The 144,179-nt window shown below is 37.4% G+C and overlaps 1 protein-coding gene across 2 annotated transcripts; it reads left to right on the top strand.

Annotated features, from left to right (window-relative positions):
• The first annotated feature begins 22,678 nt into the window (after positions 1 to 22,678).
• On the top strand, positions 22,679 to 142,608 carry ADRA1B (adrenoceptor alpha 1B). Of its 2 annotated transcripts, XM_074212504.1 has the most exons (4): positions 22,679 to 22,817; positions 98,709 to 98,822; positions 99,398 to 100,550; positions 136,410 to 142,608. In XM_074212504.1, exons 3-4 carry the CDS (start codon positions 99,602 to 99,604, stop codon positions 136,976 to 136,978), a joined length of 1,518 nt encoding a protein of 505 aa, XP_074068605.1. In that variant the 5' UTR covers positions 22,679 to 22,817; positions 98,709 to 98,822; positions 99,398 to 99,601; the 3' UTR covers positions 136,979 to 142,608. The 2 variants fall into 2 exon arrangements, with proteins under 2 accessions (XP_074068605.1, XP_074068606.1); XM_074212505.1 differs by lacking the exons at positions 22,679 to 22,817; positions 98,709 to 98,822 and having other exon boundaries at positions 99,217 to 100,550.
• Positions 142,609 to 144,179: the final 1,571 nt, after the last annotated feature.

The raw sequence follows: 144,179 nt of genomic DNA, 5'->3' as shown, positions 1-144,179 counted from the left end.
AATGTGAACAAGGAAATTTAATGGAGGAAAGGGGCCCTCCCCCCAGGGCCCCTCAAAAACAATCCTGGGGTATGACAGTTCAGGACCAGCAGAGGATGGAATGGAAAAACCAGTATGCAACTATGGCAGCAAGCCAACCCATTAAAAAAAACTTGAAGGTTAAAAGTGCTAAGAAATTTAGGGTACTTCTACATGCTTGTACTGAAATGCATATTCACCCTTTACGATTAACGGATAAGGAGTTTGCAATCATTTTGTCTCCACCAAATCCAGAATATACTCACATTATATCTTTAATAAGGCACATGAGTGGGAAAATTTTTCTCTATTGCAATAGTGAATGCTAATGATGATGATAGTTATGTAAATGAGAACCAATGTATAGCTCACTTAATTGTTTTCTCAGGATCTTGGAAGGAAAAGGAGCTCATAATGGGGCTAAAACTGAGAAACAATAATGAAACTATGTTTACTACTTACTATTTCTTCAGAAAAACCTCTTTGTGTTATCCAAGTAGAAGGAATTGCCCCAGGACAGATTAGACAGTGTTCCCCATTCAGAACTTTTATTTTTTTTTAGGTTTTTGCAAGGTAAATGGGGTTAAGTGGGTTATTAAGTGTTTGAGGCCGGATTTGAACCCAGGTACTCCTGACTCCAGGGCCAGTGCTTTATCCACTGTGCCACCTAGCCACCCCTCCCCATTCAGAACTGGCCACAAGCTTGGTCTAAACAAGCTGCTTACACTAACCTAGTAGGCATTGGAGGCCAACAGGAAACAGAAATTTCTTGACAAGCCTTGAAATGGAGAAAAGGAGATAAAGCAGGGACTATCACTCCTTTCATAGTTGAAGGACTCCCCACAATATTATGGGGAAGGGATATTGTGTCAATTAGGGGCAAAGATTAGCACAGATTCTTTGATTGGAGCTGCTGTTGAGTTAGGAAGGCCAATGCCACAACCTATATGGGTGGAACAGTGGCCCCTTACTGGAGAAAAGAAATACCTTTCAAAGACTAATACTGTTATGAACAAATCATCCCCAAAAGATATTCACCCATATGCTACATTGGGAGAAAGAAGGAATTATGATGTTGAGAAACCTTCTAAGGATAATGAATATAGGAAATCCTTCAAGACTATTTTGAATCTTTTTAAGGGTCATAAGACATATAATATAAATCATAGGCATGGGTATCATGAGATTGGAAAACATTTCATCCAGGGTAAACACCATCTTGATCATCAAAGACTCCATCCTATAGAGAAACCTTTTAAACGTAAGGAATGTGGCAAAACTTTTGGCTTCAGCTCATCTCTTCAGTACCATCACAAAATTAATTCTGGAGAGAAGCCTCATAAATGTAATGAATGTGGAAAAGCTTTCATTCTTCAAAAACAGCTCAACTCCCACCAGAGACTTCATGGGGCAGGGGTGGGGGGGAACCTCATAAAGGTAATGTTTGTGGAAAAACTTTTAACTGCAACTCATCCTTTATTTCCCACCAGGAAAATCATACTGGTGAGAAACCTTACAAATGTTATGAATGTGGGATGGTCTTCAGGATGAACATACAACTGTATTCCCATCAAAGAATTCACACTAGTGAGAAATCTTATGAATGTGGTGAATGTGGAAAAACCTTCAAATGGAGCACACAGCTTACATTCCAGAAGAGAATTCATATGGGAGAAAAACCCTATCAATGTGATGTATGTGGGAAGGCTTTCGCCCAGAGCAGACATCTTACTTATCACCAAAGAATTTATACTGGAGAGAATCCTTATGAAGGTAATGTATGTGGAGAATGTTTTATACATAATTCATCCTTTCTTTACCATCAGAAAAATTCATACATTTTGTGAAGTTGTTTAAGAACGCATTCAATCTTTTTGACTGGCTATTTCAAGATTTTCATGAATATGTATGAGGTTCCTCAAGAAATCCTGATTTGATTCCAAATATTTTTTGACCAGTCTTTATTGGTGTGTTCAACCATACGTGTGTGTGTGTGTGTGTGTGTGTGTGTGTGTGTGTATTTAAACATCAATAGGACATTTTACATCTCTCCACTGACCTGGAGAGGTGGAAAAATGTTTCTATATTTTGAGATTTTGATACTGGCCAAGGTATCCAACAATCTCACTTTGATAAATTTGATATACAATAAAATTGTTTCTGTGTTGATGTTTATGTCTTAACTCCTACATGTATATGTAATTCAGATCTGAAATAGTTTAGGTAAGATTTAATGTTACTCCTTTTAGTTTGAGTTTGGAATTTAATTGCTTAAAAATGTCTAAATTAAGTAATTAATGTAGCTGGGATCTGAGCCTATTCACTTATACCATTTGAAAGTTTGTAAGTTGCAAAGTTTGTGATATGATCTCAGCTGTGAGCTAAGCTTTTGTTCTTTTTTTTTTTAAGATTTTTGCAAGGCAATGGGGTTAAGTGACTTGCCCAAGACCACACAGCTAGGTAATTATTAAGTGTCTGAGGTTGGGTTTAAACTCAGGTACTACTGATTCCAGGACCATGCTCTATCCCCTGTGTCACCTTGCCATCCTTGTTAACCTAAATTTGCTTGACAGCTGTATTCAACTTATGTTAATTGGACTTTTAAGTTTTAAGTAAATGTAGATTTCCCCACCGCTTCAGCTTTCATTCCCTCTAGGGACAGTGGGCTTGGATGGGGGTGGGGTTTGGGGGGGAAAGAGGCCTCCCCTCCCCCAGACTGGTTGTTTGGGAATAGAGCCCAAAGAGAAGTAGATTTCCTGCTCTCAGGTGGCTTTGAAAAGAGGGTGGGAAAGCTTTCATAGAGGAAAAGGTCACCACCTTGTGTTTAAAGAAAAAAGAAACTATCAGAGAATAATTTACTCACCTAAGTTTTGTAACAAGTCTTGAGAATTTGTGAGTGTTAAGAAGGAAAATATAATTGGGATAAATTGTATTTCAATGAATTTGGGAATATTGAATCATATATATAATCTACTGATTTCTTTTGGGGAAGAGATATTCTAAATTTTGTAATTTGATTTTGCTTTGATGTTAAACCAATATTGATAATTATCAACAATCTCAGTGGGGTTTTTTTTTGGTAAAGGAAGAAAGTTTGTAATCTTTGTCTTATCATTTATCATATGTTTGTGGAAGGGAATGTATATGTATTTATCAGTTATGTGATATTCTTTTGCAGCTTCAAAAAAAATTCTGTTACAATATCTGTTTTTTGCTTGTTATAAGTGTACAAAATAGTTCAGAAAGTTTTACAGATTTATTTCTTGGCTACTAGAAGCTGTTGAAAGGTCTATAGGTAATTGAATTAAGGAAAGCACTGGAATATTAAAATTCTCCTTCTAAAACAAAAAAAAGGGGGAATGATATGATATGTCCACTAATAGACTGAATTATGTAATTTCAAGAAAAAGTAATGTGAAATGATAGGGAAGGAAAGTAGATAGGATCTGACCAGGTAATAATCCGAGGGCCAGGATATATTTGTATTTCCACAGGTAATGGAAAACTTTGGGTTCCTGAAAGGAACTGAGGGAGAAAACCAACATCAGGAGGAAGAAGCACAGACCATCAAAATGTGTGAGAAGGAGACATAGGAACAGACCCTTGGAAGTAATCCAACTGATGCTTCAGATACAAACTTTCACCATATCAATGTCAGGGATGTTGGGGTCTGTATGTAATGCAACAATGAGAAGTATTTGGAGCAGTACACAAAAACCTTGTCATATTTGAACTCAGGACTTCGGTCTTGACTCTAGGTCCAATGCTTTTCTCCTGGCCCTTTCCCTTCTGACTACAAACTTTCCCAGGTCTTCTCATTGTGGGTATACCACAAGATGGTATTCTGGAAATTCAATTCTTTCTCTCTTGCTCACTCTTGCTCTGTCTCTCTCTCGGTTTCTGTGTCTTTCTGTCTCTGTTTCTCTCCATCTCTCTCTGTCTCTATGTCTTTCTGTCTCTCTGTCTTTGTTTCTCTGTCTCTCTGTCTCTCTCTGTCTCTCTCTGTCTCTCTCTCTCTCTCTCTCCCCCCTCTTTCTCTCTATAATTCAATCAGTTCCCATGAGCTCAATATTTATCTTTACGCAGACCAGTTCTGAATATCTAGCCCTAGTGTTTCTCCTGATTTCTGGTTCCAATATCACCAACAGCCTGTTGGATAATTCACAAGTAAATAGCTTTAGGCATCTTATATACATACACATACACACATATCTTGTATAAAACACACACACACACACACACACACACACACATATATAAAACAAAAATCATCTTTCCCTAAAATCCCTCTTCTCTGTCTAAATTCTCTGTTTCTTTTGAAGATACTGCAATGCTTTGAGTCATCCAGATTCAGTCTTGAATGAGCCTCAATTCTTTTCTCTCCCTCACCCCTCATTACTATCAGTTTCTAAGTCTTGTCAATTATAGCTCCACAAATTCTCTTATATCTGTCCCATTTGCTCTATACATATAGCTACCACCCTAAGGTGTTTCAAGACAGGAAGCAAGAAATACCTTCCAACATGCTCAAAATCAGGATAAAAGAACCCCCACCTAAGCTGAATAAATAAGAACCATCTAGTTAGACAGATTGACTACTGAACATATACCCCAATGAGATAGACGGTGGGGGAAAATCTTACATAAATTGAAATATACACGTTGGTCACTTGTTATAAGGGAGAGGCCTGATGGAGTATGAAGCATATTGAGTACTGTGATGCAAAAATTCATAATTTGAAGTTATCAAATTTTATAAAAGGAAAAACAAATAAACAGATGGGAAAGGAACAGGTAGGCAGAGTTTCTTTGTGGATATGTGTCTGAATGTCTAGTGAATTGTTTATTGTTCTATAATTTCAGTTGCATCCAACTCTGTGACCCCATTTGGAATTTTCTTGACAAAATGGTTTACCATTTCCTTCTCTAGATAATTTGACAAATAAGGAAACTGCAGCAAATTGGGTTAAGTAATTTGCCCAGGGTCACACAGTTAATAAGAATCTGAGGCTAGATTTGAGCTCAAGAAGATGAGTCTTCCTGATTCCAGGCCCAGCACCCTCTCCATTGCTGCCCAGCTAGCTGCCTAGATATAGTGAATTACCCATAAAGTAATCTGACTGAAGTGAGGCTTTGCAATAATCACTCCAAACTGAAAGTTAGGTGCATGGGAATTTTATTTCCCTCTCTACCTGCAGGTATGACTTGTAATGATCTTCAATGAGTTACTTGCCCATTCTGAGTATTGAATTAAATGACCAAAAAGACCCACAATGCCTCCTCATACTGATAGTCACAATTTGATCCTTAGAATTGTAATCCCAAAGGCAGAGTAGCTTAGTGAATAGAGAGCTGCTAGAGAAATAAAAAAAAAAACTAGATTCTAATGTCTCCTCTGACACAAATTGACTTCATGACCTTAGAAAAGTCATTTGATTTCTCAATGCCCTAAGGTACTTTCTAAGACTAAAGTTGCAAAATAGGTGCTGACTGGCATCATTAGAGGGAGCTCCTTCACTGGGAGCTTTCATATACACAAAAATCAAAAATCCAGTCCAAAAAGTATTCTGCTTCCTCTATGTGACTGCCTTTTTTAAATACCAGAATAATTCAGGTGGTTTAAACCAAGGTAAATCCTAGAACTGCCTATTAGTCAAGGAGTTGACTTCCTACCTTATTACCAATCAATTTCTAAGTCTTGTCAATTATAATTCCACAAATGCTCTCATTTCTGTTCCATTTGCTCTATGCATATAGCTACCACCCTAAGGTGTTTCAAGACAGGAAGCAAGAAATACTTTCCAACATGCTCAAAATCAGGATAAAAGAACTTCCACCTAAGCTGAATAAATAGGAACCAACTAGTTAAACAGATTGACTACTGAACATATACTTCTTAATACCCCACTACTTCCAAACAAACTTTGTTGCTTGGAAGCAGAGTCAATCTCATCTCATGTCTAAGGAGAAATAATGCGTGCAGCAAGTATATTCTGGGAGTCTCATGTCACACATTACTGGATTAAGGCTCATCTTTGCATTTGAGGGAGCCAGAGGGAAAATAATCTCAGGATCCACATCCAAATTAGATCTGTACCCACATACAATCCAGTTGTAGTCACTTGATAATTAATGACCTGATGAGAGTTGAAGAAAAGGAGAGAGCAAGAGAGGGAAAGATCAATTCTAGCCAACAGTAGAAGCTGAGTTTTCTCATAAAATGATCTCTGTAGAATAATAGGGAATATTACAAAGAAGGAGAATCTAGACCTTGAAAACATGCAGATAGAGTTGGAACTAAAATTCACATGCATGTGGTTCAGTTAAGTCAAACTCAAATAGAAACATATAAGGATCCCTGTGGACCACATATTAACTTAGAAACTCACACATTCACATTATCTATGTTCTATTGTGTTTTTATTTATTATGTTAAATATTTTTCAATTACATTTAATCTATCTAGATTAAATCTTGTGGACATTACTACCTGTGTTTGACACCTCTGGTGAAGTAGATAAATTCCTGAACTGGGTGAAATTTTGCCTGATATTTAACTAGCCGTAAAACCACAGGCAAGTCATTTACCTTCTCAATCTCAGCTTTTCCATGTTTAAAATGAAGATAATACCCAAAGTATCTACCTCATGATGGGATATTTTCCAAAATGGTCTTTTTGACTCAAGGCTCTCTCTAGGATATTTATGATATCCTAATATATTTAGAGTAAACCTTAGAATCAGGAAGATATGAACTCTGCCCTTCACACATACTAGTCATTTAAACATTGACAAGTCACTTAATGTCTCAGTGCTCCAAGTAAAGTCTCTGTGACTATAATGTACAGACAAGTTGCTGCTCTAAATCAATGGAGTGAATTTCCACAGTAGAAATTCCTTAATGGGTATGATCATAGATTCAAATCAAATCAAAATTTTTTAGTCTATCTCATAAGACTCATTTGAGATATGTAAGGTACTTTGTAAACTTTAAAGTATTATATAAATGTCAGATAGTATATTCCTCATATGAATATACACACATAGCATAATAACCAAGTGACAAAGTGAAGAATTCAGCCAACCAGCTGGTTTTTTGTCCAAATAACATCAAGCTCTTCAACTGATTGAGTTTTAACAAAAAAAAAAAAGAATTGACCCATTTTCTTTGAATAAATCAACATCTTCTGCAAGTATGTCAACATGGCTTCTAGCTGCAAAACAACTTGACAAAGTTTATCACATTACTGCCCCCACAAGTCTCCAAAGACAAATGTAACAACTGATTAAATCATCCAGGACAAGTGATCTAATATAATCACAAGACAGAAGAAAGGAAAGGTGATTTAAAAAAAACTCAAAAAACTGAGGCATTGAATAGAATTCAATTTATGGAGCTCTTGCTCCAACTTGAACTGGGTTTATTTATTAAAGTACCAAAAAAGACCAACAAGGGCCTACTAATTGGTTTCTCTGATACAAGTCTCTTAACTCTTTAATCAAACCTGCTAAAATGATAACCCTAGGGGCAAAGTGGCGCAGTGGATAGAGCACCGGCCCTCAAGTCAGGAGTACCTGAGTTCAAATCCAGCCTCAGATACTTAATAATAATTACCTAGCTGTGTGGCCTTGGGCAAGCCACTTAACCCCATTGCCTTGCAAAAACTAAAAAAAAAAAATGATAACCTTAAAGTACAGATTTAACCATGTCACTCCCATGTTCATTAATATTCAGTAATCTCTAGAATCAAATAAAATGCCTTTCTGTTTAGCATTTAAAACCTTTATAACCTCTCTCAAACCTATCTTTGCCAGCTAATTACATATTATTGCTATTGATGTGACCTATGGTCCATTCAGATTAGCTTTCTTGCTATTCCTGATACATGAAAGTTCCAACCATCTCAATGTCTTTGCACAGAACTTCCTCTCCCCACCCCTATGACTTAAGTACAATTCTTTTTCACATCTAATTCTTTAAATCTCTGGTTCAACCTTCAAAGATGAACTCGAATGAGAGCAGCTACATCATACCTTTCCTGATTATCCAACTGCTGGATCCTATACATTTTTTAAAATATATGAGTGGGGATGGCAGCTAGGTAGTACGATGGATAGAGCATTGGTCTTGGAATCAGGAAGACTCATCTTCTTGAGAATTTGGCTTCAGATGCTTGCTAACTAGGTGGACAAATCACTTAACTCTGTTTGCTTCAGTCTCCTCATCTGTAAAATGAGCTGGAGAAAGAAATGACAAACCACTCTAGTATATTAACAAATAAAACTCAAATGAGGTTATAAAGAGTTGGATACAAATAAAACAACTGCACAACTACAAAAATATATATGGTATTAATTTCCCTGATAGAATGTAAACACTTTGAGGGCAAGGAATTTTTTTTTGGGGGGGGGGGGTTCCAGTGACTATCATATGGTTGATAAATAAAATGCACTTAAATTCCTGTTCATTGGTTGGTTTTACTTTTAAGTTTATCTAAACTGTCCAACTTTAACTTCTGCCACCTGGATGAGTGAAGATAAAGATTTGAAGTGTGTCAGTCTTGTGAGGGAGTTCAAAGTAGTAGAAAGACGTCAATAGATGATGTGGATATGAATCTGCCACCTCCAACTAGGTAGATTTGGGCAAGACATCAAAACTCTCTGACCCTGCTTCTTTATCTTAGATTAATAATATCTGCCCTACCTAAACCAAACAAGACAATACAAAAGTGTTTTGTAAAACTCAAGGTACCACATAAATGTAATTTTTATTGGAGAATGGAGAAGGTGGCAGGCCTTATGTAAAGCATTTTTCAAATAGATATTTGACCCACAAAACATCCTGGGAAGTAGGTCCTGTTATTATCCCTATTTAAAGTTGAAGAAACTGAGATAGATAGAAACTAAGTGACTTGCCCAGAATCAGACAAGTAAATTTTTTTTGAATTTGAACTCAGATCTTCCTCTCTCCAAGCCTAGCATTCTATCCAGTATACTCTTTAGCTGATTACTATTCATAGAATTTTTAAGCATAAAAAGAGCACAAAATTGTAGATTTAAAGCTGCAAGAGGCTTGAAAACCACGAAGGTCAACTTTCTTCTTTTATAGATGAGTTATGAAGAAGTTAAGAGACTTTCCCAAGGTTATACAATCAATGAGTGCCCTGTGATGAGATCTGAATCCAGATCTAAATTCAACAATCTATGTCATCTTTCTACATAATTTTATTATTAAGAAACATATGAGATCTTTTGCTTCTTCTCATGATTTTTCCTAATCACGCACTCTGAAATTCCCCTTTGCTCATCTCTTTCCCTTCTACACCACCCTCAGCTTTAGAACCTCCTCACTTGTCTTCTATTAAAAGCAGGTAGGGTTAAATTTCACCCTCAGATATTTCCTAGCTGAGGGACCCTAATCAAATCACTTCACCTGTTTACCTCTCTTTCCTCATCGGTAAAATGGGGATAATAATCACACCTATATTTCTCATCATCTATACTGCTTTTGGATTTCTTGCCTCATTGTTCAGCATCTTCTCCTCCCCACTTTTTAGCTTCCTTTTGTGTGTTGTCTTCCTCTTATTAGACTGTAAGTTTTTTAAGTACAGGAACTATATTTTTATTTATATTTTTATTTCCCAGAGCATAGAATACTGTCTGATGCAAATTAGAAATAATAATAAATAATATTTATTGATTATTGACTACCTCAAAGGATTGTTGTGAAGATAAAACAAGATAATATTTGTAAAGCATTTTGAAAACCTCAAGACACTAAATACAATTATTATTGCTATTTTGTTACTATTTTTATCTTTATTCTTCATTATTACCTCAAATCTCTCAATTATTTCCTGTTTTCCCATCTGCTACTGCTATCTTGGCTCCACTTTACTCCCTTCAAGATCTGGAACCTAGGGTAGCATATTTCAATTAGGTATTAACAATCTCTCCTTAACCCTTGAATTCTTTTATCCTTTGCCACCTGTAGTTCCCTGGATACTAATCCTCAGTCTTTGGTGACCTCTACCCTTCAATTCCTCCCTTCTAACTCCCAAGCTATTAAACATTACCAGAGAAAGATTGAGTCCATGACAAATTCATGCTATCAAACTTTCACAAAGAGTTCCTATTCTACTATCTTATTTCTTACTTGATTTTAATGAGTAGAAGTTTGTCAGATAAAGCAATTTCTGTTCTTATATCACTTGATATCTTGTCTATTTTGACATACATATGGAGACACCTGAATGTTGGAAAACAGCATTTAAGATGGCATCTTGTTCCACCAAGTCAACTGGATTTTTATGGTCAATAAATGATAAGCACAATGGGATGAATCATTCTCTATACCCTTCAGGTAATTTTGTGACTATATAATTAATAAATGTGACTATATAATTAATATATTCCTATATAAACTATAACTTTTTAAATTATATAAATATTTTATATGTTTCCCAATTATAAAAAATAGTAGTTTCTTCCAATCATTTTTACATGGTTTTGAATTTTACAACTTCCCTCTCCTCCCCTCAACAGAAGGCAATCTGATATAGACTTTACATTTGTTTCCATGATATGCATAGATCAAAATTGAATGTGTTGAGAAAAAAAACATATCCATAAAAAAAGAAAATATCAGAGATAGAAATATTACATATACAAAAAACAACTTTTTTAAAAATTGAAGATAATAATCTTTTGTCTTCCTTTAAACTCCACAGTCCCTTCTCTGGATACAGATGGCATTCTCTATCATAGATCCCTTAAAATTATCCCAGATCATTTCACTGATGAAGTGAGCAAGTCCAACAAGGTTGATCATCATATCATGTTGCTGTTAAGGTATATAATGTTCTTCTGGTTCTGCTCATCTCTCTCAGCATCAATTTATACAAGTCTTTCCAGGCTTTTCTAAAATCCCTTCCCTTACTATATGACTAAAATAAGGACAGGTGAAGTTAAATGACCAGATAATAGGTTATTAAGATAGAATTCAGGTCTACCTGACCCTAGGTCCAATACACTATATGTTTCCTAACTGCCAACAAAAAAAAGCTTTACATACATTATCTCATTTGAGCTTCACAATAGACCTGTGAAGAAGAGAATATTATTATATCCATTTTAGTATTATTATTACTAATTATTATCTATTGCATTTTTACAGCAATTACTTTGTGCCAGTCACCCTTCTAAGTACTTTATAATTATTAACCATTTAATATTTGCCACCACAAACAGAGCTGCTATGATCATGAATATCATGATCTCTTCAGAATACATATCCAGTAGAGGTATTGCTGGATCAAAGGATATGCACATTTTTATTACCCTTTGGAGATAATTCCAAATCGCTCTCCAGAAAGATTGGATCAGTTCACTGCTCCAACAACAATACACCAGTGTCCCAGATTTCCCACATCCCCTCCAATATTGATCATAATCCTTTCTGGTTATATTGGCCAATCTGAGAGGTATGAGGTAGTACTTCTTAGATACTTTAATTTGCATTTCTCTAATCAATAGTAATTTAGAGAAATTTTTCATATGACTATAGATAGCTTTGATTTCCTTGGCTGAAAATTGCCTTTGCATATCATTTGACCATTTGTCAACTGGGGAATGGATTGGGTTTTTTTTTATAAATTTGACTCAGTTCTCTATTTTAGAAATGAGTCCTTTGTCAGAAACACTAGTTGTAAAAATTGTTTCCCAAATTTCTACCTTTCTTTTATCTTGGTTACAGTGGCTTTGTTTGTGCAAAAGCTTTTAAATTTAATGTAATCAAAATTATCCACTTTGTTTTTTTATAGTGTCCTCTATCTCTTCCATGGTCATAAAATGCTCCCCTTTCCACAGTTCGGTCAGGTAAACTATTCCTTGTTCTCCTAGTCTGCTTATAATATTGTCTTTTATGTCTAAATTCCGGACCCATTTTTACCTTATCTTGGTATTGTGTGTGTGATCTTGGTCTAATCCTAGTTTCTGCCATACTATCTTCCAGTTTTCCCAGCAGTTTTTATCAAAACTGAGTTCTTATACCAGAAAGTAGACTCTTTGGATTTATCAAACAGTAGATAACTATAATCATTTCCTTCTGTCTCTTTTGTATCTAATCTAGTCCTCTAATTCAGACTCTATTTCTTAGCCAGTCCCAGACAGTTTTGATGGCTGATGCTTTATAATATAATTTTAGATCTGGTAAAGTTAAGTAGCCTTATTTTGCATTTTTTCATTAAATCCCTAGGTATTCTTAACTTTAATTTCTCCATATTAATTTACTTACTATTTTTTCTAGCTCACTAAAGTAAATTTTTTTTGAAAATTTGATTGGAATTGCACTAGTTTAATTTAGGTAGAATTCTCATTTTTATTATATTAGCTCAACCTATCCATGGGCAGTTGAGATTTGCCCAGTTATTTAAATCTGATTTCATTTGTGTGAAGTGTTTTATAGTTGTTTTCAAAGAGTTTCTGAGACTGCCTTGGCAAGTAGACTTCCAACTATTTTTAGTTATCTGAAATTATTTTAAATGGGATTTCTTTTTATAATGCTTGCTGTGTATCTTGTCAGTAATATGTAGAAATGATGAGGATTTGTGTGGGTTTATTTTATGTTCTGAGACTTTGCTACAGTTGCTAATTGTTTCCAGTAGTTTTTTAGATTTTTTTTTAGGGTCCTCTAGGTATACCATCACATCATAAACAAAGAGTGAGAGTTTTGATTCTTCTTTCTCAGTTCTAATTCCTTCAATTTCTTTTTCATCCCTTATTGCTGAAGCTAACATTTCTAATACAATATTGAATAGTAGTAGTTTTAACAGGTATCCTTCTTTCATCCCTGATCTTATTGGGAATGCTTCTAGCTTATCCCCATCGAATATAATGTGTGTTGATAGTTTCAGAAAGATACTGCTTATCACTTTAAGGAACAATCCATTTATTCCTATGTTCTCTAGTGTTTTTAGTAGGAATGGGTGCTGCATTTTGTCAAAGACTTTCAGCATCTATTGAGATAATCATATGATTTCTATTGGATTTGTTATTGATAGAGTCAATTATGCTGACAGTTTTCCTAATATTGAACCAACTCTGCATTCCTGGAATAAATCCTATTTAGTCATAGTGTATTATCCTAGGGATAACTTGTAATCACTTTGCTAAAATTTTATTTATGACATTTGCATCCATATTCATAAGGGAAATATGTCTATAATTTTATTTCACTGTTTTGACTCTTCCTAGTTTACTTATCAGCACCATATTGGTCTTAAAGAAGGGATTAGAGGGGTGGCTAGGTGGCGCAGTGGATAGAGCACCACCCTGGAGTCAAGAGTATCTGAGTTCAAATCTGGCCTCAGACACTTAATAATTACCTAGCTGTGTGGCCTTAGGCAAGCCATTTAACCCCATTGGCTTGCAAAAACCTAAAAATAAATAAAAAAGAAAAAAAATTAGGCAGAGTTCTGTCTTCACCTATTTTTCCAAATAGTTTACATAGAATTGGAACCAGTTGTTCCTTAAATGTTTGGTAGAATTCACTTGTGAATCCACCTGGCCCTGAAGATTTTTCCTTAGAAAGTTCATGAATGGCTTGTTGAATTTCTTTTTCTGAGATAGGGTTATTTAGGTATTTAATTTCCTCTTCATCTAACCTGGGAAGTTTAAGATTTTGTAAATATTCATCCATTTCACTTAGATCATCAAATTTATTGGCATACAGTTGGACAAAATCATTCCAAATTATTATTTTAATTTCCTCCTCATTGGTGGTAAATCCACCTTTTACATTTTTGATACTAGTAATTTGGTTTTCTTCTTTCTGCTTTAAAATCTTTTTTATCTATTTTATTGTTTTTTTCATAAAAACAACTCTTGGTTTTATTTATTAGTTCAATAGTTTTCTTGCTTTCAATTTTATTAACTTCTTTAATTTTTAGAATTTCTAATTTGGTATTTAATTAGGAATTTTTAATTTGTTCTTTAACTTGTTAGTTTATGTTCAGCTCATTGATTTCCTCTTTCTCTTCGTATAAGCATTTAGAGATATAATATATCCCCTAATAACTGCTTTGACTATATCCCTTAAATTTTGGTATATTGTCCCATTATTGTCATTGTCTTGGATGAAATCATTAATTTTTTTATTATTTGTTGTTTGATCCACTCAGTCTTTAAAATGAGGTTATTTAGTTTCCAATTAGTTTTAGGTCTATCTCTCCACAGTCCATTATTGCACGTGATTTTTATTGCATTATGGTCTGAAAAGGATGTATTCAATATTTCTGCCTTTCTGCATTTGATTATGAGGTTTGTATGCCCTAGTATATGGTCAATTTTTGTGTAGGTTCCATGTACTGAAGAAAAATATTCCTTTCTATCCCCATTCATTTTTCTCCAAATTTCTATCATGTCTAAATTTTCTAACATTCTATTTAACTCCTTTACTTCATTCTTATTTATTTTATGGTTAGATTTATTTAATTCTAAGAGAGGGAGATTAAGGTCTCCCTAGTAAAGTTTCACTGTCTATATCTTTCTCTCATTCAGCTTCTCCTCTAAGAATTTGGATGCTATACAGCTTGGTGCATATATATTTAGTATTGAAATTACTTTATTGGGAGCAGCTAGGTGGTGCAGTGAATAGAGCACCGGCCTTGGAGTCAGGAGTACCTGGGTTCAAATCTGACCTCAGACACTTAATAATTACCTAGCCGTGTGGCCTTGGGCAATCTACTTAACCCCATTGCCTTGAAAAAAATCTAAAAAAAAAAGTTACTTCATTGTAGTACCTTTTAGGAGGATATAGTTTCCTTATTTCTTTTTTTTTGGTTTTGTTTTTGCAAGGCAATAGGGTTAATTGACTTACCCAAGGTCATACGGCTAAGTAATTATTAAGTGTCTGAGGCCAGATTTGAACTCAGGTACTCCTGACTCCAGGGCCAGTGCTCTATCCACTGCCACCCCCTTCCTTATCTCTTTTAATGAGATCTATTTTTGCAACTGCTTTGTCTGCTTTTGTCTGCTACACCATCTTTTTTCACTTCAGCTGAAGCATAACATATTCTGCTCTAAGTCTTTTTACCTTTACTTCGTATGTATCTCTCTGCTTCAAATGCCTTTCTTGTAAGCAGTATATTGGAGGATTCTGGTTTTTAATCTACTCTGCTATCTGCTTCTGTTTAATGGAAGAGTTCATCCAATTCACATACAAAGTTATAAATACTGACTCTTTATTGCTCTCCATGCTATCTTTCCTCATTTGTATTTTCCCCTTTTTTTCACTATATCCCTATTCCCCAGTATTTTACTTCTGAATACTGACTCCCTCGGTGTGTTTACTCCCTTCTACCCAACCCCCCTCCCCTTTCTTTCCCCTTTCCCTTTACCCCTTCTTCCATTCCTACCTTCAGTTCCTCCTTCCCCCTGCCTGCTCCTTTCCCTTCTTAATACTTGAACAGTAAGATAAGTTCCTAAATTCAACTGAGTGTATATGTTAATCCCTCTTTGTGTCAAATCTGATGAGAGTAAGATTCAGGCAGTTCTCACTTCCTCCCTTCTTCCCCTTTATTGCAATAGGTCCTTTGTACCTCTTCATATGATATAATTTACCCTGTTCAATCTCCCCCTTACTCCCTTTTCTTTACTGTTCCCCCTTTTTAAGGAGATATTTTTAAATCATTCCAGCAGTCACAGACAAGTCATGAATGTCCATTACTTCTGGATAAGTATATTTCCCCTAATAGAGTTATAATTCTCAAGTTATTAGAATCTTCCTCCTAGGTGGGGTATAGCCAGTTCCATCTTACTGGATAACAGTTTTTTCTTTCACTATATCCTAAAGTATGAAGTCCAGGCTTTTTTTTTGTCTTCAAGGTTTTCAAGAAGTCCTGTGATTCTTCAATTGTCTCGCCTGGATCTATTTTCCAGGTCTGTTGTTTCACTGATGAGACATTTTAAATTTTCTTCTATTTTTTCATTTTTTATTTTGATTATCAGAAATTGGTGTCTCATGAAGTCATTAGCTTCCACAGATTCCAATTTTTTAGAGAAGAGTTTTCTTTGTATCTCCTTTTCCACAATTATATTTTTGAAGGAGTTGTTGACTTTTTCCATTCCTCCAATTGTGTTTTTGAGAGAATATATTTTACTTTTGCACTTATCCAATTGTATTTTCTTTTTTTTTTTAGGTTTTTTTTGCAAGGCAAATGGTGTTAAGTGGCTTGCCCAAGGCCACAAAGCTAGGTAATTATTAAGTGTCTGAAACTGGATTTGAACCCAGGTACTCCTGACTCCAGGGCTGGTGCTTTATCCACTGTGCCACCTAGCCTCCCCTCCAATTGTATTTTCAAAGGATTAGGTTTCTTGTTGTAAGATGTTAATTTTCTCATGCATTTCTTTTCCCAATTTTTCTATTTGATTTTTAAATTCCTTTCTGATCTCTTCTAAGATGTCTTTCTGGGCTGTAGACCAATTCATATTCTCCTCTGAAGCTCCATTCCTCTCTGAGTTAGGATCCTTGTCTTCAAGGTAACATTCAATAGATCCTGCTTTATACTGGTTTTTCTTCATTTTGGGCCCTTTCCCTAGGGAGAAGGGCTGCTTCATAGAGCTTCAGTGTTGAGATCCCTAGAGGCCTTGCCCACTCCTGGGAGTTACTCAGTGGGCTGGCCCTGTAAGGGATACCAAAACTTTTCTCTGGATTGTCTATGATATTGATTAGTGGCCTACTCCCTTAAGGCTGGGGAACTCATAGCAGGATCTGGACTGTCCTCACACAATGTAGGCTGGGTCCCAGACTAGAAAGTTAATCACCTTAATCAGCAATCAGCACTGGAGGAGATCTGCAGCTCTCACCTGGGCCTTGGAAGAAGGTACAAACATCTAGGGGCTGTTACTGTGTTTTGTTGTTTGTTCTGAAGAAAGTCACAACTCTCCCACAGGAATGTGTTGGGGGGGAGGGTTGGAACTCAGCTGAAAACACCAGGGTCAGAGGCCAGGATCTTCTAGATCAACCAGCTGACTGGATAGGTGTCTGGGCATTGCACTGGAGCTCTCCCACATAAGGCAAATGCTTCCACTGCTTGGGATATCCACACTTCCCTGTGACAGACCACTCTACAAGATGTTCTCCTCAGTTCTTCTCTGGATTCTGTGGATCCAAAATCTGTTAATAGGTTTTCTGAGGGAAAGTCAGGAGAATTCAAAACATTGTCTGACTTTTCTCCACCATCTTGCCAGAAGAGTATAAACTCTCATTTACAAAAGTCTGCCTGTTACCTTCTCATAATGTCATCAAATGTTCTTAATGTATGTGTAGGTTTAAAAGTTTGAGATTTGAAAGTTGTGATGCACACAGCAGAGCCTAGCTATTGCTAAAGGACAAGGTGAATCTTATTTCTACCATCATCAATTCTTCAAGGGGTACAAGAGAGTGGGTAACTAGGTGACATATAGATAGAATACCAGGTTCTGAATTCAGGAAGACCCGAGTTCAAATTTGATCTCAGACACAAACAAGCTGTATGACCCTGAGCAAGTTCTTTAACCATGTTTGTCTCAGTTTTCTCATCTGTAAAATGAACTAGAAAAGTAAATGGCAAACCACTCCAGTACCTTTGCCAAGAAAACCCCAAATGGGGCTATGAAGAGTCAGACAATTAAATAACAAGAAAAAAATGGAGAAAACCACAATCTACAATACATGCATATCAATCAATCAATGACATTAAGCACCTATTGTGATAAGCATTGTATTGTGAGGAAAGAGTTTGCCTCCCTTATCCCTAGCAGGTGACAGCTTACAATCATGGGGGAAAATATTAGATTTAAAGTTGGGAGAGCTTAATTAAAACCCCAACTTCTGCTTTTATGATCTGACTTCCACAATCTGGGACTCATTTCCCCCATCTGTAAAATGAAGGGATTGGACTATATGACGTTTTGGGATCCCTTCCCACTCTAAATCCTATTTCAATACTTGTCACCTGCCTCTTCTTCTAACTCTGGGGACTTTTATACACAAACCAGTTGCCTTCTCACACTGGAAATAGCTCCACTCTTTGTATGGTGAGTTCCTGTCCAGAACCTCCATTTGAAAAAGTACCAAGTCATCCATGCTTACTTCTAATCCATTTCTGGTCCTGACTCTTGAATATTTATGCCTTTATACTTACCTCCCTTCCTTTTATTGTCTTTCCCCCATAAAATCTTTTAGGGAAGAATTTTGCCTATATTCCCAATGCTTAGCACAGTATCTAGCATAAAGTAAAATATTAATAATATTTATTCAGTCTAATTTGATCTAATCAAATACACAATTCATATGATGATGGAAGGAAGGGAAGACTTCCAATAGTATCATCTCAAAAGCCCCTTCCCCACACTCCATGAATAGAACTGTGACTCCCTAAGACAAACTAAAATTGCTAGTACTCCAGTCTCCAGCTAGAGAATTCATTCTTTCATCATCATTTCCAATCTAATCCTTTAGCCCCTTTAGTCAAAGGGTAGAGATATCAACACCTTTTCATAGAAATTTGAATTAAGTTGATATCACCAAATGTTCAGACCTTAATCTCAGACTTCAAGATGCCCCTGAAACTCAGACAAATGCTCCTTAAACTGAACTATCTTCTTCCATCTGTATGAGGGTGTATCATCCAACTTCATGGACATTGAAGGGCAAAGAGGATAAACAAATACTTGGAAATATAAGTTTCTATTGGAAGGCCAAGTCCAAGATAGCTAAACTGGAATGAACTCTCACTTTTGGATAGCTTAACCAGGACTTCATTTGGTCCCAAAAGAAGAAAAGGAAAAAAAGGGCAAAAGGTGCAGAAATGCAACTGAAGAAACTTCAATAATGGCTTAAGTTCTGAAGGATTTGGTTCCAGCAACACAGTGACACTCCAGGTTGAATTTCTCATGGCAAGGTTAGACCAAATTTGATCCACACTCCACTCTATCTGGTGTTCTCTCATTATCAACAATGTGAGCTCTGGAAAAATACCCAGCTGTGTTCCTTTTCCTTCTGACATCAGCTAGAGGAGTACTCTGCTGAGCCAAATCCTATTGATTACCATATTGATATCAGAGACTAACCCACCCTGCTGGATAGAAGAATAAACTAAACAATGTAAGATAGTTGACTTGGGCCAGATTTAATGTCAATTAGTGATATTCATTCATTCTCTAAAGTAAAGAAGGCCACATCCCAGAGGAAATAATTTTCTTCATCCTTTGAAGGCCCTGGGGAAAACCTAGGAATATATATATATAAATTTTGAATTGTATATTGAATATATGTATTTTTTCTCCTAATGAAGTAATGTAAACAGATCCAAGATGAAGCACATTAAGGACATTTTACTACAAAAAGTAGACTATTAGCATTCCACAGTAACGAATTGAGGGATCAGAGGAAAAAAGAAGTTGTTTGTAGGCATTACTTTCATTTTTCATGGTTGTTGAGAAAACAGCTATAGCAATGTCCCTTGCAAAGGGCTATTTTGTGCCTGTGAACATGTTCGTGCAAAAGCACACTCTGTCCTTAGGGCCTTTCCTTACCTCTTATTGGATAATGGAGAGTCTTCTCAGAATCTCCAGCTGGCCAGTCATCTCTTCATTTTCCACCAGTGTACCCTCTGCTAAACTTCTCCATCACACCCCTGGGCTGGTACCATCCCCAAACTCAACCACTCCTTTCCTTTTCAGCTTCTTTTTTTATGAGTTTTATTCTCCTATTAGAATGTAAACTCCTTGAGGGTAGGGACTTTTGTTTGCTTGTATTTGTATTCTCAGTTTTTAACACAGTGTCTGGATCATAATAAGTGTTTAATCAATGTTTGTTGACTGACTCAACACATATACACAATTTTAACTTGGCATGATTATTATCGACTGCATTATTGACAGCATAAGGAGTCATTCAACAACTTCCTAAATCTTACCATCTATAACTTTAATTCCATGATATTATAAGTTGATGGACTTAAAATTTGTAAATCTTTGCTGGTACCTAAAATAGTTTGTTAACTGGTTATAGAGTTTTTTTTATTGTCATCATTATTTTTAATGATATCGTCAAAACTATCGAACTTCTGCATGAAGACATAGTCTAATAGAAGGGCAGCTAGGCGTTTCAATGGATAGAGCACCGGCCTTGGAGTCAGAAGTTTGAATTCAGCCTCAGACACTTGACTCTTACTAGCTGTGTGACTTTGGGCAAATCACTTAACCCTGATTACCTCACATCTAGGGCCATCTCAATTTGTCCTGATTCATATCTGGCCACTGGACCCAGATGGCTCTGGAGGAGAAAGTAAGGTGGTGACAGTACAGCAACCCCTCCCTCAAATCCAATTCATGTGCTTGTCATGGCATCACATCCCTGATGTCATGGTCTTCTTTGAGAACAAAGGACAATTATCAATCACCTGAAGAATCTACCAGAAGGTAGATTACCACCATCAGGTGGCAATTCCCTGCTCTGGGTTCCTATTGCCCTTTCTGCCTCCTTCCCTTTGCTGCACACAAAGCTATCCCTTATATCTGAAATGACCTTCCTCTTTACCTCTTCTTAGGATTCCTAGCCTCTAATTCTACTTAACATATAACTATAAAATATTACAGATTCAAGGTGGGGAGGACAAACAAGAAAACTTTTGAGTAACATCCTCTCCTTTCCTTCATGTCATTTCATGCTGTGGGAGCTGGGATAAAATTGTGTGCACATGTATGGTTCTGATGCAACAATGGCATTAGGAATATCTTGTCTCAAATGCTACCTCTGCACAAGATCTTTCCTGATCTCCCAAATGATTAGTACTCTCCCCCACCCTACTCCCTCCCTCTCTCCTCCCTCCCCTCTCATTCCCCTCTCCTCCCTCCCTCTCTTTCTCTTTTCTCTCCCCCCTCCTCTTCTCTCTCTCTCTCTCTCTCTCTCTCTCTCTCTCTCTCTCTCTCTCTCTCTCTCTCTGTCTCACTGTCTCTCTCCCTCATTCCTTTTCCTTTGCTCTTCCTCCCTCTCTGTCTTTCTCCTGTTCTTCCTCTTTTCCCTCCCTTTCTTTCCCTATTCCTCTATCCTCCTTCTTGCTCTCTTTTTACCTCTCTCCCTCCTTTTTTCTTCCTCATTCTCTCTCTCTCTCTCTCTCTCTCTCTCTCTCTCTCTCTCTCTCTCCTTTGTCCCCTCTTTCCCTCTCCCTCTTTCTCCTTCTCCTTTCTTTTCCTATTCCCCCATCCTCCTTCCCTTCTCTTCTTCTCTCCCTCTCCCTCCCTCCACCCTCTCCCCTCCCATATCTCATTTCGCCTCCTCTCCCCCTCCACTTTCTTTGTATCCTAGTGCTTAGCATAGTTCTTCACATATATCTGCTTAATAAATGCTTATTAACTTACCAACTAAAGTTACATAAATATTGATCAAACCTTCATATCCTTCAGTTTGATTTAATCCTAGCATTGACCCTTCTACTACCAATATAGATCAGCAATTCAATTGTAACTAAGTCTTACATAGTGACCTGGATGCAAGAGATAGCTATATAACAGAAGCAAGATTTTTCTGTCCACCCTATACTTCATATTTCCTGTATGAATATTATATATTGACTTACATATTGTTTCTACCCCAGAAGACTATAAACTCCTAAAGGCAAAGCATTATTATTTTTTCTTTGTAGCTTCACTGCTTTGAATACACCTATAAAACAAAGTAGGTCCTTAACAAATGATAGCTAAATGTTGACTACTGTTTTTTAAGCCAAATAGAATAATTGATATTTTGCTAGTGGGAAAGGACAAAAATCATTCATCCAAACCCATCAATAAGCAAGCATTTATTGATTTAAGCATATAAGCCCAACTATGAAACAGTCTCTGTACTGAGAGGCTTACAGGAGGTAACTGAGTCAGGGGAAACAGCATATATCTTGTTCAGTCATTTCAGTCCTGTCTAATTCTCTGTGACTCCACTTGGGGTTCTCTTGGCAAAGATATTGGAGTATCTTGCCATTTTCTTTTCTAGTTCATTTTAATATGAGGAAACTGAGGTAAACAGGGTTAAATAACTTGCCCAGGGTCACCTCGCTAGGTTGTATCTGAGCTGGATTTGAGCTCAGGAAGATAAGGCTTCCTGACTCCCAACCCTGAATTCTATTCACTTTGTCACCTTAGCTGCCTTAACATGTAAACATACATGGCCAAAATACAGAATAATTAAGGGTGAGGGGTAGGAGAAGCATCAACAATTGCAACAATTAAGAAAGATTTCATATACAAGATGGTACTAGAACTGAGCCTTTAAGAAAATGATCTTGACAATACTTTTTGAATCTGAAATTCTCCTGGTCTGGAGGCACTGAGTAAAATTAAGCCCAAACTTTTCTGACTATGCCCTAAGAAGAGTATCATTCAGAGCTCTCTACCTAACAAGAAAATAAGATTTCATTTCAATGCATACATGGATCATATTCTCCCCAAGTGTCACAGTTCTGTGCTTACATTCTACTAGGTATGGCAATTTTAGAAAGAAAAAAATTAAAAACAAGGAAAGAGATTCTTCCCATCAGTATTATTCTGTCCAATGATTAACCAAACTGATGAAGCTGTGTCAGTAATTCAACTGCAAAGTTCACTTTCAGACAGAAGGGAGGACTGAAGATCAGGATGGCATTTGAAGGAAACTTTCTGGAGTCCATTTCCAATATAGATGAATGCATGAATCACAGAGAAATTTAAGAGACTCTATAGGGAAGTCTTACAGAATTGCCTGGAATTAGAGAGCACCATTCGGTGAGTACAAAACTGTCTGACTGGAGCCAAAATGAAATTCACTTTCTGAAAAAGGTTTGGTTGTTTAAAGTTGGCCCAGTATCATTTGTTTTTCTCTGGCCTTTATGCAATCTTGTGGGATGCGGAGTCAGAAAGTCATAAATCATTCATAGCTGTGAAAAATCACCGGGTGAGACAGATGTAGTTTCAAGTGAAATGGGAGACATTTTGCATGAAACCCAAGACAACGTCACTCATCTGGTTCATAACTCACACTGGTTATTAATTTCTAACCACAGCACCACTTCTTCAACATTTGTCTGAGGCCTTAGCTTTGTTTGGTTTCAAATGGAGCCTGAGTAGAAGAAATGGCATGTCACAATCAATCTGCAACGATAGCATCTCTCAGCAGCCTTGGGGGAGGATGCTCTAGTTTATGACATTTTCTAGGACTACTGAGGCTGTAAGCCCTCTTTACCACTGAGGTTCTAATTCTGTAAATGAGGGAGAGGTCACCTTTGGCATAAGATATGCTTACCAGGTTTTCTTACCCTTCCTTCCAAAATCTTCCCTACACTACTATTCTATCCCCATTATCAGTTAATCAACAGGTATTTCTTAAGAGTTAACTATGTACTATGCTAAGAGCTGAGGATACAAAGAAAGGTAAAAATAGTTCCTCTTCCTCAAGAAGCTCACACTCCAATGGAAGAAACAAGATGTAAATTACCATATGTATGTATAGATTTGTGTATGAATGGATTGTGATATTTGTGTACATAAATATACCATATTTATATATACGTATATGTACCATATACCATACTTTTATTTGTACATGCCATATAATTTATTAACAAGATATTTTCAAAGTAATGAAGGTTATCTGCAAGGGGAAGTCAATTATCCGGAATTCTCCTACTAGCAGTGCATTCATTTCGGTTGAAGGTTTGTTTCCATTGTTCAAATGAAAATACTTGTGGCAGAGCAACCACTTTATTCTCCTTTATCAGTTATGAATGCCAATAGGGTGAATTTGTTTTTCATACTTTTCCCATGTAGCTACAACATGAGAAGAGCTCCCTCCAGAATCAACTACATAAAAGATATATTTTGATTGATGTGGAAGAAGAAAAGAAATGGGGGTGGGTAATAAACCAAGAAGGGAAAAGGAGTTGAAGAGCACTATAGTGAGAGAATATTGGGACAACATAAAGGGGCAAGGAAAAGATGGTGTGTGGAAGGAAACAAAAGCACAATTTTGCTCTGTCCTAATAACAATTTAACTAAAATCAATTCTATTACTTGTAATGGTATAACAGAAAAAACACAGTATTGGGAGTAAGGAAATCTAACTTCTAATACCAATTCTGTCATTAATAGTTATATGACTTTGGATAAATCATTTCAGTTTCCTGGACCTTGATTTCCACTCTGATAAAATAAGTAGGTCATATTAGAATATCACAAAGGACTTAAATTTTATTTCCAACTTATCCACTGAAAAATATTAAATTCAAGGATCAACTTTATTACTCTTTAGTCTTGAAAGCTTATTAAAAAATAAATTCAACCCTATCTTGCTTTATAAAACTCTCCTTTTCTCATCTTCATTTAGCTTTCATTTTTCTGCATTTTATCAGTAAAAGTGTTGATGAGTTTACTTCAAAAATGGTCCTCACTGCTTCTTCTTTTTTCTAATCTTGTGGCTGATTAGAATGACCAGATTTGGCAGTTTTTTATTAATCCAACAGCTTCCTGTATAGTCATTTGGGAGTTAATTTCTTCCCAATTAATGGCAAACTTAAAAAAAATGTTGCTCAGTTGTTTATGGCATAAGACATAGGGAATTAAATGATGGTATAAAAGCAAAGGTATATGGTATGAAATAAAGGAAAGCATAGAAGATGTGTTTAAATAATATTTTAGCGTAATCCTTTTCTTCTTATGTTCTATTGAAATGTGTACCATGGGAAAGTTCAGAATTAAATTAAAATGGAAAAAATTATTATTTTAAATTTTATCTGCTGGTGCTGGAAATCCCCCTACAACCAATATTCCTCTGATTTAAGCACTAGCCTCTCTTTTTGATGTCCTTAATGTGTGGCTACTCCTCAAAGAGGAAAAACATTACATAAAGTTCTAAACTCAGAATAAGAAAGGACTTTGGATGCCTTCTAAGATATACTTTACATAATACATATGCCCCCCTAACATCTTCCCTGAAAAGTGCTTGTAAGATCATAGATAAAGAGCCACAAACCATTTCTGAACTTATCTAGTCAATTCCACTCCAAAACACTCATTTTATAAGTGAGGAAAAAAGTCTATGAAAGTGCAGTCATTTGCTCTAGATATTGTATCAAACTCAAGAGACATGGAAGCCATTGAACCTAATACACTCCTCACAGGCTGTATATGGACTTAGAAAACTACATATTAACATTATCTATATTCAATTATATTTTATGTATTTATTTGTTTAAAATTTCCCAATCACATTATAATCTGGTTCAGTTCACTCTTGGGACTGTTGCTGGCAGCATCAAACAACTCTGATGTAGGATATCCAGGTAGCAAGAATCAGAGGTCCGATTTAAATCTAGTTTCTCTAACTACTAAATCAATATTCTCTCCATTGTACCACACTGCTGTTGAGCTTCTATTTGGATACCTTAGGCCAGGGTAACTGAGCTCTGTATGCCTGTCCTAGGAACCCTAAGTTGGTGAAGACCAACTTAGCTAACTGTAATTCTATTAGAGAACAGCCTCCCCTTGAACCTCGGGGGGGGGGGGGTAGAAGTTGCTTTTGCTTGCTCTATTTAAAGGACAGTAGAACACTGGGTCATTGTGGAATCATAAAATATTAGACCTGAAAGTGACCTTAGAAGTCATTTAGTCCAACATCCTCAATTTACATCTGAGGAAATAGAGGCCCTGAATGGGAAAGAGATTTTGGCAAGATAATGGTAGAATTTGAATCCAGGTCTTCTGACTCTCAGTCCAGAGATCTCAGATAAATGATCCAATGCCTAATTCAGTTTATTGCATTCATTGTTTCATGTCTAGTTTTCAAATGGGTCAAATGTATGATAGGTGGCTGGACACCACCTGTATCCTTTCTTATTACTAGGTCTAGCTTTGTAATTGTGCCTTGCTTTATTAGCGCTTATAGCAATATTCATATAGCACAATAGAATGTTGGAATAAAAAGGAACAAAAACACAGAATCACGAAATTCTCAAATTCAGAGGGGCCTATAGTGAATGAGAATTGCTTCTTCAACCTCCCCAACAAGAAATCGTCTAGCCTTTAATTAAAGTCTGCTATGGAAGGGCAGCTCATTTTGGATAGATCTAATTGTCAAGAAGTTTCTTCTTATAGAATACTGTTTCCTTTAAAAGAGCTAATACTTTGGAAGCCTTCCAGAATATTTTTTCCCCCATAACAATTTGCCTTCTCTGAAGAAACAATTCTACTTAGGACTGTAGTTAGCAGATCTGTCAATCACCCCAAAGCAAATAACTCCAAAATAATTTTTGGACTTTAGAAACCATCTATTCCAACCCATCATTTTATAAAGTACAACATATAGTGGATTGGAGAAATATCTGAATAGGAATCATGATTACCTCATCTCCAAGGGAGATTGTGACTTCTGCCTTTGTGAGGAGCAAGAGGAGAGACCTAAAGAGATGTCTCATCTATCTTCAAAAGAGTATTGGGCTAGAATTCTACCTATGAAACACATAAAATATTTGTTATCTTGTGGTAATATGCTTTCTTTTTAGAGTTCAAAAAAAAGTCATTTTCTATGGTCAGTCTAAGGTGAAGGGTAACAGCTTTCTCTTGTTAACTGATCTCCCTCTCAACAAATGTTTAGCACGCACATGCACATAGCAAGTAAACCTAATTGTCCAAGCAAACTGTAAACAAACATCAGGAAAGTGAAACAAATTAAAGTCGACAATAGAAAATCTAAGAGTAAATAATTAACTCAGGCATAAGATAAATATCTCAACTCTACTAAGGACAGAATAAACTCTCCAAATTCACTATTACACAGGATGTCTGTTCCCTGCAATCTCTAGCATTGGAGGCATTGAGAATCAAGGGACATTGGAAGTTCAGCATTCCCACATGTCTTAGCTTCTTGGGGAATCTCCCAGCTACCATTCACAAGTTTGTACCTGGCAGCAATCATTCTTCTCCCTCAAATACCATTTCCAGATCTCTTTACTTGAAGTTTTGCCATTTCACATAGCATCTGGTACTCAGAGCTCTTTTGACTGATTGGAGGTCTTCTCTCTACTGATATACAGCCAGGTTGCAGGGCTTCCCTTCAGGGAACTTGCCCCAAATCATCTTTGGGAGGGGTTATTACAGAAGATACTTGCCCAAGGACACTTAGGAAATAACCTAACTGGTCCCTGATAGGCTATTCAGAACCATTAACATTGGTTATTTGGTTTTCCAAGACTAAAACTTACTGAGAACAGATAACTAATACAGAAGAAACAATAGGCATTTATTCTGGTTTTTCCTAGCATATTGATGAGAAGATAAAACTTGTTTTCATTTTTAACTGAACATTTTCTATAGTATGACAGTCAGATTTGGTCTTCTATGAAAGTGGACACAAATTAGGCTGGCAAACTTATTCACGTTATCAAACATTTAACAATGTGGTAATAGTGTAGATTCAATGTGTTATGCAGTTCAGAAACTTTTCCTCTGAAAGATCGTTATTTGTAAGCCATCAGCAAATATGCTGATGAAAAGGCAAGGAAGCATTATGAAACTGGCACTTTTTAAACCCTTCCTCTCATGGCCCAACCTCCTTCCTAATGCTCTTATCCTGCCCCTTGACCCTCAAGGAAGCTCCACTGAAGGCCCATTCTTTCTATTGTAATTTCCCTACCCCTTACACACACTCTATCCCATTTCCCGAAGGTGCTGTTCTCTGAAAAGCAAACAGTTGTTTAGTTAGATAAAATAAATTCTTGTTAATATGCTAAGTAGTTACTCTCTCTTGGGCAAATTGAATCCTGTAATAATAATTTAATCCAGTTATGTTGCACATGTCTTCTGTTCTAGGCACTGTGCTAGATTGTTTGCTAAGAAAGATGTTTTAGGGTAGGGGAAGATTTCAGACATCCCAAAACACCACAATAGCATAAAGGTTTGACTCTATTTATTTTGAAGGGGAAAGCATTTTCTCTGCAGTATATTATTTTTTTTTATTGCAAATAATTTTGTCTTCTTGATCCCATATTAAATGATGATTATAGAAATGGTGGTAGTGATAATTTTGTGTTGTGTTCTCTTAGCCTATTCTAAAGGCAAGATGCACTTGACAATTTTTAATGTTTATTTGCACTGTGAACTGAGCAATAAAACTACCAGATTCCATGGCAACATCTAATAAGTTTTTTGGTGATTAGCAATTTTTTTTGTACTTCAGTGGATCTGACGTGGGTATTACTGCCATTGCTGTAAAATGTGTAGATGATAACAAATCAAGACCCTTTCATCCAGGTGTAAGTAACTCTGTACCCACTCAATCTGCCAAAGACCTTTCTCCTGGTCTTTTCCATATATTTTGTTGCCACTAATGGAGCTGGCCACCCAACTTGTATTTTTAACTCCTTATTTATACCTATTCCTGGATAATATCCTCTTGTCTTACATTTGATGAGGTCATCATTGGAACTAGAGTAAATCTATTTCTGCCTATGATGTATCTCCTCTGAAAACTGCTTCAGCTGCATCTCAAAAATTTTGCTATGTTATCTTATAGGTAGTTGCTAATTATTTCAAAGATTTTAACTTTTGACCTCATTATTCAGGATGTCATTAAAAAGTTTCCATTTAGAGCTATGCCTTTTTCTCATGTGAATTACTACTTTATCATATTATGGTCTAAATAGGATATACTTAGTATATTTTTCATTTATTTATAATTTTCTGAGCCATGACACATGGTTTGTCATTTGTTAACCATTTCTTAAGCATCTACTACATATCAAACAGTGCTACATGCTGAGGATACAAAAAAGAGATAAAAGATAGTCCCTGCCCTCAAGGAATTTTCAATCTAATGGGAGGAGACAAGAAAACAAAAAAAGGCCTATATAGGAAAAAATAGGAAATAATTAAAGGGGGAGCATTAAAATTAAGAAGGGCTAAGAAATACTTCCTGTAGAACAGGGCTGGGGAAACCTATTTTTTCTGTCAAGGACCATTTGGATATTTGTAACATCATTCACAGGTTAGCTTTGGTCAAACATTTAATTAATGAGGCGGCTAGGTGGTGCAGTTGGATTGAGCACTGGCCCTGGAGTCAGGAGTACCTGAGTTCAAATCCAACCTCAGGCACTTAATAATTACCTAGCTGTATGGCCTTGAGCAAGTCACTTAACCCCATTGCCTTGCAAAAACCTAAAAAAAACCATTTAATTAATAAATTTAATTAATTAAAAAGCTCCTGTTTATTGAATCTTGACTTCCATTTGCAGTTGACTTGGCAGCACCAGATGAAATGATTTCTAGGGACTAATATGGCCTGTGGGCCGGAGGTTCCAGCACCTGCTGTGAAAGTTGACCTTTTAACTGAGAATTTAAGGAAACAAGGGGCACCAATAGGCAGAGATGAGGAGGGAGAACATCCCTCGCATAGAAGACAATCAAAGAATTGCTCAGAGCTGAGAGATGAAATGTTCACAGAACAGCAAGGAGGTCAGTGTCACAGGATCAAAGTGCATGGGATAGTGAATAAGATGTAAGAAGACTGGAAGTGTATAAAGGGATTAGGTTATGAAGACTTAGAATGTCAGAGGATTTATAATTTGATACTGAAGGCAATTGGGAACCATTAGAGTGACATAGTCAGACTTGTGCTTTAGGAAAATCACTTAGGCAAATAAATGGAGGATGGAGTAAGGAGAGACTTGAGGCAGACAGACCTATCAATAGACTATTGTAATAATCCATCCCTGACCACTCCAGAGTGGTGCAGAGTCAAAGGACAGAAGGGGGGCATATTGAAAGATGTTGCAAAAATGAGCTTGATAGCATTGGCAATAGATTGTAAAAAGAGATAAGGGATGGGAGTTAAAAATGAAGCCTACATTGTCTAGCCTGAGGGATCAGAAGGATGGATTTGCTCTCAACAGTAATAAAGAAGTTAGGAGCAAGAGTAGGGTTTAGGGAGAAAGATAAGGAATTTAGTTTTAGACATATGAAGTTTAAGATAATAACTGGACATCTAATTCAGAATATCTAAAAGGCAGTTGGAGATAGGAGAATGGAAGTCAGAAGACAGCCTAGGACACATAGATTTGAGAATCATTCTTAAAGAGATAGTAATTAAATCCATCAGAGTCGAGAAGAGGACCCAGACAAAACTCTATGGGACACATATGGTTAGATGGTGGATAAAGATTCACCAAAGGAGACTTGAGCTGTAATGATCTGATAGGCCAGTTTTTGATGTTTTGAAAAATATATATTCTTAAATGCTCTCATTCAGAAGATAACATAAATGTTTCAACTCTAAATTCTCTAACAAAATAACATTTTAAAAATAGCTACTCCAACATTTTGTTCAATTCTATGTTTTTTCTTTGTTATTTTTGTTCAACTATTGTCTTACTCTTTGTCTTTTTGCATTTTTATTAACCTTTTTCTTTATAAATTTAGATGCTCCATAAATTCATTCAGATATATTTAGTATTGTTCATTGTCTGTGACTTGTTTAAGCATGATATATACTTTCCCTATTTATTTTTCATGGTACTGTGAGTTTTTATTTTTGCTTTGATAGGATTGTTGTTATTCTTGCCTTTTGAAATATCTGAGGTATAGTAAATTTTGTTTAGCCTCTCATTTTTTCTTCTGTATTTGTCCTTTAAGTTGTATTTCTTGTATACAACATATTGTTGGGTTTGATTTTCTTATCCATCTATTTTTATTAATTCTTAAATTATTCATATTAAATGTGAATTATGATTGTCACCTTATATTTTCATCTATTTGCTTCTGTTATTTTACCTTTTATTTGGAGGACTGTAGGACATAAGGGAAATCTGACTCACTATGATCCCATCCAGAGAAAAGAACTAGAAGTAATGGGTGGAAGTTTTGGGAGGCAGATTTAGGTTCTATAAAAGAATTTCCTAACTAATGTCTATTTAGTATTCCTCAGATTTTACTAGATTCATTGGGGTCTCCGTTATGGAAAGACTGAAGAAGGATCCTAGGAACTATCTAGCCTCACAACTTAGTTTGGCCAATATATTTCTGTAGAAAATTTCTGACTGAACACCACTGAGCATTCTATCAAGATTAAAGTTCCTTGGTTTTTGTGTCATTCTCTATAACAATTATGGAGATCTGGAAGTACAGTAACTCCTGTTACTCTCAGTAACTCCTAAGACCCTTATGCCCATTCCAACATCAGTTTGATCTCTAAGTGAAAGAGAGGGAAATTTAGTATAGTGGAAATAACTGCTCTGGAGAATCCTATGATGCTTACTATGTGGCCTTAAGCAAGTAACTATTGAACCTCAGTTTCTTTACTTTTAAAAGAAAGAAATTGTACCAGAGGACCTCTAAAATCCATTACAATCCTACATCTAGGATCTGATGAAATCCATAGCTCTTGGAGCACTATTCTTCCTTCCTTAACAACAATCCTACAATCCTTCATCATCATCAACTAATTCTTATCCTTGACCCTCTTAGATGTCAGCCTGGTACCTATTATTCATGATTTCATTGACATTTCTTCTAAATCCCAGAAGGCAATTGTGATTCAAATAATCTGTCCCTGCAGGTCTAGTCTTTACACAATTCAGTACATAGAGTTCATATTAGTTTTTCTCTAGCATTTTCTGTGGATTTCAGATAACTTTTTAATTAAATTACCTGCATGCAAGCACTCTGGTTCCTACTTTAATTGCCTCAGAAATAGGTTTAAGTAACTTGCCTGGGGTCAATCAAGGATCCAGATTCCTTTGCTCTCTACCCTGCATGAAGTCTGTAAGTTCACAAAAAGTTATCTTAGCAAAGGCCCATGACGGCAATGGCTGGTCAGTGTCCCCATTGCAAAGATCATCATGTACTGACTGACCCATAAAACTGTTGGCAGTTAAAATTATTTCTGTGCTGGCCAAATTTTTTCTGTATCGGGCCTCCCTTGGGTTTCTCATGGGGCATATTTTCTTTGGTCAACATCAAATAGGACATCTAACTTGAGAATCCAGAATTTGCCTCCAAGCTCCACCTCCAGCTCAGTTTTTGATGAAATCACAAGGAAAGTCACCAATACCTGGAATTCCTTATGTCTAATGAATGGATTTAACTTGCTTAAGGAAGTTTTCCTACTTTGGCCCAATATCTTTATTTGGTTTCTAGGTTTTCTCCTTCTCTTGCTCACTACAACAGATGTGGTAGGAGTAGGTTTCTGGGATTCAGCCTTGCATTCTGAAAAGCAGCCCATCTGGACAAGGCCCCTTTCTAAAAGGGATTCATGATAGGGTTTCTGGGGAGGAAGCCTAGGGTCATAAATCAGACTTCATTGTTTGGCTCTTCAACAGTTCCTTCTCTGATGATTCACCCTTGCCAGCAGCTGAGCTACATCTATCAGAAGGGTTTGTTCAAAGGAAACCACTAAACAAAACAAGGCTTGAAGTCCCTACTTCTGCATCTGAGGAAGGGTGCTGGAACCACAGGGAGTTACTGTCTCTGAGTGCTAAGGTCAGCTGAGGGCAGGGTTGATAGCACCGGTAACTTTGAATCCCCAGCTGGCAACAACAGGACAATTGCAAACCTGCTCCAAAGGTCTCCAGACACTAACTCTGAATATCCCACCGAAAGCTAGAGCTGAAATCTGGATGCCTACTGTCCATCTGGCTGCTGTTTCTAATTCTTGAATGATATTCGATCATGTGGCTACTTCATAGTTTATCTGCAGAAACCAAAAAGAAAATGCCTTATACTTATGTAATGCATGGCCCAGCACTAACAACCTGTGTTTACAAGGAGAGGGTTTGATTTGGGAATCTGAGGTTTTTTTAGAAGGGGAGGAGGAACTATCATGTCTAAATCCTCTGACCCAAGGATTCTATCCCTAGGCCTATCCCACCTAAAAAATTTTAAGTATTCTCTTTTTGATTTGTGTCTCCAACCAGGATTTCCCTAGAAGTGTCAGAATTTGATTCACATTTAAGTCTCCGAACAAAAAGGTGAAGGGAGCTTACCTTTCCATGCAAACATTTGAGCTCACTCACCTGTAAGTAACCTGTAACTCATTGTACCAGTATAGGGTAAAGGTTCAAGTTTGCTTTCCCATAGCATAGCTGTACCCCTTGTTACTATTTGGTTCCAAATCCTAACTGGTCCAGGCCTGATTCTCTACTTATTTTAACTTCTTCATAGCATTTCCACCTCTATTATCTTCTTAGCTCTTTATGACAACCCTGTGAGGTAGGCAGGCTGTTGTCTTTTTTATACTCTTCTTAATCAATCATTTTTTCAAAAAGCATTTATCAAATATCCACTTTGTTCCAAGTGCTGTTAGTCTGCAGAGATTAAAAAGACAAAAAAAATAGTTCCTGCCTTCAAAGAGTTTATATTCTATTGAGGAAACATGTACACTATAGGAATAGAGAGAAACTATACGTGTAATTTTGTCATCATCAATGTAGGAAACTCCTGGTAAAAAAAAGCTTCATCCATATAAGCAGGAATTTCTTGGCAATTTATGGTTGCAACTTCTCTGCAGTTAGATGACACCATGAATAAAGTCTGGAATCAGAAAAATCTGAGTTCTAATCTAGCTTCAGATATATCCTAAAGTATGACCCTGGGTAAGTCACTTTAACCCATTGGACTTAGTTTTCCCAATGATAAAAAGGGGGTAGTAGTAATACCTACCTCCCATATTTTGAGTTACCTTCCATATTTGTTGTTAGAATCAAATAAGGTAATATTTGTAAAATGCTATGTTATTTGATTCTAATAGGTTTAGCCCCTTTTCCCATGGAGAATTGCTTGGAACACTGAAAGGTTAATTCACTTGCCTATAGACTCACTGCTATTATTTGAAATAGATGGGACTTGGACCCAGATCTTCCTGACTCTAGTCAGTTCTCTATTATGACATGCTGCTTCTTATGTACCTTATATATAAATAAATTACATACATGCATATATGATATAATATAATAAGATTGGGAAGAATGGTTAGAACAAAAAAAACTTTTCTCCCAACTCACTGTCTGACTCTGAGAGTCAAGTGGCTTTACTTCATCTAAAAGATGAAAATTTAATGTCAAATAAATTCATTCATTCAATAAAATGTTATACATCTAGTATATTCAAAGTTCTATAGCAAATAATCGCTTGTCTATTGAAAATGAGCAACCTTAAATTTTGATTGTTAAAATGACTTGCCCAAGGTCAAGCTGAAAATTTGTGGCAAAGTCAAAACCAGAAGTCAGATTTCTGAACTACCATTTTCCTGCCATGCTAGGGATTATTTGTTTAAAGGTACTGTGGGTGGAGTGATGAATTTATCCAGCCATTCCAGAGTACAATTTGTTTTTTTTAAAGTAAAATCTATTCTCTTTGACCCAGATATTCTACTATGAGGCAATACTCCAAGAAGATCAAATACAGAAAAAAAGTTTACTATATCAATAAATCAAAATATATACATATACACATATATATGCATATATACACACACACATACATTTACAGACAAACACATACAGAGCAAGCTATGTAAAGAATGAATAGGAAAAAATTAATAGAGAGAAGCACTAGAATTAAGAGGAGTTTGGAGAAGGGTGGTATCCCAAAATTTCAAAGAGAAGAAAATATCAAGGAGGAGAGGATGATCAACATTGTAAAAGACTGCAGATATAAAATAGAACCAGTATTCAGAAAAGGCCACTGAATTTGGAAACTAAGAGATCATTAGTAATTTTGGAGAGAGCACTTTCAATGGAATAATAAGGTTGGAAGTCAGATTATAAGAAGTAGAAGAGAGTGGGAGGAAAGTGAAGGTGCCTATTGTAGTCAGCCTTTTCCAGGAGATTGGTGATAAAGGGCAAAAAATATATAGGGCAGTAGGTTAACAAGGATGGAAAAATCAAATGAATATTTCTCAGGATATGGGAAACATAAACATGCTTATATATGCTATGAACAATAAGTTAGCAGACAAAGAGAGGCTGAAAATAAGTGAAAAAGTAGGGATGGCAAAGGGAACAAACTAGTGGAGGAGGTGGGGTGGAATGGAATGGAATGGAATGGAATGGAATGGAACCACCTCAAAAAGTAGAGGGTGAGTAATAAAGCTATTTCATCATGTGAGACAGAAGGAGGAGATAGTGACAGAAATTATCTGAGTGCCAAGATATGAGGAAGAGAAGAGAGAGGTCATGGCAATGGTCTCAATTTGTTTTTTTGGTTTTGGGTTTTTTTTTGACAAAATAAGAGGTAAGATTCTCACCTGATGAACTGAAGGGAAAGGAAGCCATGAGAGACTGTTAAGGATGGTTGAAAAGATTTGGAAGAGACGATGTGAAGAGTAGGATGGTAAGAGAGGAAGTGTACAATTGCCTAGCAGCAGCAAGGGTCAGTGGAGCTGTGTAACAAATTTGTAGTGAACCAGGTCAGAAGAGTAGAATGATTTTCTCATCTTCATTCAGCAGCAATTGCTGCTAATGGTGGAAGTGATCCAGGACTAAGGCTTGGCTGGGCATAATAGATGATATGATAGGGAGGGTAGAAATTCAAGAGAGGAGTACAGTGTAGAATTGAATTGGTTCACCAATGGGTTAAAATGGGGAATTATTCAGTACAGAGGAGATGAAGGGTTGAGGGACTGGAGGTCATGTTGAAGATGTCAGAGAAGACAGAAAGGGAAATGAAAATTCATAGATTAGAATGCTTAAACATAAAAGTGGTACATTTGTGAGTGATGGCAAGATAAGAGCAGGTACCAAAATAACTTTTGCATCATTCTTTGTTGTAAGAACGAACTATAAGCAATATTACTGCACCAAAAGAAACAGCTACAATGACGTAACCAGAAAATCATTAAGAAAGCTTATATGAAATGATACAGACTGAAGCATACAGAATCATAAAAGTAATATTCACAATGACTTCAAGGAAAACAGAAAGAACCAGAAAGAAACCAGATAATTAATCTGGAATTTCTGTAATGAAGAAACTAGGATCACTTAAGCAATTTTTGAATTTGATGGTAACCTCTCTTCTCTCACTTTCTTTTTCTGCCTTATGTGTCAGGCTTGTCAGAGGGCCTTGAGCTCTTTAGCTCAAAATATCTAAATGTTGCCTTCACTGTATACATTGTTCTCCTGTTTCTTCTCACTTCATTTTGCATCAATTCATACAGGACTTTCTAGGTTTTTCTGAAGCTATCTTTTTGCTCATTTCTTACACTACAATAGTATTCCTTCATATTCATATACCACAACTTGCTAATGACCACATATTTAAAAGTTTTGCAAACCTTAAAACTATGTAATGTGGGGGGCAGCTAGGTGGCACAGTGGATAAAGCACTGGCCTGGAGTCAGGAGTACCTGGGTTCAAATCTGTTCTCAGACATTTAATAATTACCTAGCTGTATGGCCTTGGGCAAGCCACTTAACCCCCTTTGCTATGCAAAAACAAACAAAAAAAAACCTATATAATATGCTGGGCCTGGAACCTGGAAGAACTGAGTTCAAATCTAGTCTCACAGACTTACAAACTGTATGATTCCAGGCAAGTTACTTAACCCCTGATCACCTGGAGACTAATGATAGCACCTCCCAGGGTAGTTGTGAGGATCAGATGAGATAATAATTATAAAATGTTTAGCTCGGATGGCTAGGTGGCGTAGTGGATAAAGCACCGGCCTTGGAGTCAGGAGTACCTGGGTTCAAATCCAGTCTCAGACACTTAATAATTACCTAGCCGTGTGGCCTTGGGCAAGCCACTTAACCCCATTTGCCTTGCAAAAAAAATAAAATAAAAAAATAAAATAAAATGTTTAGCTCAATGGCTGGCACCTAGCTACCCTCTGCTGTCCTCAACATTACTGTTATTAGCATCATTATATTATCCTCACACCTAGAACCAAACCCACTATTGGGCTATTCTTGAAATGCAAATTGAGGTATCATCAGCCATGCACATCTTAGCATGAATTAGATCTGTCAAATCCAATATCTGGGAATGGCCCAGGGCAAGTCAGTTTGAGGACTGGGGTGTCTGTTTCAGTTAATTAGGAAAGAAATTTCTAGAAGAAGCAGCCAGTTGCCTGGAGGAAAGCAGTCCCCAGATAAAGCACTTTGGTGGGAATGGAGGACTGATGCAAGTAGGGTTCAAATCTTAGCTCTGAGACTCATGTGACATTGAGACATAAAATCAGAGCATCCCTTCTTACTCCAAATCCTAGATTTTGATGGGGAGAAGGGAGGATTGGGGAAGAGAAGGGAAAGAAAAGAGTGGAATAGATGAGGGAAAAGAACGTTTCTTAGTATTCTTCAAATCATACCACAGAGATTCCCCTTCCTTACAGGTAAAGTCATCCCTGGAATTTGAATCATTTTATATGATTTATCCTTTCTCTTTTAGAAGCCACTGTATTTACAGAGTCAGTGCTATGTGGTTCCAGGACTAGATTGTGTATCATTTTGATCTTGACCGTGTCAATGGCCTGCCTTCAACAGCCTCAGTCCTGCCACTGCATTTTTTTGTTGTTGTTGTTTGTTTTGGGCAGGCTCTGTGTTTGCACAGATTAACAGAGAGTTCATGTGTATTCAATCCAGAGGAAGCTCCTTCCGGCACACGAAGTAAAAGGAATGCAGCAAATGGTGTTCTGCCCAGTAGACCGAAGGGTCTGCACACTTAAGAATGACACAGCGGTTTTGGAGGTCTTGTCGCCACATAATAGGCTCCTAAGAAAAGTGCATTATGGTGGGAATGAAATACTTTGGTTATCTTATCACTATCCATCACTGAAGCTCCTCGGGAATGATTTCACTTGCCTCCCTGGCTATCCATCACACTGGCTCAGGCTATAAATAAAGATTCCCCTGGGAACCCTGGATCCTGCCCTTCAGCCCAATGCCTCTATGACTCATCCTACAAACGGATTTCTGTTCTGTCCCATCTATCTGTCTATCTGCAAAGGGCAGTGAAAGTGCTTATGTACTAGTCTCTTCCTGCTGTGTGTGTGTGTGTGTGTGTGTGTGTGTGTGTGTGTGTGTGTATGTGTGTGTATGTGTGTGTACATGCAACTGTGTCTTTGGTCTGAGTCTGTGACTCTTTTTTTCAGCAATGAGAAGTAGGCAGATGGGTATAGTCAAAGTACTGGAGTAGCCATCAGGAGGCCTGCTCCCTGACCCACCACTGACAAATCACTTTCCTGCTGAGGACTTTCATTTCCTCAGCTATAAAATGGCAGAACCAGACAAAATCATTGGAATTGGAGATTTAGAATAGAAAAGAATATTAGATGTCATTAAATTCAACTCCCTCATCTAACAAATGAGGATTTGGCCATTCTTAAAAAATAAAAATCGGGTACCTTTCTTGGAGTCATTTAACTAGTAAGTGTCAAAGGTAGGATTTGACAGTCACCTCTTCCTCAGGTACCTCTATCCAATGAAACACACTGCCTCTATTTAGTTAAATCTTTTCAGGACCAACCCCCTCATCTGATCAAATGAGATAATATGTGTAAAATCCATTGCAAATCTTTTGTTGTTGTTCAGTCCTTTTTTTCAGTTTCATCTGATACTCTATGGCCTCATTTGGGGGTTTTCTTCACAAAGGTACTGTAATGGTTTTCCATTTTACAATTCATTTTATAGATAAGGAAACTGAGGCAAACAGGGTTAAGTGACTTACCCAGAAGTCACTCAGCTAGTCATTGACTGAGATTAGATTTGAACTTGTCTTCCTGACTCTAGACCTGAAGCTTTGTCCACTGTGTCACCTAGTTGACTTTTATTACTATTACTACTTTTCTAAATCATTTTACAGAAGCAGAAATCAAAGATGTACAAGTCTCTATAATTTTCCCAAGGTAGTACAAGCTGAAACTTGAACCCATATCCTCCTCTGATTCTAAATTCAGAACTTTTCCCACTGTATAAGAATATCTCTTTTAAATTAAAAAAAATTATATAATTCTGTTAAAAAGCTAGCTTAGTCTAAGAAGATTAGCAGCTGAGGTTATTTCAAATTGAACATTTATTAAGTACCTACTATCTGCAAGTCACTGTGTAATGGGAGCACCCATCTTCTGGGCCATAAATGCTTATAAAACTGATAGCCCCTATGGTGGCTATCAAAAGTTGATTAAGAGAATATTACCAACACAATGTGTCTTGTTCCTTTCAGAGACTGATTAAAATTGCTCTGACTCCAACTCAGATTCTTGAGATACTTTCAGAGGGGAGCACATTTTTTCTGCTCTTAATGAACACAAAAGCAGGAAATGGGGAGAGGTGGAATCAGTGTTTCTAATATGTATCATAGAATTCTAGAACAGCCTAACTTATTAAGGGGCAAGTATCCCACCCATATCTTCAATATCCTGTCAGTTAGTATGGGAGTTCTCAAAGAATCAAAAAGAACTTGACCCTTTCAGACAGTAAGGAAATACCAAGTAAAAATACAGCCCTTGAATTGAACCCAGCTATTATGGATGGTATTCTCTAGCTCAACAAGAGCATTACATGGGATGCCTGCCATAGGATACCCCTATCTGGGAACAGGAAAACAGCAGTAAGCTCAGTTGATACAATTCAGATAAACTACTGTAGCTTTGATCATTGCTTATTTCACACTGGTATAAGCAGTGGAGGAACTCTAAGCAATAAGCACTGTGACACACTTCCTTTCACCTTAACTCATCTTCCTTACTCTAGATTTGAAACTCAATCCACTATGTCACCTAGCAGGCTTTTATTATTATGACCACTATTTTTGTTATTATTTTACAGAAGTAGGAACCAAAGGTTTATAAGGTTCTATAATTTACACAAGGTAGTACAGCTGCTAAGTAGCAAAGCAGAAACTTGAACTCAAAAGAGGGTGCACCCAGGAGATAAGCAGCAGAAACTATATCCTGTATCCACTGTACAGAAGTAGTCATTTAGGCCAGTTTTATGCTACCTTTGGTACTGATGTACCCTAGGTAATCAACCCAGACCTGGAAAAGTGGATAATAGATAAGGCTCTAAGAATCTTGCAGTCACCCATCTGATGTTCTAGGATTTCTCCTTCATGTCTTCTCTGGCTTTGTGTATATGACCTTTACTGCTTTATCTCCCCTGGTAGCAACTGGGATCTTGTGTGACTTTCTGTAATTTCCTTTCGGTTTTGTGTGACCCATAGTCTATGGGTCTTGTAATGCTTGGGAGTCAAAGCTCAGAATACATTTAAAAGAAAATTTGAATAGTGATGTTGTATTCTGAAGATTCAGTTTCCAAGAGATCTTATCTTTCATGATAGAGCTAATCTCCTGACAATGAGAAAGACCACCTGGCAAGGTACACCTTTACAGCAAACAGTAATGACAATAGCACAAGGGTAGAAAACCTGGAGCTAAGCACCAGGTACACTCAAGGACTGCTGTTTCTCTCAGCCTTTATCCATCTTCTCCCTCCTATTCATTCTCACCATGTTCTTTTGTATGTCATTTTAATCATTTGTCAGTTCAACCCAAGATACCCCACATAAAATATCTGGCTCCCTTTAATCTACTGTCAAAGTGCCAATCACCATTTACTTTATATAATTTATAAATAAATAGTAATATATAATATATAAATGTATAATAATATAACAATTTACAATTATATATAGTATTTATATTTATTTTTATCATTTATCACAGCCCCACAGTAGTGATAGCATTCCTGCCACATACTTCCCACAGTACTGTTTATTCCCTCTTCTTTCACTGAAACATGTTATATACCTCATTCTTCCTACAATGCTGACCAAAAAAAGGGAGAAACCTAAGAAAAGCAATTCCATAGAAAAGACTCATGTGATCATAGATTTAGAACCCTAAGAGATATTTATAGAATTAATCCCTAGTTTACCATTTTAGAACCCAAGACCCAGAGAGATTGCATTTGCCTAATGGTGTAGAGATAGTTTTCTGAACTCAGGTCCTTCGGCTCCCAATTGAGCATGATTTCTGCTATATCATTCTACCAAAATGGTTTTGAGGCATTAAAGGAGCTGATAAAATTGTGATGATTTGGACACGGTCGGATATCAATTATGATAGATGATCTACTGTGTTTTTAATGTTTCATAAATTGTTGCCAAAATGTTTCCAAAGCCCTCAAGTGAAGTTTTGTTCCTCAACATTCTAACTAAAGGATGGTATAGAAACCATGGCTTCAGCAGAGAGGCTCAAAGGTTATCCAAGAGACTCCGGGAAGACTATTTCTTTCAAAGTTAACTGTAAGTAAGAGGACTCCTGGAATTATAGCTTAAGGCCCAACAATGTAACTTTGATGTTGCCTTAATTTTACCCAAACATAATGAGGTCCCTTAATGACCTTCAAGTGGCTCCATCTTTGAAAGAATGACCTCCCTTCTAACCTGAAGATCCATTCCTGATTATAGATCAAGGTATAGCTGCTTAGACTGGGAAAAAGGAAATCATTTTCTCACAAATTAGCTGTACCCTACCAATCTCAAAACTGTGAGGAAAGAGTTTGTTAACTGTAAAGCGCTATATATTAATACCTAGAAGAGATATACCACTTTAAGGCTTGCAAAGTACTTTTTTAAATAATATTTTATTTTTTCCACAATTACATAAAAAATTTTAACATTTTTTTAGTTTTGAGTTCCAAACTCTGTTCCTCCCTCCCCTAAGCAATCTGAAATAGGTTATACATGTACAATTATGTTAAACATATTTCCATATTAGTTAATTTGTGGAAGAAAGTGGGTGTGAGAAAGGAAGGATGGAAATTATCAAAGGAAGGAAAGAAGTGTGTTTCTGTCTATATTTAGATGCCATAAGTTCTTTCTCTGGAGACAGATACCATTTTTCATTATGAGTCCTTTGGGATTGTCTTGGATTATTATATTACTGAGAATAGTTAATTTATTAACAGTTGTTCATCATACAATATTGCTGTTACTGTGAACATTGTTTCTGGTTCTACTCACCTCACTCTTGCAAAGTACTTTAAAAATCATATTATATTCTCACAACCCTGGTAGATGCTATTATTATTTTCATTTTACAGATGAGGAAAATGAGGTATGCAGAAGTTGAGTGACTTGCCCAAGGTCATACAACTGGAAAATGTCTGAAACTGGATTTAAGCTCAGGGCTGGTGGTGCTGGTAGTGGTAATGATAGTGATGAAGATGAGAAAGAGGAAAATGAGGTCTATTTGCTTAATATTACCTAGTGAGCAGAGCTAGTGCAATGACTTTCCATTACATTTCAGTTTGTAATGAACAGATTTCATGAAGAGAGAACTTCATAAAATAGTGTTCAAGAATGATTAGGTAAATCTAAATGTGTAGATTTGTAACTATATGATAAATATCAAATATTTGTGGCAATAGGAGACAAACATAATGAAGAACAATGACTCTCAAACTTCAGACCTCTAACCCCAGGGAGACAAGGAGGGAGGGAATTCATGAATCCATATGTTTACCAAATAATTTAAATTTTGTACTCAAATGATAAACTGAAAAATACATGTTTTAAAAAACTGCAACTTTATGATTTTTAGACAAGTCACTTTCCACCTTCCCTCCTGCCAACCCAGTTTCCTTCTCTATAAAATGAAGAAGTTGCATTAGATGGTTTCTATCATTCCTTCCAGCCCTAATAATGATTTTTGCAATTAAGTAAAAAGCAGTTAGGTGGTATAGTGGATAGAGTTCTAGATCTGGAAGCAGGAAGATCTGACTTCTTATTTCATCTTAGACACTTACTACCTATTGGACTTCTGGCAAGTCACTTAATTTCTGTTGACTCAGTTTCTTCATCTGTTAAAAATGGAGATAATAATAACCCTCCCAGGATCGCTGTGAGTATATAATGTGTAAAATGCAACTTAGCTGAAACAGAGAATAGAGTGCTGGACTGGGAGTCAAGAAGTTGGGTGCCCTGAGCAAATAATTTAACCCTCTTTGCTTCAGTTTTCTTAATCTATAAATGAACTGCAGGAGGAAATAGCAAACCATTCCAGTATCTTTGCCAAGAAAATCCAAATAGGATCAAGAAGAGTTTTCAGTAACTGAAAAGAACTAAAACAACAACTTGTCAACCAACATGTGATATAAATAAAAATGATTATTGTTATTGTTGCTATCATTAATTGGTTCCTAAAGGCAGTATCTTGCATACCAGACTGACATAGCTCCTAGTGGGGGTAGTGGATAGAGCACCGGCCCTGAAATCAGGAGTACCTGAGTTCAAATCCAGCCTCCGACACTTAATCATTACCTAGCTGTGTGGCCTTGGGCAACCCACCTAATCCCATTGCCTTGCAAAACTTTAAAAAAAAAAGAATTTCTACATGGCAATTAAATTGAGTGGTTAAGACAGAAGAAGCAAACTAGGATATTTATTTCAAAGATCTATCATTATTGTGGACCAAAGGCAAGAATTCCAAAATTCAGTTTTTGATAAGGAACTCTTCCAATGAGAAGTAAAATGGGTTGCCTTTAGTATATAAGAATATTCCTATAATCCACCACTAATAATCCATGTACTTTGAATAGGGGGAGAAGAAGATCAGTATCAATCAATTTATTTTATTAAAGTTATTTATATTTAAATATTATTTATTAAATGCTTACTATGTGCCAGACAATGTACTTGGAATATAAAGACTAAATGAAATAATATCCTCTCAAGAAGCTCACATTTTAATATTCCTTTCTCTATATGAGAAAGCTGAGACCTTCTAATAGTAGGGATGGGTTTATTTTAAGCTATCTATTCTCTCCCTTGTGATGACAATTGGAAAAATGATAGTTAGGGTTAGGAGTCCCATATGTGACCATAAGTAATTAATAGATTCATATAAGAACTGATAGTAATACTCCATTTTAAGGTAGGAAAATTGAAGTCCCCTATTGGTCACAAAGGCCCAATGGTACTTAGACCTCCTTTCATCCCAGAGAACTAACTATTGAATGACAGTAATTTCTGAAATTGTTGTTATTCAAAAATTTCAGTCATATCTGACTCTTCATGATCCCATTTGTAGTTTTCTTAGCAAAGATATTGGAGTAGTTTGCCATTTCCTTCTCCAGCTAATTTTACAGAAGAGGAAATGGTGACAAACAGGGTTAAGTGACTTGCCCAGGGTCACACAAGCCAAATTTGAACTCAGGGGCCCAGTATTCTATCTACTGTGTTCACTAGCTGCTGTTTCTAGAATTATCCAAGAGTTTATTTAATAATCAGTTATCATACTGAAGGTTTTCTGGTAATGTAATTATATTGAAAGAATCCATTGCAATATTCATACGGTTTTGCTGAGCCATTTATGACTCATTAACAGAGGGTATCGGAATTCCAAAAACAAGCTACAGAAATTAAGCTAAAGGAGATAACTTTGGGAGAAGAGTACCTTTCACATGCTACTTTTTGATTCTTCCAACAAAAAGAGTGGGTCAATAGTTCAGTCCATTCTGAGGATACTCATGATCTTTGAATTATGGAATCTTAAGAGTTGGAAAGGACCTTATATATCATTTAGTCAAACCCCCTTCACTTTATAGAAACTAAAAAGAGAATGGTTAAGTGATCTTCCCTAGGCCACACAGTGAATAATGATAGAACTAAAACCCTCATCTTTTGACATCTAGTTCAATGCTCTTTCCACTAATCTCATCATGAATTGAAATTTTGTTCTTTAATGTTATTGATTAAATCCTGTGATCTTTACCAGGACCCTTGCCAACATCCAGTAATCTCTTGGGGACATTCCTTCTGATTAAGCCCTCCTTACTTCAATGTCTAGGTCTTTCTTTTTTCATTTTCTTTCTTTTCTGTTCTCATCCCCCATCCTCACTCTCATGACAGTCTCTGTTGCACATTAATTGACTTTTGCAGTCACTGAAAGGAGACATGTGCCTTTCCTGGAAATTCTCCTTTTGGAGGGGCAAAATCATTGCCAGAGAGGAGTTGCTACCAGCATGGAAATTAATCTCTCCACCTGGGATGCGGCCGAGTTGGCATGGTTCCCATGCTAATTGGCTTTGTTCTTGATTTAACAGTCCTTGGGAGCAAGGGTGATAGCCTCACTATGCCCAATTGCTCCACAGCAATGTGTAGCTTTGGAATGAAAATGAGGCAGGCATTTGCAGTTTCACACAGAGTCTGAGTCACACAGGACTTTAGTTGGCAAAAATGAGGGAAGTGAGACTGGCACTGATAGTGACCTCAAGATAGTGAGCTAGACAGAAATGAGAATGGCCCATCCAGGTATTGCTGGGCTCAGAAATAAAGTAGGGTTTGAGGAATTTGAAAAGGATAGAGAAAACAATCTTAATTTTCAAGTTAGAATTCTCAGATGATATAGGTCAATTCAAGGCTAGGTTCAAAGCTCTCAATGGCTAGATCATGGCCCATTTTTCTTCCTCCTACTCAAAGGTAAGAACATCCCAATGCATTTGAACTGGATTGTAAGGGACTTTGAACTTGTTATTCCTTATAGGGGACTTTGAACTTGTTATTCCCAAGTTTCAGATATTCTTATTAGTTTGTTGCTCCCATACCACTGAAAATTTCCCACTTCTCCTAAAATATTTCTGAATATCTTGCTAAGAGTGTATCAGTAATAAAGAATAAAAAAAATTTTACATAAAATAGCAACCATGCTGCTACTCAGGAAATAAACAGCTGTGGTATTCTTAACACCTGTGACCCAAGCAAGCTACCTCATCTTGTCCCAACTCCCTAGGTGGGAAGTCTAATTTCTTCCACACTTCATTCTCTCATAAATTTCATATGGAAAGGAGAGACTAGGTAATAAGTGGGTTCTAAGAAATCCATCAGTCCCTCAGCAGAGAGGAAAGAGGGAAATTATTCAGTCACTCACATCACTTTCTTGGAAATCTGTTAGCTAGAGGGTGGGATGAACTTGACTTGAGAGCTAGAACTTTCTGCCATAGCTTACATAACTCAAATTTTTCTCCTCTTGGTGTGACAGTGTTACTGATACGTAGTAAAGGAAGGAAGAATGGAAGGAACTTTAATGTCCTCAGGTCAGGACCAAAAGATTCTTATAGCTCCACACTATCATTGCCTGTTAATTTAAACCTTCCCCAATGCCATTGTTGCCATATGCCTAGGCAACTTATATTGCCCATTCCCCAGAAATCTGTCCCTCTAAGCACAGTTCAAGCTAAGGATTGCATCATCATTATTTGTGATTTATTGTATCTGATAATTTATCTCTTCAATCATTCCCCTCTCATTTTATAATCTTCAGTATCATTATTCACCAACTCCTTCCCTACTATCTACAAATATACCCAGACCTTCCCAATTCTTTTTTAAAAAACTATCATTTGACCCTACAATCCCTTTAAAAACTTATGTATCTCTTCTCATTGCCCAGTTCCTAAGAAAAAAAAATTAACTACATTTAATTGTCTCTACTTTTTCACCTTCTATTTTATTCTCTTCTTAACTCTTCCAATTTAGCTTTGAATTCCACCCATCAAAAGAATCTTTTCTCTCCAAGGTTACCAAATATCTCTTAATTGCTAAATCCATTGGCCTTTTCTCAGTCCTTACCCTATTTATCCTCTTGGCAGATTTTGATATCATTGATCGCTGTCTCCTCCCAAACACTGTCTCCTCTCTAAGACTTTAGGACACTTCTGGTTCTCTATTTACCTGTCTGTCCATGCCTTCTCAGTCTGCTTTGTAGGACCATTATCCATGTCCTTCCCCCTTTGTATAAGTTCATCCCAGTGATCTGGCTTGGACCTTCTTCTCTTCTTTCTCTGCATCTTCTCTTGGTGATCACATCATCACCATGGTTTCAAGCAGATGAGTTAGTCAGACAATAAACATTAAAGACCTACTATGTACCAGGTAGTCTCAAATAAATGCTAAATAAAGGTTAAAAAGACAGCCTCCACTCTTAAAGAGTTCACAATCTAATAATTGTGAAAAATATATATGTACAAATAAGCTATATACAGGATTAGTAGAAAATGATTAAAAATATGGAAGATGACTCCAAAATTTATATATTCAACTTCATCTCTCTACTCATAATGCCAACTTACTTTTAGACATCTATACTGGAATGACCCATAGGAATCTAAAACTCAGTATGTCCATTATAAAAGTTTTAATCAACACCCCCCCATCTCTCCACTGCCACACACAAAAAAAGCTTTATTTCTTATTTCTCTCTAGGAATCTAGGTGGCTTATATGAATAGAGTTCTGGCCCCAGAATCAGAAAGACCTAAGTTCAAATTACCTCTCAGGTACTTACTAGATGTGTGGCTCTGGGTAGGTCATTTAATTTCTGTTTGCCTCAGTTTGATCAACTATAAAAAGGGATAATATCAGCACCTACTTTGCAGAATTGTTGTAAGGATCAAATGAAATAAAATTTGTAAATCCCTTAATACAATGTTTGGTGCATAGTAGACATTATATAAATGCTTGTTCCTTTCCTTCTTTCTGTCCAGGGTATCATCTTCCTTCCAATCTTTTGTTGTGGTTGTTGTTGTTTGGTCATTTTCAGTCACATCCAATTCTTCATGACCCCCTTTGAAGTTTTCTTGGCAAATATACCAGAATGCTTTGCCAATTCTTTACCTGACTCATTTTACAGATGAGGAAATCTGAAGTCAGATTTGGACTTATGAAGAGGACTCTTTCTAATTCCAGACTTGGTATTCTTATCTACTGTATCATCTAGATCTAAAAACTCAGAGTCATCCTCCACCCTTCTCCCTCATCACATTTTGAGCTGCCAAATCCTATCAGTTCTGTCTCCAGAGCATCTTTTACATCTGTCCCCTTCTCTTCTCTCACATAGTTAGCCCCTGAGTTCTTCCTTATTACCTCCTGCTTAGACTCTTATGTTGTCAGGATTGCTCCCCATTCCTCCAGGCTCTTTGTGTATCCATCCTCCATGCTAAATTGAAATTCCCAAAGCACAGATCTGGTCTTGCTTACAATGTTTAGTGGTTTCCTCTTGCCTTCCTGATATAATACAGAAATTCTTCTCTGGAAAAACTCTTCCAAGGCAGCTAGGTGGCGCAGTGGATAGAGCACCAGCCTTGGAGTCAGGAGTACCTGAGTTCAAATCTGACCTCAGACACTTAATAATTACCTAGCTGTGTGGCCTTGGCAAGCCACTTGACCCCATTGCCTTGCAAAAACTAAAAAGCAAAACAACAACAACAAAAAAGAAAAACTCTTCCACCACTTGCCTCTTTGGTCAATATAACTCCTGCTTAGCTTCCATTACCTTTCACAGACAACCTACTTCTCCAGTTTTTTCATCCATGTCACCTCTTCCCTACTCTTTGTTTAGCCAAAGTAACTGTGCTGTCCTCGTGGATGGTATTCCATTTCTCATCTCTGCCCCCTTACACTAGCTTTAACTTTCCCTCTATCTCTTATATTCCCTTCTTTTCTTCAAAATTTCTCCTTAACATGAAGCCTTTCCTGATCCACTCCTCCACCACACACCTTCAGACTGCTAGTCTTCCCCCCAAAAAAGTTCATATTGTATTTGTTTTGTCTAAGTTTTCTATTTACTCTTTTTTTCTATATGAGTTGTCTCCCCAATGGAATGTAAGCTCCTTGAAGGGAAGAATGGAATTATTTTTGTCTTTTTTGTTCTAGTGCCTAGGATAGTGTCGGGCACTTAAATGCTTGCATGTTTGATTGATTCACCATCTGGATCTGAACTGAGTATGCATTCCTCTCCCCTAACACATTGAACATTTCAGTCAATTTGCCCAATTACTTCTGCTTTTCATATCCCATCATTAATTTTTGTGCTTTGTCATGGGCTATCTTCATACTCAGACTGCCCTTTCTTCTCATCTCCACTTTGTAGAATCCTTTGCTCCATAAAACAGCTTTAGAGTCACCTTCTGCAGGACACCTTTCCTGAGTTCCCTAGTTGTTACTGGAGATTAGCTAGTTGGGCAGTTTAAGTGTCACAGTGGCTAGAATGTCAGACATAAAGTCAGGAAGTCAAGTTCAAATTTGACCACAGACACTTACTAGCTATGTGTACAAATCACCTAACCCTATTTGCATTGGTTTCCTCATCTATAACATGAGTTAGAGAAGGAAATGGCAAATTGTTCCAGTATCTTGCCAAGAAAACCCTAAAAGGGGTCACAAAGAATCAGACACAATTGTAAAACAACTAGATAAGAACAAAACTAGTTGTTACTATTATCCCAGAATTGCTCTTTTATTTATGATGTATAAATTTTATATATACTTAACTGTGTACATGTTATCTATAGTCTCACACCCCAGTAGAGTATCAGTTCCTTGAAGGTAGGGGTCTTTGTGTTCCCAGCTTCTAGTATAGTACCCAGCTCATGGGAGGTACTAGTAAGTACTTGCCGAACTAAATTGAGTTAGTATTCCCCTAAAGCAGAGTCACTGGGGAAATAAAGACTAGAGATTTCAGGCGTAGATCTCTAAAAGTTCAGAAGAAAATGGTCTCATCCTCTATGATCAGTTGGAAAAATGACTGAACTGGTATATTGATTGGATTGTGGTAATGGTCAATGACCACCTCAGCATGATTCATGTGACAGTGCTTAAGAGAAACAAATGAACTATAAGGTAGTTGGTTTGAGAGGGCTAAAGGTAATAAAACCTTAGTTGCCAAAATTATTCATAGAATTTGGATCACAAAAGTTGGAAGGACTCACATCCAACTCCTTCATTTCACTTATTTTTCTATTGTTATCTTTATTTTTGCATCATATTCATTTCTGAAAATCTTTCTGTCATCTCTTCCCTGATAACGAAGTTTTAAAAGAGTTAGTCTAGCAAAATCAACTAATATATAAACTATATCTGACTGGATATACAGATATATGTATATATCTGTATATAAAACATTCTGTGCCCATAGTCCTCCCCCAACTCTCCCACCTCTTCAATGACCAGAGAAAGGCACATCATCTACACTCTTCTCTAAGTCAGTGTTTTATTTTGATCATTAAAATTAGTGTTCAGTTTCCTTTTAATGTTCTTTTCATTTATATTATAGTCATTCTGTGTATTTTTCTCTGATTTTGATTCTTATTTTCTGATTTCATTCTGTATCAGTTCAAATAAGTGCTCCCATGTTTCTCTAAATTCTTCATTTTTATCATTTCTTACATTGGAGTTCTATTATGTTCATCTTCTACAATCTGCTTAGGCATTCCCTAGTCAGTAGGTACCTACTTTATTTCCAATTATTTGCTATCACAAAAAGGGTTGCTATGAATGTTTGTGTATGTGGAATCATTCTGACTTTGACATCCTTGGCAATCTCTTCAATGGATCTTTTATTTCCTCATCCATAATACTGGTAGATTTACTTCCTGGATGGGATAAAAATCATATGAGATAATTGGTATAAAATCATTTTTTAAAGAATAAAATGCTCAGTAGATGTCAAGAATTGTTATTATTACCTAATAACAACATGTTCAAGGTCATAACAAAGATGACTTCATCCATACCAAAAACAAAAATGACAATCAATCCACAAACATTTTTCAAAAACTTTGATGATGTACTTCTCAAATTCTCTTTCTGCCTCCCTGAATTATATTCATTGAGACCAATTCCCTGAGGTGACACAGAATTATACATAAGACAGTATCTAGAGTTTATGAAAATGAAAAGAAGAGGGCAGAGTCTGTCAGTAAGAGGATGGCATTCTGAAGAACCTTAGTTAATATATTTAGCATTGAAGCCCCAGAATGGGGAGGTGTTTTAAAACCCTCAGGCAAGGTGTCAATGATTCATTTCTGAAAATGTTCATTAATGTCCCCTTGACTACTCTTCAGTATTTCTTCTGAAGCTAGAGTTTACTTTGTATAAGACCAGGGCAGTGTTTTGCCTGGGAAAAGGGAGTGAGGTTCAGACTTTGACTTTTAATCCAGTTTGAGAGTTCCTGTCCCCAAACTTAATTGGGGGAGGGGGTCCTTAAAGAAATTGATTTTAGGCTTCTCTTTTAATTATAAATTGGGGATAGTGATACCCCTTGCAATGCAGAGGTTTGTCTGGACAAATGCTAAAGAAGAGTAAAGCAAAACCATAGATAATCTTTGCCCACTTCATGGTTTTGAAACCAAATCAAATTGCACCTCATCCTCTAAAGAAGTTGTTCCAATTGAAATCGACCTTTGGGGATAGGAGGCTATATGGAAGAGTTAGGTCATTGCAATAAGGGGTGGGGTATCTCTGCCAGATTTCTGATTGGTTTTCCCCTTCTCTGATGTCACAGGTAGGGAGGTGTCAATTAGTGAGAGTGACTCAGAAGCTTCTAGTGTGGAAGATTCCATGCCTAGTAAATTCCAGGAAAGATGCCAAGTTAGGGTGTCTAGAGCAGAGACAGACTATTGCTAGAGAGGCTAGGTGGGCAAAAAAAGAGAATTGTATAAACTATCTCAGAAGACGAGGTCTTAAAAAAAATTCAACTCTGTTGTTCTTCCCCTTGCTTTGATAGATAAACCTCCCTGATTATTGAAGCCTCACTTCTTGATTTGCTTACCAAATTAGTGGGCAGAATTTACATATGGTTTCAATCCTGTTATCTCTTTAAATGAAAGAACCTGGAATTTGGCTGGAGTTTTAATCAATAACAAAAATAAACAAACAGGCTTCCTTTAATGAGCAGAGAACATTTTTCCACTTTAGTGATTTCAAGTTCTATTTGGAGAAACTTGAAGTTTTAAAGCTTGAGATTTGGCACCAAATGTTAGACAAAAACAGTCATATTTTTACAAATGCACTTCCAAAACAACACTACTTATAATTCCTGGCTCTTGTTCAATGATAATAATAAAAATAATAATACTAACAGTAACAATAATAAAGACTCACATTTTCATAACTCTTCAGAGTTTATAATTCAACACACTTTTATTGAATGTCTAGTTCACATATAAAGAGTACAGATCAATACATAAAAATGAATAAGGCTTGGACCTTACAATCTAGCAGAGGAAATAAATATTTATTAAAAATAAATGTAAAACAGCATAATAGTGAATAAGATACCAAGTATTTCAATTTTCTATTCATTATGCCCCACTGCCTTTCCTGGGAATTCAAAATTAAGGAGAAATTATATCTGGCTGAGCAGATGAAGAAAAACTACATGAAACAAGTAGCCAGAACTTAACCCTGAAGGATTGGGTAGGATTTCCACATCTGGAAATAAGAAGAGAATAGGTAATTCCAAGGAGAAGGAATATCATAAGTAAGGAGTCTGGGATAGGAAAGTATGGGGTATGTTTGGGGTGCAGCGAATGATCTAGTTGGCTGTAAACACTGGTAGAGCATATGTAAGAAGTAAGTAGTTTGTCAAGGTCATGAATTCCTGAGTTTAGACTTCATTTGTTAAAAAAAAAAAAAGGAGAGTTCTTAAAGGCTTTTGAAGAAAAGAATAGAATACTGAATAATTTTAAGTAGCTAAAAGCATTCCTGAGATCTCCTTATACTGACTTGGGAGGAAAAGAATGACTTGGATGAAAGAGTATTGTCTGGTCTTTATACTACTCTGAAAAATGTGACTAACAATGGTAGGAGATAGGGAATTCCTTTTTTACCCCTATTCTTTGGAAAGCAAATGTGATGTAAAATCAATCCCATGTTGAAGAACACATTAGGCCTTTAGTTAAATCTATTCTTGTTTTATGACTTGCTCCGTACAGGGTAATGTGCTCATCAGCTTCGCTCCATTGGAGACCAAGTTGTAAGTATAACAACCCCCTTGACAAGATTCTCAAGGACACACAAAGTACTGCCCAGAATTGGAAAGAGAAAAACATTTTATTTTTCCTTGTAACTCAGTTGAGAAAATACAGTATCACCTTCTCTGGGGAAACAGCCCATCTTCCCTAGTGAGCAACTGATGTCTACTTTTCTTCCCTGTACTATGCTCCAGGGTCAGAATACTCCAGGGAAAACAAAGTCTATCTTTTCATGAAAAGTAGTAAACTCTTTTTACAATTAATCAATAAACATTATTAAGAGCTATATGTTTGGCATTGTACTACCCTTCTAGAATTTATACTGTATCAGAAGGAAAGATCAAATAAAGAGGTATTGTAAAGAATGAATGAGCAAGACCAGATAACTGATTGCCTCTAAGGGATAAGGAAGAGTAGGGAGTAGACAAAAACTCTAAGATTTGCAGCAAACAATAGTAAAGGGTTACTCATAACAAACCTAAATCCTAACATAGGATCTTGTACATGGAAGATCCATTTGTTTTTTTAATAGACCTGTGATTTCATTATTGTGAGGAGTTTCTTCACTCCATAGGAAACTTCTTCCATGATGTACATTGACAATTTAGCTGGAACTTAGAGCCCTGTGGAGTTTCCTGAGGCACTAAGAGGTTAAATGACTTGTCTCTGACACAATACAATTCAATGTCAAAGGCAAGATATGAATCCAGGTCTGCCTGACTCTAAAGATGACCTTCTGGCTTTCTTTCAAGTGCTTAATAAATGTTCTATGGCAGAAATGAGGGAAGACAGGGAAGCAGGAAGGCAGGAAGGGAGGAAGGAAAAGAAGGAAGAAAGGAAATTGATCATAACATTCAATGGGAAATAATCTTTTGGTAGAGTTAGTCTTTTCCCCTAGGAAAATAGCTAGTTACCTACCAACAGATTCTAATATAATTTGAATAGAACCAAAAGCTCTTCCAAGACATCACCTACTGCCAATCACTCATATTAGCCTGTTTGAGTACCTAAAATTTCCTTCTCTGCATTGAAATGTTTCCTCTAGATCAAGGCTCTGTGTCTCTAAGATGTGACCTTTGTAAAAAATATTAACAGTTTGCAATTTTTTAGTACTTAAGGATTTACTTAGTACTTTCAAAATAACCCCATGAAGTAGGTCATATAGGTATTATTACTGTTGCCTTACAGATGAGAAAACTAAGATTCAGAGAGATAATGTTCCTAGTTCAAGATTTAAATCCAGGCCTCTCAACTCTAAATCCACTCTGGTTAGCATACTATTCCAGTCCACCTGCTTGAAAAAATAAAAAAAATATATATATATATATATATGTATATATATACATATACATATAGTATTTTCAGAGAGGAACTATTGGTACTTAGACATTTATCAGACTGGTTAGCCAGTCAATAACAACAACAACAACACACAACACACACACACAAACACACGATGCTTTTTTATATGATACTTTATATATAACCATATAAAATACTTAATATACATAACACCTTATATATAACTTATACAACACTTTCAGGTTTGTGAAAAACTTTACATATATTATCTAATTTGGTTCTCACAATAGACCTGGGAAGCATATGCTATTACTAATCTTATTTTATATAAAAGGACTTCCAGGCTGAGAGAAGTCAAATAACCTGTCTAGGATCACATAGCTTGAATTTAGGAGGCAAGATTTGAAATCAGACCCTAGGAAAATCCCTAAAGGAATAGGAAACAAAGAATAGAGCAAGTACCTTCTGATGGCAGGATACAAGGCATATACAAGGATCTCCAGCTGTAGTATAATATGTGTTTACCCTAAGTTTCTGTTAGCGTCTTATTCCTTTTGCCTTTGTCCAAGGTTCTCATTCTATTAGAGTATTCTGACTAGTAGAAAACATTTGTCAACAGATATTTGACAAAGCCAATATTATTCTATCTGGATATAATCATTACACCCTGAAAGCTGGAAATATACCATTTTGTTCTAAGGATGGGTGGATGAAGGAAGGAAGTCATAGAATCTTAGAGTTGAGGAGTTGCAGATGTAATTTAGCCCAATCCTCACTTGAAACATAAAAACCTTATACACCAAATCTAGTAGAACTTTGTATGGAGTTGGCACTTAATAAATTGTCTATTGATTGGAATGTATCATATTTGAAAATTACATTGATAGGAAACTCATCTGTTAAATTGCTCATTCTATTTTTGAACATTACTTGTCTTTCCTGTACCCTAGTTCTTTTTCTCAGCCTTCAACCTCTTTGATTTTAGTAGCTTTCTACAATGTTGATCACCACATCTTTTGAGATACTCTCATCTTCCTTGGCTTCTCACCCATTTGATTGTGAGTTCTTTGAGAACAGAGACTGTTTATGCCTCCCATCACTTATCATAGTGTCTGGCAAAGAACAGATGCTTAATAAATGATTGCTGGATCCTTCCTGATTTCTCTCTATGTCTGACAATTCCTTCATGTCCTTTGCTATTTTATCATCTATCTCCCACCCCTGAAACATGGTTATCAACTCTGTTCTCAGACCTCTTTTCTGTCTTTCTTTCATGATCTCATCAGCTCCCACAAATTCAATAATAATTTCTTGGTGAGGATTCCCAAATCTATGCATCCAACTAAATTCTCCCTAGACTTCAATCCCATATATTCAACTGCTTGCTAAATATCTGCACTTAACTGGACAGTCAGTATTCAAATGCAACATGTTCCAAAATGAAATTTTTCATCTTTCCTTCCCCCCCACACTAAACATGCTCTCCTCTCAACTCCTCTCTTTCTGTTAAAAGTATCACCTTCCTATGACTTTCCCCTACCCCTTACCTCACCTAACTAATCAGATGCTAAATGTCAATTTCCCCTCTACAGAATCTTTACAATTTATCCCTTTCTTTCTACTTATATGGCCAGCCACCCTAGTTCAGACCTCCATTGTGATGATTTAGACTATTGTAATAACTTCAATCTGGTCTTCCTGCCTCTTTTTTCTCTCCCTCAAACCTATTCTATACCTAACTGCCAAAATCATATCATTCCTATATTCAAAAACCTCAAGGGGTTCCCCATTGCCTCTAAGAGTCGATACAAATTCTATAACTTTTCAAGACCATCTATAATGTGGCTTCAAAATATCTTCTCTTTATTTCACATTATCCATTTTCATACATTTTAACAAAATGTATCATCTCATACTTACATATATTCACCTAGTTCATCTCCCAGCCTGGAATGGACTCTACAAATTGACCTTTCAGAATCTTCATCTTTCTTTAAAATTCAGTTCAGATACCACTTCTTCCATGGAGCCTTCTCAGATTCTCCCAGTTAATAGTTTTCTTACTTTCAAATATCCTAGAATAATTTGATCTTTATGTCATCCTCCAAAAATACCTCTCTTGTATTATACTTATCTGCTTTTATGTCATATCTGTCCCACTCAGGAGAATATACAAATCCCTTATACATGGGAACATTTTAAAAATTTCTGTCCCTAGTACCTATTATTGTGCCTTGTCATAATAGTTACTTTTAAAATGTGTGAAATTGGGGGCAGAGCCAAGATGGCGACAAGAAGGGATCAAGTCTTAGGAGCTCTCTGATAAAATTCATCAGCTAAGGACTCTAACTAAACTTTCGAGAGATAGAACCCACAAAGGGACCCAGTGAGGCAGTTCTCCTACTCAAGATAACTTGTAAAAGAGCAGAAAGGCTCTGCTCCCCAGGGTTGGAGGGGTGGCTGCCAGAGGGGTGGCCCCCCAGAGCCAAAGAATTTCAGCCTCCCGGAGGCAGCCCCAGGGCACTGGGAGTCTCAGCTCACAGCAGCAGGGGAGTCTCCTGAGCTGCACCCCGAGGAGCACCAGGCACAAAGTGGGGGAACAGCGGGGGACCTCTGCCAGAGCGAGCATGTGGAGCCCAGCCCTCAGGGCACGCAGCGAGCAGCTTGGTCTTTCCCCAGCCCTGATCCAGGAAACAGAAGCAGGCAGAGCTGGTAAGCAGGAGCCCCCAGGGCATGAGCCCATTGAGCTGAGGGAGTGGAGTGAAAAGAAAGAGACTGCAGAGCTCTGTCCTCTGCCTCTGGAACAGGACTCTGGGGCTCTGACCACATTCAGATCCCGATAGCAATCTAGGCCCCCCCCCCCCCAGAGAACAGCAGGGCCCCCCCCACCTCGGCTCTGTGGCAGAGGGAGGTGCTTATGGTCATTCACAGACAGGAGGGAGGACAGAACCTCACACACTGAGACCCTTGTGGGAGTGTCCCAAAAGTTCAGGAAGCACCCCCAAACCAGGCCCAGGCCGGGAAAATGAGCAAGCAAAGAAACAAAAGGAAGACTATTGAGAAATATTTTGCAAATGAACCCAAGAAGGATCAAAATACTCAGTCTGAAGATGAGGAAGCACAAGCTCCTGCATCTAAAGACTCCAAGAAAAACAGAAATTGGGCTCAGGCTATGACAGAGCTCAAAAAAGACTTTGAAAATCAAATGAGGGAGTTGGAAGAAAAACTGGGAAAAGAAAGGAGAGAGATGCAGGAAAAACATGAAAATGAAGTCAGCAGCTTAGTCAAGGAAATCCAAAAAAATGCTGAAGAAAATAGCATGCTAAAAACCAGCTTAGGTCAAATGGATAAAACAGTTCAAAAAGTTATTGAGGAGAAGACTGCTTTAAAAAGCAAAATTGGCCAGATGGAAAAAGGGATAAGAAAACTCTCTGAGGAGAACAAATCCTTCAGACAAAGAATAGAATTCAGGGAGACTGATGAATTTAACAGAAATCAGGAATCAATACTTCAAAACAAAAAAAAATGAAAAATTAGAAGAAAATGTGAAATATCTCATTGAAAAAACAACTGATATGGAAAACAGACTTAGGAAAGATAATTTAAAAATTATTGGAATACCTGAAAGTCATGATCAGGAAAAGAGCCTTGACATCATTTTCAAAGAATTACTACAGGAAAATTGCCCTGATATTCTAGAAGCAGAGGGCAAAATAGAAATGGAGAGAATCCACCAATCCCCCAGAGAAAGAGATCCCAAAAAACCAACCCCTAGAAATATTATAGCCAAGTTCCAGAACTCCCAAGTCAAAGAGAAAATATTACGAGCAGCCAGAAGGACACAGTTCAAATATCGTGGAGCTGCAGTCAGGATCACACAGGACTTAGCAGCAGCTACATTGGAAGCTCATAGGGCTTGGAATACAATATACCGGAAGGCAAAAGAGCTTAGAATGCAGCCAAGAATCAACTACCCAGCAAGGCTGAATGGACTTTCAATGAACCAGGGGAATTTCAAATGTTCCTTTTGGAATGGCCAGAGCCGAAAAGAAGGTTTGATCTTCAGATATAGGACTCAGTTGAAGCATGGAGATTGGAGGAGGGGGGGAAATATGAGGGACTTAATGAGGATGAACTGCATGTATTCCTGCATAGAAAAATGACACTGATAATACTCATATGAACCTTCTCAGTTAATAGAGCAGGTAGAGAGAGCTTTTATAGTTGAAGCACAGGAGAAAGCTGAATTCGAAGATAAAATATGGTATAAAAATGGAGTCAATAGAAAAAAAAAGAAAATGGAATGGGAGAAAGAAAAAGGAGAGGGGGAATAGTCCAAGATATTTCACATAAGATTTTTTTTATTACAATGAGCTATTGCAATGATATGGAAGTAGGGAGGCAAGGGGGAATGAGGGAACCTTTGCTCTCATCAGAGATGGCTAGGAGAGGAAACAGCATATATACTCAATGGGGTATAGACATCTGGAGTAAGAAGGAGAGGGGGGGACAGGGGGAAGGGGTGGGGATGTGAATAAAGGAGGAGAGGATGGACCATGGGGGGAGAGTGGCCAGATATAACATATTTTCTTTCTTACTTCTTGCAAGGGGCTGGGATTGGAAGGCCTGCCCAGGACCACAGGGCCAGGTGGATTCTGGGCCTAAGGGGTGGTATGGGGGCTCAGGGCTTCTTGGCCCCAGGACAAAGGATCTGTCTGCTGCGCCACTCAGGGACCCTACAGCAGAGTCAGAGTTAAAGGAGAGAGAAAATATAGTATATGGTAGTGGAGAAATAAGAAAGGAGGTTGTTGTGATCAGCAATGGCAATGGTGGAAAAATATGGAAATAACTTTTGTGATGGACTTATCATAAAGAATGTGATCCACTCATGACAGAGTTGTTGGTGTTGGAACAAAGACTCAAGCACATTTTTTGTTATTGTTATTTGGGGGAGGGTGCAGGGCAAGTGGGGCTGGATGGCCTGCCTGGGGCCACATAGTGGGGTGATCTTTGGGTATCTGGGGCCGGATTTGGACCCAGGTGCTCCTGGCTCAAGGGCCAATGCTCTGTCTGCCACCCAGCCACCCCTACTATTATTACTATTTTATTTTGGGTCTTTTTTTTCTTTCTTTTTTTTTGGTTTTTGCAGGGCAGTGGGGATCGGGTGGCTTGCATGTCACACGGCTGGGTGATTGTTGGTTTATGAGGCTGGATATGGACTTGGGTGCTCGTGGCTCCAGGGCTGGTGCTTCGTCCATTGCGCCACCTGGCCATACCTACAATTATTACTATTATTTTTTTTATTTTAATTTTTTTCTCTCCCCTTTACTTTTTTCACCCAAGCAAGTCTATCTATATTCATGAGGGAGGAGGGGTATTTTGTTTACTTGTAAACAAGAATATTTTATTAATGTAAAAAAAACATTTGTACAAAATGAGAATAAAAAATAAATTTAAAAAAATAAATAAAATGTGTGAAATTGAATAATTTTGTTAAGAAATTAATTCCTCTTTACATTTAACTAAAAATCTGTAAGACTTCTCTTTACAATATGTTATTATGAGTGGTCATCTGGCCTTTTCTCAAACACCTCTAATGAATGAAAAAACCTGTTCTAGAGAGGCAGCCTTTCCCATTTTCAGGAAATTGTAATTGTGGGGTGGCAAGGTGGAACATGGGGTGGCTGGGCTGTGCAATGGATAGAGTACTGGCCTTGGAGTCAGGTATACCTGAGTTCAAATCCGACCTCAGACACTTAATAATTACCTTGGCTGTGTGGCCTTGGGCAAGCCACTTAACCCTAATTTGCCCTGCAAAAACCTAAAAAAAAACAAAAGAAAGAAAAGAAAAAGAAAATTATAATTGCTATAACATTTTTCCCATCAAGCTGAAATCTTCCTATGCAACTTCTATTTTGTTATCAATTCTCCCTTCTGTGGCTAAGCAGAATAAGCCCAGTCCCTTTTCCACATGGCAGGCTTTCAAATACTTGAAGACAATGATTATGTCTCCTTGAAGTCTTCTCCAGGCTAAATATCCTCCATTTCCCTTTGTATATAATGGTCTCCAGTGCTTTCTTGTCCAGTCTTAGTCACCTTCTAAATGTTCTCTAGCTTACCAGTTCCATTCTTAAAATGTAGTACCCATATCTGAATATGGTTCTCCAGATATGGTCTGACCAAGGCTGACTACACTTAAACCATAGTCACTCTCATTCTGACATTATTCATTTCTTAGAGTAGCCAAAGATCATATTAACATTGTGAGTTGCCATATCTCACTATTGGCTGATATTGAGCCACAACCCACAAAAATGCCCAGATCTTTTTCATGTGGACTTGGGATTTTTTTTTTTTAAACAGATTCTCATCTGTAAAATTGGAATCATGCTACCTGGACTTCTTTTATCATAGAAGTATGTCAAAAACAAGTGAGACAATGAATGTTTATTACCTTGGAGATTTTAGAGTACTATAAAAAAATCCTATTATTATCATAAAATAATTTGTAAAAGGCATTTAATCAAAATCTATCTTTCTATGATTTCCATCCAGTATCCTGGCTTTCCCACTAGCTAGTGGTGGAAGAGGATGATGGAGTAGTAGAAAAAGTTCAGAATTCGTGTTGGAAAGGCACATGAAGGAAAGCTTTTGACTAAAACATTGCTGAACAAATTATGAATTGGTCTAATCATCCTGGTAAAGAATTTGGAATTATGCAAGTCACTACATTGTTCATACTCTTTTTCCTAGTGATTACATTACTAATTGTATACCACAAGGATATCTGAAACAGAAAAAATGGATTTTATTTTATGCATTTAAAAATATTATTCTAAAGAGTCTATAAGCTACTATTAAAGGTGCCCATGACACCAAAAAAGGTTAAGAAACATCCATACATACATATATAGTATGTGTGTATGTGTGTGTATATATACATTTTAAATATACTATATATCTATATATACACAAATACACAAACTATACATAAGTGTAATATGTATTACATATTTATGTATGTATATATATATATGGAAAGTGGCATATGTATATATATATATATATAGAGAGAGAGAGAGAGAGAGAGAAATGATAGAGATAGAAATGATGGTGATTGAGATATAATCATTACCACTTTTGATGAAACAAAAAAAATGAAAATTAAGTAGCATTCATGTCCTAGGGAATGGGTCAATAAATTATGGTATCTGAATGTAATGGTATATCATTACACTGTTAAGAAGTGGTGAATATTGAAGAAAGTACCAAAAGAATATTAATACAAAATGATCAAAGTAACAAAAAATTAAAACACCACTGCAAGTCAAGTGAATGAGGATCAACAATTTCCACTGTGATAGTTCCTAGCTATAAAGTCTTGACTTAATTTGACAGAGCCTCATTTTCTTCAATGTAAAAATCAAGACGATAGGATTCGTAATACCTACTTCACAAAATTTTCATAAACATTTCATAAACCATAAAGCACTACATAAAAACATTTTATTACATTATCTCTGAGGTTCCATCTTTATTGCTTCCTTCCATTCTGAATCTCTTCTTTAAACATATTCCAATAAATCTGACTTCTCTATTTTCAAAGGTCCCAATTGCGATGATGAGGGGCATGTGTTTATTGTCCCCATTGGAAGAGAGTCTGCTCTCTTCTCTGATCTCACTCCTCATTCACATCCTTGCCCTAAAAGTAAAATCAGAAACAAATAAACCCTGAACCAGTCCTTCCCTGCTTGTGGTTTCTCAAAACTATTTATACAAATTACATACACTAGTATGATATAGTGTATGTATTCTTTTGACTATGGATTAACTAAGAGAATTCACCATAGGTCTTATAGCTAATCTATGGTTTGCATTGGCAGGAGAACCAAACTCCCTGAGATATAGCCAATCCTTCATTGTTCCCTTCAAAAGAATTCTGTCTATACCCATCAGATCTTGATTCCTTTTAGAATTAGAAACCACAGAAGGAGCAAGAGGCAAAACTTGTGACTGAGTTGGGAAGCTCATTTCCTTTGGGACTCTTTAAAAAGAGGATCTGAAATTCTTAGTATCATGATTAAAGTCAGAATTATTCTCAGGACCTCTAGATATACATTCCTCAAAACTCCCAACCTCCAGTGACTACCCTACTCACTTCCATGAGGAAAAAAAGAAATGGGAACTCAGATTTAAGTCCAAACAAACTTTTTGCTCTAAAAGAAAAAAAATGGATTTTATCTCTTGCATTTATATGAAGTATAACCCTGTAGCAGGAATTCTTAATCTGGAGTACATGTTTTGTTATTGTTTTTTAATATTTTGATAACTGTATTTCATTTCTTGGGGATTTTATATATTTTATTTTTAGTATTAAAAAAGCATTATTCTGAGAAGGGATCCATAGGTTTCACCAGATTGCCCAACAGGATTGATTCCATGACAAAAGAAAAGGCTAAGGCCTCCTCCTCTAAGCCAACCAGATTGATATTTTTAATGAAAATTTAGAAAGTCAATTCCCAATGAGTTCTGAAATATTGTAAGTAATGGTAGTATTATTGGAATAAATGTATCATCCCACCCAAGTTTACTACTTTGAAGGGAACAACATATACTTGTATGTATAATTCATTAAAAATGTGGTCACATCATGGTTAGACTCATTCCTTTCTACCCACATAGCTTTCGCTCTAGTTCAGGCCCTCATCTCCAGGCACCCAAACCATCAAAGGAGCCTGCTATTAGTCTCCCTGCTCCAGGCCCTTCTTTTTCCAATCTGTTATCAATGTAGCTACCAAATCAATATTCTAAAAACATAGAAATGACCATGTCATTTTCATACTCAAAAATTTTGAATGACTGCCAGTTGATCTTAGGATAAACTACAAACTTCCTCAGCAAGCATCTAAAACATGTCATCTCCCATGTACCATTCCAGCTTTATTTAATATCATTCACTCATATTCATACTCTGTTCCAAGCAAGTTGGCCTATAATTGTTCCCTTTGTGCTTGACATTCCCTTCTCTCTTGCTTCTGTCCCTTTGCTCTAATGATCTCCTGTCTGAAATGCACTCCCATCTCCTCTCTTTGCCACATGCAATCCTTCCTTCAAAACTCAGCTCAAGTGCTACCTCATTATGACCAAAGTTTTAGAATTAGGAGTACCCTTAGAGGTCATTTAGTCTAATCCCCTTATTTTTACATTTGAGAAAACTGAGGCAAGCAGATGGTAGGTGACTTTCCTTCAGTCACACAGTTAGAAAATGGCTGAGGCTGAATTTTAACTCAAATCTTTCTTATTCCAGTATCTGTATTCTATAACTTCATTATGCAACATCTTACATAAAACCTTTCCCAATTCCCCCAGTTATTAGCATTCTCCCTCTCAAATTTATTTTATATTTTCTTGTGTTTATGTTGTAATCTCTTGCCCCATCTCCCTACCCTTTTCTCTTCACACTATATTAGCTCCTGAAAATAAGGGATTATTTCATTTTTTCTTTGTATCTCTAGTAAAATGACCTATATAAATTGGCATTCAATAAGTGTTTCTTCAATTGAATTGTTGGATTTCATTTATATTGACAAGTAATATATGTGTTGTGCCAATTTATATTATAAATTTTATATAAAAGTGAGTTGCTAGTGGTAGAAAACAGAGGTCAGGAATAAGATAAACATTTTGTATCATGCCCAGTACATTGAACACATTCGTAGCAATACAGTAACAGCAAATACATTGTGCAATGGAAGTTTTCCCTCTTCCAAATAAGTTCTGTGTGATCATGGAGAAAGAGGGTGGGGATTAGGGGTGGGAATGGAAAGGGAGATTCATTTTTCCAGAAGCCATTTAGATAATGAAAGTCCACCTGGGCAATTCCATTCTTTGTTCCTCTCTTCTCTTCAAAGAACAGAGAATATAGACTGTGTTTCTAGGAATTCAGCACACCAGGGGCCAAGAGGTGGAGAGATATTTTTCTTTCCATGGGTCATATTTATCCATTTATCTCCTGGTGGGTCTGTGGTATAAACCAACACTGGAGGAATAGATAGATGGATACAAAATGTGCTCACTTAGTGGTAACCCCACCCATAAATCTGTTTAGTCTCCACTACTGTTACCTAGGGAACGCTCCAGTGGGGCCTCATTGGCGCAACTGAGAGCCCAGTGGTCTGCAGTCAAAGGTGCCCAGTTTTAATCTCCCTAGATGATCTGCTTACTATGAAAACATTCTTCGTCCATGACAAGCCACTTCCTTCTCTAAGAGTGTCTTAGCACTCAGCAGCAGAGCTCTGGTCATTGCTTCTTAGCTTCCTTAATGTGGAAAAAACTTTCTGCCTGGATGGATGAAGGAAAGCAATGTAAATCAAAGGAATTCTCTATGTCTCAAAAAAGGACTAGTTCTACAAGCCAAGCTTCAAGAGAGGGAGCAAAGGATTTTACAAAAAGCATGTCGGACCAAAGATCAAGAGACCTGACTCTCTTGCTCATTAATAAGTTTCATGATCTTGAGTTTTCTTATCTTCTAGATGGGGATGAGAAGCTGTTCTACCTACCTACCTTCCTTCAAAGGAACATCAAGTGAGATAATTCAATTTAATTCAATAAATACTTATTCTTAGGAGATAATCAATCCATTAATCTACAAGTATTTATTATGAACCAAACATTGTACTAAGCACAGGAGACCCAGAGAAAGGCAAAAATTCCCTCCCTTCAGAGTGTTCCCATTTTTATGGTGGAAACAACATGTAAATAAATAGGTACATGCAAGATATAGAGTAGATGGAAGAAAATTTTAGAAAGGTTTTAACAGATGGAGGGGAGCAGAGACTGAGAAAAGTCTCCTGTAGAAAATTTCATTTGAGCTAAGTTTTGAAAGAAGACAAGGAGTCTAAGAAACAGGTGAAGAAAAAAAGAGCAATTCCAACATGGGGACAAAGACCAGAAAAAAAGATAGAATGTTATGTGTGAGGAACAGTAAGCAGGTCAATATGGCTAGATTGTAGAAGATATGGCTCTATAACACAAAACTATAAGAATGAGTGAAATACCATCCCTGGCTTTATGGAAATTAGCATTTAGAAATGAGGCTAAATATACAAATAATGAAAAAGAAATAAAGTAACACTGGCAAATATCATAAAAGAGGTACAAAGCTCTCTGGGAGTTCAGTAGTGAGAAAGAAATAGCATAGAGTTGGACAGGGAAAAAATTACAAATCTTCATTGAGGAGGAAGCATTTGAGCTAAGTAATAAAGAAGGGTAGTATTTCTGGAGGCAATGAAAATGGGGCAGTCCAAGGGGAATCTGAATAAAGTATAAGAGTAGAAAAGTAGAAAAGCAACTGCAAGAAACTACAAAAATCATGTGAATAACCATGAAATGTTAAAACAGGAAGATACTTTAGAGATCTTCTAAACAGACCCAGTGACATATATCTAAGATCATGTACATGGCAAGTGATAGGTCAAGACTCAAACCCAATTCTCTCAATTTCCTTTACCAAACTCACAAACACTGAAGATTTATGTGATTTAATATCATATATCATTATTCATTATTAATACCATTATCTGGTTAGAGCACCGGCCCTGGAGTCACGAGTACCTGAGTTCAAATGTGGCCTCAGACACTTAATAATTACCTAGCTGTATGGCCTTGGGCAAGCCACTTAACCCCATTGCCTTGCAAAAAAAAAAAAGTCTAATAAAAAACTATTATCTTAGTTCTCATATTAGTTTTATGGATTCCTGGGATATGTTGCTGACCTTTTATTATTCTTTTGTGTTTGATGTTCTATAGATTATTGTGCAGGCATGTAAAATAACTGCCTTTAATAATTAGGTCAAAGTTTGGGGATGTAAGTTCATCTTTCTAGGATCACTGAAAGCATCTATAAGATTTATGTGATCATAGGGATGTTCTGTACTTCATCCTGTTCCCATGTAATTTTGATTTTTTTCCACTGAGTGTGTATTTTAAGAGTTTTTCATTTCATATAATTTGAAGATTATGAAAATTTTGTATAATAACAGCTATTTTAAAAAACTGTTTTTCATTTTTTAGGTGTTATCTCCTGGGTAATTATGAACAATAACTTTGTGATAATATTCTTGATTCAGTATAATTTTTCTGTTGAACTCTCAAGGCTATTTTAAGATCTATATCTGTAGTAAAGTGATCTGTTGTCTATTAATTAACAACAATGAATAGCAAATCAAACTTACTATGTGTCAGACACCATAGCAAGAACTTTACAGATATTTGATTCTCACAACAACCCTGAAAGATGAGTACTATGATTATCTTCATTTCACAGTTTAGGAAACAGGGTCAAATTTTAATTCAGGTCTTCCTGACTCTAGGTTCAACACTCTATCCACTGAGCCACCTAGGTGTCTTATATAAAGAATTAAGGATGTATAATTCTAGGCATCAGATTGTGTCTTGCTAGATATTATAAATATAATATATAATAAAGGGACCAAGTTTTCATAAACTGCTATGCTATGCTATGCTATGCTATGCTACACATTGTCAACTGTTTCCTTTTTGTTTACATTGATCAAAAAGCCCAGGATTTTTTTTTCATTGTTTCTCATGGCAATAACCTAGTCTTGCACTTCTGTCAGAATCTTTCATTCTGTAAACAAATACACAAGATTCGACCATTTCAAAGCTTGTTGACATATTGTTTAATTGAGTTCATGTGTCTGTCACCCATGGAAGTCTTTTGATTTTTCTCTTTGATCTTAATAATTTTATTAAGTTTTATGATTTAGGGTGGCTAGGTGGTACAATGGATAGAGCACAGGCCCTGGAGTCAAGAGTACCTGAGTTCAAATCCGACCTCAGACACTTAATAATTAAATTACCTAGCTGTGTGGCCTTGGGCGTGCCACTTAACCCTGTTTACCTTGCAAAAACCTAAAAAAAAAAAGTTTTGTTATTTATCCATCCAAATGTAAAACATATTTGTTTACATTAGATAAATCCAATGGCACCTACCTATTTCAGTCTATACTATTGTTCTGTGAAGGGATAACTATTTCAGTTTATTTTAAACTTGTTTGTAGTGTAATCTGAGTATATTTAACAACTCCTTTCTTCCTCATTTGACAAGGAAGTGCTTATCTTTCTAACTGTCTTGAGATGATAGGTCCCCTGTTCTGTTACTATTGTTAAGAGTTTTGGTCTGGATGTTTTCTGAATCTATTATTCATTCATTTTGCTATTTCAAAGGGGGTATTAAGATTGGGGTTGTTATTATTGTTGTCATTGTTCATCTTGTTCTTATTTTTTGATGGAATTCAGATAGAAATAGTACTAGGACAAGTAATAAAACTGCCACTATTCTTTTATATTTAATAATCTGCAGGCTATTTTTGTACATAACTTAAAATAGTTGGTTTTTATAATTATATGAAAGTATTAAAATGTAAATTCATATTCTGTAGTTAAAAGTCTATAGCTTCTTTGAAACAACTCCAGTAGAAGACAAAATAACAAATATATGTATCTCAGCAACATGGTTATCTTGTTTGTTTTTTTTTCTCTACATGATTTTAATTTCTTGACTCCATTTTGAGAGCTTTGGGAAATTTTGTTCCATATAGCTCGAAGATTTTGATGATTAGATATGGGGAGATCTAATTAAACATTTTAAAGGTAAATGTTATATCCTGTAATTGTAGTCAAAAGATTTTTTGGGAGGAGAAGGGCAGTTCTGTGATAATACACCTATACAGTGCCTATATAGTGTGTTTGCTAAACTCTCAATAATATTTTGACATCCACATTTGTAGTATGGGAATTTGGTGTCTCCATTTCTAAAAATATAGTTTCACATTTCTGATGTGAAGTTCATATTATCAATTAATGCCTTATTAAGTATTTCACAGGTGCTCAATTTTTATAACTTGAAATTTGTATTGTATAATGTCCGTATCAGTCATTAATTCTGAGCCCCTTAAGGATACCCTATCTGTAATATCTGGTGGCAATTACCTTGTCTTGAAAAGCCATCATAAACTCTTTCATTTCTTTTTTTTTTTAGGTTTTTGCAAGGCAAATGGGATTAAGTGGCTTACCCAGGTACTCCTGACTCCAGGGCCAGTGCTTTATCCACTGCACCACCTAGCTGCCCCACTCCTTCTTTTCTAAAAACAAATTTGTCTGATTTGCTTAACATTTCTTTGTTGACATACAATGTGAGTATTGCCCCAGGAGGGCCTTTGGATTCCACTCTTGAATCTTAGGTGTTTTATAGTGTCCTTCGGGAGGTAAACTCCTTTCAGTTATATTTGACCAATCCAATGGTATGTACCTCATCAACCTCTACTACTGCTCAGTGAAGTCATGTCTCCTTATGCCAAATGTATTTCTGAGGTTTGATCTACTAATTAATTAATATAAATATACTCTGAGACCAACTATCAATCTTCATCCTTTTTGGCAGGAATTACTCATCACTATAGCTGTCTTAGAATGTTTCATTAATATTGTGTGTGTTTTTGTTAGGATGCTTTCCAGATCTACTATGGTCCAACTTACAACTCAAAAGTGTACATTAAGAATGATATTGCATGGGGATGGCTAGGTAGCACAGTGGATAGAGCACTGGCCCTAGAGTCAGGAGTACCTGAGTTCCAATCCAGCCTCAGACACTTAATAATTACCTGTCTGTGTGGCCTTGGGCAAGCCACTTAAACCCATTGCCTTATAAAAACCTAAAAACAAAACAAGAATGATATTGCATGGTTGTTAATAATCACTCTAATCATGTACTTTCCATTAGTTTTATTATAGGTTATTAGACTTTGATGTAACTTCAATGTACTCAGTCACAATTTTCTCCTTGAAAGTTTTACACTCAATTTGTCTTGTCTTGAGGAGAACAAGGTATATGTAATTGTCTTATTTTTCAGTTGATTCAATTTGAACTATAGAAATAAACAAAAGAACATTTTTCAAAAATATCTGGGAAGACATGTTGGAAATGATACAGAGTGAAGTGGACAGAACTAGGAGAACAATATTTACTAGCAACATTTTTTTTTAATTTCTTTTATTTTCATTAATGGACATTCATTTTTCTCTTCCTCTCATCTCCACCATTCCATTGAGAAAAAAAAGAAAAATAAATAAACCCTTTTAAATATGCACCATCTTGCAAAACAAAATGCCACATTGGCCATGTTCCGTTTTGTTTTGTTTAATGTCTCATTCTGCCTCTTAAGTCTATTACCTATCTGTCAGGAGGTGGACGGTTTACTTCATTCTCAATCCTTTGGAATCATAATTGGTGACAACATTAAAAACATTATAAAGAAACACAATTTGAAAAGACTTAAGTACTCCAATCAATGAAATAACCACAATTCCAAAGATACAGTTATAAAACATATTACCCACCTCCTAATAGATGGGTGATGATTGCAACATGGAGAATAAGACATATTTTTGGAGATGAGCAACATAGGAATTTTTTTGTTTCTATGCATATTAGTTACAAGAGTTATTCTTTTTCTTTATTTTTCCAAATATGGGATGGAAAAAAAGGGAGAAAGTAGTTAAAAGAGTCAAAAATAAAGAAATAAAATCGGGGTAGCTAGGTGGTGCAGTAGATAAAGCACCGGCCCTGGAATCAGAAGTACCTGGGTTCAAATCCAGTCTCAAATACTTAATAATTACCTAGCTGTGTGGCCTTGGGCAAGCCACTTAACCCCATTTTGCCTTGCAAAAACCTAAAAAAAAAAAATTTAAAAAAGAAATAAAATCATTGAAGCATTTTTAAATGCACATAAGAGAACAAAAAGAATGCTAGAAAGAACCTTAGACAAGCAGGAAAGTTCTGAAAGTTTCATGTTCAATTTATTTTTTTAAAGCAAGTTTATTTTATGTACAATTTTCTTTTATTGTTTTTCTGTTCTGCTATATAAATAGGAATGCTTATTTTATTTTGTGTTTGTTAAGCTATGAGTTAACAAAATTAATTCATTAAAAACTCAACTTCTGGGTTCAATATTTGAAACCTTCAATCTCTAATTATACATTAAGACTTTTGCACTATTATTTTACATTATGCTTCTTATATTTGTAATTTTAAATCGATTAACTAGTAGCAACTAAGGTGTAGAGATTTATTTCCTGATACAAATTTTGATTCCCTTAGTGATGAAAAAAAAAAAAGAATAGGTACTCACAATGGAAATGAGATAAAGGACTCACCTTCTGGGGTGGCTAGGTGGTATAGTGTATAAAGCACGGGCCCTGGAGTCAGGAGTACCTGGGTTCAAATCCAGTCTCAGACACTTAATAATTACCTAGCTGTGTGGCCTTGAGCAAGCCACTTAACCCCATTTGCCTTACAAAAACCCTTAAAAAAAAAGAAAAAAAGAACTCCCCTTCAAGAGTTCTGCTAGAAATCAACAAGGAAAACTATGCACTAGCAGTAACTACAGCCGCTCTGTTGAAAACAATTCCTTTACACTGAGCGACTGTCATACCAAACTTTTGAGGGATGCCTTCACTCCTATTTACAAACTCATCAAACGGTCATTCTATAAGCTTCTAGTGTCTTGTGGTCATTTTGGTTATCTCTCCATTTCACATTACACCTCCTCCTCCTCCAACCCCTTCTAAATTCCTCCCATCTAATCTCATTAATCTGGATTCATGACTCAGACAAGTATTAGACTAGATCACCACTGAGATTAGTTGACTAAATAATCTATGACCTCTTTTTTTGTAATTTTCTGGAGATGAAAGGCAATATAAATTTAGTGAAAAGCTTAAATTATAGAATTTTTTTTAAAAGACTACCTCTCATAGTTGAAAGACCAGTGGACAATGAGTTAAAATATTTGGGTAACAGGATCTAGACTCACTGAGCAAGAATCAAAAGAAACCTTCAAATAGTTCAACTTACCATTACACAGTTTACCTCAGCCATTGTCAATCTACCTTTACATATAGTTCCCAATAAATTTCACCGTAATTCTGACTTTAAGGTCAAATTGCCTCTACCTACATGGAATAAAGGATAGGGAGCTGACTTCAAAGCCAAAAAAAAAAGTTCCAGGTAAAGTCTTTAAAATATACTAAATGTGTGAAACTGAGCAAGTCACTTTACTTCTGCCCTTCACCAGCTCTCTAATTTCATAAATACTTCAACTTACATTGGTAGAGGGTGCTTCTTCACCAGAGAGCTCCCTACCCCAGTGAAATCACAAATGAAGCACCAGTCCTTATTCCAGTGTACAAGACAGCCCTTGCTCTCAGAGAGTTTATAAGTAGAAGCAGCTAGGTGGTGCAGTAGATAGAGCATTGGTCCTGGAGCAGGGAGGACCTGAGTTCAAATTTGACCTCAGAGAATAATTGCCCATGTGAGCAAGTCACTTAACCCCATTGTCTTAAATAAATAATTTTTTTTAAAGTTAGAGAGTTCATAAGCAATCCCAGCTGTAGCAGTGAGGGAAGCAGGCTTTTTAAAAAATTCTGATCCATATACTAACTTGCTTTTCTTGCTGAGGAGGAGAACGGGAAGTTCAGGCCTCTGGAAATTTCTTGGATCAACATAAGATTGCCTCTAGTTCCAAGATACTGTGCTTCTAAGTATATACAGTCACTTGAATCCATTGTTGACAAGAAAAAGTCTTAGGGGTCTTCTTTATTGCAAATGATTTATTAGTAGCATCTTGATTCCACTGTGAAGTTGTTGCTCCTGAAGTATTCAGTTCAACAGACATTTATTATGCACCTACTTCACTCTGTGCAGAGCATTCTGATTGAATATGGAGTGTTTATTCTTTCTAATAACTTAAATGTGCTCTCATGCCTCCTTATTTACCTTGTTAGTTAGCTTAGGGAACCCTATTTTCATAGACTCAGTCAAGGCAAATGCCAGTTCCACCTCTATCTGATGGATTCCAAAGTCCCAGTTGCTTCAAACCTGAATCCCTAAGAGTCCCTAATAGGTTCTCAGAAATTCAAGTAAATAATTTTCTTTTGCTTTGAATGCTCAATAAATGTTGAGTGGATTAGTAAGTGAATGGTTGATCAATGTGGACTGTGGTTTGGGTTATTTTTTTAATTATCAAAATGGATGCTGGGAAAAAGTTGTATACATTTAAAACTATCCATAACCTTTGACTCAGTCATCCTATCATTGTATGCCCTAAGGTATTATTAAAAGAGTTGGAGGAGGGAAAAGCAAAAAGTAGTACAAAATATTCTTGTGAACTTTTTTCATAATGGAAAAAAATCTGGAAACAATATGCCTTTCTTATAATTAGTGAATGACTTAAACAAATGGTATACCAATGTAACGGAATGTTATTGAGCCATAAGGAATTACAAATATGACATATTCAAAGAATTAAGGAACAATATATTAAGTGATGCTGGGTAAAGGAAGAATCAAAACAACTCTATATAACTGAATATGATTATTTTTTAAAAAGCATTAATAATAGGAAAAAATCTAAAAGAAAATAATTCACAGGGGGAAAGATCCAAAAGGAGATATAAAATAAATAGGGCATTTTCGCTATTTATGTTAAAGTTAACATATATTTTGTTGCTATTCAGTCATTCCCCATGTCAAATTCTACTTGATCCCATGAACTTTTGTATTGGACTAGATCACCACTGAGATTAGTTGACTAAATGGTTTGACATTTTTTTCTCTAGTATAACCCATTTTACAGATGAGGAACTAAGGCAAATATGGATTAAATGACTTGCCCACACAGCCAGTAAATGACTAAAGCTGGGTTTGAACTCAGAGCTTCCTGGCTCCAAGCCCAGTGCTCTATTCGCTGCATCACCTAGTTGCCCATATGTATTTTCTTTAAAATATATAAATAATTTGTATTTCAAGTATAATCACTTTATTTTCTTTACTTTGATGACTACTAGGTTCAGAATTGTTAAATTTTTTTTTGCAAGGCAAATGAGGTTAAGTGGCTTGCCCAAGGCCACACAGCTAGATAATTATTAAGTGTCTGAAACCGGATTTGAACCCAGGTACTCCTGACTCCAAGGCCGGTGCTTTATCCACTATGCCACCTAGCTGCCCCCTACACCACCTAGCTGCCCCTAAAATTTTTTTAATTAAAAACTTGAGTGTAGCTTTCTTTTATTCATTATCATGATGATCCTTACCATCACAAATAAATTATTTAAGTGTTCCAAAGGGAAATAAGAGTTCTTAGCTACACAATAAAAATATCTCTATTCAAAGGGGATAGAACTTAGCTGTATTTACTTGTTGTCTTTAAAGTTCTTACTAAATGCAAACCAGTTCTCTAATAGTTCTAACTTATTAAGCCATTATTCCTCATTATTGAGAAATAGTTCATCAGGCTTGTCTCTAAAAGGTGAAAAGTCTTGTGGGAATGCTGCATAGCAGACAGGTAAGATTTGATACAGAAGTAAGGGTTAGAAAAAGTCAGAAACTGGAAGACAGAAGACTGTAGTCAAAAGAATACCAGAATGGAAGTCAGGTGATCTGAGTTACTATCATAGCTTTCATACTTTCAAAAAATGTTTATTCAAAAATTTTGCTTTGACATATCCTATAGATCCCCTCTGCATTTTAAATGCATCTCCTACAATCTATAATCCCTGAAAAATTATGTGAAATAATAAAGGGGGGGGATTTTGACTGGCAATAAATTTTCTCTTTGTCTTTTTCCATTTGGGAAAAGAAAAAATATAAAAAATTTTACCTATTTGTGGCTATTTAAAGTCATTTTCATTTTCATAGCTTTAGTAATTGTGTATACTATTCTTTTGGCTCTGTTCATACAATTTTTCTTCATACAAGGCATACTCATATGTATTCAAACTCATTACATTCCTCTTAAATTCCTTATAGTGCAGTATTTTCCATTATGTTCATATACCACAGTTTGTCCAGCCATTCCTAGTCAGGTACAGTTTGTTTCCAGTTTTTTAACTGATTACAAATAATGCTGCTAGGAATATTTTCAAAAGTCAGGTGTTTTCCTGATCTTTGGAGTTAAGCCCAATAGTAGGATCACTTGGCCAAAAGGTAGGAACATTTGTTACTTTTCATGTTTTCATTTTAATATAAGCTCTTTGAGAACAGAAGAAAAGTTGAATCCAACCACTAATAGGGAATGTGTTCATTTTTCTCCCCAATATCATTTTACCTGAACCCCACTCTTGTCCACATTGAGTTTTTCCCATGTTCTACCGTCTTGGCAAGGGTAGCTAGGTGGCACAATGGAAAAAGTCCTGACCTGAAGTCAGGAAGACTCATCTTTCTCAATTCAAATCTGATCTCAGACACTTACTCATAATGTCACTCTGGGCAAGTCCCTTAACCCTGCTTCCCTCAGTTTCCTCATCTTTAAAATGAACTGGAGGGGCGGCTAGGTGGCATAGTGAATAAAGCACCGGCCTTGGAGTCAGGAGTGCCTGGGTATCCGGTCTCAGACACTTAATAATTACCTAGCTGTATGGCCTTGGGCAAGCCACTTAACCCCATTTGCCTTGCCAAAAAAAAAAAAACCTAAACCTAAAATGAACTGGAGAAAGAAATGGAAAATTTATGGTATCTTTGTTAAGGAAACCTCTAATGTGGTCACAAAGAGTCAGAGCAAATGAAAAGATTGATCAACAACACCACCATCTTGGCAAATTTCACAGGTATGAGGTGATACCTCAGACTTGTTTGACTTTGCTTTTCTCCTATTATTAATGATTTTGAACCTTTTAAAAATAGTTGTTGGCAATTTTGCTTTTCTTCACTTAAGAATTATTTGTTCCTATTCTCTGATCACTTATCTACTGAGGAATCCTTGATTTCATCCTTTACTACATTAACCATATCTGGAATCCAGTATATCCTCTCTGGAAGCTAGAAGAAGAAAAAAAAGACAGATCTCTCTTCAAACAAGATTTCAGAACTCCACATGAGCATAAAACATTGAGTAATCAACCTCCACCAATAATTTATTGCAAATGCAGATAATCTTCAGCCCCACATTAAAACAGTATATCACAATATCTTTGAATCTCAGTTACCCCATATGTAAAAACAATGGAGATAATAATACTTGATATTAGCAGTTCTTAAAACCTGAACTGTTATATAATTGTTAATTTGGAAACTTGTAGAAAATACAAGCTATAAACTGAAGACATGATTAATGGAAGGAACTATCAAAAGGAGAGGGGAGAAAAAGCAATAGAAAAGCATCTCAAACACTATTGCATTGTGGGAGGAGTTGTGAATTAGTTATAGTCATTCTGGAGAACAATTTGGAACTATGCCCAAAGGGTTATAAATACCCCCACTGACCAGCGATACCCTTTAGTAGTTCTATATCCCAAAGATACCAAAAAAAAAAAAAAAAAAGGAAGGGGATGGAGAGAAAGGGTGGATTTGTGCAATGGTATCTGTAGCAGCTGATTTTGTGATTGCAAAGAATTGGAAATCATGGTGATGCCCTTCAATTGTGGAATGACTGAATAAGTTGTGCTATATGATGATGATAGAATACTATTGTGCTATAAAAAATGATGAACAAAATGGTTTCAGAAAAACCCAAGAAGACTTATATGAACTCATGCAAAGTGCAGAACCAGGAGAACATTGTACAGTAACAACAATGCTGAAATATGATCAACTTTGAAAGACTTAACTATTATGATCATGACAGTGATCCAAGTCATTTTCAAAGGCTCTGTATAAAAATGCTATCTACCAGATGAATGCTGAATGCAGATTTAAGCATATTTTTTTACTTTCTTCATTTTTCTTGAGGATTTTGTCTCTTTTCCTTTGCAACATGGAGAAAATATTTTATATGACCTCACCTTTATATAATTGATATCAAATTACTTGCCTTCCCAAGGAGGAGAGGAGAGAGTGAGAGAGAATTTGCATCCAAATTATAAAAAAAATTGAATTTTTAGGGTGGCTAGGTGGTGCTGTGGATAGAGCACCAGCCCTGGAGTCAGGAGTACCTGAGTTCAAATCTGACCTCAGACACTTCATAATGATCTAGCTGTGTGGCCTTGGGCAAGCCACTTATTGCCTTGCAAAAACCTAAAAAAAATTTTTTTTTAATTTTAAAATTGAAATTTTTTACATTCAGTTGGTAAATAATTAATGAAATATAAATATATTGGGGGGGGGAGAAAAGCACTCCAAACAAAAACTCACATCACAACTTGCCTATGGCAGAACCTGATTGTTCAGTGAATTGACTTGCTTCCAGTAGAAGACACCCAGGTCAAAAAAAAAAAAAAAAAAAAAAAAACAAAGGGTATTGTGGGAAAACCCCAAACAGAAAAAAAAATGTAAAAAAAAAGTTTGATGAGATTCACTTAGTTTTGGCTTCCAGTTGTTGCTGACCTCATCCCTCCATTTGAGAGAATGACTTGTCAAGGGAAGGCAAGGCCATTTATAATGGGACCAAATCTTTCTGAGGTAAATTAAATAAAAGCTCACTGATGTCTGGGAGGCCTCTGGAACCAGTTCCTCTGAGACGGGGTGAAAGAGGTTACTTTGGACATTTTCCCCAGTGTAAGCAAAGCATCCTACTAAGGCTTTCAGGTGCCCCTGAAGAGCTGGACTCCTTAAATCTGGAGCCAGCTTAACTTTTCATAGAATTCTGTGGCCTTGAGAGGAAACAACTCCAAAATGAATTTTCTTCCTGTTCACTGCTCTGCTTAGTCTGTGCAGGATTCAACTGATAATAAATATTTATTCTGTTTTTTGAATCCCACTGGCTACATGCCCATAGATCCCCTCCCTGCTTCTCCAAGGAACACTGTGTCTGGCACCTGATGACAATTAGCATATGTTGCTCGTCATCCCCTACCCCAAAGTGTGTGAATGATCTGCCTATTTTATGCTCCTATTTAAGAGACCCTGATATTCAGTGGTTGAATGGATATGCAAGGAAAATTTCTATTGAATTGTTTTGGAAATGTTGAAGGAATATACAAATGTTAGTTATAATTATTAAGTAGTTCAGTCTCCAAAACAATTCATATTTTTTCCACACTCTGGCAAAATTATATAGTTTTTAATCTGTCAAGAACTATATTGATCTGGGGCAACTAGGTGGCATAGTGGATAAAGCACCGGCCTTGGAGTCAGGAGTACCTGGGTTCAAATCCGGTCTCAGACACTTAATAATTGCCTAGCTGTGTGGCCTTGGGCAAGCCACTTAACCCCATTTGCCTTGCAAAAAAAAAACCTAAAAAAAAAAGAACTATATTGATCAAGAAATAAAGTCAGTGACACCCACTACATCATCTAAGTCATCCAGATACAGAACACCAGTACTGTTTTCCAAAACTACAGTGGAAAAGGACATCATAGTATTTAACAGGTTTAGAAAGAAAGTGTGTGATCCTGTCATGTACTACCCATGTAACTTTGGGGATGTCACTTGATCTCAATTTTCTCAGTTGGCATAGATAGCCTTTAGAAGTCTCTTCTAAATACGTGAACCAAGGGGAAGGCATCCTTTGTACTAACTCATATTTGTCTTGCTGTCATCTCATCTTATTTTCTCTCAGCCTCAGTGGCGATAATGATGACAAAATTTGCATTTATATGCTGTTTTCTAGTAACAAAACCCTTTTGTGTGTATTACATCATTGAAAGAGTCAAACAAAGCAGGTATTATATCTATTTCACAAACGAAGAAACTGAGGCTCAGGGCTTAAGTAACCTGCGTAAGATAATTCCCCTTATAAATGGTAAGACCAGATTCAAACTAATTCCAAATAGGGTTCTGTCCAGAGAACATGTCAGCTACTTTCAGGCTACTATTTGGTTTTTCTACCCCCAAGACTAACTTTCTTTTTTAGGAGCTGTGTCATATACCCTCTGGACCCGAATCAAATAAAATAAGTTAGAAGGAAGGAGTTTAGCTTCTGAATGAATGAGAAAGAACAGCTTTTAGTTCTTGTTTGCTACATTAGGATACCTTGACTCCTGCCCAATTTTCCCCTGACTACAGAGAACACATAGTCTTATTATTTGGCTCAGGACCAACCTAAGCCAAATTTGTGCAGTCAGAGAAGTTTGCCTTTGGTATACCCTTCTTCACTTTCTCACCTCCCCAACCCCCTACTTTGTAGTTAGTCTACCATGAGATCAAAAATCCTTCCCCTGTTGTCTTTAGACTTTGGAGTTGGAAAGGATCATAGGATCAGTGATGGAGATTTAGAATCTTAGATATCATCTAAGTGATATTTTTTGTTTTGTTCTGATTTTGGTTGGTTCTGTTGCCATTTATGACTTTTTTAAAAAAAATAGTTTTTCATGCCTTCTGTTTTCATATTATAATCATTTCTGTATATCACTCTCCCCTACATAAAAAGCCTATCTCTGTAAGAAATAAAAGCAGCTAAGCCAATCCGAGTAACAAAATAAAAAATAAATAAAGAGGTCCTAAGATGCCAAGTGTCTCATTCAACCTCATATAGATAGAAAGTAAAAGAGCTGAGATATGAAACCTAGGTCTCCAGCTCAAAATCCAGAAAAGCAAGAATTTGATAAAATAATTCACACTGAGGTATTAATGAATGAAGCTTAATATATCAACTCTACATAGTATATTTCCTTTTTAAAAAAAATGTCTAGATAGAAGGCAAGGTTTACCCCTCAAATGAATAGTATTTTTTTAATTTATTTTGGGGCAATGGGATTAAGTGACTTGTCCAAGGTCACAAAGCTAGGTAATTATTAAGTGTCTGAGGCTGGATTTTAAGTTAGGTCCTCCTGATTCCAAGGCCTATGTTCTATCCACTGTAGCATCTAACTGCCCCTAAATAGTATTTTAATGGCAAAATTTCAGGCTGGAGGTACATGGGCTAGGGTAATAATTCAGATTAGAATACTAGATCCTAGGCAAGACACTTAACCTCTGTTTGCCTTAATCCACTGGAGAAGGAAATGGCAAAGCACTCCAGTATCTTTTGCCAAAAAACCTAAGGAACAGCAATGGCATGCTATGGTCCTCAGGGTCACAAGTCAAATATAACTCAATGACTGAGCAACAACAAATTATCCAAGTACCCCTTGAATCACATTGCCTAAAATGTTACCTTTATTAAAGTCTGGCTCCATCCAATGTTTTCAGGTAGTTAACCCAGAATTTACCCAAGTACAAGGGGTTGGGAAATGGAGCAATGCCTTTCTCCCCCGAATTTTAGTTTATCTGAAGGCAAGTTTCCAAGTATCTCCTTGGCCAAGATTTTAATAAGCAGTCTGAGAAACGCTGGGCATTTCCTGCCCCAGCAATCTTCTTTGCCAGGATATGGGCAAGCAAAGAGTAAATGAGACTTCCTCTCAGACCTTCCCTCATCCCTATGCCAGTAGAACTCTCAGTGATGTCACAAACAATTTGCAAAGTAGACCTTCAAGTCCTCTTCGCAATAGTCCAAGACAAAAAAATCAGATAAGTCTCACTGCCCAAAGTTGAATTGTTCCAAGTTCCTCTTCAATACTCTCCAGTCTAGCTTTAGATGTCTTTAGAGATGAAGCCATTTAAAGGCCGTCCTGAAAGTTCCTTTGAACCTCTTTGAATTTGATATCCATCAGGACTGATAATCTCATGGACAATTTGATGACATGATGGCCCAAATCAAAGAGAATAAGGAATGAAGAATGATAGAGATAGACAATAATAATCGTGAACATGTAAAATGAGTGACTGCTTTTAAAGCAATTGATATATCTATAAAATATGCAGTGATTTTTTAGCTTTTGGGGGGAGTAGGTTTCTTAAAGACCCTAAAAGCTTGCATTTATAAAGCACCACAATCCATAGAATCTAGTGGTAAAAGAGACCTTAGAGATTATTTATTTCCAACCTATTTTACAGATAAGGGAACTGGGTCCCTGAGAGAGAAAGTGATTTATCCAAAGTCTCACAAGCACTAAGAACAAAACCAATATTTGAATCCAGATCTTCTAACTCAAAATATAGTATTCTTTCCACCAGACCATACTGACTACTTATGAACTCAAGATCTCCTGTGATCTTTAACACAACCCTGTGAGACCTAGAGTAAGTAAAGTTATTAACAATCTGAGAAGGCAGCTAAGTGGCACAATAGATAGAGCACTGACCTTGGAGTCAGGAGGATAGGAGTTCAGACACTTGACTCTTAGTAGCTCTGTGACTTTGGGCAAGTCACTTAACCCTGACTGCTTCACATCCAAGGTTATCTCCAATTGTTCTAATTAATATCTGACCACTAGACACAGATGACTCTGGAGGAGAAAGTGAGACTGGTGACTTAGCACAGCACTCTTTCCCTCAAATCCAATTCACTTTCTTGTCATGCTATCACCTCTCTGGTGCCATGGTCCTTTTTAAAAATGAAGGACAAACATCATCATCATCATCATCATCATCATTATTATTATTATTATTATTATTATTATCAATCTGAGCAATGATAAATCTGAGTTTCAAAAGGTTTCTGTCATTCTTACTAAGTAATAAACCCAGATCCATATAATGAAGCACTAGGTAATGAGATTCAAGTGGATAAGAATTGAGCATAGAATCAGAAAGACCTGAGTTCAAATTGTCCTCAGGTACTTTAATAATCATCTGACCCTGGGCAAGTAATCTCTGACTATCTCAGTTTCCTCATTTGTAAAATGAGAATAAAAATAGTACTACTTCCCAGGATTTTTTCAAACTTTAAAGAACTATATAATTGCTAGATATTAATATTAATTTTTTTATTTACTTCATGTCTGTCTATTGTCCACACAATTTTTCATATATGCTATGTTATTTTGCATCCCCATTCTCTTAAATGTAAGAATGTGGAAGAAAAATCCCTTTTTATTTATTCTTTTTATTCAGCACCTAGTTCAGGTGCTTATGTTAACAAATGCTTGATGGTCATGGTGAGTTAGGTGTCATGTCCATGAAAAGAAGTGGTTACCAAGAATTATTTTTTGGAGTGCTAAGAGCAACCAAGAAATTTTTTTTTTTAAATCTCAATGTGGGGGCAGCTAGGTGGTACAGTGGATAGAGCACCAGCCCTGGAATCAGGAGTAACTGAGTTCAAATCTGGCCTCAGACACTTAATATTTACCTAGCTGTGTGGCCTTAGGCAAGCCACTTAACCCCATTGCCTTGCAAAAAAAAAAAAAAAACCTAAAAAAGAATCTCAATGTGAATCAATAGCAATTTAATAAGAACATTTCATAATAACTCATTTTTATAATGCTACACAATTATAATGTATTCTCATAGACATTATTTCATTTGATCCTAATGATATTCCTGGGAGATAAGTAGTACAAGTATTATTATTCCTACTTTACAGATGGATAAACTGAGTTTCAGAAAGCTGAAATGATTATTTGAATATAACATAGTTAGGATTATATATTTAAAGCTGAAAGGACCCTTAGAAATTATTATATATTGTTGTTATTTGTCCTGAGTTCTTGAAGAAGACCATGACATCATGGATGCGATACCATGCCATGACATGCAAGTGAATTGAATTTAAGTTAGGGAGGACTGTACAAAGTCACCAATCTCACTTTCTCCTGTGGTGCCATTTGGATTCAGTGGCCAAATATGGATTAGGACAATAGGAAGTGGCTCTGGATGCAATGGGAGAGCTTGACCTTCTTTAGCAGTATGACAAAGACAATGCCCATTCAGTGATTAAAGCAGTTAAGAAAAAAATAAAGCAAATATTGGCCTTTTTTTGCATAATCCAAAACCAGTCCTGGAGGGGAGAAACTTCTTAACTGTCTCTCCTTGGCCCAATCATTTAATGGCTTTGATTCCCACTTTCCTAATCTGTAAAATAGAGGAGCTAGATCTTCTCTAAGGTCCCTTCTAATTCCAAATGATGGCTCCAGAGAATGATATATAAAGATATATATATATTATATATATATATATGAAGACAAACACCAAAAAACATTAATATTCTGCATTTTTTGTCCAGATCTAAGATTTTATGGGTTATACATCCTTCCTTAGTGCAACTAAATCAGAACTAATAAGATTTTGAAGTGACAGATTTCGACATGGTCACAAATATAATTGCCCCTTCTATTATCTGCCCTTTAAAAACTTTATTTTTTAAAGAGTGACCATAACCTTAATTATAGTCTTGAGACAGGCAAACCTACCAATAGTCTATTGTCATAGTCTAAATGTGAGGTGATGAAGAGCCTGCATTAGAGTAACAACAATATCAGAAGAGTTTTGATGTTCAGTCATATCCAACTCTCTGTGATCCCATTTGGGAGTTTTCTTGGTAAAGATACTGGAGTGGCTTTTCATTTCATTCTCCAGCCCATTTAACAAATAAGAAAACTGAGGCAAACAAAGTTAAGTTATTTGCACAAGTTCACAAAGCTAGGGGGGACTACAAAATGTCACAAAGGTGAAACCAATGGGTCTTGGCAATAGTTTAAATAAAAGGAGTGAGAGTGAGTGAGGCACCCTATATGACTCCTAAGGGTAAGTCTAAAGGATTGGGAGGATGGTTGGCCCGCTTTAGTAATGGGAAAGGTAGGAGGGAGAGGCAGTAATGCAATTTGAGCACCCAGCTTTCTCATCAGCAACAAGATGTAGTGGAAGGAATTCTGGATTTGGTATGGTATCACCAGGGTTTACATCCTGCCTTTGCTATTACCTGGACATAGCAGATTACCTCTCTGTCAGTGTTCCTCATTAATAAATTAATTTTGAAGGACCTGTCCAACTCTAAATCTATGATGCTTTGATCAGAGCAGGGAAATTCGTCGTATTGACACTCCTTCCACCCACTTAGCACAGAAACTTTCTATAACATAGTCTTTATGTGTTGCCTGAGGATACTGAAAGGTGACAACATTGTCCATTATCACATTGTTATCAGAGGTAGAATCTGAATCCATGTGGAATCTGCCTTTTTGATCTTCAGTTAATTTAATTTCTGGCTGGGCATAGTGGTGCATTGCTATAATCTTAGCTAGCAATGAGGTAGAGATTGGAAGATTCTTTGAACTTGGGAGTTTTGAGCTACCACTGTCTGTCCTGAGTTATGCATTAATATGGCAAGCTCCCAGGACCTGGAACCAATGGGTTGCCTGAAAAAAAGCAAACAGGTTCAGATCAGAAATAGAGTGGTCAAAACTCCTATCCAAATCAGAGTGTGACCAAAGTCCCTGTATTTCCAAGTAGATTAATATTTTTAAAATAAATAATGATAATAAAGTTAATTTTTGAGTAAAAATGAGACATACTCAAACTTACCAAAGTCATGTAATTAGGTAGGCAAAGGTGCAAGTCCTGCTTGGCCACAGAGAAATCAGATGCGCTTAACTCACCAGGGTTTCCTGTGTTGACTTTGGTGGGGTCTGCCCACCCAGGCCTGTCAGAGAGGCTACTGAAAGCAAGTAGGCAAAACTAACATCATTTCACAGGCTACAAAAACCAGGCTCTTTTGGTTTTCTCAGTCTAGCAATGCCCTATAAAGAGATCCCAGACATTCCCTCAACATCTGATTTTAATTTAGTCTCTGAAGATTTTGTCAATTTGATCTTCACCAGAATGCTCCTTCTTACCATGAAAGTCATGGGACTACAAACTCAAGACTCAAGGAATCTGTGCTCATCAAAGAAGTGACATGTCAAAATTACTGGAAAAAAAATAAAATTATAACTAAAATCACTTTCTTCTGGATTTTTGGAGGTCCTAGGAAATCACTCATTCTCAGCAAGTTTTTTCAATCCTAAAAGCAAGATTGCCCAAGTGAAAAGTTGTGTCTAGGTCTTCCTACATGAGGAGCAGAGTGGAGAAATGTCTGTTCTCTCACTGAATCTCAGAGCTAAAATGAGTCTTAAAAGACTTAGAACAGTCGAAAGAGTGTGTGTTCTGGATTCAGAAGGCCTGAGCTTCATAAAATATCTCTGATGCTTACTAGATTGTCTGACCTTAGTCTCCATTGATCAAGTTCTATAATTTTATCTATTAGAATAAGGAGGTTGGATTAAATGGCCCCTGAGTTCCTTTGCAGCTATAGATCTAGATTCAATGTATTACTCATTGATTCTGAGAATTTTATCCAATCTTCTCATTTTATAAATTAAGGAACTATAGCCAAGAGAGGAAGCTGCTTGCCTAAGGCAAGCTCATCAATGGGGATATTCCTTCTAATGATGCAAATTGCAATCCATCCCATCTTGAAACAAGTCTCCCCAGCTTTCCATCTCTTATCTATAATTCTCATTTGTCACCCAAGGATCCACCCAAGGTGCAGATGTATTTCCTCACCCTCTAATCCTATTCCTTATTGTGGCAAAAATGTGACCATGGTTAAGACCTTGGTCAAAAAAATTGGCCAGCACAGCACTGGCTCTGAAAAATTCTACTAAAACTAAAAAGGTTTCAGATATAATCATGGACATAAATTGTGTCTGCTTTCTGAGGACCAGTGCAGCTAAGTACAGAAGGGCTCAGCACTTAGTGATGAACAAGGGACATGGCAACTAAAACCCAAAGTCATATAGCAAGTTGATATCAGAAATGGATTTCAGTTCTGATAGATAGTCTAGGTTAGTTTCTACATCTTAATCTTTCTGAATCCTGCACCAGTTTGAATCTGTCAAAGGCAATATGATGATTCAGCAGAAATCCTAAATAGAAGATGTTGTTTTGTTGTTTGGACTTCATTTTCAAAGAAGACTATGACATCAGGGAGGTGATGTCATGACAAGTACAGAACTGGATTTGAGAGAGGTGTGCTGTGCTAAGTCACCAGTTTCACTTTTTACTCCAGAGCCATCTGGGTTCACTGACCAGATATGAATCAGGATGATTGGAGATGGCCCTGGAAGTGAGGCAATCAGAGTTAAATGATTTACCCAAAGTCACACAACTAGTAAGTGTCAAATGTCTGAGGTCACATTTGAACTCAGGTTCTCCTGCTTTCAAGGCCAGTGCTTTAACCACTGCACCACCTCACTACCAAAGAGTTTCAGGGAACCTAGTTTAATCTGCTCCAACAACCTTCACTACATGGTACTCCTATATCTCTTTTGACATCTGTATTAGTCATTCTACTGCTTGCACACTTTTTTAAACTCTGTTATGAAATATTTCTAGCAGTACTTTTGTCATAGAAAAAAGTGCAAACTTCTCAGGTGTTTTTCAGCAAGAGAAAATAACTGAACAAATTATGGTAAGTTAATGTCAAAGAATGGGGGCGGGGTGGAGCCAAGATGGTGACAAGAAAGGATCCAATCTTAGGCGCTCTCTGATAAAACTTCTAGACTAAGGACTCTAACTAAACTTTTGAGAGACAGAACCCACAAAGGGACTCAGAGCGGCAGTTCAAGGTAACCTAGAAAAGAGCAGAAAGGCTCTGCTCCCCCGGGGTTAGAGGGGCGACCTGCCAGAGGGGCGGCCCGCCACAGCAAAAGAACTTCAGCCTCCCGGAAGCAGCCCCAGGGTACTGGGAGCACCAGCTCACAGCAGCAGGGGAGTCTCCTGAGCTACACCCCAGGGAGCACCAGGCACAAAGTGGTGGAACAGTGGGGGACTTCTGCCAGAGCTAGCACATGGAGCCCAGCCCTCAGGGCACATAGCAAGCAGCTTGGTCCTGCAGCCCAGATCCAGAAACAGAAGCAGGCAGGGCCGTTAAGCAGGACCCCCCAGGGCATGAGCCCATTGAGCTGAGGGAGAGGAATGAAGAGAGACTGCAGAGCTCTGTCCTCTGCCCCAGGAACAGGACTCTGGGGCTCTGAACACATTCAGATCCTGATCGCAGTCTAGGCCCCCACACAGAACAGCAGTGGTCCCCTCTACCTCAGGCCCATGGCAGACATGAATAACATGAATAACATATGGTTATTCACAGACCAGGAGGCAGGACAGAGCCTCACACACTAAGACCCTTGTGGGAGTGCCCCAAAAGCTCAGGAAGCACCCCAAAAACAGGCTTAGGCTGGGAAAATGAGCAAGCAGAGAAAAAAGAGGAACACCATTGAGAAATACATTATCTATGATCCCAAGAAGGATCAATATACTCAGTCTGAAGATGAGGAAACACAAGCTCCTGCATCTAAAGACTCCCAGAAAAACAGAAACTGGGATCAGGCAATAACAGAGCTCAAAAAGGACTTTGAAAATCAAATGAGGGAGTTAGAAGAAAAACTGGGAAAAGAAATGAGAGGGATGCAGGAAAAACATGAAAATGAAGTCAGCAGCTTAGTCAAGGAAATCCAAAAAAATGCTGAAGAAAATAGCATGCTAAAAACCAGCTTAGGTCAAATGGATAAAACAGTTCAAAAAGTTATTGAGGAGAAGAATGCTTTAAAAAGCAAAATTGGCCAGATGGAAAAAGAGATAAGAAAACTCTCTGAGGAGAACAAATCCTTCAGACAAAGAATAGAATACAGAGAGATTGATGAATTTACCAGAAATCAGGAATCAATACTTCAAAACCAAAAAAAATGAAAAATTAGAAGAAAATGTGAAATATCTCATTGAAAAAACAACTGATATGGAAAATAGACTTAGGAAAGATAATTTAACAATTATTGGAATACCTGAAAGTCATGATCAGGAAAAGAGCCTTGACATCATTTTCAAAGAATTACTACAGGAAAATTGCCCTGATATTCTAGAAGCAGAGGGCAAAATAGAAATGGAGAGAATCCACTGATCCCCCAAGAAAGAGATACCAAAAAACCAACCCCTAGGAATATTATAACCAAGTTCCAGAACTCCCAAGTCAAAGAGAAAATATTACAAGCAGCCAGAAGGACACAGTTCAAATATCGTGGAGCTGCAGTCAGGATCACACAGGACTTAGCAGCAACTACATTGGAAGCTCATAGGGCTTGGAATACAATATACCGGAAGGCAAAAGAGCTTAGAATGCAGCCAAGAATGAACTACCCAGCAAGGCTGAATGTCCTCTTCCAGGGAAAAAGATGGACTTTCAATGAACCAGGGGAATTTCAAATGTTCCTTTTGGAATGGTCAGAGCTGAATAGAAGGTTTGATCTTCAGATATAGGACTCAGGTGAAGCATAGAGATTGGAGGAAAGGGGGAAAATATGAGGGACTTAATGAGGATGAACTGCATGTATTCCTGCATAGAAAAATGATATTGATAATACTCATATGAACCTTCTCAGCTAATAGAGCAGGTAGAGGGAGCTTTTATAGTTGAAGCACAGGAGAAAGCTGAATTCGAAGATAAAATATGGTGTAAAAATAGAGTCAATGGGAAAAAAGGGAAATGTAATGGGAGAAAGAAAAAGGAGAGGGGGAATAGGCCAAGATATTTCATATAATAAGATTTTTCTTTATTACAATGAGCTATTGCAATGATATGGAAGGGGAGAGGCAAGGGGGAATGAGGGAACCTTTGCTCTCATCAGAGGTGGCTATGAGAGGAAACAGCATATGTACTCAATGGGGTATAGACATCTGGAGTAAGAAGGAGGGGGGAGCAGGGGGAAGGGGTGGGGATGTGAATAAAGGAGGAGAGGATGGGCCATGTGGGGAGAGTGGTCAGTTATAACACATTTTCTTTTTTACTTCTTGCAAGGGACTGGGATTGGATGGCCTGTCCAGGACCATAGGGCCAGGTGGATTCTGGGCCTAAGGGGTGGTATGGGGGCTCAGAGCCTCTTGGCCCCAGGATCAGGGCTCTGTCTGCTGTGCCACTCAGCTACCCTACAACAGAGTCAGAGTGAAAGGAGAGAGAAAATATAGTACATGGTAGTGGAGAAATAAGAAAGGAGGGAGTTGCGATCAGCAATGGCAACGTTGGAAAAATATGGAAGTAACTTTTGCGATGGACTTACCATAAAGAATGTGATCCACCCATAACAGAGTTGTTGGTGTTGGATCAATGACTGAAACACATTTTTTGTTATTATTATTTGGGGGAGGGTGCAGGGCAAATGGGGCTGGGTGGCCTGCCTGGGGCCACATAGCAGGGTGATCTTTGGGTGCCTGAAGCCAGATTTGGACCTGGGTGCTCCTGGCTCAAGGGCCAATGCTCTGTCTGCCACCCAGCCACCCCTACTATTATTACTATTTTATTTTATTTTGGGTCTTTTTTTTTTCTTTCCTTCTTTTTGGTTTTTGCAGGGCAGTGGGGATCAGGTGGCTTGCATGTCACACGGCTGGGTGATTGTTGGGTCTATGGGGCTGGATGTGGGCTCGGGTGCTCTTGGCTCCAGGGCTGGTACTTCGTCCATTGCACCACCTGGCCATACCTACAATTATTACTATTTATTTTTTTCTCTCCCCTTTACTTTATCGCTCAAGCAAGTCTATATTCATGGGGGGAGGGGTATTTCATTTACTCTTAAACAAGACCATTTTATTAATGTAAAAAAACATTTGTACAAAAAGAGAATAAAAAAATTGAATAAAAAAATAAAATAAAATGTCAAAGAATGCTATTGTTCTATTAAATAAGAAGTATGAAGAAGTTAGAAAAACATAGAAAGATTTATATGAACTGATACAGAGAAAAGTGAATAGACTAATAGAAACATAGATTTATATACATACAATGACAACAATTAATGCTAAAAAAGGCAGCAAAACTCAGAATAATTGGATTTGTTTTAGAGAACAAATAATGAAATACATCCCCCCCCCCTTTGCAGAAACACAGGGGACTTGGAAAGCAAAATATTGCATATACTATCAGACAGGTCTATTTTTGTGAGCTGGTTTTACTTAACTGCTTTTCATTGTTACAATGATTTGATTGGAAGGGGTAGAGTTTTCAAAGAAAATAACTGGGATGCAACAAAAAAGAGCCATCAGCAAAATTTTTTAAACCTTGTTATATACTCCATATAAAAACATATTTTTTTTCCTAAACAAAAAAAGACCCAGATCCACCAGAGAAACTACTGATAATATAACAGGCAAACTGACATGACTCAAGCAAAAAGTAAGGTCTTTTTTGTTTTTTAAGATATTTGAGAACCAGATCAGAAATTATTCTAGGGTGTAGCTAGGTGGCACAGGGGATAGAGCACCGGCCTTGGAGTCAGGAGTACCTGAGTTCAAATCCAGCCTCAGACACTTAATAATTACCTAGCTTGTGTGGCCTTGGGCAAGCCACTTAACCCCACTGCCTTGAAAAAAAGAAAGAAAGAAATTATTCTGATTATATCAATCCCTGAAATACTATAGACTTCCTTAGGAACTCTCCTGGTCAATTAAAAAATTGGCCAAGAAATCAACACAGCAAAATTCAAGTGGATAAGAATACCTACTGTGGACTCCTGGCCAAAGTAACTGCCCAGTGAAAGGCAGACTGCCCAGCCCATATCTTTTCCAGTAGAAACCTGAAATACTAGCTCTAATAACAAACAAATCTAATGAGAAACTACAGCAAGTGACTTCTTCCGTTCTCATACTGCACAAAAAGTCATCCAGAAACCAATGGGCAATAAAGTAAAGGAGCCAACAACAAAGCCAGCACCACAGCACAGTTACATCAGAGGCAAATAAACCTTAGCCTCCTAGCAAGAAACATGTGCAGCCCATAGGACTCTCTCTCTCCAAAGGAAGAAAGAATGAAAGGCTTCCTTGAGCAAGCCCTGGAGAGGTCAGAAAGTGCCAGGCTGAGGATTTTGGAAATCCAGAAGAACAGCAGAGACCAGTATAGATTCAACAGTTCTCATTCCTCACACTATACTGAGATGCCATAGAGGGTCCTGTATATCCACTCCTCTGAACCAAAGATCCAGGGGAAGGGAAGAGGCCTAACCTCAGAATAGAGAGATCATCACAGGGATCCAGGAGAACTCATGTTAAAACAAGCAGAACTAAAAACCCCACCCAAAAGCATAGCCTTGACAGAGCCTTCTTCTGGCAAAGAGATAGCAAACCAAAGAGACACACCAGCATGTGTGTGTGTGTGTGTGTGTGTGTGTGTGTGTTTTGTGGATAGGTGCATACATTTCAGATGGAAAATCTCAAAAATGGTGTAATTCTATGAGCATAGATTCAAAGGAAAAATGGATTTTTCACAAATGCAATGTAAATACCTAAAAGAAATGAAGCAAGAATTTTAAAAAATGAAATTAAAGAATACATATTGCCCAGATTATGACATGTGGATGAATTGATGACTGAATTGATAATTTATGAAATTATCAAATGGGGGACCCAGTTCTTTGGGTACTCATCAGGAAAGTCCACAAGCAGCAACAGGAAATGGAGCAACAATCACACTCATTTAACGCACAGATGGTACAAGGACAAGACAATGTGGTGACAGGGGAATAGGTTGATGAAGGGGGGGAGCATGGAGAACAAAAGGGGAGAGGGAGAAAGAGAATATCATTCACATAAACATGGATAAGAATTGGTGGTGCTTAGCAGCATGGACCTGATAGAGATAAAAGAATGTTAAGAGGGGAGGGGGTTTGAGATCTCATTTTTATAGTGGATTTTTTGAGGAACAGACTAACTCCTAACTGTTCTGCTTTGGGATTAGTTCATTAACATATCAATATCATGTCAAAGTAAAACTTCAAAGTTAACATATCCTCATTACCTCAGAGTTAACAGTACCTTTTGATGTACTTCTTTTTTTTTAACATTTTAACATTTTATTTGTTTTCCAACTATATACGTAATATGTATCCATCATTTTTTGCAAGGCTCTGAATTCTTCCATTCTTCCCTCCTCCCACCACAGAAGACTGTCTGATAGTCACCACATTGTTTCTATACCATACATGATGTAAATTGAATGTATTATAAGAGTAAATACAAGAGTAAACATTAACCCCCCCCCCCCAAGAAGATGAGAAACCTCAAGAACAGAGAGAAAAATAATTGTACTTCACTCTGTGTTCAGATTTCAATGTCTCTGTCTCTGTTGCTGGGGTGAGTTGCTTTCTTTATCATAAGTCCACCAGAGAAGTTGCTTCACTATTTTTCCCACAGTCGCTATTACTAGCTGTACCTCCATTCTATTTCTCCCCTATCTCATTTATTCTATTCTCTCTCTCTCCTTTCATCCTGGTCCTGTCCAAGAGTGTTGAATCTGAGTACCCTCTCCCTCAATCTTCCCTCTCTTCTATCACCTATTCCCCCCCTTCCCCCCAATTCCCCCTCATCCTGTCCCTTTCATCCCATCCTTCTCCAGGGAAAGACAGATTTCCTCACTCTATTAAGTGTGCATGTTATTTTCTCTCTGATCCATTTCTGATGAGAATGAAGGCTCACTCATTCCCCCTTGCCTTCCCCCTTTCCACTCCATTGAAAAAAGCTTTTTCTTGACTCTTATGTGAAATTTCTTAGCTTCTTCTTCATCTCCTTTTCCTTCCTCCCAGTACTTTCCTTTATCACCCATTGACTCCATCTTTTTACTATATTATACCATTATATTCTGCTCCTTCCTATGTCCTGTCTATATATGCTCCTTCTAACAGCTCTTATAATTGAGAAAGTTCATATGAGTTATCAATGTCTTCTTCCCGTGCAGGAATATAAATAGTTCAATATCATTAAGTTCCTCATAGTTAGTCCTCCTCCACTCCCTCTATGTTTCACCAGAGTCCTGTACTTGGAGATCAAACTTTCTGTTCAGCTCTGGTTGTTTCAATAGGAAAGTTTGAAAGGCCCCTGTTTCATTGAAAATCCATCTTTTCCCCTGAAAGAGGATGTTCAGTTTTGCTGGGTAGTTGATTCTCAGTTGTAAACCAAGATCTTTTGCCTTCTGGAATATCATATTCCAATCCCTACGAGTCCTTAATATAGATGCTGCCAGATCCTGTGTAATCCTGACTATGTATGAAGACTCAGTAGTTGAATTGTTTGTTTCTGGCAGCTTTTAGAATTTTCTTTTTGATTTGGGAATTTTGGAATTTGGCTATAATATTCCTGGAAGTTTTTCTTTTGGGATCTCTTTCAGGAGGTGACTGGTGAATTCTCTTAATTTCTATTTTACCCTCTGCTTCTAGGTTCTCAGGGCAATTTTGCTGTATTATTTCTTGAAAAATGAAGTCTAGGCTCTTCCTCTGGTCATGGCTTTCAGATAGCCCAATAATTTTTAAATTATTTGTTCTGGATCTGTTTTCTAAGTCGGTTGTTTTTCCGATGATATATTTCACACTTTCTTCTAATTTTTGGCTTTTTTGGAAGAGTTTTATTTCTTCCTGATTTCTTGCAAAGTCATCAGCTTCCTTTAGTTCCCTTCTGCATGTGAAGGAGTTATTTTCTTCAGAGAGCTTTTTGATCTCCTTTTCCAGCTGGCCAATTCTGCTTTTTAAGGCATTCTTCTCCTCATTTGCCTTTTGTGTTGCTTTTTCCATTTGACTTAAACTGGTTTTTAATGTTACTTTCCTCAGTATTTTTTTGTATTTCTTTCACCAAGCTGCTGATTTGGTTTTCATGATTTATCTGCATCACTCTCATTTCTCCTCCCAATTTTTCCTCCCTTAATTGCTTTTCAAAGTTGTTTTTGAGCTCATCCATAGTCTGAGCCTATTTTCTATTTCTCTTGGAGGTTTTGGATATGGAAGCTTCAATTTTGTCATCATCTGAATATGTGTTTTGATTTTCCATGGGACTAAAGTAATTCTCTATGGTCAGATTCTTCTTTTTCTGTTGTTTACTCATTTCCTCAGCCCAATACAGCACTTCCAAGGCTTTGGTTTTTTTTTTTTTGGAACACCCCACTGGGCACTTTATTCCTCCAAGGTCTTATGCTCTCTTGCCTGTGCTTTAATATGTAGATGGACCCCCTACTTCCATTTGCCCTGGGGCTATAAGGAGGGATCCTGCTGTCTTAGTATGGAAGCCCAAACTACAATATCTGAGTGTAGGCAAACAGCAGAGTCCTACCCCAGGGAGAGCAGGGAAATCTCTGCAGACTTCCCTTACTGTCTCTGGGGATACAGTCTGCTTTCTCCAGATTCTTGCTACAGGTTTTGTGTCCATGTTCCTCACTCCACACTCATTCTGGTGTAGCAGAGTTCTCCTCACCCCCACCCCCCACCCCCCCCACCCCCACCCCAAGCTTGGTGATCTCTGGGCTGGGCTGGGCTGGGCTGGGCTGAGCTAGGCTGTGCTGGGCTGGGTTGGGCTGGGACCACAGCTTTTTTCCCTAACCTCCCCCCCCCCAAACATCTTTCCCGTGGAACTTCTAAATTATCTTGGACTGAGGAAATGTATCACTCTTTCTGTGGGTTCTGCCCCTGTAAATTTTGGCTAGAGCCATCATTTGTTTGGGGTTTTTTGCAGTTTGAAGGTAAGGAGTTCCCAGGAAATGCTTTCTTCACACCTCATCTTGGCTTGGCTTTGTACTTCTACTCTGAACCCGGTGGTCAGGAATTTGTTTAGAATTTACATATCATAGAACCAGAACCCTGACAGCAGCACTTAGATGGTTTCTGCTAATTCAGTACATGTTACCAAAATCTCAATTCTGATTATTAAATTATGTTGCTTGCATCTTTATAATGGTTGGTTTGTATGTGACTTCCAGTTTCCACTGGAACTTATATACCAAAGTAACTGGAGGGAAGAGGGCAATCAGGGAGATCAGAGCAAGATACAATTTAATAAAATCCATCAAGAGAGAGGGAGAAGTAGACATAAATGTAGACATAGATATAGATAGACATAGAAATAGACACAAAGATAGACACAGGCACAGATGCAGATACAGATACATATTCATAGATATTAATGCACACATAGATGCCAGGGTCGATGTCCTGGACAAGCACTGAAGATGAACAATGACTGAGAACAAAATCGATAAGAAGAATGAGCAGGAAGATAATCTAAGTTGTTCTGTTCCTTCCTACTACAATCCATTGTTTTAACACAAATATTCTCTTAGTGGCTCTTTATATAACTATAAACCAAGGAATACCATCTCCGAAAAGTCAATATTATCCAAAAGATGATGGAAAAGCACCTCCTAAATATGTTTGATGCAACATATTATCTGAGAGGTAGAATAAAAGGCATCATCAAGGACAAAAGGTGCTTTAAACATGTAGTGAAACTGAGATAAATTATTGAAAGTATGAGTACTGAGTTACTATCAGTCAATCAACAAGTATTTATTGAGCATCCTCTATGAATAGTTCATGGAAAAATATGGACAACTATCTCACAGAATGAGAAGGTATAAAGAGATTTTGATCTACAAAGAGTAACAAATTTGAGTCAATCTAGTAAGGCTCCATGGGACAACTGGGATGAATGAGCCACCAGTGGGGTGCTTATTCCCCCATTCCCTTCCAAACCTCATGCAGGATCCAAGCAGGACCATTGAGCATTTCCACAATGCCTGCCTAAAGATCCCAGGATCTTACCATTGGCTCTGCAGTTGTATCTTATATAAGTTGTCTCTCTCAAATAGACAGCTTCTTAAAAACAAGAACATTTCACTTTTTCTATTTGTACCCTCTGACATTTAAGCTGTTACTATGTATCAAACACTGTATTAATAAAATGCTATTTTGTTCATTTATTCTACAAATATTTATTACGTGCCTACAATGTTCAAGGAGAGTAGCATATATATATATATATACACAAATATATCCACAAAGTTATTAATATATGCACATTGTATAAACATGTATGCAAATACATATACATCTTTGTATATATACCAAGCCATTAATGAGTATTCAAAAATGTATTCACATACACATTGCATTATGTGGGTATATATATATATGTATATAAAGATAAATATAAAACCATTAATATAAATATACATAAGAGAGATGGTCTTTATCTTTAAGAAACTCACTCTACAAATTAAGGGAGAAAACTCATATATGTGAATTCAGTAGTAGACAAATTATAAGACATAGGGGATCTTTAGGCAAGTCTGGTGGAAATGCTCAGTGGTCTTGCCTGGCTCCTGCATGAAGCCTGGATGGGTTATATATGCATGCATATATACAAAGCATGTGCTCAAAAAAAGCTTATATTCTTTTGGGATGTGACAAAATAACTATTAGAAGTAATAGAATAAGCACTAAAAAATGAAAATGAGAAGAGGTTGAGATCCAGGTCTGAAGTTGGAGACTTTAAGGAACAGGTTCAGTTTGCCTGGCAAATGGAGTTCATAAAGGGGAATGGCACAAAATGTGTCTGAGAAGTACAGATTAAAAAACTGTAGGACCAGAAAGAATAGCCATATAGGTCCATCAGTGTGTCAGAGTGTAGAAGCAAAGGGGAGCTTTGGAAAAAGAGCTGGGTTCAAATCGTTCTTTGCTACATATATGCATAATCCTACACAAGGCCCATTCTCTGGGTCTCAGTTCCTCATCTGTAAAATAAAAGAGGGTAGATAATCTGGATAATCTCTAGAGTCTCTTCAGGTCTAACTCTACAGTCCTATTGAAGACAAAGATGTCTTTGACTCTAGCACAGGGTCAGGGAGATGTTCAATTGCTATTTGTTTTCTTAGAGGAGGTTGGGGAGAAGGAGAAACAGAAGGCTGAACCTTCAGCAGTCAATGGACTCACAATTTTGCTCCTGATACATTATATAGATCACTGAATCTCTCCAAGCTTTAGTTTCAGAGTAAAAGCTTTTACCTGTAAGGTCATGAAGGCTCACCAAAAAACTAGTCAAAGGGGTGGAGTGGGCCATTTAAAAGACTGGAAATTTATAATGCATTAATAAATAAAATGAAAAATTCTCCCTTCTTCTTGATTGTGGAATGAATCAGAGCTCTGTGGTATGTTTTATCCCAAGGAGGATAGAGAAAATGACTCCCTAAGATGATAACTGAACAAATAAATGCTCAACTCAGTAGATTAAAATTCACTCCAAGTGGTTGTTAGGCACATGTCAGGGAACTTGGATGTAACAAGTAATAACAATTATAAATTCATTTATTAAGGTCCGGTTTATGATGTTATTACCAAAGCTTATATGACCGCCTATTTTGTGTTAAGATATTCTGAATGAGAAGATATGAAGGAATTTTGATATACAAGGAGGAACCAATTTGATTCGATTCAGCAAGGCCCCATGAGACAACTGAGAGGAAAGAGCTGCCAGTAGGGACACTCATTCAGAGAATAGAATTTCACTTCAATAGGAAAACTATTATTCTTCATAATAAAGGCATATAAAGATCCCTGATTCTTGGATTCACTGTTCTCCCCTATGACCATAATGTATGTCAAAACTCTGTTTAATGAACTAAATTTGTTATATTTCTAACAATATCCTTAAATAAGGGATAGGGCCTGGACCCATGGTTTAAAAAACATAGGAATCTTCCAGGTGAGAAAAATCCTTCTACTAATGCAGGTTGACATTTTCCTACAAATTATTGCTTATAGAATTGAGAGGGTAAGTGATCTTCCAAGGTCCTATAGCTGGCATGTGGCATCAGTGAAACTTGAACCCAGGTCTTCCTACCTTGGAAGCTGGCACTGTATCCACTAGGCTATGCTATGTCTTAGTATAATACATAGCAAATTCAAGCTGAAGGAGGTTACAAATGATTTAAAACAAACAAGGGGCAGATCAGGGATAAGAATATGTGACCATAAATAATTCACAACCTCTTTGGTCCTCAATTTCCTCTTTTGTAAAATGAAGCCTTGTACTAAATGTTTTCTAAGGTTCCTTCAAGCTGTAACATTCTATAAAGCTCTGTGACTCTAGTTATTTCACCTTAGTTTCATTGCTTCTACCCTTTTTAAATGACCAAACTTCTAGATTACTCTTGGCATTCTTGCCTTCCTGCCTGTGTTGCCGTTGTCTTTCTTTTCACTTCCTTCTACAAAGAAGACAAGTCTATGAGAGTCAATCTTTCTAGGCCTTAAAAATATGTGTAAAAGGTGGGAAAAGAGTGTCCTCAGACATTGAGGTCCAGCCAGTGATGATATGCAGGGGAAAAAAACCAACGTGAGTAAATGCAGAATTTTTGTTCTACTGAGCACAAGGAAGTTTATAGAATCCGGCAGTTTGGAGACTCTGAGTAGTCACTGGTCCTTTCCCCTATCTCTAGGTAAGATAACATCTAACTGTTCTGAATAAATAATAATTTGTCCTGCTTTCTATGCTTAACTTCTGGAGAGGTGCCAGCATAACCATCTTCAGTCATATTTTTTTTAATTGAACATCACACCTTGGCAAGAAAAAACTTCTTTATAGGAGGCAGTGAGTGTGGTAAAAAGACAACTAGATGGATAGCCAAAAAACTTAAGTTTTAGTCCTGATTTTGCCATGGGATTATTGAGCAGAATGACATTGATTAAGTCGTCCAAAGTGGGCCTAAATTTCTATAATGAGAAAATAAAGGGCCTGGACTAGATGATATTTAGGTCCCTTCCAACCATGACATGTTATAAATGTTATTTAACCTAAGTCAAACATATTGTCACATAATCAGTTCTGCAAGTAAAACAGAAGGGCTTACAAAGTTGTCTCTAGTGGGGTAAGAGATCTGGAACAAATTACATTGTGTGGTCCTTCTTCCTCAATTATTTTATACTAGTGAAATCAAGTTAAAAAACTAATACCAAAGAAAAGCTTAAAGTCAAAAAAGGGCAACATGAAACCTTTGGTTGGGGTCAGGACAGAGGTGTGTGACAAAAAAGAGGTTATACTAGGTGATTTTGATGGGATAAGTAGACCAAGGGCTGAATTTACATGTAGGTACCTCAGGTATTTTTTTTTTAGCACCAACTGTTCACTGGATAGCACCAGTAATTTTTACTAAATGGCTCTTAAATTACTTTGAAACCTAAGGAACAGATATTTAAAAGATCCTTCTAATTAAGACTCTCCCTCCAACTTTCGTACTTCAATCAGAATTATTCCAATTAAGTCTTTTCTCATCCCTAAATACCCTACCTTATTAGAGGGAGGTTCTCTTTCCTTGAAATTTCTGTCACCTGCATCATCAATGAGGAAAGATAAACTCTGCAAGCAGTTCAATCCTCACCTTTGATACATCAGTGTCTGTGATTTTAATCTTGTGGGTACTGCTTCTAAAAGAGAGGATCACAATCCATCTCCTAATGATTCTCATCCCATTTGATTATTATCCTTGTCTCTCATAAATCCTTCCATTCAATATATTGGGGAACATCCTCTCTAGGCATTGGTACTGTGGCTATCAATAGAACATTTGAGCTACCCACTGGTTATACCCCACTCTCACTGAATAACAAACCTCATTTCCTCCTTTTGCAGTCATATACATCTATCCTTTCCAACACAGAATTGCAATTCGTTATTTGTAATGCTTTGCAGAATACTCAAACCCAGTATGAGCCTCTTTTTGGCCTTCAGGTAAACCCTTTAAATTCTTCAAAGACAACTGTCTTTCATGACTCCAAGAGATACAGCAGAACATTGATTTTTTTTTTAGGGAGAATCTTGGCATCGTTATCAACCCTGGCCCTTAGCAAGGTTTTTTGGTTTATGTTTTTTTATTTTTTTTTTTAAGTCAGGCATTGGATCAGTCTGGACTCAGTCCCAGACAAGGGGATAAGACTACAGGGTCTATAGCTCTGATTCGTGTCTGCTGTTTTTCTTCTTATTTTAGGTGGTCAGGGAAGTTTAACTTAGCCCACATCCAGATGGTCTAAACTTCTACTGTCACCATCCAGCGGCTTCCCACGCAAAGCTCCTACCTGCTCCTCCTTCCTCCTCCTACAAGGTAAGAAGAGCTTCCTCACTTGGGCTTTGGCTCTCTTAGTATTACATCCCACCTCGGGTGGAAGTAGTGGCCCCTGAGAGAACTCTTCTCGTAGTTCTCCTCTGCCACCTGGGGCGATGGGGGGAGGAGGAGGAGTAAGGTAGAGTGGTTTCCAGACCTCTTTCCCCAGTGACAAATGTTTTAATTAAGCCCCGGTGGTGTGCGTGGCTGTGGTTCCACTGTCAGGGCTAGGGAGCCGTAGCTGAAACTGCATTGCCCTCTAGTGCTTTGCTGTGTCAGGACAGGACTGCTCTCCCCTTCTTGATGTCACTGCCATGCAGAGCCAGCCCAGCAGCACATTGAAGGCTGCCTGCAGACCCTCCTCGCAGCTCCACCGAGCCAGGCGCCGCCGCCACTGCCGCCGCTCCCTGCAGACCCGCAGAGGGCAGGGGGGAGAGAACACGGAGCGCCCCTCCCCTGCGCCAGTTCCAGTCCCTATTCCCTCCACCGCCCCCTCCCCAGCCACAGCTCCTGGTTTGCCTGACGTGGACAATTAAACTTGAAGCTACCTCTTCCCTCTCTTCTCCTTTTGACAGGCTTCCGAAGATTGTGAACGGGCAAGGAGGGACTCGCTCGCTACCGTCTGCTCTGGGAGATGCCTGCCCGGGAGGCGAGCGACTCCTGCCCAGTAGTGACGGCTGAGGTGGAGGGAAAGTTTCAACAGAGCTGAGGTACTTCGTGTGCTGCCCTTGAAGCCTCATTACTCCCCCTCCCCCCGGCTATGGAGGGTGGGCTTTAAAATGAATCCCCATCTGGACGTGAACCACAACATATCTGCACCTGCCTATTGGGAAGAAGCGAGTGGCGGAAACCTCACTGGTCCCAATCAGACGTCCAGCAATTCCACTCCTCCTGAGCTGGATATCAGGAGGGCCATTTCTGTGGGCATTGTGCTAGGCGCCTTCATCCTCTTTGCCATCGTGGGCAACATCCTGGTGATCCTCTCTGTGGCATGCAACCGTCACCTGCGGACACCCACCAACTACTTCATAGTTAATCTAGCCATTGCAGACCTGCTGCTGAGTTTCACAGTCCTGCCTTTCTCTGCTGCCCTTGAAGTGCTTGGCTACTGGGTGCTAGGGAGAATATTTTGTGATATTTGGGCTGCAGTGGACGTGCTGTGCTGCACAGCATCCATCCTGAGTCTCTGCGCCATCTCTATCGATAGATATATAGGGGTCCGCTACTCTCTCCAGTATCCAACACTGGTCACCAGGAAAAAGGCCATCCTGGCCCTACTCAGTGTGTGGGTGTTGTCCATGGTGATCTCCATTGGCCCTCTCCTTGGGTGGAAGGAGCCTGCGCCTAAGGATGAGAAGGAGTGTGGTGTCACTGAAGAGCCCTTTTACGCTCTCTTCTCCTCCTTGGGCTCCTTTTACATCCCGCTTGCTGTCATCCTAGTGATGTATTGCCGAGTCTACATCGTGGCCAAAAGGACCACCAAGAACCTGGAAGCGGGAGTCATGAAGGAGATGTCCAACTCCAAGGAGCTGACTTTGCGAATCCACTCCAAGAACTTTCATGAGGATGCCCTCAATAGTACCAGGGCCAAGGGCCACAATCCTAGAAACTCAATAGCTGTCAAACTTTTTAAGTTCTCCAGAGAAAAGAAGGCAGCCAAGACCTTGGGCATTGTGGTTGGCATGTTTATTTTATGCTGGCTTCCATTCTTCATTATTCTACCACTTGGTAAGTTGGGGACCAGAAGGGGAATTGGGGAAATTCTGAAGTGGCCATGGTACAATGGAATGAGAACTAAGCTTGAATTTGGAGATAGTGGGTCTGGGTTCAAATCCTAGCCCTGATACTTTTCTTCTATGAACTTGGACAAGTCACTTAGCTCCTCTGAGTCTCAGTGTCTTCATCTGTAAAATTAAGAATATGAGCTACATAACCTCTGAGGTCTCTTAAAGCCCTAAGTCTTTGGTACTATGGTCTGATGGTGGTAGAGGTGATGGTAGAGGCAATCATGATGATGTTATAAGCTATTTAATGCAGTACATTCCTTTTTTGGTCTGATTTGATTTCCAGTGCAAGGGCTTTGCAGATGGGAGGCTTGCTAGGAACCAGTGCAGGTGTTAGTTAAACACACTAGTTCCTTGCCACTTAAAATAGACACAGGAAAATCAAGTAGAGTGAATGAGTCACTTGGCATTCTCAGTTTAATAATTAAAAAGGACAGCTCAAACATCACACAGAAATCATTTTGGTAGTAATGATGTGTTGGCTAGAACAGCGTCACTAATGCTGCATACAAAATAATTTGTTGGTGACTGCAGAAAAAGACGGTTGGAGAAGAGTAGAGAGGCAGCTCTTGCAGGGAGGAAAAATGCAGTTTTCATTCAAAGACTCCTGCCCAGATTTGGGTTCCTGTAAAGCCTGCCAGTGAAGGCTTTCTCCTCTCATGGCTGATTTGGTCCTTCTGTATTGCTGGGTGGTTGGGAGGGGGCAATTTATTATCAGTTCTTAAGGCATTTTACAAATGCCTTGGTCTGAAATTCTTTCTTGTTAACTGACGAGTGAACTATGAAAGGGATAGAAAATGACTAAGACTGGAGGTTTATTTACAGTTTTCACCCAGAAATTTTTCCTAATTGGCAATTGATGGAATTAACATAAACTTTTCCTTTGCTTTCTGCCCCTATACAGGCAATAATATCAATAGGCCTAAATAGAAGTGAGCTGTTTAACTAAAATATTGTCTGGGTTTCCTTTTGCTTATCACTTCCACAAATAGGATGTCCAAAGACAATCCATGTTTCTTGTAAGATATGTGTTCTCTGAAAGCCCAGGCCACAGTAAAGCAGTAATCCTGCATCAAGAGTTGTGAAATACAGTCCACATGGCATCTGAAACCATATTCTGAGTATCTTGTCTCATAGTCCTAGAGGAAGTCACATACCATGGCAGGAAGCAAATGTGCATTTCACTGGGCTCTGCTATTTCCATAAGCAGAGACAGAACCTGAGTATATTATGGATCACAGAAGACATTAGAGTAAAGTTGCAATTAACAGAACCCAACTATATTTGATAAGAACATGTTATGAATTTTGCATTTGAGAAAAATAAGCTGACAAGAAAGCAAGTTGCTTTCAGGTATTAAGCATATGTATGTAATATATATATATATATGTATATATATATATATACGTATATATAAAACATGCATGTATAGATATATCTTCCAGGGCATTTCCACTGCATTATGAACAATTATTTATACCACAAACTATGCATTTTGAAGCAATTCACTTCTCTCTGGCAAGTTTATTTACAAAATTGAAGAGTTGAACTATATCAGGGGTTCTTAACATGGGGTTCTATGAATTTAGTTTTTTTAATGTTTTGAAAACTGCATTTCAATGGAATTGCTTTCCTTTGTATTTTATTTTATGCTTTTATTAACATTATTTTGATCAGAACTCCCCATGTTTCATCCAACTGCCAAAGCTATCCATGTCATAAAAATGATTCCTAGACTAGATAATCTCCAAGATCCCTTCCATGTTCTATATCCTGGAACCATCCTAGCCTCCTATCTATAGTTCTGTTCAATGAGAATTCAAACACAGAATGATGAACTTCAAGTCATCATACAAGATCCTCATCAGAAAAGGTTCACTGCCTGGTAGTACTTAATAACAAAGGAGCAATGAGTAATACTTTTAGGAAAGATTTTCAACAATAAGAGTTGAATCCAAATTCAAGTTATCATAAGTCAACTAGAAAATAGCATTACCCATCACACCATTTTCCAAGTATTAGAAACTTGAGATTTGACTGTGCAACATGGCATATGAAAACTACTCTGGATTTGGAATCAAAGGATCAGGGTTTGAATTACATCTCTGTAATGAATGCCATTTCATGAGTTACTTGACCTCAGTTAATTCATCTGTAAAGTTTGGATCTCTAAACCCTTTTATCATCAGATTCTATGATACTAAGCCCATGAATGGTATGAAGGGCCCTTAGTGGAGTTTAACAGAATGATAGGAATACTAACATGAAAATAAGAATTTTTGTATCCAAACCCAGGTTCACCTCTTGCTATCCCTGCCTGTCCCCTTACCATCCCTTCCTAGCCTATCTCCTACCTTGCCACTCACTCTCTTCCTCCCATACTATCTCTACCCTTTCCTATTACATGCTCCCTAATTGCAGCTCTTGCCTTTCCTTCTCTTCTTGTCTTTTTATTCCCTTCATGATATAGTAAATACCTTGGAATAGGCCAGGAGACCCTGAAACAGCTAGGACAGGAGTATCAATCAGTAAAGGAAACTGATCTTTTGAAATCCAGGAGCACTGCAATAGCATAATGAAGAAGCCTAGCAGTAAACATCGCTGATCCAAGAAGGAGAATAAAAAGAGCTCTAGCCCAAGAACTTGAGGCAGAGGTTCTAGTCTTGAAACTGGGCCAACTAAGCAGGTTATTTCACTTAACCCCTATGGACCTGAGATTCTTCACCTAAGATCCTTTAATTCTAAGTAAATGAAAGCATAAAAGCTGCCAGACCTCTGATCTCTGGTGAAAGTCAATATCACACACACATACACACACACACACACACACACACACACACACACACACACACACATACACACAGCACTACCACCCATCCTCTTCTCTTTCCCAAGAACTACCTACTTCAAGAACTCTTGTCTTCTTTCCCTCTCTTCCTCCTTCACTGGGATGCCTTTCTAAAAGGTTTGTTGCCCTAATATATCAGGGCCTTTGCATATGCACAATAGAAAGAGAGATGTACTGAACACCCTGAAGAAATTCAATCTCATTCTTATCTCTTTTCCAGTCTGGGAAAGCTTCCTGATCACCCACATTGTGGTTGCATAAGGACCTTCTGACAGTAGAACCTTGTGAAAGGGATCCAAAGACCTGAGTTCAGTTCCTGGTTCTTCTACTTATTAGTTCTTCTATATTTCCCAAAGGCCTTGGTCAAGTCCCTTTGTACCTCTGCAGTTCATTTTTTTAATTTATAAAAGGGATTCATTCAAATGACCTCAAAGGTCTCTTCTGACTGGGAGGCCTATGAGCCATCAATTGGGTGACCTTTGCCAGGGAACCATTCTGATTCTCAATTTCTTCATTTGTAAAAGGGGAAAATAAACCTACTTCACAGAGCTATTGTGAGGAAAATAATTTATAAGACTTCAAGTATCATAAATGTGAGGTATTATTGGTATTGTATTGGAATGTATAGTATTACATTGGAATTTATGTCCTGCTCCCAAACTAAATGACCATTTCCTTCTTATTTAGAAATGCTACTTCTTACCAGAGATATCATAAAAGGACAGTTTGGGGTGGGGGTAAGGTGATGCACACTTAGGAGGTAAATTGGAATTGGATGGGACTGTTGAGGTGAAGGGAGCATAGAGAAAGTCAGCTTTTTTCCCAGGAAAAGGAAATGTTGGATTTAAATTTCTTCTGGATCCAATAACAATCAAGCAAAGAGTAACAGTTGGGCTTAGCATACTTAGAATCCTGAGTTGAGAATATTAATCATAATCTGCTTTAGATTTAGATGCCTTTCCATTTTAATAAGACCTGTAATTTCAATGTAGGGAAATCCCAGTGAGGAAACTTCCTGTACTACTGCAGATTGGTATCTTCTCTGAAACCTATAGTCTTAGACATTTACTTGGCACAATGAGAAATTGAGGGACTTGTCCAGGGTCACATTACCACCAAGATTGGAATCCAAGTCTTCTCTACTCTGAGGCGAGCCCTCTACTCATCACCCCAAGCTGTCTCTCAATCCAAACAGGTTTTACCATCATATGCTCTCAATTAGGAAAGAGTAGCATTTGGCAAAAATGAAGGTTTTTAGGGTAAGCAGGTAGAAGTTACTTCAAATTCAACATAGACTCACAGGTGCCTGGGTACAACAAGATTTCCATATTTGTGTTTGTTATTTCTATGAGAGAGAGGAGAGAGTTTCCCCTAGAGGGAAAGGGAAAACAACAAACCCCACAGTGGGGTTCTGCTCAGGACCTTGATTGTTTTCTCTCTCCCTTGTTTTTATTTCAAGGAGCAGGAGCCAGCTTGCAGACAGGGCTCCATTTCTCTGCTCCTACTGTGCTCTACCTGTAATCCACACAGCCCCTTATTTCCTTTCTCCTCAATATTCTCCAGTGTGGCCCCAAACAAAAGCAGACCAGAAAGGGGAGCGGACTCCAGAACAAGAAAAAGACCCAAACAAGGATAGAGAGGGAGGGGGGGGGGGGGGAGGGGAGAGTGGGAGAGAGGAGAGAGAGAGAGAGAGAGAGAGAGAGAGAGATAGAGAGAGAGAACCCAATAACCCAAACATAATATAAGGAAATTTATATTTGAGGGGTTGGTTGTTGGCAAGATGTCTAAAAGAATCATCAGCTGCTTGGCATTATAATTAAGGCCCTGATTCTCCCACTACTGTGAATGCTTGGTCAGAGCCTGGAGAAACAGTGATGCACAATGCAGTGGGGAGCATTAGGAAGTAACCAAGCAGCCAACTGGTAGCTGGGCTTGGTGAGTTGTTTAGAAAACACTGGAATCTTGCCTCACTCCAAATCACTCTTCCTTCTTTTAAAATGCTGAAAGGCACCAGGAAGCTATTAAACAACAACTGCCTTCCTCTCTTGAATAAATGAAGGTCAATTTCAAAAGAATAATTGTGTTCCCTATAGCTTTGGAACCAAATAGCGATCCCTCACCATTGATTTTTCCAACTCTCTCATTCAAATACTGGTTTTATGATTTTCCACCTCTAGGACATGTGAAAGAAAAAAAATCCCTCTTCAGACAAGTCCCTCAGCTTCTAACTCACAGAATGGTTCATTTATACGATAGGATGTGGAGGACAAGGCCTGGGAATGGGTATAATGGAGTAAGCATGAAGAGTGTCAATTAAGGATTTATTTATGGAGAAGAAAAAACTTCCCCCCAATAAGATTTCTGCTTCTTTTGACCTTTTTACCCAACCATTTCTGTAATAATGAAAGATGCTGGTCAATCCCGAATACTCCTATTACAAAAATGGATTTTGTATTCCTATTTCAGAACCCTGATCTTCCTTACTAAAGGGAGGATTGAAAAAAATTGGTGTACCATGAAGGAAAGAAGCATTTATTAAGGAGCAGGAACCATTTCAGGGAGTGCTTAGTGAAGAGGAGGGAGATACAAATAGAAAAGGAAGACAGTCCTTGCTCTCAAGGGGCTCTCATTATAAAAACAGGGAGACAACACAAATATTAAGAAGTTTCATCTGGAAAGCATATGGAAAGGTCCCATTCTTAGGGAGTAGAGACAAAGCAGGTTAATTTGGTATCACTTCTATTATAAAACCATGCCCCTTTCTGATGCCAGATCTTTTGATAATATCAAGAACTTTAGTGACCTAAGCTTTCTTATTTTGAGTCTTCAGCCACTGTGACTGTGGAAGAGGACAGAGCTGCAGCATCTGCAAAGGCAGTTGCCAGGTCACATTTCCACAATAGTTACTCCCTCAGATGATGGTTATAGGGGGCCAGCTGGAAGCAGTGCTGCTGGCATTGGAATCCATCTATGGAAATCCTATCTGCCCTTTGGCTCAGTCTTAGGATTTCTCAAACCAGTTCTCTGCAGTTATTACCAACCATATATAAGTGAGCCACAAGGACACATTCCAGAAAGTCACAGCAAAGTAAGTGACATAGGTCCACATCCTCTTTCAGGGCATATCATTGGCAACTCTATGGACATTTTTGGCTTGGCTTTAGGTCAAGACACTAGAAATGGATGTAGCCACTACCCAAGTTGATTAGGTACAATGTGAAGCCAAGGAAATGTTGGGAGACTTGGATGAAGGTATCCTGTAAAAAACTGGGGAAAGAGATTCATAATTTGTTACACTATACAGAGAGTCTGTGAGCAGATTGCATCTAGTTAATCACCTTTATGGAACTGAAATCCTTCCCAGCCTAAGATCTCACATGCCAGTCTGCATGGGAAATAAAGGAATGCCTGAAAACAAAGGTTTGTGAGAAGGAAAAACACTCTTTAAATAAAAACCCATTTCTTTAAAAGGCTTGGCAGATACCGCTCCTAAGTATTTAAAAATCTTCCTGATGGACATTAATAGATCAATCGCTTGATCAAGCCAGGAGAGGAGGAGGAGGAATCCTAACCCTGAAGATTTTTGGAAGGAAATACCTCTTTGAGGATGGAAATAGGGTCAACTGCTAAACCCAGAATCCTAAGTGTTCATAGGATCATCATAAGGATAGAGAGGAAAAGGATTTTAGAAAACATCTAATCCAACCATCTCATTTTATAACTAAGGAAACTGAGGCCCTTACTATCTCTGACTTCCTCAAAATCTCATAGGTACTAATAGAGGCAAGATCCAATCCAGATTTTCTGACTCCATGTTCAGTTCTTTCTATTGCACCTGATTTTCACTCAGAATCAGTCTTTATGTTTCCAAATGGTCGTGCCATTCTTACATCCAACAACAAGATCATTCCATGATTTTCTTCCCTAGGCATTCTTCCTAGCATATAAAATATACCTCAACAAACACACACTGGGTCCAATGAACATTTTACCCTAGCACTTGTGTGTACCAGTTACTATCACTCCCTACTTAATTGTTTAAACTCTAATAATCATTATATTCAGGTTTAGTCCCACTTGATTTACCATCAGGATAGAGTGAAAGAATTGGGATAAACACAGACAAAAAAATGTGCTTACTAAAGAATATGATCATAGAGGTTCTGGCATACAAATTCAACCCACTGGTATAACTTTTACTGCTACTTCCTTCTCTTCTTTCTATGACTTGACTTTTTTGGCTCCAGGTCCATTTACCTGTGCTACTAAGTATACTACAAGATACAAAGCTATCTCCCTTGGATAAAGCTCCTAAGTCTGAGATGATTGGCATATACCCTCCTTAGTTAAATCCACTCTGAATTACTCCATGACAGCCCTGTCATAGCCCCTCCTTTGTTGATCTACTCCATCACCCCTAGGGGAGTAGTCTTTTCCAAGAATCTCTTTTAATTTTATGATATTCTGGTAGTCTATATATATAGTGATCTCCACCCACCAAGAAGGGAAACTCATTTTATCAAGGATTCACATTTTCTAAAGAGAGATCTGATAAATATTACTCAAAGAGACAGGAGGGGAGTGGCATAATAGACTCATTGTAATACAACTTACTGAAGCAGAGTGTTTGGCATAATGTGGGCTAGCTTGGCTTTGATCCAGTGGGAAAAATCAGAAAGATCTTGGTAGATTATTTCACCTCTGACAGTATTGTATCATAAAGTTGGAGGAGAACATTATAGCAGAAGAGAAAGAACCCAAGGCATGCCTTCCAAACATAGTATGGCAACCAACTTTTAGGACTTGTGACCTGTTTGCATGCCCCCTCCCCCTCCTGTTGCTAAGGAGAATCTACCTCATGAAGGTCATCATCAAATACCTTATCTAAGGCAGCAAGACATGAGTTCAAATCCTTCCTCAGGTACTTATTTAGTTATGTAAGTAGGCAAGCCGTTTAATCTTTCTCAGCATCTGTTTCCCCGTATGTAAAATAAGGATAATAATAGCATTTATCTCATAGGGCTGTTGTAAAGATCTAATGAGATTTTGCAAAGCAATTTGCAAAATATATAAAATAGATGACTAAATCTAACCTCTGATTTTGTCAGGTTCCCCTTCCCCACAGACTTCAGTCAACAATTGCCCACTTCATACATGGTAAAGGCATGGTCCATCTTGTCATAAATTAACATTAATTGGCAGATGAATGAATTGATGTATAAATACATGAGTTATCACTGTTATTATCATAATCATCAAATATTATATTAATCTGTGATCCAGAGTTGGGAGGGATTTAAAGGCCAACTCTCTCATTTTATAGATGCAGAAACTGAGACCCATAGAAGTTATGTGATTTGTCTAGGATCATACCAGTAGTAGATGGCAAAGCCAACCATCATACTCTCCCCACTCTCACAATGACAAAAGCCAGAACACAGTCACCAATATACCCATACCCACAATATACCAGACGTAAGGAATGCTGCTTCTGAGCAGTTGCCAAGACCTATTCAGAATGAATTGAATTCTTCTTCCAAATGGCAGCCCTTCAGTACTTGAAGACTGCTAACATATTTGCTCTTCCACAACCTCTCTGAGTCTTCTCTTCTCCTAAACATCTCCATTTTTTTTCAATCAGTCCCTCAATACTTTCAGATTGCAATCATGCATACCCATCTACAACCACAAAGCTCCTTTTCCTAAACATCCCCAGTTCTTTCAATCAATTCTTAAGTAACAAAAACTCCAGGGTCTTCACCATCCTGAATGTCCTCCTCTGAATGATCTATACCTTATTAGTGCTCTTCCTAAATGGTGGCTCCCCAAAGTGAACACTCCAGTATGATCTGACTAGGTCTGAGGACAGCATAATTACCAACTCTTTATTCCTAAAAGTTCTGCCTCTATTAATGTAGCCTAAAATCTAATTCACTGTCTTGACTATCATACTACTTGCTACCCCCTAAAACTCACAGATTATGATGAGATAAACTGCTGTCTCTCCATGCCTTCTCTGTCTTGTATTTGTCATTTTCTGTTTTCAATGTAATCTAAGACTTTATCTTTATCTCCATTAAATTTTACCTTATTCAATTCAGTGCAATGTTCTAGTTTATTAAGATTTCTTTGAGCCTTAACTCTTGTCAACCAGTGTGTTTGGCAGTCTGTAAATTTGATGAATATAGCATTTATGCCTTTATCAATGACATTGGTAAAAAACAAAACAAAAAACCAAACAGAACAGCAACGTGGATATGTATGTGTGTGTGTGTATATGCATGCTTGTGTGTGCATGCATTTCACTATAACTTTGGAATTGATATAAATATCATTTTCAATTCCATCTAATTGTTTTATCCTAAAACAGATGAATCCTAAAACAATTAGGAAGCACCCACCCTTAGAATATAGGACTCACATAAATGTTTTTATTATTATCCCTTCATTTCCCCCTACCCTTTAGTCCACATAGCTCTTTCTTTTCTTAGGATTATAGAAGTAACTCTATCAAATGTTTTGCTAAAATCTAGGCAAATTCCACCAACAGTTTTTTTTTAATTTACCAGTTTAGTAACCCAGTCAAAAAAAAAAGAAAAAGAAGAAAGAGGACAAAATTGATCTGAAATTATATCTTGTTGCTAAAGCCATATTGGTTTTCTGATATCTCTACTACCTTTTCAAGCTATTCACTAACCATTTACTTTAGTTTAGCAAATCCCCAGTACTTAATATAGTGCAGACACATAGTAGGCAATTAATAAATGTTTATTGATTGATTGCTTTAAAATATTCTCTAAAATTTTTCCAGAAATTGAAGTCAATCTAATTCAATTTAACAAACATATACGAAGTTCCTGCTATGTTTAAGAAATTGTGTGGAGCACTAAGGATAATGACAAAGATGAAAATGTTCCTGCCCTCAAGGAATTTACAGTCTCCTTAGTTTACAATTTATAGGTTTTATTCTATTCCTATTTCTGAAAAGCAAAACATTTTTCTCTTTTTCAACCTTGCTATTCTCCACAATCTTTCAAAGTTCATTAATAGTGGTTCACCATCTGCCAGAACTGCCAGTTCTTTCGGCATCTGAGAACTTATCATAAAGATGTTCTATAGAGAATTTTTCTCTTTTAGCCATATTTATTCTGTCCTTTTCCAGGTCAGAGATCATTCACTTTGGCAGGGGGGGGGAAGCAAAATAAGAGACTTTCTGACTTTTCTTTGTCCACCCTCAGCAGTATCTTATCTCTTATGTGATCTTCTTGTTTTTCCACAATATAACTTTTTAAAAATGCTTTTTTGTTGTCATTAATGTTTCTGACTAACCTCAACTCATTTTGAGATTTAAAACTCTTGATATCAGCCTTACAAAGACATATCATTTCTTATTTCTATTATCTGTTTTTGCTTCCATCTTCCATGTGTTTCTTTTTTAAATCTAAATCTGTTAGTAAAGTTCTCATGCATCTACATCAGTTTTTTGGACAATTTTTTATCCCACATTGAAATTATTTCTCCTTATAGCTTAAAAATTTCATTTCTGAGAGTTTCCTCTCCTTCCTGTAATGACATCCCTCTTTGGAATTGTAGTACATGAAATGGTACTCATTCTTTTTTAATATATGCTTTACTATAATTTCTGATGTATGTCAGACTAAACCTAGGTTTTCTTTCTTTCTTTATCACAAGCTTTATGAACTAGTAGTCAAGTCTTCCCAAGGTTCTCAAGTTTCTCAGCAATAAATTCCTTCCTATTTGTGAGAATTAAGTCCAGAAAAGAGTTTCCCCAGTTTATTTCTCCAGCTTTATTATATTACTGAGCACTGCACTAGGAGGTAACCAAGAAGTGGACATAAAACACTACCTCATGAAGCTTTCAGTCCAATAGGAAGATAAGACACTAGCACCCTGATGGAGGATCACAGTAGGGATAGGATCTGCTCTGATGGATGAAGTGAAGCTAATTGATGGCAAAGGGAAGGCAGAGAGCGTCTCACTTATATTGCTTCTGTTTTTCACTACCAAAGAGATCAATCTCTGACTTGGAAAGAACAGGGATAAATATGGTTAAAAGATAATTTGTATCCAAGATAAGAAACAAATTTTTAAGAAAATATCTTAGTGATGAGTTCAAGTCCCAAGGACCAGATGAGTATTAGCTCAGGTGCTGAAAGAACTAGCAGGTGTCTGTGGTGAGCCACTATCAATGAATTTGAAAGATTGGGGATAACAGCAGGATTGGAAAAGGACAAATATCTGTTTTTCAAAAGGGGAACTGTAGACCAACAAACATCTACTGCAATATCCAACATTATATGAAAATGCACCAGAAAGGTACAATAAAAAAAATCATAGTATTTTGGTAAGTCAGCAGAGTGAATGCCAACTCGATAATCAGGAAAGGCTTCCTGAAAGAGCTGGCTTTAAAGGCTGAGTAGAAATTTTAAAGTTTGGGGAAAGAGTAAAAAAGACATTCCAGGGATAAGTAATAATGTAGGCAAGCACTCAAAGAGATGGGACAAATAATTGCATTTTACTGGAGCAGAGAGTGCAAGGAAGTGAGTGATATAAAGTAAAGCTCTAATATTCAGGTTGACTAGATTTTTGAATAGCCTTGAATGTCAAGCAGAACAATTCAAATTTTATTTGTACAGCAATAGGGAGCCATCTAAGACTTTAAGGGGAATAGTCAGATTTATGCATAAGAAAGAACATTCTTATGATGTATGAAAGATGGATAGGAAGAGGGGAAGAGTAGAATTGGAGAAACCATTTTTTTAAAAAAAGAATAATGTAATAGTATAGGTGAGCTATAATGAGGAGGTAAAACTGAATAGAGAAGAGGAAGTGAATCCTAAGGATATTTTAGAGATGGAATTGATGAGAAACTAATTGGATTTGAGAAATGAGAGAGGAAAAGAGTCACAGATAAAAAATAAAACATGGTATAGGAAAAGCTACTGAAGGAAGAAGCAAGAATACTGAATTTGAAATCAGTGGACTTGGATTCAAATCCCAATTCTGCTCCTCACTACCTGGATGACAATGGGAAAGTCACTTAATATCTAGAAGTCTCAGGTTCCTTATCTATAAAATTGTAGTCTTAAATAAAAAGAGCTTCAAAGTACCTTCCATCTCTAAGTTCTAGATCTTATATCCTGTAGACTAATAGTATCAAAACTCAAATAGAAATGGGAGTCACTAAAACCTAGGGAAAAATTCTCTGTAGGAATCATATTGATTTAGAAAATCATATGTTAGCATTATCTCCCTTTTAAAACATTTTTTATTTACTAACTCTTCTGCTGGAGGTAATTGACTGTGTAGATCTGAAAGTAGAACTGGCAAATCAGATTTGGTAATTATTTAATATCTGCATATGGGGCAGCTAAGTGATACAATGGATAGAATAGTGGACTTAGAGTCAAGAAGGCTGATCTTTATGAGTTTAAATCTGACTTCAGACATTTTAATTTTTTTACTCTGTGCAAGTCACTTAACCCTGTTTGCTCTAGTTCCTCGTCTATAAAATGAGTTGGAGAAGGAAATGGCAAATCACTCCAGCATTTTTGCCAAGAAAACCCCAAATGGAGTCATGAAGATTAGATATGACAGAAGCAACTGCACATCAACAGCAACAAAAAAATTTGCATATTTGCAATGAGATTACAAAAGTTGGAGAGAAGAAGAGAGGAGGAGAGGAGATAGAGCCAAGAGCAAACCTTTAAAAAGGTTTAAGGGTTTAGGTCAAAGATAAGGAGATAAGAAAATGATCCATTAAAGGAGAATCAGGAGAATGTGATGTCTTTAAGCCAAGGAAGGAGATAATGTCTAGGAAAAGATGGTTTATAGTGACAAAAGCCACATAAAAGTCATGGCAGATGGGAACTGAAAAAAATGGATGTGGCAATTTGGAGGTGACCTTTAAAAGAGAAAAATGGAAAGCAGTTTAATCATACTTGTAGATTACTTGGAGCAGAACCTCGACTACAGTAAATTGAGGCAAGAACTTGTAACAGATAATAAGCAAGTTTTCAGGAAGTTTGGCAGTAAAGCATAGGGGAGAAATGGGATAATAGATTACATAAGCATCAAAGGAAATTTGTGTTTGTTTTAGGACTGGGGAGATCTGAATATGTTTGTAAGCATTTTAACACACAAGATGGGCAGCTGGGTGATACAGTAAAGAGAGCACCAACCCTGAAGTCAGGAGAACCAGAGTTCAAATCTGGCCTCAGATACTTAATACTGGCCCTGGGGACATCACTTAACGTCAATTGCCTAGGGGGAAAAAAAAGACACAAGAAGGGAAATTGAAGATTCACATGAGAGGGGAAGAGTGTACTAGAGCAGGGTCCTAGAAAAGGTAGATGGTCAAGAGACTAAGAATGCAGAATGATCAGCCTTTGTGAATATTAAGGATAGCTTTTGTGACTAGAGAAAGGAAGAGAATAGATGAGGGTGCTCTTCTCTTCTAAGGAGAGAGGAGAGGAGCTGCTGATGCTTCTAAGGGGAGATTTCAGGGAAGTGAGAGACTAGGTCCTCTACCTTAAGAGTATGCATTAGCGTAGAAGGGTTGCTTAGTAGCAGCAAAGGCTCATTTGAGCTTATGAACCAAGAATTTGAAATACAAAGGTCAGGGTGCATTCCTGAGTGACACTCGTTTATTCAACAAACATTAAGTACCTACTATGGTGTAGGTACAGTCTTAGACACTGGGAATACAGAGATAAAAATGAAAGTGATCCCTGACTTTGAGCTCAAATAATGTGTACACATTTAAGTTAAATATACAATATAGATGAAGAATACAAAGCACAGGGCTGGAGGGGGCATGGAAGGGGGGTGGTGAATCAATGTGAGAATCCTGTAGGAAGTGGAATTTAATCTGCACTTTGAAAGGAGCTAGGGATTCTATGAGATGGTGAGGAGAAAGACCTTTCCAGACTTGGAAAGCATCCCATATAATGCATGGCAGCTGGATATGAAGCATCATATACAAAGTCCATCGCGTAAACCAGTTTAACTGTAATATAGAGTGTGAAGAATAACAAAGCATACAATAAACCAGGAGAGTTAGGCTGAAGACAGAGTGTACAGGGTTGCCAAATATAGAAACATATTTTATCCTCTAGACAATGGAATCATACTTCTAACAATCAACAAGCAATTAAGTGGCACAAAGGATAACTCATCAAATCTGGAGTCAGGAAACCTGAAATCAAATCTGACCTCAGATACTCATTAGCTGTGTGACCTTGGGCAAATCATTTAACCCTATCTCAGTTTCCTCATCTGTAAAATGAGCTGGAAAAGAAAATGGCAAATCAATCCAGTTTCTTTGCCAAGAAAGCCCCAAATGAGATTATGAAGAGTCAGACACAACTGAAATGACTGCACAACTTGAAATAGTATAATTAAATAATAAATTATGGGAAGAAAAGAATGAAAAAACTATAGGAATTCAATGTAAGCAGGAATTGGAGAGAGTTGAAATAGATCTTGGAGGATATGTAGGTTGGGCCTCCAAGTTTGTATAAGACTCAAAGAAAAGTAGGAAAGGGGAGGGTATTCCTGATGAGAGGAATATTTCCCACCCCAAATCTCACTGAAGATGGGAATGACTGAGAGAAAATCTCCCAGTGAAAAAATAGTCTGGCTTTTCTCTGGCATATTTGTGTTACCAGGGACTCTTGTCAACAGCAATTTTGGCTTCAGCTCTGGATAGGATGTCTGAACCTCATTTGAATGCTCATGTGCCCCCTCTGTTATATCAAGCCTATTAGAAGCCCTGTAAAAATTACATGGACTCTAACACTAAAAGTTCAGAGTATAATGTTCAGAAACAGAATGTTCCAGCACAAGGAAGGGGAGCCGATTCTCAAATATCCCTATTTGTCCTTTTTAGGTGATCGCTACTAGTGATCTCTTGCTAAGCCAGTTTTGTCTCTGGGCAATTCATATTTGGGGGTTGGGTTGTTCATGGTTCTAGAAATTCTAGTTTAAGATTGCCTCCTATTAGGCATATACATATATATATATATATACATATATATATATACATATATATATATATAAAACTATTAATATTAGGCATCTGTGCCAGATTGCTGTTAATTCTGTCTCAGAGTAATGCATACTCCAAGAGCTATCCTAGGATGATATGAAAGGGAAAAAGTAACCTGAATCTTTTATTTTAGAAAACCCTAAAGTGTTAATCCTGGGCAGGAACTCAAGATGATAGAGAGTAGCAAAGAAATAAACAGGTGATTCCAATTGGAATTTTAAAAATGATAATAAGAAAAGCCTTAAGTTCATTTTTTTCTTTATTATTTTATTTTTCCCTAGTTACATGCAAAAACAAGTTTCAACATTTACTTCCAAAACCCTGAGTTCCAAATTCTCTCCCTTCCTCCTACTCCACTCCCCCTCATTGAGAAAACAAGTTACTTGATAAAGTTAAAAATATATTGTCATGAGAAACATAAACATAATACCCCCCCAAAAAAGAGAAACCTCAAGAAAAATAAAGTGGGAAAAAAGGCATGCTTCAATCTGTATTCAGACACCATCAGCTTTCTTTGAGATGGATTGTATTATTTATAATAAATCCTTCAAAGTTCTCTTGGATCACAGCATTACTGCAAAAAGGTAGGGGATTCACAGCTGATCATCCTGCAATATTGCAATAACTTTGTATGCAGTACATTTTCCATTTCATCTGTTCATGTAAGTTTTTTACTGAGAGCATCCTGTTCATTATTTCCCATAATAGAACATCATTTCATCTTAAACACATACCACAATTTGTTGAGCCATTCTCCAACTGATGAACATCTCCTCAATCTCCAACTCCCCACCACCAGAAAAGAGGTACTCTAAATATCCCTATGCAAATGGGTTATTTTCTTCTCATAGTTCATCTTTTCTGGAGTATGGAGCTAACAGTGGTACCACTGGATAAAGGGTAGGCATGTTTTTATAACCCTTTGGGCATAGTTCCTAATTGCTCTACAGAATTGCTGAATCATTTCACAACTCTTCCAACAATACATCCATGTCAATTTTCCTACATTCCTTCCAACATTTGTCATTTCTCCTGTCCTATTAGTCAATTCAATGGATATAAGGTAGTACCTCAAAATTGATGCAACCCACACTTCTCCTATCAATAGAGTAACTCACATACATTTAATCAATCCATAAACTCTATGTCCACTAAATCCATCACCAGAGCTACTGGTGGGACTATCCTAGCCTCTTTTTTGTATTCCTCTGTATTCCACCCTTTCTAGACCCACTTGCTTTGTTTCAATAGGACTTGTAATTATTTTTAGAATAGGAAATTCCCAGAGAGAAACCCTTACCAATGCAGCTCACCTATCACTGGCTTCACAATAGTCTCTATAAGGACAAGATAGATTGACAGATAAACAGATAGACAGATGATAGACAGACAGACAGATAGAGCATTTATTAAGTACTATTTGCCAGTTACTTTGCTCAGGGAGACAAATATGAGCAAAAAAACACAGTGACTGCACTCAAGGAGCTTAAATTCTAATTGGGAAAACTCAATACATAAAGGGGAGCTAGAAATCAAGGAAATAGGGCCTCTCCCCTGCAAGTTAAAGAGATAGCTTAACTATCAGAATCTAGAATCCAAGGGATAGAATTTAAGGTTCCAAAGGAAGATAGGTGAGGATGATAGTGGGAGCTCAGACAGAACAGTTTAGAAATGATGACTGAGAAGGGATTTGCCCCACATCACATATCCAGTACATGTTAGAGATAGGACCTAAGTCAGTGAGTCAATAAACATTTATTATTTGACTACTTTGTATAGGCACTGTGCTAAGTTCTAGAGTTACCAAAAAAAAAAAGGCAAAAGGCAGTCCTTGCTCTGAAAGAATTTACAGTCTGATAGGGAAGACTACATACACAAAAGCAATGTACAGACAAGCTCTATACAGAATAAATTATAGATAAACAACATAGAGAAGGGACTAGAATTAAGGGGAAAGGGAGAAGGCTTTTTGTAGGATGTAGAATTTTATCAGGGATTTGAAGGAAGCCAGGAAGTAGAGATGGGGTGGGATAGAATTCTAATTGCAGATTACAGTCTGTGAATATACCCAGAGTTAGGCAATGCAGTGTCTTGTGTAAATAACAGCAAGGAAGCAAATGGCACTTTATTGCAAGGTTCATGATACAGTAAGAAGACTGGAAAGGATGGAAGGGGAGTCTTCCCGACTCCAAGAGCTGCCCTCAAACCACAACAGCAAGCTGCTTCTCTTATTCTGACTTCTGTTTTTCCTTGACTTCCGTTGTGTCATGATTTCATCTAGATACAAATGCCAGTGAGTGAAGGGATGTAAGTATTCAATGCAATGTACTTTGAGCCCTCCATCCTCTGAAGATGACCTAGGGGCCTTAAACACTTGTTCAGGATGAACTAATTGATCTGCTTTCACATGTGTCTGGTTTTTTTTTTAGGATAGCTCCTTATTGACTATGGTCCTGAAAATTTTCCCATCTTGCTCAGATATCTCCCCTAGTCACCTCAACTCAGTTAATAAAAAGGCCCACAAGTGCCAATTCTCTTTGAGCTAAGTTGAAGTTGATTTTTCAAAGTTGGGTTCCTTTGCAATGGGACACATTAGCCATCACAAGACCCATAGAGGAGAACCCCCAACAAAAATCAGTCACCCACCTTGTATAAATTGTACATTATCTTTTTCATTTTAATGCTAGAAATATTATGGTGGTACCAAGAGACAGAATCTGAGATCAGTATTGAGAACTAAAATAGATCCAAGAAAATAGTCATCCATGAGAAAATAAAAGAATTGCAGAGCCCAGGCAAGCTTCTTCCCTCAGTAGAGAACTGAGGATCCAATTAAAAAAACAGTGGTCATTCTATAGTTAGATTTTTAACATTGAATATACATCACACCAGAATTCTACTTATAAACTTCAAATTGGCTCAAAAGGATGCACAAAGACAAAAAAACGTGAAATTAATGCTAGGCCTTTAGAACAGAGATTCTATGAATTTAGATAGATGATACATATATATATACATATATATACATAGAATATATTACAATATATTTGGTTTCTGTTGTCATTCTATGTATTTAAAATATTATTCTGAGAAGAGACCCACAGATTCAACCACATTGTCAAAGGGGTCCATGGCATGCACACACACACATACAGAGAGAGAGAGAGAGAGAGAGAGAGAGAGAGAGAGAGAGTTGAGAATCACTACTCTACTATAATGGGTAGTTGGTTTGAGAAGGGCCCATTCAGTTAGAGCAAGCCTCTCAAGTAGTGACCAATTTATCCCATTCAGTTCAGGTTGAAATTTAATCATGATCTTGAACATGATTGCCTTTCTAGAAAGGAACTTCACTGTGTGTTCATGTTATTTTCTGATGATGCTAAATCAGGAGGTGTTCCCACAAGTGAAGAGCAGTGAGCAGTAATTCATGTAAACTTAATAGAATGACAGATTTAGAGCCAGGATCCAATATAGAGGTCATCTAATTCAGCATACCTCATTTTACAATTAAAGAAACTGAAGTCAGAGAGGATATATATATATAACTTGTCCAAGATAACAGGAATGAAGAGCAGAGCTAGCATTTGAACCCAAATACATCACTTCCCAGGACATCATCCACAAAAGAAAGGAGAAAAAATTATGTAATATTATATATCAGAGAGTTCTCACTCAATCTGTTAAGAGATATCAAAGCTTTAGCTTATAAATAAGGTAGATGGGCTAGTACAGTGACACAGTAGGAAAGCACTGGACCTGAAGTAAGGAAATTCTGAGTTCAAATGCAGCATCAAACATTTAATAGCTATGTGACCTTGAACAAATAACTTAAACTCCATATAACTCTATTTTCTCATGTTTTAGGATAGTAATGGTAAGAATAGTACCTACCTTCCAACATTGTTAGGAGGATAAAATGTTACACTATTTGAAAAGGACTTAGCAAGTCTTAAAGTATTATATTAAAGCAAGCTATTTATCATTAGATACCCAAACAATTATCTACTGCTATTCACAACATTCCTCACATTCTATCTTTTCTTGCTGAGGAGTACTCAAAATTTTTTATGACTGCCGTGATGAAGAATGTAATGGCTGAGGGCCATTTGGTGATAGACCCAGTGAGACTTGTAGATAGTACATGATCAATATTTGGAAATCCCCAATAATTTCTTCCTTCTTTCCTCACTTCTAGAAAGCAAATCTAGTTCCCTTCTTCATTTCAATTAAACAAGCATCTATTTATGACCTACTAAGGTACAAGTCACCTCTTAGAGAGGTGATTGAGCCCCAAAACCAAAAAGTAATATAGTCCTTGCCCTCAGGGAGCTCATGTTGTACTAATTGATACAATATAAACAGATAAATATAGACAATTTTTTCCTCATAGGGAAAGAATGAAAGGAAGCTCTCTTCAAAACTATTTCTACATACCTATGGAGATATTTCTATCATTTTAATTAAATCAAGGTAAAAAGTTAATTTTTTTAACTGCTAAATTCAGGTTAATGGGTTAAGTAGAAGGAGCACTCAGAGGCTGATTTGACCTTCACCTTTGGTTTTGATCTTTCAACAATAAAACTGCATGATTTAAACCACAAAAAAATTCTTTTAATATATATATATATATATACAAAATGCATTTATATCACTTCTATTGATTACTACTAAGAAAATATACAGTCTAATCAGATTCCTGAGCTATTAAGAGACATTTGTCTCTATTAGTAAGAAACTAACTCATAAAAAATAGAAAGAAATCTATCTAACCAGAAAGAAATCAGAGAAGGAGAATGAAAAAAGAGAAACAGAGGGCAGGGGTTGCCCAAGATTGATCTTGTGATTCATTAAGCACAAGGCAAATTGTTGGATCAAATAACATCAGGGTCATAGTCATTCTAATGTTAGGAGGCAGAGTAGAAGGTGTGAGTCTGTTCTAACAATCTGGGCTATGCAGTTTCCTGAATCTTTTCCTCCCTTTTTCTCATTGTTTCGTTTCTATAATTATCTTTGAAAAAAAAATCAGAGAATCTGAATTGAAAACAACAGTCATCATGCCCAATCTATGTCTGAGTGGGACTCCCTTTACAGCAATCCAGATACAATCTCTTCTGGATTCTGAGTTGTCTACTAATAGATAGGTCTAATTGCTAAGAGGTTTTTCCCTTGTATCAAAGTGAAAATTTCCTCTTTGTACCTCTTCTACTTACCTATCTCTTTTACTCAGTTCCTGGAATGATCCAAAATAACAATATCCAAAGTTTAGCCTACAGATACAAGTTATGAAAATGATAGAATAACATGTTCAAGCTGAAAGAGACATCAAGCTAGAACGAAACCTAAAAGTTGAGAGGTACTCTAGGAGACAGCTAGAAACAAGGAAGAAAACAAGCATTTAAAAGTGCCTTTAATGTACCAGGCTCTTTAAATTTTATTTCATTTGATCCTCATAACAACCCTGGGAAGTAGGTGCTTTTATTATTCCCATTTTACACTTGAGGAAACCAAGCTAGGCAAAAGTTTAAGCAATTTGCCTAGGATCACAGGTAGCAAATTTGAACCCAGGCCTTTCTGACTACCTACCCAGTGATCTGTCCCTACAGCAGTTGCTAATGGTAATTATTAGGAAAACTAGAATTTCAGGGTCGCTTACTCTAAATACAACATTTACTTCACTGCAACATATTGATCATCATTTTATTGCTAAGGTCTCAAATAATGTGACTTGCTCAAGTTCACAAAGTGAATTAGTGGCAAAGCTGGGATTACAACCCAGGTTTCCTATAGACCAACCAGGCAAATGGCTAAAAATTAGTGTGAATTATTGTCTTCAAAGTTTTATCTTTCACTCATCTCAACATTTTAACAGGGACCTTCAATGTATTATTTTCCTCCACCCAAATGTACAGTTGATGGCAGAACTTTTAGATACTGTGACAGAAAGATAAGGTATATGTTTGGGGGAAGGAGGATGTTTTGAACAACACTCAAATTTGCCATATACTTGATGCCACCACCCTAGTAGACTGAGAAACAGAAGAGCAGGAAAGCTAAGACAGAAAGGGATTCATTTAACCCTGCACTGGGTCTTAGGATAGGTGGGAATCTCACAAAAAGAAATTAAATAAAAAACTACTGGGTAGATTGCCAACATTTAATACAATTGCCTGTGAACTGCATAGTTGAATGTAATAAAGATTCATTAAAAAGAAGTTGCAACAACTAATAATGCCCTAATTTAATTAGCTTTCACTGGGCAAACTACTTTTAAGAATCTAATTGAATTATTTGCTGCTTCTGGCCACAAAAAAAAACTGAATGGCTGTTGTATCTTCTAGAATATCAAGCAAATGCATGGCTTCAGTTTAGAGTCTGAAGTGGTCAGTATGGCCATGTTTAGTCAGTAGTCAAAAGATTTGCAATCATCATGATAGAAGAGCCAAAATGATCTTAAGGAAAAACTCTAAAATCACAGCTTTCCATGTCCTTTCTAATCACTACTCAGTATTTGCTGAATTTCCAGAGATAACAGCAGTTCTAATAAGTCACAAGAGATCTTCCAGACCAGTATTTTTCCCTTTACCTGAATTAATAATTGTAAAGATAAAAAGAGAAAGGGGGAGAGAGCAAGAGAGAAAGAGAGAGAGAGAGAGAGAGAGAGAGAGAGAGAGAGAGAGAGAGAGATCCTCCCTGCAAGTAACTAGAATCTATTTGGATCTAGATTTGATCATTTACAAATTCCCTTTTCCCCCTCTGAATTTTAACCAGATAAACACATACACACACAAACACACAAACACATACACAAATACACACACACACACACACACACACACACGCACGCACACACACACGGACCTCTAAATAAAAATGCAAGAAAAATAATGTAAAAATAATGAAAAGTAGCAAACTCCTACCTCTGATTTTATAAAACCTCCTTCCAACCTCTAAGAACTAAAGGTTATGAGCCCATTTGGTCCTCATCCCATGGTGTTATGTCAACACAGCACTAAAGATATGAGAAGAATAAAAAGTTTATTACATTCATTGAAGGCACTGTATCTTTATAATTGGACTGTTGTTATCCCTGGTGTTAGACCAGTGAATTTGAAGGATCCCCACCCCATCATTGAAGCATCAAAGCATTGTCCAAAAATACCATCACATCAGAAAGTCTAGCCTGGTATATACTAAGACTAGTAGAAGGAGAAGGAGACTCAGCTCATACAATTCCTGTAGCTCTGTGATGATTTATTCTCTTCCTCCCCTTCTCCTTCAGTTTGTACTTTCTCAGCTCTGTCCAGCATCTTCAATCTCACCTACTAGCCCTTCATGCACAGTATCTTGGGTGTCATCAGCACTAGTTGAATTCTCACACCTAATTCTGGAGATATAGTCCCAAAAAGAACATGGTTTCATCCCTAGCCAAGGACATATCCTCTTTGTTCTAATAATAATAGCTCAGAACAACCTTCTGAAAAAGATAATACAAATATTATACCATTTTACAGATGATGAAATGGAAGCTCAAGGAGATTTAATGACTTGCCTAGAGAAACATTCTTCTGAATCCAAATCCAGTATTCTTCCCACTATTCTATATTGCCTAGGTAGAAAAAGTAAAATACTTGCCAAAAATAGGCAACTTTTTCTTCTAATGGTTCCATTTTTTCTTGGAAACATAATGAGTTTAAAAATAAGAGTGAGGCTGTTTAGAAATTAAATTGGAAATTTGGGCATAAATTTGTTTCCATTTAATAGGAAAAGGGTTGTGTAAGCCAGGGGAAGTTTAATCTAGCTGTAAATTCAAGAGAGGAAATGAATGGGCACAATTTAAATCTCTGAACAAAAGAATACAGTGATGAGACAGAGTATGGAACATAAATAGTATCACCAGATACATTATTAAGAAGAACCAGCGATTAGAAGCAATCTAGATTAACCACATTAATATGTGTGAGCTTTTCAATCTTGCTGGCCTTCTAGAATGTCTTCAGAGTTACAGCTGTGCACATGATCTTCAACAGTGGAGTATTGGCAGATTGAATTAATTAATTGCATTGCTACTTGCTAATTAGTAAGCAATGCTATATCTTTTCATCAGTTTATAGCAATTAAACTTGGGATTCAATTTGCTAACCAATTTTTATTAGCTGAAAAAACGCCTTACAATTCTTGAATGGCCCTTACCCTTGATTTAAACTCAGAAGATCTGGATTTAAATCCTAGTTCTGACATTTACTACCAGGTCTTGGGATAAGCCCAAACTTCAATTTCCTCATCTGTAAAATAAGGAGGATGGCCTAGATAATGTCAAATCTTTTCCAGTTCTAAAGGTCTAAGAATCTTAAGAAACTGGTTTTGTGTATTCACTTCCTGGACCATATCTGATGATTATTAAAATAGCAAGAACAAACATAACTGGAAGCTTCTGTTAACAATCCTATTGTATAGTAGGCTACATTATTTCAGTGCTCTCTTGGCCATGAAGCCTTCTCTGATTCCCACATCTCTCTCTTCTGCTTGCATCTTAACATCTCTGTTGCATTTTCACAGTGTAACTCAGTTAAAGAGGGGGTTGTATTTATTCTAGTCCTACTTTCATTAAAAAAAAATAGAAGCGGGGGCGGCTAGGTGGCACAGTGGATAGAGCACCAGCCCTGGAGTCAGGAGTACCTGAGTTAAATCCAGCCTCAGACACTTAATAATTACCTAGCTGTGTGGCCTTGGGCAAGTCACTTAACCCCATTGCCTTTCAAAAAAAACTAAAAGAACTAAAAAATAAAAATAGGAGCTTTGTGACATATTAGTACAACCAGACTTAGAGTAAGGAGAATTTGGTTTCAAATCTTACCTCTCTCACTTACTAGTTGTATGACCCTGGGCAAATCACTAAATATGCCTCTGTAAATATCCTAAGACTTCATACTGTGTCATAAATGAATTTCAATTTGCTTTGGTAAAGCATTTCCACACCAAGAGTACCCTACACCCTGAAATCACAAATCTGTGTAATGTTGATATATTCAGACAATAATATTCTTGAGAGCAGAAAGTATATTGTTTGTTCATTTTTATCTTCAATATTAATACTAAGATGAATTAATTAGTGGGGGGGTCAGTGAATGAATTAATGGAAATGGTGGGAATAGAATGCTCAAGCTAGCATGGTACAATGTATACCTGATATCCTGCCATTCTTTTACCAAAATCACTGAGAGTTTAAATGAATGACCAGTTGTGTCTTTTAGAAAGCATGATTGAAGGGATAGGGATCCTACTGCCAAATCTAATTCTTTGCAATAAGTGATTTTCATTATCTCTATTGGATCCCATTCTTTTATAGTTCTGAAATATTGGTGCTTTCCCCTCTAGACTGAAGTAGAAAGTTTGAAATGGGCAGAGAAAGGGGAGAGACTAAGGGCTTTGTGTGTTCTAAAAGCTACTTCTGAACAGGTAGATAGATTATTTCTTTTTTTCCTGAATGCTTACTTCTGGCAGTAATGGGTCTGTTTTTCATAACAAATCTCTGAGTTTCAGTGATATGTTTAGGATTAAGGATGGAATATCATAGCAGAAAAAGTCAGAGAGAATAGGGAGGGAAGGATTCTTTATTCGAGTGATATGTCCTTTTATGTGACCAAGAAGAAAATTGAGCTCCAGAAGATGGGCAGGCTAGGGTTGCCAGATGCCCTGAGTGCCAGGGAAACAATATACCACTTATCCTGAAGAGTAACCAGAGACCCTTCTGGCCTCCTTGTCTATCTATTTATCTTTCACTTTACACCCAAAATGAGGCATAACAAAATTACCCTTTTTTTCAGAATGAAAGTATTTTTTGCTCTTTTACTGCCTGACTCTCTTCTCCCTGTTGAGCTCATGTTTTGTTTTGTTTTGTTTCTCTGTCTTATAAAAATGTTGCCCCTTCTTTCCCCTTCTGAATTTAGTTTTTGGCTTTGTCATTTGTACATCAACGAAGAATTTAGGGACTAAATATCCCTTGTCCCTTGAGGCTCTCCTGTATAGACTTTCATGAGGTGGTGATATTGTAGAAGAATGGTTTTCAGTCATTACTTAACTTGGCTAGCCAAAACTGCCATTTTATTCAAAAGCAACATCCAAGAATCTCTTTTCTTAGTTTAACTTCCTTTATTCTCCTGTGGAATCTATCCCACTTTCTTCAACTTAATTTTTGTGCTGTATTGGCAGGTTCACTTAGAAAGCCAAATTAGTGAAGAAAGAGTAATAGGGCATCAGCTAGTGCAGAGTATACACATTCTTTTGCATCTTCATGACATCATAAAGTAAGAGCAAAGGATTTTAAGGATTTATAGACTAATCTTTTTATTCTACAATTAGGGAAAGAGAGCTAAAGAGTGACTTGTCCAAGGTAACATAGATAATGGCTAACTACTCAGCAAAAGTTAAATACTTTTGGATTGGTGGTAGTAGGTAGGTAACAGAGGTGGGAATCTATGTTCTCTGGTTACAAAATTTTCCATTGTACAAACCAATTCTTTGAACATAGCATAAGGATTGAATTTAGCATAGAGACAGTGAAGAAGGACTTTTATAGGATCACAACTTTAGAGCTGAATGAAACTTTAGAAGTCATTCAATCTAATGCCTTCATTTTACTGATGAGGAAAACCGAGACAGGTAGTAAGTTTCAGAGGTAGGGATGAAAACCTAGCATCACCTACTCCATTGCTTTTTCTGCTCTACCACAATCACCCAAAGAGAGGTCACTACTCTGGAAGTGAGCAATTTACTACCAGCTATCTGAATCACTTCACAAGTCACTCAACTTCCCTGTATCCTTTTCTTCCCAGTATAATATTGTCTATCTTATCTAAAAATAATGTGCATATATGTTTACATGTATGCATTTGTGTTTGTGTATCTTCATATTAAGAAACCACCTTCACATCTCTTACCTCACTTAATTGTCACAAGGACCCCGTGAGGTAGGTAGTCTAAGTAAGTTTCTCACCAGAGACAATGAGTAATTGACCCAAAATTACATCCTTATTAAGTGATAGATTTAGAGCTCAAATCTTGTTCTCAGGACTTTTCCTGCTATATATAGAATGATGCCTCACAGAAATGGAAAGAAGAGAGATATAAAAAGATAACAGCACAGGGTTGTATTGTCAAATGAGTAAGTTTAAGCATTTGGAATTTAAAGAGAGAAATTTTTAGACTGAGTTGGTCAGAGAAGACTTTGTGGAAGAAAAGAAATTTGGATTGTACCTTGAAAAGTGGGTAAAATTTAGGGAAGTAAGAATAACCATTCCAAGTTGTCACCTAACCAATCTAATGAAATTTCAAAAGTCAGTTTGGTTACAAAAAAAAACTTTAGATCACTGCACTACCAATGAAAGGAGAGAACAAATGAGTGAGTCAGAAAGAAGAGAGGGAAATTAATGTGACACTGAAAGCAAAGATGAAAGAGATATGACAGGATAATAGCAAAAAAAACACCTTATCATTGGTACTTTACTGATTCTTTTCTTTCCCTCCCCTTAGCCAAATACGAAAGAATATGATTATGGTATGTTTCTTTATAGAGGCTTTCATCCAAAGATTCATCCTTAGTCCTGCACTAGCATTAATTTGTTCATCTACTCTCTGAGAAAATAAGCCCTATTTGTTCAGACTAAAAAGAAAATTTTAAACCAGCTTGTTTTCCCTTTAATTTCTCTTTTGAATATTAAAGCAAAATTTTATAGAATCACAGAATTAATGAAGTAGAACCTTAGAATCATCCAATTCAACCCACTTACCAGAGAAAGAAACTGAGGTCTGATAGATTAGAAACCAATTAAATGTTAAATTATGTGGTATTCAGTAAAAGTCATCAGAATTTGGAGGAGGAAGAAGCAATAAATATGGGATGGCATGACTGGAAAAGACTTCATGAAGGGAAATCCTTTGTGATTAGCCTTGAAGGCTACGTTAGTTTTAAGTAGGAGAAGAGGACATGCAATGCCATTCCAGATACAATGAACAGCATGAATGAAGCTATGAAAAATTTGGTTTCTGTCAATTAATAGTTGTTGTTCAATAATGTTGCTCCATATTTCTGTTATATACTCTGGGAAGCAAAGTTGAATAAGATATATAGTCCTTGCCTTCAATGAGCTTATTATATAATTCAGAGACAAGTAAAGATAAGTCCATGTGAAATGATCCTAAATGAATGGGAAAAATGAAGTACCATAAAAAAGAAGAAGAGGTCACTACAAGTTAAAGCAGCCAGAGAGCTTAATAGACTTAAGACTTAATTGAGGTATTAAGGGACAGATAAAAATTAAGGATGGAGAGGATGGCATTGGGAAATAATTAAAGGCACAAAGGCAGAAAAGCACAGGTCATATGAACAGGGTCAGATTATAGAATTTTGAATGCCAAATTAAGAAATCTGGATATCCATTCCATAGAGAATGTAAAATCATGAAAGGTTTTTAAGTAGGGAAATGACTCACAAATAGATGCAACTCTGAGGTCCCTGAATACTAAGAGAGCTGCCCATCAGTTACCCCATTTAAATGTTAATCAATTGAAACATGACGTAAAATCTAAGCTCTGAAAACAAAGTTGAACTTGATGAGAGAGGTAGCTACTCAGGAATTTATGATCGAGTATCTGTCAGCTAGTCTTTATTTAGGGGTAGAGAAGCTACAATGTTATGGTTGAGATATTAGCTCTAAATTTGGAATTCTTTGGAAAAGAAACAGAGTTCCATCATCAACACCAGCCCTAAGCAACATGGCAAAATATACATTTTCTGCTTTCTTGATCTCTCTGCTCTCCGTCCTTTTCTTCTTTCCATCACTTTTTCCATCTCCATCACCATTCAGGAATTCAGTGACCTATGAAAACCTGTCATGAAAGTCTCTGAAATTCATTCATACTAAAATTAAAATGATTGATAATAGCTTTAGTGTTTCCTTAGACAGGAGAGTGAGAAGGTAATTACAGAGGCCTTTAAATTTTACCATTGGAAAAAAATTGTAAAAAAAAATTATTTGAGAAGGGCAATGGAGGGAAAGACAGAGAGACAAGACTAGCTTTAAAACAAGGTAGAGAAGTAAAACATTGGGGAAGCTAGATGGTGTGGTAGCTAGAGCACCAGTACTGGAGTTAGAAGGACCTGAGTTCAAATCCATCCTCAGACACTTGATACTTAGTAACTATGTGACCTTAGGCAAGTCACTTAACCCCATTGACTCACACAAACCAAAAAAAAAATGCCAGAAATCCAGTAAACACAATATATCAATATATCAGTGGTGAACTATTTCTTCTACAGGTAAGAAAATCTTATAGTCTCTAGGGCCACTGGTTTCTTATTGTGATGTGTTTGTATACCTGAAAGGAAAGTAAGTTTCCTAGAGCAAGGATGACCTTGGAATAGAGGCTGCTTTCAAGTCAAAAATTCTGTTTTTATTCTGCCCCTAGGATTGTAACATTTTTATCATTTTTTATTTTATATTATTACAATAATCTTGTGAGAGTAATCATAACACCCCCCCCAAAAAAAAGATGAGAAACCTCAAGAATAGTGAGAGAGGGAAAAAAGTGTACTTCAGTCTGTGTTCTGATTCCAATGGCTTTGTCTCTGGGATGAGATGTCTCACCCATCATAGCCACCAGCGAAGTTGCTTCTATATTTTTCCCCACAGTTGCTATCACTAGCTGCTGTCACACAGTTGTCCCACCACTCTATTCCTCCCTACCTTCATCTATTCCATTCACTTCCTCTCCTTTCATCTTGTCCCTGTTCAGAAGCATATTGTTATCTGAGTACCCTCTCCCATGATCTTCCGTTTCTTCTATCACCTACTCCCCCTTCCTCTCACCCTGTTCCCCCTTTCCCATCCCTTCCCTCTCATTTTTTCCTAGGGTAAGATAGATTTCTATGCTCTATTAAGTGAGTATGTTATTTCTTCTCTGATCCATTTCTGATGAGAATGAAGGCTCACTCATTCCCCTTCGCCTTCCCCCATTCGACTCCATTGAAAAAAGTTTTTTCTTCACTCTTATCTGACTTAGCCCTTTCTTCCTCTTCTTTCTCTTTCTCCCAGTACTTTTCCTTTATCACCCATTGACTCCATCTTTTTACTATATTATACCATTATATTCAGCTCCTTCCTGTGCCCTGTCTATATATGCTCCTTCTAACTGCTTTTATAAATGAGAAAGTTCATATGAGTTATCAGTATCTTCTTTCCATGCAGGAATACAAGCAGTTCAACATCATTAAGTTCTTCATAATTAGTCCTTCTTGTCCACCCCCTCAGTGGTTTCCCCCAGGTCCTATATTTGGAGATCAAACTTTCTGTTCAGTTCTGGTTGTTTCAATAGGAAAGTTTGAAAGTCCCCTGTTTCATTGAAAGTCCAGCTTTTCTCTGAAAGAGGATGTTCAGTTTTTCTGGGTAGCTGATTCTTGGTTGCAAACCAAGATCTTTTGCCTTCTGGAATATCATATTCTAATCCCTATGAGCCCTTAGTGTAGACACTGCCAGATCCTGTGTGCCAGATCCTAACTATAGAGCCATGGTAGGTGAATTGCTGGTTTTTGGCAGCTGTTAGTATTTTCTCTTTGACTTGGGAGTTTTGGAGTTTGACTAATTTTACCCTCTGCTTCTAGGATTTCAGGGTAATTTTGCTGTTTTATTTCTTTTTTTTTTTTTTTTAGATTTTTTGCAAGGCAAATGGGGTTAAGTGGCTTGCTCAAGGCCATACAGCTAGGTAATTATTAAGTGTCTGAGACTGGATTTGAACTCAGGTACTACTGACTCCAGGGCCAGTGCTCTATCCACTGCACCACCAAGCTGCCCCAAACTGGTTTTACTATGTTATTTTCTTCAGTATTTTTTGTATTTCTTTCACCAGGTTGCTGACTTGGTTTTCATGATTTATCTCCATTGCTCTCATTTCTTCTCTCAATTTTTCCTCTACCTCCCTTGATTGCTTTTCAAAGTCTTTTTTTGAGCTCATCCATAGCCTGAGACCATTTTCTATTTCTCTTAGATGTTTTGGATACAGAAGCTTTGATTTTGTCATTATCTGAGTATATATTTTGATCCTCTATGAGACCAAAGTAATTCTCTATGGTCAGATTCTTCTCCTTCTGTTGTTTGCTCATTTCCTCAGCTTATGACTGATTTACCACACTTCCAAGCCTTTGGGAGATTTTGGGGACAACCCACAGGGACCTTAATTCCTCCAAGGTCTTATGAGAGGCTCTGACTGCTCTCTTGCCTGTGTTCAGGCTTTCTCCTCTGCCCTGGAACTGTGAGGAGGATCCCTGCTCCTTTGTGGTAGCATGGGGGCCCAGACTGTGACCTGGATCTGAGTGTGGGCAAACAGCTGAATCCTGCCCCAGGGGGAGCAGAGAGACCTCTGCAGGCTCCACCAACCCCCTTACCATCTATGGGCTGACAGTCCTGCCTCCTCTGTCATGGACCCAGACAACCAGCCTGGCTGTGCTGTGGCTTTTTCCAATCCCCCAGTCCCAATGGAACAGACCTTTCCTGTAGAATTTCTAAGTTGTCTTGGACTGGGAAACTGTATCATTCAGTCTTTCTATAGGGTCTACCCCTCTAAATTTTGGCTAGAGTCATAATTTGACACTTTTTGGAGTTTTTTAGGGAACACATTTCTGGGAATTCCTGCCTTCATGCCACCGTCTTGGCTTTGCACCCCCCCCCCCGGGATTTTACATTTTAAATAAAGTTTTATTGTATTTCAAAATATAAAATCAGTCTTTGCTCACTGGCTATGGCCCTAGTTTGCTGATGCCTGCCTTGGAGCATCCTGAGAGCCTACAATAGGAATACGTTAATTAGAAAACTGCAAGCCTAGAGGCACACCTTCATCTTCCCAGAAGCCTGAACGAAATATTAATTTAACACTTTGGGGCATCCTGAACCAAGGAAAACTCAGAACAAAAAAAAAACTGGAATCATAGCTTACATTTATTCAGGGTTTTACAAAATAAAGACCTTTTCATTTATTTGATCCTTCTAACAGTCCTGTGATAATCACAAGGGCAGTTATTATTTTTCCTATTTTACAAATGAAGAAATTAAAACACAGAAAAGGCAAATCATAACATACCTATACTATATGGCAAAGCAAAGATTCAAATCTGTCTTCTTACTCCAAGTTCAGAGTTTTTCCCATGCTTTCAGATCAGACATGATTGATTTCCTAAACACTCTCAATTATTCTCGTTATTTTCCCTAGACTCAATAAACACCTGGCAGGAAATTCTATATCCAATGGCCTTTAGGACTAATAGCTGCTGTGGAGGCTGGCTGTTATAGCAGGCTTTTACTACAAGGATTTGTTCTGAAGTCAAATCCTTGAGAGATTTGGAGCTAAAAGGAACTTCTACTCTATTTACCTACCACTCAAACTTTTAAAAACCCTGCTCTAACCCTAAGGCAATCTATCTGTCTTACTTTGGTTATATAATTGTCAAATTAATATCTGCTAGTACTAATTCATCATTCATCACGGTAAACTCACATATCATCCTACCTGATGGTGATAGTAATAGTGGAAGTAGTATTGTTGGTGGTAGTGGTGGTGCTGCTGATGGTGGTAGTGGTGGTGGTAGTAGTAGTAGTAGTAGTAGTAATCATAGTAAACTCCAGACAAATATCTCCCTACATGGAAGGAGGAGGAGAAGAAGTGGGAGGAAGAAGATGAAGAAGAGGAAGAGGAGGAGAAGTAATAGCAGTAGAAGTGGTCATAATAATTGTAATAGTAGTAGCAACAGTAGAAATGATGATTTATTGTTGGTGTTGAGCTTCCATGTGCTCTCATTTCACTTTCTCCTATGAATCTCATCATGAATCTAGGAAGGATAATAGACTTCAAAAAGCCATATATAGGGGCGGCTAGGTGGTGCAGTGGATAAAGCACCCGCCCTGGAGTCAGGAGTACCTGGGTTCAAATCTGGTCTCAGAACTTAATAATTACCTAGCTGTGTGGCCTTGGACAAGCCACTTAACCCCATTTGCCTTGCAAAAACCTAAAAAAAAGCCATCTATTTCAACTTTCCCAATTTACAGATAAGGAAACTAAGACTCAGAGAGGTTAAGGGATTGTCTTTGTTTATAAAAGCAGATCAAGAGCTATAAGGGCCTTTAGAGGCATCCATCTAGACCCTCGCTTTACTGAAGAAGAAATTGTGACTCCAGGAGATTGTGATTTGGGATGATGGTTTAGACTTGGAAGGGACTTTAGAAGAGGTCTAGCTCAAATACCATACTTTTTAAATGAGAAAAATAGAGACCAGAGCAATAAAGTGATTTGACTTAGATACATAGATACATAGATAATACTCTTTAACCAGTGCTGTTTCCTGTACAACATTGATTTTTCCAAGATCATACAATTAGAATGTAGCAAAGGCAGAATATGAATTCATAACTTCTCTTTAGGACACAATCCTATTTAAAGAACATGAATGAAGAATGCTATAAAAAAAGTTTAAATTACTTGTCTAAGATCACACATGGAACTGGTGACAATCTACACACACACACACACACACACACACACACACACACACACACACCGCTAGTTGAAAGTTCATTCTCTCCCTTTTTCAAATATGCTGATTCTATGTGGTTTCATATACCATAGTCACTTTTCAATAAATTATCCTCCCCCACTGAACCCTCCTTTATAACAAAGAAAAACAAGCAAAATCAACAAAAACAGCAAAAAATCTGATGATATATGCAAAATTCCACATAGAGAATCCACCTTCTCTGTTACCAAGAAGAAGGAACTGGGTTTCATCACAAGTCTGCTGAAAAGATTGGTTATTTATATATAATCTGAAATCTGATATCATTTAGTTTCTCTTCATTTATATTATTGAATTCATCATGCTTATTGTTCTCCTAGTTTTTTCTTCCTTCTACATCAATTTAATCAACTCATCTCCGTTACTCTGTAACACCGAACTTTAATGAATAGTTTAGTTTTTGTTTTTGTTTTTTTGCAAGGCAAATGGGGTTAAGTGGCTTGCCCAAGGCCACACAGCTAGGTAATTATTAAGCGTCTGAGACCAGGTTTGAACCCAGGTACTACTGAATCCAGGACTGTTGCTTTATCCACTGTGCCACCTAGCTGCCCCTATGCGCCACCTAGCTGCCCCCTGCGCCACCTAGCTGCCCCACTGCACCACCTAGCTGCCCCCAAACCTATTTTTAACAGGTCCAGGATCATATAATTCTTAACTAATGAAAAGTGCCTTCATAATCACAAGCAAATTGAATAAAACCATTATTCCTATTCTAATAAAGGGAGTGTGACATGATGAAGTGGTTAGAGAACTGCCCTTGCTGAAGTCAGTGAGATCTGAGTGAAAACCCTTCTTCTGACACATTCTAATTGTAAAACCCCAGGCAACCTCTCAGACACTATAAGCTAAAGTTGCCTATCTGCATTGATAAAAAGGAGGTTTCTCACTGAATTTTTCCTATACCAAAGAAAAAAAAAAAAAAGACAGGAGCCAGGGGGGAAGGGAGTATGTGTTTCAATATGTTACAGTAATATTCTTTCATTCTTGTTCTTCATAATCTCTCCAGAGTGAAACTTAGAAGGTCATAGGAATATTCAAGTACCGTACATGGTCTTATTCAAACATTTGCTTCCCACCTCATCTCTTTCCCAAAACAAGAGAGAAATAATAAATACCTCAGTTGTGGATACTGGCTTCAACTTCTCAGTCACTTCATTCAGTAAATCACTTTTAAAAATAAGTTTTATAAACCCTTTTATAAATAAAAAAGCTAAGAAAATGAGAGACCAAATGACTTCCCCAAGGTCACACAGTGAATATAATCATGAACAGAATCCCAGTTAGCATGACTCTCAACTCCAGCCTGTTTCCATAAGACCATGTTACCCACCAGCAAGAGAACCACTGGTTTGTTCTCTCTTGGCTCCTCCAAATTCCTGTAACAAACATATTTAGGACTCAGAGACACCACCATCCACCACCACAAGCACCACCACCCTCCAAAGAATGGGATAGTAGCAGGCTTTCTGCTCCTACTTGGACTAAATGGCAATTTCTTTAATTAGTTAAGTCCTTGTGCTGATCACTAGAACAAGGTATGCAGAACATAAAGGGGCCCCTGATCCTGCCTACTACTACTATTCTGTTGTTAGGAGAGGGAGGTCTGGAAATATGTTTGGAATCTTCTCCCTCCCTGGCCAGGCCCTGGGAGGCTATTGCTGACTCAGTCCCTTACCCAACCAAAATAGAAGCTGACACTGCCTCTCTGTGGTGAAAATGAAAATCATTGCTATTTAATTCAACTAAAATATTAGTCAAGTAGCTATTATGGGCAAGGACCATATTTTGGTCTCAAGGTTTGTAGACTATGAAAACTGGATGGATACCTTAGAAATCCTCTAGTCCAATCCTCTCATTTTAGGCTTCTCTACCCAAAGGCAGAAAGGGCTTTTCTACCAGGGCTCTCCCTCCCTAACACATTGGTGGGCATGAGTAAACTCATGAACTTGAACTCATTTTCTTTCCTTCCTTCCTTCCTTTCTTTCTTCCCTTCTTCCTTCTTTCTTTCTTTCTTTGGAGGCAATTGGAGTTAGGTGACTTACCTAGGATTACACATGTAGCAAGCATCTGAAACAGAATTTAAACTCAGATCCTCCTGACTCCAGAGCAGATGCTCTATCAACTGTCTATCTAGCTGTCCCTAAGCTCATTTTCAAATGAGCTATGCATAGTTAAGAAGGTAAATTTTCTGCAAGGAAAAAAATCATATTGCAAAACCACTTAGTAAATGAAAGAATCCTAGATTCAAAGCCATGAGACCTGAGTTCAAATTCTTCCTTAAGATGTTTGAAGGTATCTTGTGTGTGCTCTGCCCTTAATTCAAACCACATGAAAATAAGAAGATAAACTTGCTGTAAGGTGAGGAAAATTATTTCAAAGTCAAATATAAATGAAGGAATAATAGTTTTGAATTCATGAGACCTGAGTTCAATCTTGCCACAGACATTCACTTAGTCATATAACCTCAGAGAACTCTGAAGATTTGACATCTCCAAAAGGTCAATTCATTTCCTCATCTGTAAAATTAAAATGTTGGATTAGATTTGCCTTTATGATTCTGTGAAGTAAACTGAACCAGGGAAACAATACACATTGACTAAAATAATGCAAACTAACTGACCAATAACATAAATCCCAGTGCTGTGTAATTATAATGCCCAATCACAGTCCCAGAGAAAAGATGAGGAAATGTTCCTCTGTTTGGAGAAGTGGGAAACAAATTAGAATGTTGCATATGCTATCAGATGAGATCAACCGGGTCACCTCTTTTTCTTTAAATGTTTTCCTCTATTACAAGGGAAGGATCACTATGAGAATATCATGGAAATAATATCATGGAAATAATTTCAACAAAACTTAAAAAAAAGAGAGAACATTGGACTGGGAAGCAGGATGTCAGACTTACAGCTGCAGTTCTGCCATGAACTTTCAGCACAATTTTGGCAAACACATTGGGTCCTTCCTTGGAACTCTGTCTTCTCCTCTATAAGATGGGGAAGGATTGGACTGGAATGAGCTCTAAGTTCCAAAAATTGATGATTTTGTGCCTAACCATGCTATGTCAAACAATCACGAGGATACTACAGCCCCTTCCTGCCCTTGGGTACGGCCATCCTAAGTCTGCCCTTACAGAGAAAAGTAATCTGCCAGAATGCTGCCATTTGTATGAATCAATGAATTGAAAACATTTATAAGCAATGGCAAGTGATCCCATTTCAGTTGGGAGTTTTAGCAAAAGGTACTGATGAACTGTTGCTTTTCTGTCCTGCAGGGTCTCTATTTGCTACTTTGAAGCCCCCAGACACTGTCTTCAAAGTGGTCTTCTGGCTTGGCTACTTCAACAGCTGTATCAACCCCATTATCTATCCCTGCTCCAGCAAGGAGTTCAAGCGCGCCTTCCTCCGCATCCTCAAATGCCAGTGCCATCGGCGGAATCGGCTAGGCTGGTGGAACTACAACTACCGAGCCTGGAACCGAGGTTCCTTTGAACATTCTCGCAAGGACTCTCTGGATGACAGTGGGAGCTGCCTGAGTGGTAGCCAGAGGACCCTCAACTCAGCCACCCCCAGCCCTGGGTACCTGAGCAAGGTCACCCACCCACAGGTGGAGATGTACACTTTCTCAGAATGGAAGAGCTCTGGCACCTTCCTGAGCCCACCCCACCCAGAGCCACCAGGGCGTCACCGAGACACAGGTCACCTCTTCACCCTCAAGTTCCTAGCAGAACATGAGGGACACCCAGGGCTGGACAGCAATGGGGGCTGCGAGGTAGCTGCCAATATGGCCAATGGCCAAGCTGGCTTCAAAAAAAATATGCCCCTTGGACCAAATCAGTTCTAAGGGACCATCCTTAATATCCCCCTCTCATCCTGCAACATCATTCATTGGCAAACTCCACCCCTGGTTCCCTGCCCTGGGGAAGATATATGGGAGCAAGGAAGTTCAATACTCAATAGGCACAGGTTCCCAAAGGAAAATTGAAGGGAGGGGAACAGTGAGTAAAGGATAATTTCATTTCTGGCGGGTGCACGGGTGCCAGACTTGTTTCCAGTTACAAGGAAGATCTAGGCCCAGAGCAGGTGAAAAGGAATACACACAGCTCAGTGTTTAGCTGCTGTGGAAATGCAAGGTGACAGCTACAATAATAAGCATACATGAAATGAGTCGCGCTATATATATTTCTATATAAATATATATATATATATACATATGTATATAACAGTAGATATACAGTGTCTATGTATGTGGTGTGCATGTATGTGTGTGTGTGTGTGCATGGGCACCCCAGTGGGGAAAGTACGAGTGAGTGAAAGAGGAAACTGATGGCGTTTTGTTTTGTGATTTAACTTTGTACCTCTCAGCGGTCTCAGCAATTGCTGTCCAACCCTTCCCTGTACTTCATTGAACATCAGCACTTTAAGGGGGAAAAAAGTCAGACATTAAAAGTCATTTCTCATGTGTTTACTCTTGTGACTTGTTCTGTTTGTAGATCTGGGCTTGGTGTTCTTCCTCTTCCAAGGTTGTTCAATCCCCCTTCCCTTTCCTTCTCCTCTGCTCACCTCTGGGCTACTTTATCTTTTTTAAATGAGTTCTTCATTTAAAAACTGGAGTTTTCGGCTCATTTTATAAAATCACAGACTCTTTGAGTCTTAGAATGTGAAAGTTTGCATTAATCAAAGAGTCATCTGATCTGACCCCCCTAACCTTAAAGGTTCATATTTTCTGCAAATTTCTTCATAGATCACCAAGATTATGTATTCCCCTCCTCTGTCAGTTGCCTGTCAAACTTGAAAACTCAGTTCAATGTGAAGAGGTCTCTGGTTCAATCGCTGACTGGTCTTGAGCACCCCAGAGCAGACAAAGATAATCTAAGCCAATTCACTCATTTTGCAGGTGAGGAACTAGAGGTCCAAAGGGGTATTTAGTGGCTTATCAAGGTAACTCAACTTGCTGAATGGTGAAGTTGAAACTAGAACGTAGGTCTCAAATCCTGCTCCAGGGATGATCACATTACGCTTCACTGAACCACCTCATTAGGCTATTATAAACTCTGCCTGCCTTTGGAGAACTGACTTTCTAAATCTAATCTCACCCTTATGTAGTGAAAGGTAGTCCCAAAATCTATAGAATGAAAGGAAATTTTCTCCCTCCTATAATTTTCCCTTCTTCCATTCACGATAATCTATCAGATACCTTAACAACTAGCAAACAAGTATACTTCCCAAACTAACTCTGACAAGTTCTATGTTTTTATTATCAAATCTCACTATTGGCACTGGCACCTCATAGGGAGAAATTCTCCAGACCTCTCTACTACAAGATCCACTCTGAAATTTCTCAAGTCCTCTTCCCAACCAGATTTTCCAGGAACTCAAAGCCAACACTTTATCACAATTCTCCCTTGCTTCCAGGAGCTTCCATCATGGACAGTTTACAATATCTTTATATAAAAAGCAACTGAGGTAGAAGTCAGCAATTCAAATCAATTGAGCAAAGATTTATTAATCCTATCACATGATACAATCCTCGGTACTGAGGATAAAAAAGTTGAAAATTACAACAAAGTCCTTGTGTTGAAACACTGTAATGGGGGGATAACAAGTACACAAATATGATATGTTGCAAACTATAATAAAGATGAAGGAAGAACTCAGATGAAATGCTATAAGAAATTTCAGAAAGGAAAATTTCAATGGAGGGAATCCTTATCTGTCTTAGGAGGTTAGAGGGTAGAAAATGTAATACAAATGTGTGAGGTCCTAGGCATATTCTCCGAACCCATACATGCACTGCTAGTATTCCAGACTGTCTACATCTCTCTTAAAGTTCTAGAGGTAATCCAAAGGAATTATGTGATTCTCTCCTATACTATCAGTTTAAATCCCCATTTTGGTATGCATTCCTCAACAAAATCAACTGCTGTAAGATTATTAACTAACCAATTAACATGAATTAATTTTTACAAAAAGATATTTGCTGAAAAGATATAGCAAAAATTAAATTGCCAAAACACCCCTCTTAAATGCTGAGGTACATTCTCTCCTCTACCATGGTGGTGTAGGAAGACTTTAAAGTAGCTGCCACATCTTCCCACCTGCAAGTTCACTTTCAACTTAGTGAATAAATGACAAGACAAAGGTAACACAAGAACCAGATGACACACCAGTGGGAAGGACCTCAGATCCTTCTTCAACCAATAGGATGAAAATAGTTCTTCCCTCATTACCAGGGATAAAAAAAATACATTTAATTATTCAATGAGTTCCTTGAAATACTTTTCCTCACTACATAGGAAGAGGACAGAAACCAGGCACAGAATGAATGCTCTGAAGTAGCAGGTCTAGATTGCTCCCTTCCATATCATTACCTGTTTCCAAAAAGGGTTTTCCAAGCTCCCACCTGAATTCCTTGCACATATATTCCCAGGACTAGACCCTCAGTGGCAAATTTCTCACTACTTAGAGAAGAAAAGAGATTTTTGAGCACTGAGGATAAATAATGGTGTGATTCATTTTAAGATGTGAATCCTCTCAGGGGAAGCAATTTCTTGCATTCTGAGGAATAATTATCCAGGAATAGGAAGAAGAACATGTAATTAGTATTGGTTGGGTATTTAGAAAGCTATTATTTAACTAAAAAATAATATTCTTCAGTTTCACATCTCTTTTTTTCTTGTATGGCTAGTCTCAGATCCTATGGAAAAAGACTTTCCCCTCAATTATGGAAGAAATTCTGCCAATTCCTGTGTAACTGTAGCATAAGCAGAATAAAAGAATTTTTTTCTTTTTTTTTTTTTTTAGTTTTCTTTTGCAAGGCAAAAAGACTTGCCCAAGACCACACAGGTAATTATTAAGTGTCTAAGGTCGGATTTGAACTCAGGTTCTCCTGACTCCAGGGCCGGTGCTGTATCCACTGCACCACCTAGCCACCCCTAAAAGAATTTTTAAATGGGAAAAAATATTCTTCCAGTGATGTTATACAGTTGAAAATTGGTATACCACTCTGTAAAGAACAAAAATTGCAGACATCTATAATTGGCAATGGAGAGGCATATGTTTAATACAGCAGGTATCAGAATAGTATTAATGATAACTTCTGAACAAAATATATAAAAAGTATCATCTATGAAACATTTAATCAGAAAAAGAGATAGGCAGTCCTGTAGCAATGCCAAGGGATAATAAATTGACAACCTAAATATCATACAGTCTCACTAAATGACAAAAACCCTAAAGGAAGACCTCTATTTGGAGATTGTATCAGAGGATGACAAGAACTATTCAAGATGAGGAAAAAAAAAAGATGGTTTGTAATCAATACACAATCATAAAAATTGAGTTTTTATTAAATGCCTACTAAAAATACCTGACAAGTGTTTGATAGAAATAATTATTAATAACTAACGACTTAGGGAGATTCAGAGTTTCCCCTTTTCCTATTTTCAAGACCTCATTCTCTGAAGGTTGAGCTAACCTTCTCCTATATCTGACCCCACCCAGTCTAACAAGGAATCCCTTGTCTGAAGTAGATTCCATTCAATGAAGCTTGGATGGAGACAGACCCTTCTGTCTAAGTTGCCCAAGGCTAAGTATGTTCTGATATAGAGATAGTCTTTCTGTCCAAGGGTAACATGATGTCACTCTCAGTCCCTGTTTGCAATATTCATTCTCTCATTAATTGCTAACCAATCAGGGTTGATTTCCACCCTGGGGAATACCTAATTCTTCAAATAATATATATAAACTGTGAATCCACTGCCATGATTGTCTGGTTTAAGAGAGATGGCCAAATGACCATCCTTTTATTAAAATGCTGGCAATAATAATAAAATGATTGAGTTACCTAGAAAGTATGTTGCTTGATGTTTTTTAATCACCATATGATCAGGTAGCCTTTGATCAAAGATGCCTAAGAAGCACCTCTCCAGTCCATTCCACTTTCAGATAGCTCTAAGTAGAGGAGTCTTTTCCTGATACCAAGTCTAATTTTACTTCTTTATAACTTCTAACCATTGTTTCTGGTTCTGCTCTTTGGAGTCAAATAGAATAAGACCAATCCAATACATATCAGCCCTCCAAATAAATCTTCCTTTTCCCAGGCTAAACATGAATAGCTCCTTCAACCAATCATCATATGTCATCAGGTCAACACTTTTCATCATTCTGGTTTCCCTCCTTCAGAGCCCCTCCAACTTATCAACAAATCATTCTTCTTAAAATGACTCCCAGAATTGGAAAAAAATTCTCCAGGTGAGGTCTAATGAGACCAGGGTACATTGAGACCACCATCTGACTATTCTTGGAAACTCTGCCTTTTTAATGAAGTATAAAATCACATTAGTTTTTTATAACTACCACATTATATCATTGACTCATATTAAGCTTTTGGTTTACTAAAACCTTTAGGTCTTTTTTAGACAAGCTGCAATCTAACTATTCTTGATGCTTGGCATGTAGAAGATGTTTAATAAATTTGTTTATCTATCTTGTACTAAGGAAGTTGCTTTATTTAGAAACCAAGTGTAAGACTTTATATTTTTCCCTATAGCAAATGGAAAAGAAATCCATTTATCCAAATCATAGAAAAACAGAAATCTGAGAAGACATATGTGTGTGTGTGTGTGTGTGTGTGTGTGTGTGTGTGTATGAGAATTTCAACCAGACAATATAGAATGAAGGAGCTCTCCCATTGACAGCAAAATAATTCAGCTCAACCAAGAGAGAGAGAGTCCTGGATCTCACCTAAGGAGAAATTCCCTACAATCTCTATTATAGTAAGTTGGCTATAGGGACAGGGTGGAGACTTCCAGTTCTTCTTTTGTCTTCCAGAATCTTTTCCTTCAACAACCTGAATTGGAATAGCTTCTTCCATCTTCTCTCTCAAAGCTGAAAGCCAAGAGTGCCCAAAGCAACTCAGCACTTAAAAGAAGACTTGAAACTTGGTCTGAAGAGTCCCAAAGGGGGATTGACTAAGAACTGAAGTCCTTTCATATCTTGCCAAACTCCTTGCTCCTCACAAAGGGAAGTTCATTATCACCAATAAGGAGACAGTCCCATACCAATGCACTTTGGAACAGGGTTTACATAAGAAAATCTTCCTAAAATTGGAATAGATGTTATGAAAACTAACAACAGAGAAAACAGTGCTCAACTTTTGTCTTATCTCTATTTCCTCTGCAAAGGACAATAAATGTTTGTAAGAATTGGTCTTTGGTCAAGTCATAACTGACACCATGTTTGATCACTGATTGACCTATTTATGTACCAGAAAATTCCTATGTACCTGAAAACTGGTTTAGATTTGATCACTGATGGATTCCTACCCATCGTCATGCACCAAAAATTTCCTTTGTATCCAATAACTCAATTATTCAGCTTTATTTAGATAAATAATGCAAAATTCTCCAGATCATAAACAGATTATGAAATTTCATTAATTATTGTTTGCAAGGCTAACAAATTTTCCCAAATATGATGATTGATAAGAAGCAGTCATGGTTTGAGTCACCAGCTGATTAATTGCTCACTAAGGTCTTCCTCCTACTTGCTTCCTGTGAATCTGTCCAATAACAACAATTAGATATTAAGCCAGAAATCCAGATCTCTTTATTCTCCCTTGGGGTATCCAATTGTACACTGAAACCACACATGGAGTCAGGAGGACCTGAGTTCAAATCTGACCTTAGACACTTAATAATTACCTGTGTGACCTTGGCAAGTCAATTAACCCTATTGCCTTGCACACATACACACACACACACACACACACACACACACACACACACACACACAAACAAACAAATGAGGTCACAAAAAAATCAAATCATAGATATATATGTCTATAAGTAATAAGCTGCCTGTGATTCCTGAATGCAATGTTCCTTCTTGGGATCTCACCCAAGAGCTCCTTATTCCTTTATACTGTAAATGACAAAACAAAAATGACTGGACAAGTTGATAGCCTGTATAAAGAAGGCTCTATTTAGAAAACACCTATCCACTCTTGATGAATTCGTGTCAGTTGTCTCAAATGAACAACATCTTTGGGCCTTGAAAGAACTGGCTAATGTGAGGACTGAGCCATTGTCAATAATATTTGATTGAATTAATTAATAAAAAGGAATTGATTGAAGACTAACTAGGTGCCAACCATTATACTAAGTGTTAGGGAAGCAAGCAGAAAAAATAAAAAGTCCTTGCTCTCAAGGAATTCATGCTCTAACTAGGAGGGAAAACATGAAAAAGACAGGTGAAAGGCATGTGAAAATACAGATGGATGTCCTAAGGGTACAGCTGTAGTACAGGTTCCAAGGTCCACTGAAAAGAAAAACAGTGAAAAACCATGGAAGATGAGAGAGATGCCACATGGAAAAAGACAAATATCTCAATTTTCAAGAGAGAGAGAGAGAGAGAGAGAGAGAGAGAGAGAGAGAGAGAGAGAGAGCAAAGTCTGGAAACTATAGGTCTCTGCACTTGCTGCATTTGATTTCAGTTCCTAGGAAAATTCCAGGATGAACCATTATGAAGTTAGTAGGTAAATATCTAGAAAGAGAAGAGATGCTTACAAAGAGCTGGTATGGCTTCCTTCAGAACAGGAAATAAGACTAACATTATTTCCTATCTTTTTGATAGGGCTATGTATATAGCATAACTAGATTTTTTTGGTTAAATTTTTATTTTAATGTATTTTTCAGATCCAAGTTCTCTCCCCCTCTCTATTCCCTATCTTACCCTTAGAAAAGATAAGAAATATCTAGAGATAGAGACAGAGATAAACATAGACATAGACATAGACATAGACATAGACATAGACATAGAGACAGAGCTAGAGATAGGGATGGAGCTAAATAGAACTAGAAAGATAGAGATAGAACAATAGATATAGAGAGATAGAGTGATAGAGACAGATGATATAGAGGTAAACAGACATAGACAAAGACATAGACATGGAGACAGAGATAGAGATGGAGATGGAGATAGAACTAGAGAGACAGAGATAGGGCAATATAGAGAGATAGAGATAGGAATGGTGATGAATCATT

This window comes from Macrotis lagotis, chromosome 1 (assembly GCF_037893015.1).
Source record: "Macrotis lagotis isolate mMagLag1 chromosome 1, bilby.v1.9.chrom.fasta, whole genome shotgun sequence".
In the NCBI taxonomy this organism is placed as follows: Eukaryota; Metazoa; Chordata; class Mammalia; order Peramelemorphia; family Peramelidae; genus Macrotis; species Macrotis lagotis.
The sequence above is the reverse complement of the archived record's forward strand: the minus strand, read 5'-3'. Positions and strand labels throughout refer to the sequence as shown.

Coding starts and splice junctions, on each gene's coding strand:
- ADRA1B (XM_074212504.1), top strand. CDS start 99,602: ATGAATCCCCATCTGGACGTGAACCACAACATATCTGCACCTGCCTAT. Junction 100,551..136,409: donor CTTCATTATTCTACCACTTG/GTAAGTTGGGGA, acceptor TCTGTCCTGCAG/GGTCTCTATTTGCTACTTTG.